The sequence below is a fragment of the Arvicola amphibius genome, chromosome 9 (assembly GCF_903992535.2).
Source record: "Arvicola amphibius chromosome 9, mArvAmp1.2, whole genome shotgun sequence".
NCBI classification, from domain to species: domain Eukaryota; kingdom Metazoa; phylum Chordata; class Mammalia; order Rodentia; family Cricetidae; genus Arvicola; species Arvicola amphibius.
The window spans coordinates 1018280-1149618 of record NC_052055.2 but is presented as its reverse complement, the minus strand read 5'-3'; the positions used below and the strand labels follow the sequence as shown (position 1 = coordinate 1149618).

Genomic DNA, 131339 nt, shown 5'->3' with positions numbered 1-131339 from the left:
AAAAAAGTGTCCCAAATTATTGTGATAGGTTAAAGCCTGCTGGCCTCACACACTTTTATCAGCTACCCAAAGAATCCTGAGGCAATGGCTTTTCACAAACTGCTGACATGCTCAAGCTTCAAGTGGAACGTGTTGACTGGCCACAAGTAGAGTTTATGAGCTGTCATGCAGCAGCAGAATCTAATACTCCAGAACTTCCCTTATCTTAAGCATATTCATTCTAATAAAGCCTAATAGGAATTAGATTTATTTCAAGCTAGTCTTATTTTGAAAGTCTTGTTTATGTATGTATGCACACATGTATATGTGTATGTTTGTGTGTATGTATGTATGTACGTATGTATTTTGAGGCAGGGTCTCATGTATCCCAGACTTAGCTGAAATTGTTATGTAGTTGAAGATGACCTTGAACATCTTATCTTTCCACCTCCGCCTCACAGATCCTGGCACGCGTCACCACAGCCAGGCCATACAGTGTGGTGGGTGGGACCCAGGGTCTCCTGCACCCCAGGTAAGTCCTCTACCAACTGGACTCCACCCCAACCCCTAAGCCTCACTGTTTAGGAGTGTAAAATAGCACAGCTACTCTGGAAAATACTTTAATGTTTTATTATTTGTTAATGATTTATTATTTTCATAGTGTGTCTGTGTGCCTGTGTGTGTCTGTGTATGGGTATGTGTACCTGTGAGAGCAGGTGCCCATGCAATTCAGAAGAGGGTGTTAGATCCCTTGGAGCTGGAGTTACAAGGAGCCTAATGTGGGTGCTGGAACTGAACTCAGGGCCTCTGCAAGAGTATTATGCATTCTTAACTGCTGAGACATCTCTCCAGCCCCTTTGCTTTTCAATAAAAGTATGTGAGCAATTACCACACAACAAAGTAATTACATTCGAGAGCATTTATCTTAGATTCATGAAACTTCTGTTCAAACAAAAATGCTACAGGAATGTTCACTGACTGAAGCTTAATTAAAAAAAAAAAAAAACAGCCAAAAGCTGGAAATGACAGAAACGTCTCCCAGTCGATGGTTAAACAGACGGTCGTGCATTTGTAACACACTAACAAGTATCTGTAGGCATGAACTACTTACAGATGATTGAGCTCTTTTCAAGGGAATTATTCTGATTGTATTATTCACATACAAAACACTCTTTTTCCCCCCTCTCTTTAAAAATGTTTTGTTTTGGGACTGGAGAGATGACTCGGGTTAAGTGAACCACTATCCCTGATTCTTTATCGCTGCCTCCACCACCTCCTCCTCCTGTTTGTTTTTTCGGGACAAGGTTTCTCTGTGCATCTTTGGCAGTCCTGGAACTCTGTAGACCGCCTGGCCTCTAATTTACAAAGATCCACCTCCCTCTGCCTCCTAAACGCTGGGACTAAAGGAACGCACCACCACCACCTGGCTGACTTTCGGGATTCTTATACGGGATAGAAACGCTCAGAGGACAATCTGGTAAAACTTACAAATCACCCACCACATCGATGACATGACCTAAGATTTTTACCTTCAGCCATGCTTAGCCATGACGAGATTTAACAGGTAAACAATTAACTCTTGGCATCAAGAGTTCAAACCTAAAAGTCCTTCCACAGGGAGCTGATTAGGTGATTGAGTAACAGCACTGTGGTAAAAAAAAAAAAGAACTGATTGTAGACGTTTGTGGAATGACGTGGAGTGCCCCCCAAGATACCCTGTGGAACAGTTAAAGCAACAGGCATCCTGCTGTTATGATACACCAGGATAGATTGTTGTTTGTTTGTTATTTTTCAAGACCGGGTTTCTTTGTGTGGCCATGGCTGTCCTGGATCTACCTCTGTAGACCAGGCTGACCTTGAACTCAGAGTTCTACCTGCCTCTGCCTCCTGAGTGCTGGGATTAAATGCGTGTGCCACCACTGCTTGATGTATTTGATTTTACTTTTTTAAAATAATGCATTTCTCATCTCTTCAATTGCAGTATATAGCCAAGGATGACTTTGAACACATGACCTTCCTACCTCCACCTCCCCAATGCTGGGATTACAAGCGTGTGCCACCATACCCAGTAAATATTAATTTGGGGGCATAGAGAGATGGCTCATACTTAAAAGTGCTTGCTTCTCTTCCAGAGGACCTAAGTTTGGGAAGCAGTAACATGAGGTGGCGCACACATGCCTGTAACTCCAGCTCCGGGAAACCTGGGGCTTCTTCGGGCCTCTGAGTATACCCACACACCTGTGGCATGCATGCATACACATGAAATATAAAGTATTATACACACAAAAGTGTGTGGGGAATGATGTCAGAAATTAGAACAAGAGAAAAAAAAGACCCATATGAGAAATAATAAAACTACAAAGAAACAGTGTAAGAGAGAAAACCAGTAAGTAACTGAAACACAGCTCCAGGGTGCAAGCAGAGGCACTGATGCAGGAGGACAACCACGTTGGAATTCAGGCAAGGAATCTGGCTTCCAGGTCTTTGCCGTTGTTGGCTATGCAAGTCTTACCTGGTCACATGAAGCTTGCAGGCTCCTGTTTGAAAAGCAGCCCTGGAACTGGCTAGTGCCAAGGAGAAATTGCTCATGGTCAGAGCGCCCCCTTGTGGTGGTCTCAGGTTTTTTTTTGTTTGTTTTTGGTTTTTCGAGACAGGGTTTCTCTGTAGCTTTGGAGCCTGTCCTGAAACTAGCTCTTGTAGGCCAGGCTGGCCTCGAACTCACAGAGGAGATCTGCCTGCTGCTGGGATTAAAGGCGTGCGCCACCACCGACCGGCTCAGATTTATTTTTTAATGTTATTTTAAATATGTACTTTTGTGTGTGTGTGTGTGTGTGTGTGTGTGTGTGTACGTGCACGCGCATGTGCGTGACTGCATACTTGTGTTCAAGATGCAGTGGATCGCTGGGGCACCAGATGCTCTGAAGCTGGAGTTGTAGGTGGTTGTGAGGGGCTTATCCTGAATGCTGGGAACCGAACCCAGGTCTTCTGCAAGAGCAGCATGTGCTCTACATTACTGACTATGTCTCCAGTCCAGATTTCTTCTTCTTCTTCTTCTTCTTCTTCTTCTTCTTCTTCTTCTTCTTCTTCTTCTTCTTCTTCTTCTTCTTCTTCTTCTTCTTCTTCTTCTTCTTCTTCTTCTTCATTTTTTTGGTTTTTCGAGACAGGGTTTCCCTGTAGTTTCTAGAGCCTGTCCTGGAACTAGCTCTTGTAGACCATGCTGGCCTCGAACTCAGAGATCCGCCTGCCTCTGCCTCCCGAGTGCTGGGATTAAAGGCGTGCGCCACCACTGCCCGGATTCCTTCTTATAAGACTCTTAAGACTGCCTTGTGATTCCTGACTACAGATACCGGGGACTCACCAGTCAGGTCAGTTGCTGTCAAAGACCATCGCGTTCCTCCTCTTCATGGGTGACCTGTAACTGCCGCCACTGGGGGCCTTTCAAAAAAGAAAATAAGATTTTGTTTTTGAGAGGATGAGGGAGAGGGGAGGAAGGGAGGAGAAGGCCAGCTTCAACATACCTTGCCTGGGAAGTCCTGAAGTCTTTGGCTCCTCCAGAGCTCCGGTCACAGCAAGTCGTGGGCCTCCCTCCCTGGGAACCGAACTCCAGTAAGGAAGTCATCTTAACTGCTGAGCCATGGGTTGCGGCTTCCCACTTGGGGCCTGAAATGGGCTTTGGTTGCTGTGTGTACAGTAAAGCCCACTGCTCTGAGCTTAGAGTATCTAATCTTTGAGTCTGGAACCACGCACGGCTTTATTTTTATTTTTATACTTCATATAAAAAACGAAGCTTACAAATACACTGTTTATCTATGTGCTCAGGGGATACACTGCAATCCTCCAGCAGGGAGTTCAGGAGTGGTTGGTGTAATGGTCTGTCCTGTCCCTTTAAGAGACAAGCCACGCCCACTCCCTCTCCAGTCTGCTGAGGCAAGCTGATCTTCAGCTTCCAGTCTGAATCCCTCCCTCCTTCCCTTCCTCCCTCCCTCCCTCTCTCTCTCTCTCTCTCTTCCTCCCTCCCTTCCTCTCTCTCTGCTCTTCCCTTTTCTTCCCTTACCCCCTCTCACCCCCTCTCCCCTTCCCCTCCATAACCCACTAAATATATATCTAACCTCACTCTGCATGGCGTGCCTATCTATGTCTCTGTCTCTTACCTGCTGCGTGGCTCCCTGCCCTAGACCAGCTGCTTTCGGAGACCTGCGGCGTGGTCTCTCACCTGCCACACAGCTTCCTGCCTGGGACCCAGATCCTCCGCCTGCCACTACTTGGGGGTCTCATGGCCCGCTGCCCACTGTCTCCCCTCGGGGACCTGCAGCATTTTAACCATTACAGTTGGGGTGTATGTGTCATTTTCCAGCTCTCCTCCCTGCCCCTCCTGTGGTGGCCGGGGAGAGAGCACAGGCCTTGTGTTGCAACTCCAGACTCGGTGGTCTGTCCCAGAGGTCACCACACTTGTCTTCCTCCTCTCCAGGAAGCACAGGAGGGCGAACCGCTTTGACATTGTTTGCAGTGCTTTAAGGTTTTTTGTTTTGTTTTGATTTTGGTCATGCCACATTTTATTAATTTTTCTGTAGTTATATCTGTCTTTTAAAAGTTACATTTGCATTTTGGGTCATAGAAAATTTTTCCTTATACCCGTATTACATAGGAATTTACATTTTCTTTCAGTTTTGTTTTCAAACAGGACCTCATAGCTCGTGTTGGCCTCAAATTCTCCAAGTCAAAGATGACCTTGAACTCATGACCTTTGTGTTTGTACCACAGATTTGAGTCACCCGCTCTGGCTTTCATTTTTTTTAAACTTTTTTTTTTTTTTAAGTTGGGGGCTGCAGAGGTGGCTCAGAGGTTAAAAACATGTATTGCTCTTGTAGAGGGTCAGGGTTCAGTTCCCAGCACCCACCAGGCAGCTGATAACCATCTGAAACTCCCTCTTCTGACCTCCTTGGGTACCGGGCATGCATGTGGTGGTTTGCAGGCATACATGTAGCCAAACACATGTATGTTTTTATTTAAAGCTACACATGCCTTAATTTTTTGTGTGTGCATGTGTGTGTGTGAATATGCACATGCCACAGCCCCAAGGTAGAGGCCAAAGGACAACTTTCAGAATGTTCTGTTTCCACCATGTAGGTTTGGGGATGGCGTTCAAGCTGGCAGGCTTGGTAGTTGTCTCCCTGAATCTGTAGTTTCATGATTTGATTTTTTTTTAAAAAATTTTACGGCAGAGGCAGACGGATCTCTGTGAGTTCGGGGCCAGCCTGGTCTACAAGAGCTAGTTCCAGGACAGGCTCCAAAGCCACAGAGAAACTCTGTCTCGAAAAACCAAAAAAAAAAAAAAAATTTTTTTTTACAGTGGATGGATGACCTACTTGGAGCTTAGTCTTCGCACGGGGTGAACAAGTGGTTGGTTTATTATGGACCAGTGCCTTATGTAATGAGCGGCTATTGGGCTGCTTGGTCCTCTGGAAGCACAACCAGTGCTCTTCTGAGCATCTCCCTAGTATCTGATACATTTTCAATTAATCTTGGTAATGGAAATTTAAAAGTTCTCTGTGTTTTGCCTGCAAATATATCTCTATACTCTGTGCATGTCCTATGCTCAAGGAGGCCAGAAGAGGATTTCAGACTCCCCAGAACTGGATATACAGATGGCTGTGGACTACCAGGTAGGTGCTGCGCAGGCAGAGTTTTCCTGTGTCCCAGCAGTTGCTCCCACATAACCAAAAGAGACTTAGTGTTTCAGGCGTCCCTGCTGACCTGGAACTAAGTACACCAAACTGACCCTGAACTCAGAGACCTGCCTGCCAGGGATCGAAGGTGTGCTCTACCTACTGAATTTTGTTAAATACATTTTCAGCCTAAGGTCACAATCTTGAATCTGTTACAATTTACCTTTGTTTGATATCAACTCCCACATGCATCTTTGATCTGATTCTACTAAGAGACACATCCGATGCCAGGATGGCTCCTTTGTAGGCCCAGTGCTTAGGCAGGTTTTCTCACACTTTTCATTATTTGGGATGCTTCAATTCTGACCAGATATAGGAATTGTTACATTAATTTATTATTTTTAAATAATAAAAGCACTTTAGAAGAGAATAATTTGTAATTCCATTGCTTTAAGTCTCAAAACAACACTTGTTATTTATTGTACCATTGTCTCTTTGGTGTCTGGCAGATCTCTAGCCAACACACTTCATATGAATCTCACTCTAGGTGGGGCACTTGCTGCTCCCTTAGGAGAGCTTTGACCTCTGGGACACCACTCACACCTAGCCATTGTACCTAAGCGAACTCAGGAACTTACTTAGGTGGTAGCTCAATGTCCTAAGGGTGGCTATGTGAATAGGCTGAGACCACATCATCTGGGATCCTTAATCATCTCTCTCACGTTAGGCCTTTGAAAGTAGCCATTTTCATCCATTATGAAAGTCAAGCTCAGTCCTGAAGTTCCTATATAAGCAATGTTTAATTTAAGCCAAGTGGTGGTTTTAAGAGGAACTTTTTTTAAATTATGTTTTAAAGTGTTATACTGTGAGAGCCAAATTACATTTTAAGTTTTAAATGTCTCTGATGTGTAGGCCTCTTGACCAAGGACAGATAGTTTCTGAAATGCTGGAGGCTGTTTATGGAGATAACAAGCCACATGTCTTTTCACTCCCTTAAACAAGTTTTTGATCACGTGAGGGCAGGAGGTTCACTGGTAGGAAATACATTAGGATGGAGCTTCTCCGATGTACGCTGGATGTACATCAGGATGTATGCTTGCCCTTGGACTGGACCTGACAGGAAATGTAATGAATTATGGGTTTTCCTTAAGCCAACGTAAACCGTGACTCAGGACCATTTCCCAGGAACCTGGGTACGAACCTGGCCAAAGTCCATCTACCTGGTCAGTATTTAATTAAAGCTTGCTTCAAATTTGGCTTTAAATTGTGGTGGTGGTCTTATTCTCTTGGGTACAAATTAAAGGGAAAGCACAGACACACGTGGTTGGGCAAGATGGCTCAGTTGGTAAGAGGGCTTGCGTCAAGGCTGGGGACTTGAGCTTGATCCCTGGGACCCACAGGGGTAGGAGAGAAGACTTCTGGTGTGCAAAGTCCTGTATGTGTGTTGCTTTTATTGGTTAATGAATAAAGAAGCTGCTTTGGTCCTACAGCAAGGCAAAATAGAGCTGGGGGGGGGGGCGGAGAGAGAACTAAGCTGAATGCTGGGAGAAAGTAGGCGGAGTCAGAAAGAAGCTATGTAGCTGGGAACTTTACCAGTAAACCACGACCCTCGTGGTAAAATATAAAATAATGGAAATGGGTTAGTTTAAGATGTAAGAGGTAGCTAGAAATATCCACAGGCTAATACGCCAAGCAGTGGTCTAATTAATACAGATTTCTGTGTGATTATTTCGGGTCTGGGTAACTGGGAACAAACAGCCTCCCCCAGCAAGCATCTCTTGAAGTGGGTCCTCTTAATGAGTGTCACAGTATGCTTGTGCCCCGACACGTAATACTATAATACAACACATGTATGTCTTGATGCTGGAGTTAGAACCGTGTACTGTTAGAAGTATTTAGAAAGAACATAATAGTAGCAGTGTTTTTGGTGTAGTCATGGATGCCCCAAAACTCAGAGATCTGCCTGTCTCTGCCTTCTGAGTGCTGGGATTAAAGGTGTGCGTCATTACCTCCTGGTAGTTTAAACTGTAATAATTTTGCATGGCTAGGCATTTATTACAGTTTATATTCTACACTCGTAGTGTGGTAATTGTTTCAGCCTGTCTTGAGAGTTTTAAGCAGTTGCTGGGTATGGTGGTGTGCCCTGTACACAGGCCACAGTGGGACCCTGGATGTCTTATTCTGTTACTTGCCACCTTATTCCCTAGAGGCAGGGTCTCTTAGGGAACCTGCAAATAGGCTGCCTCTAGCAAGCCACGGTCCTGCTGCCTTGGTCAGACACCCCAGAGCTGGGAATCAGGGCCTCATGCTTGTGCTTAAACTCTTACCTCAGTCAACCTCCCAGCCCCAAGGCTGTTACTGACAGAAATTCTTTCAGAATATAAGCAGACAATGGAACCAGGTATAGTGGTATATCCTGTCTCAAAAAACCAAAACAAACAAAAAACCCAGAACTATCCCTTGCCACTACCACCCAATTCTGTGTGACTGATGGGAAGACCAAGCAACTTTTGCAAATTAAGTCTCCAGTGTAATTTCTATGAACATTTTTTTGGGAAATGCTTTTTTCCCATGGGGCTCAGGTGCTGATACAAAGAGTGTAGTGAAAGCAGCTGTCTTCAACCATTAGGAAGCAACACAGAAGAATCGCAACTGATGTATGCAAACACTAGTGCTGGGCTACTTCCTAGACCCTGTATGTGTATCTGTGTGTGTGCATGTATGCACACGTGTAAGCCAGACATCGACAACAGGCGTCCTCTTCTATAACTCCACACCCTTTTAAAAGGCAGTGTTTCTGTAAACCTTGAACTTACGAATTAGGCCTCACTATGTAGCTCTGGCTACATAGTGAACTACAATGTGAACTCGCAATGTAGCCCAGGCTAGCATTGAACTCTGCCTGCCTCTGCCTCCTGAGTACAGCGAATAAGGGACTAAAGGTAGACACGCCAGGTGTAGCTGCTCATTTGACTTCGGTAGTAAAGCCCGAAACCATGGTTTAACAAAAAGGAAAAACAAAACCCACGAACAAAAGACCTGATTTTTGTTGGTTTTGTTTTGTTTTTTTTGAGATAAGGTTTTACCGTGTAGCTCTGACTATCCTGGAACTTACTTTATAGACCAGATTGGCCTCAAACTCAGAGATCCAGCTGACTCTGCCTCCTGAGTGCTGGAATTAAAGGCAGGTGCCACCAACCATCTGTTATCTTACCAGACCACAATATAAAAGGGCAAAGTCCCTTCCCACAGAGAATGTAAGAAGCAATTTAAACAAAACAAAGCCGGTTTGTTTTATTTACAACACTCAGTGCATCTTACACATGACATAGTTTCATTCCCCAAATCTTTTGAAAGCAATTTCAATTCCAGTTTGTGCAATGAGTTTACAGGAAAACCTTAAGATAGCCATTAGACACTTTAGAACCTAAATGCTAAATTTTGATATTTTATACTATATTAATAGAGGACTGTTTTCAATTAAGAAAAACTAAACTCTGCAATTAATTAATACCCTCTGGGAACTTTAACTCAAATACAAACTGGATTAGCCTATGAAATAATACCATTAGGTTTGGATAAATTATTCCAACTTCCCCTCCCCAATAAAATACATGCAAATTAAACATGGTAAATTACATTAATGAAATCTTATTTCAATACTTTCTTTTTGGACTCTCTCAACTGTTTCTCAATTTAGGGTACGGATGGGGAGAATGCAGTTGGAGAACTCTGATATGGCCACACCCATGGCAGGGAGGCAGGTGGCTTCAGGGGCCCTCACCCCAGCCACCCCCTTAATTGCCATTACCTAGGTTTCAGTGTTTTCTGGGTTGATGACAGAAACCAGTTCCTCTGTTCAGTGACAAGAAGTCACTGTCCTGCTACATAAAAATCTATAAAGAGGCAATGAGCAATGAATACTTGAATAGCTGCCTTCTGAAAAACAAAATAGCCTGGCTCATAAGCCAGAGAGAAGGAAGGCACAGAGGCCATCTCCACACTGACCACCCAGGGTACCACTGTGCTTGGTCTACTCCCATGGCACACTGCTCCTCACAAAGACGGTATTGTTGGTACCTGGTGTAGGTGCTGCCTCCTACAGGAAGTGACTGAATTGGGAGAAATAAAGTTTAACGTTTGATCTAGCCCAAAGAATTAAAAGAAAAAGGAACAGTGAGGTAGAGTTGAGAGAGTTCAACTGAACTTCTGAGCACTGACCTTTTGGCACACTCTGAAAGTGCAGACTCCCCATCCAAGTCCCTCTGGGACACAACATGGTAGCCCCCCCTGAGGTGGCAGCCCCCCTGAGGGAATGTGGAGTTCACAGAACCACCTGAAGGCTCCAGTCCTGGCGTATCATCTATTATTTACCCCAATAGTGAAGCAAATAAAAACAATGCTATCCATTTCTGAATTTATTTAAACAAGTCCATTAATTTAGAAATCCCATTCAAACAAAACTTCTGACGACATGTAAACACACTGCCATGTTCCTGAAACAGATGCTAACACCTGAAAAAAAGCTGTTAATTGCTTGTGAGGAAAGCTGTCCATTAATAAGGCCAGTCTTCAGCAGAACTAAACCATTTTACAGCTGGAGCTTTCCCAGCTGAAAATACCATTAAACTACAGTCAAATAGAAAGACAATTTTGATGGATAGATCAGTACCATTGGTTATAGCTTTTAATCAGGTTCATCCCCGGCGCCACATGAAAACAAGCCACTCACATCAATAAACCATGGCTTTTTTCTTTATCACGATTCATAAGTGATGTTAAGTATGGTCCTTGTCAAACACGTTTGGTAAAGGCTATTTACAATGTACATGGCCAAGCATGCACTATTAACAGTTACAGAGAGGCCTGCCAGTTTCCTAGAGATCACACAGTGCCTGAAAATGGTGACAGATCACACGTCATTTAAACCAACACAGTTTCAAGCAGAAAATGTTCCTTTTTTGACCACAATTGCAATAGGTACATGAAAATTCTTAGAAAAACATGAATCCCCTTCAAGAAATTGATGCATATTCTACGCACTACAGGTTAAGGCAGTAAAAAATGTATTCCTGATAACTGGAGGTCTCAACAATGTCAATTAAAGCTGTCTGACTACTTTTCCATTCTCCATCATATGTTCAAAAGTTGTAAATTACTTCATTTTCAAAGTAAAAAAAAATTACTAGCAACTAAGAATTGACACTGGAAAAACTGCTAGGGAAAGGAAAATATTAAGTTTGGATTTTGCCTGAAAGTTTTCAAATCATAAACAAGAGCATTATTTGTTAGTCTCAGTCTTAATCATATTGAACAAATAATATAGTTTACCTTTCTTAATTTAAAATATACTGTTACTTTGAATAATTCAAGTAATGTAAGACTATCAAAAATAACTTTTTAAGCCATACAAGTCAATTGCATTTTTCAATGTTTTAATTAAGAACTTTTTAAGAACTGTAAACTAAACCAAGACAGTTTAGTTAACAAATGATAGATGACTTTTTATTTGCACTTGTGATTCTTTAATACAAATTGCTACAACAAATATGTAAAGATATGGCAGATTACGCATTTGATCGAAGCACTTTGATTTAAGCATAAAACAGATTCAAATGGTCTAAGTTCGTGCATAAGATCCAAGGAGCTGCCTACTGGTTTTTAGGCGGCCTTCTTTCTAATCAGAACCCACTGTTCCTCAGCTGCAGACGAGACAGCACAATCTGTCGTAAACAGGGAGCTGTTGTAAACCAGATGATATTCTTCAGTTCAGATCATTCTCGTTCAATTGAAAAGATTCTCCCAAGTGTCTTCCAGCACTGTAGTATGCATTCTGTTCACCTCTTAATCTCATAAATTAACCTTCCTTTGATTCCATTTTATGGTGTTGAATTCAGTTTTGTTTTAAAAATTGGTTTAAATTTATATAAAACTCTGTACATGTTCACAAATTATTGCATAAACAGCATAATCTTCAAGACAGTGTTTGTAAACACGTCCAATTCAAGAAAAAAAATTCACGTTTCCCGTCTGGCTTTTTTCTTCTTTTTTATTTGTTTTGGAGATTCCCAGTTAGTTTCAGACTTGGCTAAGAGGAAAAAAAAAGTGGGCGAGTGAGGAGAGAAAAATATAAGGAGGATAGCCAGTATGGATCAATATAAAAATAACAACTAGTAAGAAACTTTTAAATGTTCACATTTTATGTTTTAAGTTTCCCAGTCTTGGATATTTTCAAGTTTGACATTTTGTTTTCCGTCTTTTTCAAGCCAAGGTTTTAACTGTAACTGCTTATAATCAGCTAGCGCCAGCCCACAGATAACTGTTTCTTCTTTCTCTTTCCTTCCCTCCCTCCCTCCCGCCTCTCTGAGATGGGGCACTATTGTATTATCGACAGCTGGAGAAGATGAGGGGAGAGTAACAGGCAGCCTCAGGAACTTGAGCAAAGGAAAAGGGCAAGGAGCCAAGAGAGCATCTCCAATCTTCACGGCTCGTATTATCTTAGCACTGGCCCTCACAACTCCATTCTGCGAAGTTTCAAAGACCCACACATTTCCAGAAGGTGGGAGTGCTCTACTATCCTACAGAAACCCAAGATCAGAACCTTTACATAATGTAAGAAAAAATGCAAGGACAAACAAAGCACTTACTCTGCGAGGGAGGCACACTGTTTTGCTTAGGATTCGACTTGGGTTTGTCTGTGTCTGGTAACATCGATGGCACTTGGGAAGAGCTCTTGTCAGAGTCACCTTTGGATAAGGTGACAGATGGCTCGGTAGAGACAGCAGGTGGAAGAGTCTTGATAGGCTATTTTGGAATAAAATCATTTCAGAATTTCGTATAAATTTCATATAATATTAAGTATTATAGCAATATCCAGAGACTAACAGCAAGCAAAATTGAAGTGGTTTCTAGTTTATAGGTAGCACTGTACCTCATTTCTGCCCTCTAGTGATACAACTAAAAAAGGAATCATCTATAACATCTATGAATATAGTAAGATAAATATATACAAGTTAAAATTATCAAAGACTAATTTTTTTGGGGATGCTTTAAAAAATAATCTCTACCAATTTGGGCTACCTGACAGAATGGGTAAGATCATACACTCCCCAGTGGGCTATGGATTTAGTTTGGTGCATTGCTATCTTGCCTACCTATGGATGGGGGGGATGGGAGGTGGGGCATTCACGGCTTTAATCCCAGCACTCAGGAGGCAGAGACAGGTGGATCTCTGTGAGTTTGAGACCAGCCTGGCCTACAAAACAGTTCCAGGACAGCCAAGGCTGCTAAACAGAGAAATCCTGTCTCAAAATTAAAAAAAAAAATCTCAAAAATGAAAAAGAAATTAAAATAGCTAATGAATCTCAAATAAGAGACTAATTCTACTTCAACTTTTCATGCTTCTGTTTCATTGTAAATAGCATTTTAGAAAAGTTCAATTAATTTCTACCAACTCTGAACTAATCAAAACTGTTAAAAAGACAAAAATAGTGAATTACTTTTATTTATCTATTTAAGTTTTTTTTTTTTTTTTTTTTTGAGACCCCCAGTGTATCAGCCCAGACTGGCCTATGCTGGCTTTGAACTTAGGGCATCCTTCTTGCTGACCTGTCCTGTCTCCTCCCTAAGAAGAAGAAGCAGGAATATTGCTAACAGTAGTGCTTGTGCGTTCCACAAGTGGACGGGGAAGGGTCCTACTGATTCAAACAACCAGTATAGACCTTCAGACTCTTGGATCTAGTAACGAGATTAGAAGATTAGGGTGGTAACTTGTCACAGTAATATTAAGAATATTAAATGACTCAGGTATGTGAGAGGTGAATGAATCACTTCATTGGTCAGCTTTACCGTTCATCAGCACCCAGAACACAAAACAAGGGAACTCGTGTTTCTCTTGCTCCTGTGCTTCCTGGAGCCTCCATGGGCAGAAGAGGAGTGACGTGAGCTCAGAGAGCTGCCAGCATTCTTCCCTTCTATGCAGGTGCCGAGCCTACGCTCATGTTGCTCACATTTCCCTAAAGTTCCTCGTATTACATCACACCTGCAGCTGCTATGGACTTCTCATCTTCCCTTCTGTTTTCTCACTTTACTTACATTAAGTCATAGACTCAACCGTCTTTTCATAAAATGACTTCTGAGCATGACTTAGGTAAAACACTAGAACGTCAAGCACTCTTGGCTGTAATACTCACTCCTAAACTTTATGTAAACAGAGATCATATTCCTTTACCTCAGAACACTTTGAGGGATTGAAAAGCATCAAATCTAGATGGGAAGCACGACAGGCACTGCTGTGGACAGGACTGTTTGTCAGAGATGTCCTAACTCCACATTCCGTCAGACAGGGACGCTCTGTCTTACTGTTGCAGCCTTGTTCCTCAAACAGTAGGTGGCACATGAACCTCAACAACTTTTGAATGTGTGAATGAGTCAGATAATTCAAATACATCTATTTTATTTAAATTGTTTAGATTTATTTTATGTGTGTAAGTGTTTTGCCTGCAAGTATGTATGTGTATCACGTGCCTGGTACTCAACTAGCTGCATATGGTCGTGATCCACCATGTAGGTACTGGGAACCAAACCCTGGTCTTCAAGAGCAACATGTGCTCCTAACCAAGGAGTTAACTTTGCAGCATCCTAGAAACAGGATTTCTCTGAGAGCCCTGACTGTCCTCAAACTTCACCTGTCTCTGCCTCTCAAGTGCTAGGATTAAAGGTGTGCATGACCATGTCCCAGCCCAAGACAACTATTAATAAAAGAAAACATTTATTTTATTGATGTTATATTAATATAAATGGGGGCTTGCTCACAGGTTTAGAGGGTTAGTCCTCAAGGTGCCAAGCACGGCAGTGGAGCAGTAGACGAGAGCTACATCCTGTTCCACAGGCCAAGAAAGAGACTGGATCTGGCTTGGGCTTTTGAAACCTCAAAACCTACCCCCTAGTGACACACTTCTCCAACAAGGCCACAACTACCAATCATTCTAATCCTATCAAAGAGTTCTACTACTTCATAAACTGAAGTATTCAAATCTATGAGCCTATGGGGTGAGGGTGGAGGGTGTTCAAACCACCACATGCAAGTTACCCAATGAGAAATCAGGTTTTTGTTTCATGTCATTGACTCAAATATTTCATAAACTAGTCTCTTCTGACTCATCAATATTTCCATAAAAAGTGCATGATTAAAAAAATATGCCATTGTCAGGCACATGCCTAAAATTCCAGCACTTGGAATGTGGAGGCAGGAGGACCAGGAATTTATGCTCACTTTGGCTAGACAGCTGAGTGAGGTCAGCCAGAGTTATATGGAACCTCATCTCAAACAATAACAAAGTAAAACAAAATGAAAGCAAATCAATTAACAAAACTTCAAAAAATTGTTATCAAATTTTTAAACAAATGTTACATTTTGGGAAACAGAACCGGTCATTTTAAGGTGTGTACTTTGGGTAAATGTTGGTTAAAACATTTTCTCTTGGTCTTCTATCCTTTACATGCCTAGTTGTTTAGAAGGAAAAAGCATAGTACAGCAATCCTCTCTAGCATTAGGGGACTGTTTTGAGATTGGCAGTGGGTACAGGAAACTGTACATTAAGGCTTATGCTCCTGGTCGCCTCCCCCCACCTTTTTTCTTGAGATGGGGTCAGTGCTGGTATCAAAGGTGTGGGTCACCACTGCCAGGCTTCCTCTCCACAATCTTTACTGATCTGAAAATCTTTTCACTTAAAGGAGAAGCACATATAGCTTCTCTTTGATCAGTAACAAATCTGTGTGCTTGGTAGCTATTATGTAAAATAAAAGGGTTACTGCACATACACACCAATGTAGTTTAACAACCAATCTGATAACATGGATGAGTACCCAGGTGCTGTCCTTACATAGCATGACATTCTACCACACTACTCAGAATGGCATATACTTGCATAGTACTTCAATAAAATGTTAATTACTATATAATTATTAAGTCAAGAAAACTTTATTATTCTTTTAAAAATCACCTGGCTATTTTTGACGAGTACTTCAGCTGGATCACTAGTGCTCATGGTCTTCAGGGAAAACGCTCTCTCCTGTTTTGGATGGGCTTTGGAGGTATTCACAGGAAGTTCTTCTCCATTGTCCTTTTCAAATTCTTCTGTGTCCTGCAGAAGAAAGCAGTCTGCGATATTAAACTTCTTCATTCTTTAAAATTCACTTTGTTCCAAAGACATCCTGAGAAAATAAATTCACTTAAAAAGGTACCCAAGCCAGGTACGGTGAGCTCATGCCTGTAATCTCTCTACACCTGGAAGTCAAGGCAGAAGGACTGCTCCACAATCAAGGCCAGCCTGGACAGGAGTGCCATCCTGTCTCAAATCCTGTCCCCTTAAATTACATAGACTAACACCCCCCCCCATCCTCAGATGGGAACCATTCTAATTAAATAATCCAACTCAAAGAGAATAAACTAACATTCAATTTAAAAGGAGCATACAGATAGTGGAAACAAGACTTCAGAAACAGAGCTGCACTCAGTGACTTCTCAAGGAGCAACGTGCTCGTTCACATGTACGTATCCACATTATAAAGGACATATAGAGAACTCCAATCTGACCATGACACGACACATCCATGTAACTCCAGGGTCGATCTCTTAATTTCTTTGTCTTTACTCCCTTAACTATAGACGTTCACCCGGGAAATCTCTAAAGTCCTGCCTAAGTTAGTTTCAAGGCCTGGCAATGGTCAGACTCTATGACTGTTCTAACAGCTGCCGGAGAGGACGGCCAGCGCTCCCTTCCTGGCAGTGAGAGGGCTCAGTGGGTAAAGGCACTTGCCACCACGTCCAACAACCTGAGTCTGATCCTCAGCACCCACATAGTGGAGACAATCGACTTCCCAGACGTTGGCCTCTGACCTCTACCACATGCTGTGGCACAGGTACAGGCAAACACACATAGCAAATGTTATTTAAAAAGTTTCTTTCCAATACTGGTCTTTCTTTCTTTCTTTTTTTTTTTTTTACAGTGTCCAGATTCTCTGTGTGTTTTCCATCTTTACGTGGTTTTATTTTTTCCCCAAATTTCATTTTTAATTGATTTTTATTGAGTTCTACATTTTTCTCTGCTCTCCTCCCTGCCTCTCCCCTCCCTTTCAATTCTCTCCCAAAGTCCCCATGCTCCCCTCCCAATTTACTCAGAAGATCTTGTCTTTTTCTATTTCCCCCAGTATTGCTGTTTCTATGGAATGTGATATTACAGCAATTCAAAACTCGGATGTGAATTTAAGGTCAGCACATAGCTGAACCCAAAGTTCACTGATCTGGTGAGACTGGCTAGACAATGAGCTTCAGGGACCTGACCATCTCAGACCTCGTCCTTCCCTGCTGAGGCTGGGATTACACACACACACAACACCATGTCCACCTTTTCTGTGGGTTCTGGAGATCCAAACTCAAGTATTATGCTTGTATAGCAGGTACTTTATCAGATGATACACCTCCCAAGTCCCTGCCTATCTTCATTTCATTTATAAAGAAATGGTTCTCCAGAATAGTCAGAGACTAGGGAGGGGGAAGAGTTCATGTAGTTCGTGTAGGACTTAGGAAAAAGTAATGCTTTCTGGAGATACAGCATCCTTGACCCACTGATGCAAAGTGACAGGTGGCTGGTGGCAGCCTCCAACTGGTGGACTACTTCTGAAGAATATGAAAGGTCATGGTTAGTTGGCAGTATGGAGAGAGCCAAAAAGTGGTGTTGGCTGGTTTTGGAGACAGGAAATAGATTAAGACTTTCCTGGGGGGTGTTCCCACCTGGAGAGGAGGATTAGAAAGCAGGTGGAGAGGGAAGCAGAAGTGGACTTCAGTCTGTTTCACCCACGTGCCGGTGAAGCTAAAGGCATATGCACAGAAGCTCTGAGATTTGTTTCTTCATGTGTGACCTTGTGTCGCCTTTCCTGCCTCATCATTCCATAATAAAAAGTACAAGTGCAATTTGATTTAGTTTTAACGGTGTAAATCTCTGACATATTTTTAGGATAATACAATTCTTAAAAAATTATTTATTTATTAATATTTTATGTATGAGTGCTCTACATGTATGCCTGCATGCTAAAAGAGGGCATCAGACCCTATTATAGATGTTTGTGAGCCAACAAAGTGATTGCTAGGAATTGAACTCAGAACCTCTGGAAGAGAAGCCAGTACTCTTAACTGCTGAGCCATCTCTCCAGTCCCAGGGTAATACAATTTTTATTATATTAATATTATGTAGCAGTTCCCTAACATGCCCAACTTTCTTTTAAACTGACTGGAGAGGGCAGGAGAGATGGCTGAGTGGCTAGGATCACTTGTTGCTCTAAGAGAACTGGGTTCGATTACTATCATCCACATGGTGGTTCATAACCATCCGTAACTTCAGTTCTAGCGGATCTGATGGCCTCTTCTGACTTCAGTGGATACTAGGATACATGTCGTACACATATACACATGCAGGCACAACATACATTTTTACAGATGGCTCACACACTCCCATTTATCTCTACATATTCTTAGTGTCTTCATCACCTTTCCGTACCACCCACAATGGGTGTATCACAACGAACGCTCACTGTTGAGGAACTTTACCTGTGAGAGAGCGTTATCTTCACCTTGCTTCTTCTTTTTCTTTTTCTTCTTTTTAGATTTTCCAGTTGGAAGAACTCCCTCTCCTTTTTCTTTATCATCATCTGAGACCTGATGTTAAAAGCACAGTACTGAAGTAGACTCCACTGGCTGTGCTTATATTACAATTACTGTGAAATAATTTCAGTCACTATGTTTGGTCTTTATTTTCCAAAATCTAAATAAGAATAAGCTATGACAAACAAAATTTTAATAAAACATTACTTAAAAACTCACTGGATGAAAACAAGACTTTAAGGACAGCTTGGCTGGATACGTTTGTCTCAAAACTGCCCCCAATCAACATCACCAACAACTCTCAAACACTAGATCCCATTCTTATCGTACTTCCCAGGAAAGGACTACTACCTTGAATTTTGTGTCCATTCAGTTTCCTATAAATTTAGGTAGGACAAAATTTTATAGAAATATACAGCATCACTTAGATCTTGCTCAAAGCTTAGTGCATTTTCAAGTGTCTATTCATATTTAATTTAATATAGCTTTAATTCATCCCTTTTTGCTTTTTCTTGTCTTTGCCAGTGTTAAGAATTGAATCTAAGGCTTTGCACATATACTAGGCAAGAGATCTAACACTGAACAGCACAAACATCCCCATTTCTCTCTAGACCTCAAACTTTATTCTAGATCCTTCTCATTTACAGATACATTAAAGCAGAGGCTAGCAAATTATGATCCATCTCAAGGCCAACTTCCCCCCGAACCCCAGTGTATATATATACATACACGTGTGCATATCTGTGTTTGTATGACTAGTCCCGTTTGTACCGTGGCACCAGTATGGAAGTCAGAGGGCAACTTAGGTGTTAGTTCTTGTCTTGCATCTTAAGGCAGAATCTTTTTATTGTTCAATGCTATGTATTGGCTCAGTATTGCCGGGGACTCTCTTGTCTCCACTTCCCACCTTGCTATAGAATCACAGTGATTAAAGATTTGTGCTACCAGGTGTGGGTGGCTTCATGTGCGTTCTGGGGATTTAACTCAGGTCTCAGCACTTTCCCAGCAACCTCCTCAGCCCTCCCCACGCTATGTGCACAAATGAAGTTCATTTCTATACTGTCCAAACGTGATTTGTAGAGCACAGGAACACATCAGAATCCATGGCAGTCTGCCACCTGTGCTAAAATCTCTATCACCACTGCCCCCATACTGTGTGTTGCTGTCACCTACTGCCTCTCCTCCAGTCCTATCTACCTAGTTCTTCCTCTGAACTTTTTACTTGCTAGTACTTCTCTCTGGAAAAAAAAAGTTATGTGTATGATGTTTTGCCTGTCTGTGCACCAGATGATGTGTTTGGTGCCTGAGGTGTTAGATACCTTGGGGATTGGAGTTACAGATGGTTGTGAGCCACAATGTAGGTATTGGGAATCAAATCTGGTCCTCTGTTAAGAGCAGCCAATGATTTTAACCCTTGAGCCATCACCCCAGTCCCCAACACTAACCTCTTAAGCACTCAATTTTCTGAAATATGGTTGTTGGTTCACGATTTTTCTTTTGGATGAAGATTGAACCCAGGGCATTGTACGTGCTAAGCACATGCTCTATTACAGTTATACCCCTAACCCTGATTCCAAAATCTGCAATGAAAATGATCTAAATTCTCAGGAAGTAAATACAGTGACAATCTTCAGGCCTAATGTCCCTAACCATTCTGCTGTCTTATATTGTTCAATACCTCTTCCTTCCTGAGACTCAATTGTCTCTGCCTCTGTGGTCTAAACTCCCCCCACCCCATGTTGACACATGTAACAGTCAGTCCTGCTTGTTCTGGAATTCACTCTATAGACCAGGCTGCCCTTGAATTTACAGAGATCTGCCTGCATCTGCCTTTCAAGAGATGGGATTAAAGGTGTGTGCCACCGATTCCTGGCAGTCCTCAGTCTCTTTAACAAATAATCATCTCTTAATTCCTTATACTTACTCTTTGATCATTAGGGATAGGTTCCTGGGACTTCAGAAGTGAAGCTCTTTCTTCATCTACCCAGTTCCCCCACTCCTCTGCTGGTGCATTCCAGTCTGAGCTGGGGTCAGCAGAAGACAAACCATCTAGAAGTTAACAATGTGAATTAGTTATCTGTCATTCTGCCAAAAGCTAAAATTCAAACACTAAAAATCCTTTATGTTGAATTAAGTTGTAATTTTAAACCATTCTTCCACCCCCTGGGCATATTTTAAGAGCTAGCAAAAAGTGGAAATGTGATAGCCTTTGTCCAAATGTTGTTAGGCACAAGATTAAGCTAAACTTTTAGATCCGCGAGACACACTTATTAGTTATTAATGTCACTCCCCTTTGTCAGTCTTCTAAATCTGCACTTTTCCCTATGTCCGTCTTTAACCTAGCCTAAGGTCTGGTCATATTTTTGTAATCAATTTGTTTTCTAGGGCACAGAATTAAGCTTTAATCGTAGTACCAAAATTCTATACCCTCCGGTCATCTTATAACACACTTTCTCCCATCTTTATAAGCTCTTTAAGATTTAGCCTCTTCAACTTCACCAAATCACAACAAACTGCTTTCTTTCCTCTTCTTTTTTTATATTTATTTATTTATTATGTATACAATATTCTGTCTGCTTGTATGCCTGCAGGCCAGAAGAGGGCGCCAGACCTCATTACAGATGGCTGTGAGCCACCATGTGGTTGCTGGGAATTGAACTCAGGACCTTTGGAAGAGCAGGCAATGCTCTTAACCACTGAGCCATCTCTCCAGCCCTCTTTCCTCTTGTGATAGTTACTGATGACTCTAGAAGTATTCGAGTCACTTGCAGGGCTTTAGGCAGCCAATCTCTCCTGCCTGTCTCCCCAGGAGCACTGACACTTTACTAGGAAGCACCACTGTCAGTGCACAAGCCGGCAAGCTTCCTTGGTGAAGCGATTCCCAGAGTGGATGCTCCCTCTCCTCCCTGCAAACATCCACTCCCACACACACTCTTACAGTATCTGCTCACAGCCAAGTCTGTTTAAGATGACAGAGGTTAACTTTACTCCCAAATGGTCACAAGTCTTCCTTTCCTAGCATTGTAACTGAAAGAAGTCCAATAATTTCCCATAATTTCTTAATGCTACTACTACTACTACTACTAAATACTAAGCTATATGTATGACACTGCTTCTGGGATTTCTAATCTGTCCTGGTGTCCAGTTCCTAGTGTAATGCCCAACGAGACTAGGATGTATTTTAGGATCAAGGAGACAAATTTGCCTATTTTATGCTTACTGTTATTTTAGTTTTCCAAGTAAAAAGTTCCAAAAGTAAAAAGTTTCCAAAAGTAAAAAGTTAGTTTTTACTTTTTACAGGAAAGATACTCACAGATCTTCATAAAAGTTATAACACACATTTGAGAAGACCAAACAATGATCTGAGAGAACACTCACAGAAAATAACAAACAAAAAACAAAACAAAGAAAAGCCAAAACACAAAACCTTTTGCCCATTATGATCACAAATTTATGTGAGAAAGACACATATCAATAGTAAGTATATCTTCTCAGAATTGAAGTTTATCTACTCATGGGGCAGTTCCTTATTAAGCTCTAACCATGCAGCAGAACCACATTAAGTAGGTTCAATAGTTAAAAACAAATAAGTGTGCAGAAGCCACTATGCAGCTAATGGTCTAACTATTCAGTGGAAATGTGTAAACCTAAGAAAAGAGTGGCACATTCTACCAGAGGACTGTGGAAAAACAGAACGGTGGGGTTGGGCTAAGTCTCAAGATGATAGAAGACTTAAAAAATAAGCAGAACTTTTAGTCAGGAAAATGAGCAACAAGTGATTACAAGTGTGAAGTATGCTCAAAATTTATTATCACGTATCACAAGCAGATGGGTATGATGATGTTCGGTCAGTTCTTCAGAGTACTAATTCAGAGGTTAAGAACACGGGATGTGTTGTGAAACAAATGTCCATTAATAACCCTTTATCACTTAATGTGATGTAACTGGTCAAAGCCCCCTCCCCCTTTCGTCTTTCTTTTTCTTTTCTTTTTATTCAAGACAGGACTTTTCTGTGTATCCTTGGCTCACACTGTAGACTAGGTTGGCCTCAAATTCAGATATGTTTACTTCTGCCTCCAAGTGCTGGGATAAGAGGCATTCACCACCAAATCCGGCTTTTTTTTCTTTTTCTTTTCTTTTTTTTTTGAGACATGCACCACCCTACCTGGCTAAATTTCTTAATCTTAAGGGACTCTACACCAATTTCGTGCAGTTCTGACAGGATGATGTAAATGCAGTAAATGCTCAACAAGGGCAGCCACTGTGTGAACTATCAATGTGACATTAAAATCAGTTAAAATGGATGGATTTTGGAGAAATCTCCATGAGATATACTTCTTTTTATTTTAAATGCTAAGGATTCAACTCAGTGCCTTGCCCATAACAGGCAAATGTCCTACAATGACTACATTCCAACTCCAATAATATATAATAGTTGATATATCTTAAATAGAGTCATTTTTATAAGCACAAACAGATCCAGCAGATGTCTAGAGTCAACTGCTCATATTATACCAGCATTTGCTAATGATATTGCTAGAGGATTTCAAATGTTAAGAGTATCACTGTGAGGAAACTCATTGATGAAAAGCTCTGTAAACCTATCCATTAGCCATGTCTCTAAGACTGTCTGCCAGGAAAGAAACTATAAAGAACAAAGAGTTTAGACAGCTATGCAGCATACTAACACATGCTCATCTCCTTAGAGAATACTATAGGATATGTGGGGAGGAACAAAAATCTAGTTTAATACTTAGTGAATTCAAGTTTGGGAAACAACTGTACCCTCTGGTTCAATTTCTGTAAAAACATTAACAGAAACATAAATCTGTCCTGACTACATAAAACCCTATGCTATTTTTCTCTCTACTAAATAGATTAATTTTTTAATTAACTGGGGTTGAATAAACTACTTAATAATTTAATAACCCAAATCCAAACATTATTATCCAGAGATTTTTCAATAATGCTTAAGATTCATAGGTTTAATGTGTTAATAAAATATGTAGTTTTTATCTGTTTTGGTAGTGATGGAATTTGAACATGGCTCTGAGCATGCTAGGCAAGAACTCTACCAATGAGTTATATCTCCTGCCCTAATGAACTTCTTAAACATAGTTTTCTTGAAAATGATTCATAGTGTAGTCTTATTCATTTATTAAACACGAGTCTGCCAATGCCTTTTAATACAGAGCTGTATTAAAATATGCATGTATGTATACACACATATGTATATATTATATGGGTAAGGAATTTTTTCTTCATTTAATCTGCTCGTGAAATAATGTTTTGGGTTCAAGAAAGAACTGCTAGATTCAATCAGCTATCTTTTTTGAGATAGGGTTTCTTTTTCTGTGTAGCCCTGACTGACCTGGAACTCACTATGTAGATCAGACTGGCTTCAAACTTATAGAGATCTGGCAAGAGATCAGCTATTTCTATCAGAAAACTTCTGTAAACAGTAGGTTATTCTCCATACAATCCTCCACTGGGTAGTCTATTTCTCACTTGGCTTCCCTCTTGCCATCAAGTTAATTTGCCCCATTGCTGCTGGTGGTGGTCTTTTTGGTCACAGCAGACCCCAGGTTTCTAAACTTTTACTATGGATTGGAGACCAGTGGCTCTCCAGAACATTCCAAGCAGCAGATTGGGACCACTGAAGCATGCTGCCTTATGGACCGAGTAATGACTAGGTGTTGCCCCACAATGATACAGTTGTTAAGAGATTGTTGATTTTAATTTGTGACAAACTGATATTAGAAGCAAGCACAATACACCAAACAATGCATTCTATAAACTCAGGTGTAATAATTAAATTCAACGAATACAACCCCCCCAAAAACAAAAATCCAAACCAAAACCACATTAAAGATGATACACACACATATACACAAAAACAAAATTCAGACAAAACAAAAAATAAATTTTGGATGTAGAAGGCTGTCAATACGGCACAGCAAACTTGAAGATGTGTTCTTGATTTTATATATTTAAAATATATATGTAAACATAAAAATTCTTGATTATATATATGTGTGTATGTGTGTATATGAATGTATGTATATATAGAATTTCTCTTACAATAGAGTCTCAAGCAGTTCAGGTTAGCCTTGAACTCGACACCATGTAGTCAAGAAAGATCTTGAATTCCTGATCCTGCTTCTTTGTGTGCTTCATCCCAAGTACTGGGATTATACTTATCGACCCCCACATGCATTAGGTATGTAATGAGTGAAGCCCACATATTATATGCATATAAATGTTTTGTTCTGCTTTTTGAGACAGGGTTTCTTCTATATAGTACTGGCTGTCAGGTTGGCCTCAAACTTAAACAGATCCACCTGCCTCTGCCTCACGAGTGCTGGGATAAAGAGTGTGAGACACCAATTTTTTCTACAGTTTAATTTTATGTAATGTGTGTTTACCTGCATCGTGTATACCATGAGTGCCATGCCCATGAAGGCCAGAAAAGGGTATCAGATCCCTTGGAACTGGAGTAACAGATAGTTGTGAGCAATCATGTGGGTGCTGGAACTGAGTCCCTGAGCCATCTCTCTAGACCCGCCAGGACCAAACCCATAAGATTAACACTTATCTATTTATTCATTTGTGTGTGTACATATGTAGAAATGAAATGAACTAGTTCTCTGCCATCATGTGGGTTTTAGGGATCAAACTCGGGTTGTAAGTGTTGGAGGCAAGTGCTCTTAACCCTCCAAAACATCTTGTCAAACACATCTGGCTTTAAGGATCTAATACATGTAATTTTCCTTTTCTAAGCAGCCAATAATAGTTTTCATATTAGAAAACCATTGTACAGGTAAGGTAAAATGTCTAGCAGGACAGCCTGTAGCTGCTGGCTCAGTGGTCTTTACTCTCAGCAGCTCAGATTCCTTACTGCTGCTTTCCTAGTTCTGCAATGAAGAGATGATTATTTTTCTTAAAAGCAGCATAGACAATTTCTCTTTAAAACCCATTCTTTTGCATCTGTATACAACTTGATACATTATAACTTATAGAGTTTTCCCAAAACGATTCAAAAAGTAGACAGAACGGATTCTGTTCTGTTTTACAGTTCAATATAGATTCCAAAACAAATGATAAAGCTCAAAACATGGAATACTGAATTTTAGACCCAGGATTAAAACTAAATTTTCCAAACAAGCATCCTTAGCTGGACATGGTGGTACACACCTGTAATCTGAGAGATCTAAGACTGAGAGTTTTAAGTCAGCCAGGCTACAAAGTGAGACCATGTCTAAAAAAGACACCAATATGACAAAGAACAAAATAAACAGTCTTCCCTCTTATGTTAATCTTCAGACACGGGCATCTCTCTCTTTCTAACCTAATATCCGTAAATGTGTAAGGACTCCGCTTCAGCCACTGTGTTACAAAGCTCACCTCCATGTCATTGTGACTGTACACCCAGGAGTTAGAGAATGGGGGACCAAGACAGCAAGGCCTGACCCATCCTTTAACTAGCTGTTTGTGTGGCCTGCAGAAAGAGACTTCCTTTGCTTCACTTTCATTATCTGAAAAGCGTGAGGGAGAATAGTGTCTGCTTAATACAACTGTTTTAAGTACTAAGTGAGGTGATAATGAGCAGAAACCTGAGACCAGTCCCGGGCAGACAGCCTTTCACCACCACTACACGAAACACTCCGTAAAGAACTGCAACACTGGACGATGGTGCACGCCTTTAATCCTAGCACTTGGGAAGCACAGTAGGCGGATCACTATGATTTCTAGGCTATCCAGGGTTATTCTGTCAGAATCCCGACCCCCCAACAAAGAAAAAAAAAAGCATCATACATTCAAGAGTAATCAAGTTCTCTTTCAGGAGGTTTCAACACAAAAAATTAAAATAAGGTCAAAGTAAAAAAATTCAGAAGATAATTTTAAAAATTAATTAAACTTTTACATAAGAACATGAAATCTATACTTTCTTTTCTAAAACAGATCAAAATGATGGAATATATACAAGATAGGAAAGAATGCAGCAAAAAGAAAATTTAGAGGAAAGAATAAATTCTGAAAATTGGACTGGGGGGGTGGGGCGTAGAAAGTCGATAATTTAAAATGAAGATGGTGAGCTTTTCAATGTGAAGACCATACTATTTTTCCCTTTCTTACTTTATTTTTCAGACAGTCTTGTATATAGCCTTGTCTGGCTCAAACTCCCACCTACACAGACCAGACTCGGCCTTGCCTCTGCCTCCTGGCAGAATTGCTCATTCCACAATGCCAAGCTTGCTTTATCTTTCTTTTAAATTTATTTATTATTATTATTTTTTTAATTTTTGGTTTTTCGAGACAGGGTTTCTCTGTGTAACTTTGGAGCCTGTCTTGGAACTCATGCTGTAGACCAGGCTGGCCTTGAACTCAGAGATCCACCTGCCTCTGCCTCCCAAGTGCTGGGATTAAAGGCATGCGCCACCACTGCCCAGCTTTTTTCTTGTTTTCAAGGCAGGGTTTCTCTGTGCAGCCCAGGCTGGTCTCTCCATCTGTCTCTGCCTCTTGAATTCTGGCATTAAAAGCATGTGCAGCCACCACCACTGAGATGATTCTCTTTTAAAGGTATGTTTTCATTGGAAATGGGGCTGTGAAAGTGGTTGTCTACTAGCACAAAAATGTGCACACAAATAACTCAAAGCCACTGCTATAGAGTCCATTCCTTCTTTTATAACAAAACTAGAGAAATAGAATTATTCATTTAAAACAGAAAAATTTAAAAATTAGTCCTTCAGAACTATAAGAAAGACTGCCTCAGTCATAATGGAAAGTTAGATTTAATCCCATAGGTATCCAGAATCAAATTCCAGGTAGTATAGCTAGTGTCAGATTATATTACTATGACCTTGAAAGAGTAGAAATTAGGATTAAAATTAAGACATAAAGCATGAATTCAGGGTGTTACAAAGAAAATTCTGCAGAAAGTAACTGAAAAAAATTTAAAAGGACATACTTAACCCAGACCATTCATCATCGATATAGGGCTGATTACGGCTAACATCCCACTGATAATCAGAAGTGGTAGACTGAGAAACTGGCTCAGCAGTAGACCCTTAAATGAAAAATGAATGCAATAAAATTAAAAATGGGTTTTCCTAAGGATGTTTCATAACAATAGATCTATACTTTGCACATGGACTTTATTTCTCCTAAAAGGAAAATTTTAGACATAGCAAAAGTGTTAACTTAAAAGGAAAAGTAAACTTGAGGGCAATTTTAAATTAGGTTTGATAATAATTAGATCTAATCCAACACCACCACTCATACCAACCAGAGTCTAATTTTTGTCTGCAAATGTTAAAATGTTGAAAAACAGCTCCATTTTTCTTAAAGGTAAGCAGTAAAAGACAAAGTTGTGATGCTAGCTAGGTGCTTCGTTTCAACATATGCACATATCCTGAGAACTCAGAAAAACGATTAGAAAATGTTTTAGACCAGAGAAAGTTAAAGAAACAAACTTAATCAGAAAGGTGAGACAGAAAAGTCAAAAGTCAGAGACAAGAGTTGTCCCACGTTCAGAGAGTTACGTCAGCTACAGTAGAGGAAGAGTGAGAAGGAGAGGTGGGGAAGGTGGGGCATCACAAGGTCTCTTAGGAACCTCATAAAAGCAGCGGTGGCCCAACGCCAATGCCCAGAACTTTATGTAAAAATCTGAATATATTTTGGGGCATAACAGTCCATGCAAGTAAGGTCAAAACCCATTGTTCTATGGCTACAAATTAATTGAAAATGCAAATGAAAGCATTCTATCAGGTGCACAGAGACACATACACAAAAGACCTTTTGTATCAGAATTTCACACGTATAAGAGTCCTTATGCAACTCTTATATTCACTTTGGATTCAGAGCTCCTTACTGATAGGAAAAAAATGGTTAGGAAGCACAGGTCCCTGGTTAGTGTAAATAAAACTAATGATCCCTTTCCCCTTCAGTCTTCACTAATTTATGCATTTCTACTTGCTTCAGATGAGCTTGTTAGCATTTCACTAATGATTAATGTCTCATTATATACTCAAAATAGTACTATCTTCTAATGTAAAATTTAGTAGACTACTCAACAAATGTGGTACTATTTAGCATATTAGGCACTCAGCTGCATAAATATAAACATCTTCAGTAGCCCCTACTGCTTTCTTAAAATCTATGTATGTGTGTTGTATAGTTATCAAATGAAGGAAGCAATTAACTTGTACTCCTGAAAATGAAATGTGGTTGATCATGAGTTAGCAAACTGTACCTTGTAGGCCAAGTCTAACCACTGATTTTTGACTGGTTCATGAACTAAGAAGAACTTCATATATATTTGTTTTTTTCTCCTTGAGACAGGATTCCTTAGTATAACAACCCTCTCTGTCCTGGAATTTGCTCTGTAGACCAGCTGGCCTTAAACCCACAGAGATTTGCCTGCCTCTGCCTTCCAAGCCCTGGTATGTGTAACCACATCTGGTCAGAATTTCATATTTTTACTTGGTTGAAAAAAAATCAAATGACTAGTGTTTTGAAGTCAGAAACACTCATTTGCCTAAGTATTATCTCTGGTTGCTCTCTTGCCATTATCATGGCACAGTTGAGTTGATAGCTGTAACAGAGAAGGTATGGCCTATAAAACCTATACTACTCACTATTAGCTTTAACAGGAAGAGTCTGCTGTCCCCATTCTAGGCTAGTGTTCCAGACACCATGAAATAACATCATCAGTAAATGAAGCTCATGGAACCTATGTGACTCAAGTAGTGTAAATGAAAAGGGCCCCCCACTTATGTAATATTTGGTTAACATATATAGCTTCTGCTGATTAATAAAAGACTTATCCATTTAAATGATGCTGGATTGACAATATCACTAATAGTGTATACTCTGAATCAACAGGTCCTAAAACATTATTGAGTATGTGTGTTCATATTATCTGAAAGGCTCACTTAAAACTCATAATGAGAAACAAATAAATAGAAATATGGCAGATTCAACCAGAAGTTTGGTGGGTGCACTAGTAACAAGAGCATGGTCCTAGCCAAGTGATTCTCAACCTGTGAGTTAGAACCCTTGGGGTTGTGTGTCAAATGACCTTTTCCAGGGGTCACCTAAGACCACTGGAAAACAGACTGTTTACATTACGATTCATAAAATTACAGTTATGAAGTAGCAATGAAAATAATTTTATGGTCGGGGTCACCACAACATGAGAAATTGTATTAAAGGGTTGCAGCATTAGGAAGGTCGAGAATCACTATTCTAAAGGAGAAGGCCTTCTGGAATATTTAGGCTAGTAAATTGCCAGTGGTAGATCTAAGTCACAGAATCTAAGTCACTGGCACATAAGGTCATTGGTGTTCCCTACAACGTAAAGATCTTTGCTATTTCATATATTAGACAGCAGAGGCGAGTTAAATGTGAGAGGTACAAAAGAAGCAGAGTTCTGTGAAGAGGCACTCATCCCCCTAGCCACACTAGACCAAGCAGCTGGCAAAATAAAGAACGTCACTTGCAACCTTCAATTTGCAACAAAACTTGAAAGATGTACAGATTTAAAACTATGATAGCAATATTTAGAGATTATTTTAAAAATGAGAACCAATAATATAGCAATAGCTATTATTTACTGAGTGTCTACTATGTAGGTGGTTTTCCTAGACACCGAGTTCTAATCCTTCCATCAACTCTGCTAGGCTGTTTTAGAGCTAGCAAATCATTTGCTAATACTACTTAGCTATAACTAGAACTTAAAGTCAGTTAGTCAGTTTCTAAGCCTACTCTTTCCATTTTATAAACTATGTCATTAACTATCATAATTTAAGCAACTACTTTAGAGGCACCAAACTTGGTAGCTGACATACATTACAATCTTGACAATTACTTAAATACGAGGTATATTTGGATTACATAAATAAATGTCCACAAACTCCTAATAGGTCTGTCTGAACTAGTCTATCCTTATTCTATTTTGTCATGCTACTTTTTTTTTTTTTTTTCCCGAGACAGGGTTTCCCTGTAGTTTCTACAGCCTGTCCTGGAACTAGCTCTTGTAGACCAGGCTGGCCTCGAACTCAGAGATCCGCCTGCCTCTGCCTCCCGAGTGCTGGGATTAAAGGCGTGCGCCACCACCGCCCGGCTGCTTTTTTTATTATTATTATTTTCAAGATATTTCTCTGAAAACAGAACATTTAGGTCAATAGGTCAATATACTGTGACCCTATGAGGTGTCTTAGTTTAAGTACATGGCCACACAATGACAAATCACCTAACATGCATTTTTAAGGTGCCCTTTTACTAGACATTGACTGTATTCTAAGGAGCACACACACACCTCCTCATGCACAATCAGTCATACCTGCCTTTCCTCAACAATCCAATGCAAACTTAGTTTAATACAGTTTTTTTTTTTCCCAATTTCAAAAGAATCTTGAATCCAGCTAGTGAAGGCCATCCATATAACTGGCTGCTTTATCTGTTACAACACTAGGCAAACACCACCTAATCTATGTTCTAACAGTGAAACTACATTAGCTTCTGTAAGTAAACTAGAAATATATTACAAGATCAGTATTCCCAACACTGTTCCATAAAACCTGATCTTCTATAATATGAGACACTTTCTCTGTTGAAAATGATGGTATGGATTTAGGGACCACCTTTGTAAACAGACTTTGGTGTTTCCACAGTTTCTGGACCTCACAGTGAGGAGAGGAGAACAGACTTGGAACAACGATGTTAGTGAATGAGTTGGAGTTTGCTTCCCGAGGGCGTTAGTTTTTGGAAAGGACTGGAAAGCTAAGAGTAAGAGAGGAGGTTATGTTTTTTCTTGCAAACTAACTTTCTGGTATCCAGTATTTCTCATATTAAGCTAAGTTATCAAAACTACCCACCATAAATAAAATAGAAAAAAAACTGTATGTCCAAGCAGGGCACTGAGGCTCACAACTGTATTTTCAACACTTAAAGGGCATAACTGTCCTTGAGTTCCAGACCAGACTTGTCTGACAAAGCCAAAACCATACCCCCAAAAGAAGAGAAAAAATTAATTTACTATATGAGGAATTACAATTCAATTTAAAAAGTCAACAAAAGAGCATAAAGCCATTGGACAAATGCCAAAGAACATGGATAGATAAAAACCAGAAATGAAATAAATCAAAAAAAAATGATCATTAAAAAAAAAAAAACAGAACAGGATCAATTGATTCACAAAATTTAATCGTAGAGTGTTCCTGAGCAATCTGACATAAATATTAAAATAAAGTCAACTAAATAATTCATGTATTTTTCGCTTATCAAATCAGAAAAGACTAAAAAAAAGCCCAATTTGATAAGTAAAAAATGATCAATAGGCATTTACACTGAGGATGAAGGTATGAGAGTAACTGACAATATGAACACATTCATGTTCTCTGTCTCGAAAAACCAAAAAAGAAAAAAAAAATGCACATCCAATTCAGTTTATGTTAAAACCAAAAACCATACATAGTAGAGAAAAAAAGCCCATAAATACAAAGGCTAATTACAGCTGCCACTGGGTGGTGTGATGACATATTTCCCTTTACCTATTTGCTGCTTTTCATATTTAATAAAGATTTCTTTTCCTATAACATATAAGCACATGTTGCTTAAAACACAATGGCTCTCAATAGGGGAACTACTAATTTTTGCCATGTAAATCCATGGAAAAGATAATTCTAATAGGCATTTTTATAGACTATAAAAAATGGATGCTACAAACTTGCCTAGTATTTTATTTACTTTTTATTTACACTCAATAAAACGACTAAAATCTATCACATCTACTCACATATTACATTTATGAATAACTAAGAATATATAATTACATCAGCCATACTGAGGAACAAATGCGACAGAGAATGTAAAAACAGTATATAAAGAGTAAATGATGTTATTTGTGTTAGTTTCCACTTGCTCTATTCTATGCATAGAGGCAGAACTAGTATTTCTTCTTCCTTTTTTGGGGGACGACAGGATCTCACAACCCAGGCTATCCTCTAACTCATTACGCAGCTCAAGATGACCTCCTGATCCTTCAGCTTCCACCTTCCAAGTCCTGTGACTGCAGGCACGCACACGCACTACCATGCCTATTTCTATCGATGGCCTGCTTTCCGTCACCAATCTTGAAAAATCCAAGATGTATCAGATTAATTTTAAATTAACTTTTCCCCTAAGAGTCCTTACCAATGCCAGAAAATATTGAACGATCACTCCAGTTCCTTCCCCAGTCTTTCCCATTGGCATTGGCATCAGCAGGGTCTTGAGTCCAAGCAGACGGCTCTGTTTTCCTCTTGCTTGCAGAAGCAGGTGGAACAGAGTTCCACTTCTCCTCCCCTGCGCTCATCTGTGAGGAGAGTTTCACAGACTTTTCAGTCCAGCCTCCTCCATTGACAGTAAGATTTTCATTCAATCCCGAAGAAACTTAAAGAAAAGAAAGTAAAGATTAAAAAGATAAATGATTTCTTGTAAAAAAAAGAAAGAAAGAAAGAAAAACCGGGGCATTTTCAAGTTTCTATGACAACTTGGCTTATGCTTTGTCCTCTCTCTCCCTTCTTATTGTCCTTTACATAGCCCGAGTATGAAAAAAGTAAACTGAACAGTTCTCACATGGTTACCACAGATCCCCTTTAAAGCTTGTTTCTGAGCTAGGATCTCACTATGTAGCTCCTAGATGTCTCATGGTTCTCCTACCTCTGTTTCTATAGTGCTGGGATTACAAGCATGCACCACAACACCTGACTTCTTAATTTAAAAGTCGACAGACGATTAAAATGTAACATGCATACTAGTGACGTTCTCAATGGCAAACTGACAAAATATGTATTCTAGTATATTCTCAATACTCACCCACTATGAAATGACTTCTTAGTTAGACATTCTTTCCTTAAATACACCTTTGTATATTATACTACGTGTAATGACAGCATGTCAGAATCAACTAAGAAATTTAAATAGACTCTATGGACCGGCCCAGACCAATCAAAGTGAGGACTCTGAGGAAGGCTGTGTGTGGTGCTTTAGCTTCCTAGATGTGCAGCCAGGATTGAGAGGCTTGGACATTAAGGAAGTGTCAAGAACAAGCCTAAGATGGGAAGGCTGCTTTTCTTTCTGCTTTAGGCCACCATAATGTTCTGCTTGCTTCAGCGACAAGAAATGAGCGAATTAGGTTATTTTTGTTTGTTAAGCACCCAATAACTTTAAACTATATTCATTTATCACAAAATATTTGATACCATCAAGGAAGCAGTTAAAATTTATAAAGAGCTACATTTTCTTAAGATACAGAGTAAAGTCTTCTTATCCCAAGTATGCGCATATTATAATCATGTCCAACAAAGATCCTTCTGTATTGGTTTAAATGCTACAAGCAAGAAACAAAATTGCACATAAATTATTACTGAATGTTTTTATATACAGGAAGGGAAGGAGCTAGAACATATCAAAACCAGAGTGTGAGTGAGCATCCTTTTCCATTTTTAAAATCTCTAGGCTATGATTATATTAATATAGAAATTAAAAATTAACTTTAACCCATTTTCTTTCCTTCAACATCATCCATGTAAGGAAAGAGAATGTATGCAAGTTTCTATTTTGATGGGCCTTCAGTTTAAGTTACATGTAATTTCTCTCACCCTGAAGTGCAGAATCTCCTTTTCCCGATTTAAAGTTGCTAACTTGAACATTTAGATGAGAATCACCTGGGTTGAAATAGAAATAAGATTTATTTCCACTATGAACATTAAATCAGGAAGAACACACAATTGTTATCTATAATACACTGCTCCTTCAAGTGCCAGTTTTGACATTAAAAAGAGTGATTTTGCAACGTATTTCACATATCCACAGGGAACTGAGTGTCTAGTTATCACATTTTTAGTCAATTAAAATGTCGAGTCCTGGAAAACTGCCTAATTATAAATTATTATAAGCACTGCCTGTTATTCTGCAATGCTTCTAAATTCTGAAGGTTCTTTCAGGTAGGAACTGGAGAATTGAGCTCTGAAATTGGATTCAACTTTGCCTCATCTCAACATGAGCTGCCTTTTGAATAATCCCAGAAGCAAGCACATCAATTTAAAAAGAGCATTGCCAGATTTGGGATTATAACAGGAAATATGGCAAAAAATGAGAATTACATGTTCTAACATAAAAATTCCAATCTCTGGCACAAAATAAGCATAATTATCACAATATAACAAAACCAAACCAAACTAACTCAAAACACCTATGAAACAAGAGGTGCAAGCAAGGCAGGCATGCCCAAATCAGAAAAAAAGGGGTCACCAACAAAAATACTAAAACTATTGATACTGTATGATAGCATAATGGATAAGGAGAACTCATTGCTGTACTACGGCAGTAAATTTCATAAGTTAGCAAACAAAGAGCAAACATAAAAACAGCAAGGTTAAGAAGGTGATCTGCTAACAACCCAGAGATCGAAAACAGGGAGGTCACTAACAAAAGACAAAGGAAATAAACCAATGCTTTGCATCAAGTTGAGCAGCATCACTTTGCAAACTGTTGTCTTTAGGGTAAAATGTTAGCAGTGCAAAGTGCTACCTTAAGGTAGTTATCAATGCTGGGTAGTTTGCACAGCTGAGCTCTTGGTAGGAAGGATACTGGCTCCATCATCTTTGAAGTTCTGGTCTAGCTTTATCAATACTTAGAAAATTGACAAAACAAGAACCAAACCAAAACCAAAACAAGAACAAAACTGAGGTGGAGAGACAGAACCTGCACTAACCACAACATGCTAGTTCCATGTTGGAATGAAAGTGCCCAACATGCAGAATGGTGATAAATATTCCATTTAATCAATGTCTTATTTACAGTAAGAAATGGAGATGTAAGAGGACTGGGCAAAGCAACATACACGAGGGAAAGAAGCAACAACATTTTCTAATGTGACTCAAGGCAGAAAGGCAAATTTTAATTTAATAAGCCATTCATTAGGCAATATTAATAACACTGCTGTTATGCGGTAAACCAGGATGTGGTTCACAATACTCTCATGAAGAAGGGTATATCAGCACAATGATGTTAGCAGATCAAAATAGATTGTGACATAATATTTTGTACATCTGACTTAAAGGAGTTTGATTTGATGTACCACTCTTATGTTCCACTAATATACCTTTATTCTTCTTGGAACCAACAGGAAATGATGCAGTTGTAAGTTGCTCGGTGGTAACTGTGATGGTATTTTCTATCCCAGGGATAGTTGAATCCAATGAACCAGAATCAGTCAGCACTTTATCACGCTTACGCTGCTGTCGTTTCTCTCTGTGACTAATTTTAGTTTCCCAGGCTCCTGACATAGCCCGAGAAAAAAAATGTTATTCAGTAAGGGGAAAACAAAAAAGTTGTAGATTTGAGGGGGAAAAATATGGGATGGGGCAGAGATAATAAATTTAGATAATTAAGCTAAAAACCATGAGTGCTGATTATATTAATTTGCTCTAAGAATTTATTCTAACCTCATGTTATTTTAGGCAAAAAACCTATTTTTATTCTAGTTTTGTTTTTTAACAAAAATTTTGCATATGGTTTAGGAAAAGTGACAGAAAAGAATTGTCTCTTTTTATCCTGTTGGGTAGAAGGAGAGTGTTATATCTGCTACTAATACATGAGTTTAGGGTATGATAATAAATGGCTTATTCAAGAATTTTGCACACAGCCTTTTTGGAATGGTAAATTTAAGAAAAATGGGAAACTCCAAACCATATTTTTAGGAAACAAAGACAAGATGAATGGCCTCTCAATTGCTCAGAATATTGAGCAAACATAAATTCAAAGAATAAGCACCATTGGATGCTTAAATGATTTAGATAACCAAAGTGTTTCTTAACGCCACAGATCTTTATGTTAAAATTTATGGAAATTAAAGAGCTACATACAAGATTAACTGAAACAAATGCAGCTTATATACCACACACCTTAGTTAAAAAAAAATTTTAAATATTTTCTATAGGCCTTTCCCTTGCTCAAATACCTTCATCAACTTCCTTTCCATCATGGCGTGAACTGTTTTGCACTGCTTTTGCATCTGACTTTGATTTCTTCTTATTTTTCTTTGACTGAAATAGTAAAATAGAATGTTACTTATTATTTTTCTATGTTTTTGAAAAGATAGGAGTCAGTAAAATACATAATGAAATGTATGATACTGACAAGTAAAAAATTTAAGTTTGATTTAAACTTAGCATATTATGTGGCAATGAGAGGTTATCATTTGAGTGGTTACTTTGTGCTAATTACAGTAATTTTCTTTATTCTTTAAAAATACATTTTTAGAGATGAGAAAATGGAGGTATAAATAGTAATTCAACATTACACAGACTCTACTGGGTCACATTAAATTAGTAAATGAAGTTAAAATTCAAGGTCTGCTTGGTTCCAAAACCACATTATGCTCTTACACATGTGTCCTACATTATAGTATAAATAAAGTATTGTAATATGCTGCTCTAGGGGCAATAAAATTAAAACCCACTGCCATTTTCAATAGAGAAATTATATACCAAATAATGGTTTGATTAGTATATTGCTGATAAACCCTATGTACAACAAACTGATATATCAATTGTATAAAGCAGAATATTTGATCAGTTTCAAAGCAATAAGAAAAAATATTTCAGACTGTATGTTTAACAATTCAATAAAGATAAAAATACCAATGTAAGATACAAATTCTGGAAAAGCCTTCTAATTCCCTTCCTGCTAATTTTATATCATCCTTTCAAAAGCTTCCCCAAAACTGCACATGGTTTCTGTATTTAGATAGGTGTATCCAGAAAAGAAACAACATTAACAATATTGTAGGGTTTTGGTGCTTTGTTTTATTGAAATAAGTCTCCTTTAACCCGGGCTGACCTTGTTGGTTGCCGGCTGCTCAGCCCCGAAATAATCACACATAAACCACATTATTTAAATCCCTGCTTGGCCATTAGCTCTAGCTTCTTATTGGTTAACTCTTATGTCTTAATTTAACCCATTTCTATTAATCTGTGTATGGCCACGTGGCTGTGGCTTACTGACTGAAGTTCTAGCGTCTGTCTCCGGTAGGAATACATGGCTTCTCTCTGACTCCGCCCTTCTTTCTCCCAGCATTCAGTTTAGTTTTCCCAGCCTAGCTCTGTTCTAACCTATCAGGCCAAACCAGTTTCTTTATTCACCAATGGTATTCACAGCATACAGAGGGGAATCCCATACCATGACCTCAAATATAGCTGAGGATGACCTCAAATTCCTAAGTCTCCAGCCTCTTCCTTCAGAGTACTAAGATTACAGCATAGGCACAGTTCTACTATAGTTGTATACTACCACACCCAGCCTTAAATGTCTGGTTAAACATAACTATAGTCACTCATCTTCAAGTTACAGGCTGCATTGTACCGATAGATATTTATAATTTGAGTAAACAATAAGTATAGTTTGAATGAACCAAGTAGATGATATCTAAGTGCTTTCCTACATGAGAACTTGCAAATAGAGTCAGACTGACATACCTGTGAGTCTCCCATCTATGGATTCAACCAACTTCATATTGAAAACATACAAGGGAATAATAAAACACACCTGTACAGACTTTTTTGTGAGCACTCCCTGAATGATATAGTATAAGAATTATTTATACAGCACTTATAGTTTATGAAGTACTGTAAATTATTTAGACACAAAAGTATGGAAGGGTATATATGATAGATATTACAAATAGTTAACTTTTTATAGTATAAGGGATTTAAGCACCTAAAGAAATTGACTAGTATCCACATGGGGTCCAGGCGCCAATATCAGACAGAGATTGAGGGGCAACTGTATTCTTAAATGGTATGAATTTTGAAATGTAGTAAAAACTGTTTTTTTGACATAAGAGTATATTTTTTAAATCACTTTTTTACAAGTTGTTTTATTCCCTTCATAACTGATCTGCATTTGACTTTTTGAATGTTCTCATTATCATGTATCATGTTTAGCATACTGCTTTATTATATTTCCAGGTTGCTCATACCTACTTTTAAAAAGAATTCAAATTTTGTAAAAATTCAGTATATTCAAAGAACTTTTACAGGCTAGAGCAGGTACAACAAACTTTGTTAAAGACTGGAGAATCAAGTGTTTTAGGTTTTAAAGGCCTGGTGGTTTTGTGATAACCACATAACTTTGTAGTATAAAAGCAGGCTTATATACAACATAAAAATAAACTGATAGACTGTTCCAATAAAACTTTATTCAAGCTATATAGGTATATTAACATTTTATAACATATTAGGCTAGACAACTAGTACAATATACCTAAAATACTATCACTTCAACAGTAACCAATTATTAAAAAATGTATTTTAATGACAATGACAAAGTATAAAGAGGAGGGTGATCTAAGTTTTTGGCATCTGGTGTAATCATGGCTAATCCATCTAAAACAGTGTATATGTTACACTTAATCTCAATTCAGATTAGTTAATGGTTTGATTATTCAATATCCACATGTAGCAAGTGGTTGCTATAACAGATAGTCTATGTCTCCAAAACCTACAGTAAGCATCCCCCTTTATAGATAAGAAAATTGAGGTCATAGGAGATTACAGAAAACGTCTAAGATCATGGGTGAAACTAGGAATTAGGTCCAGTTCTAACTCCAGACTCCACATTTACAAATAACCTGCTATTCCAGCTAATTTAACTGCAAAAGCACATTTAATAATAATTAAACATAAAATTATCTATGTAGTACACAAATCAAGGTGGAGGTGAGCTTCCGCTCTGCTGCCTTGGTTTTAAGAGCTAGAAGGTGCTACATAGGCTGCTGGGGGAGAATTGCCATCAACAGTCTTACTTAGCTGTGGGTCCTGCATGCTAGTCTCATCTGCCAGCAAATGTCCCCACTGGTGCAATAACGGCATCACTGGGATGGGAATAACCAATTATTTTCACTGGATTTGAGGCCTGCTCCACAGGCAGGAATTCACGTTGGTAATGTAAACATTAAAAAGGCTGTGGTAAGGATGAAGTCATAGGTCTTAGCGAGGAAGCTGCTATGATTTTGCTAAATGGATATGATGTACCTGTCAAAGTGCCTTCTAAGTATTTATTTATGACAGCAGATTACTGCCGCTATCAGCTTGGGTCAATGAAGCTTCTTTTTGCAATGGGCAGTGGTTACTTCAGAGACTCATAATTGTTCAAAATACTGAGATTAAGTTACTAAAATGCTCAGCCCTACATGAAACACCTGTGTCATTCCCTCAGGGCTCAGTGAACACCAAGAGGAAGTGGAAAGGATATAAGAGCTTCCAGACACAACATGACCATTACATTCTTTACCTCTTTAGCCCCCAGTATCTGCATTAGAACTGTACAAGATGAAGCTTGTCAACAGTCCATCATGAAGTGAGGAGGTGCTTACAAGGTGCTTACAAGGCCCGGTTCCTCTTACATGCAGTTAATTTTGTAAGCATTATATGCAATTAATGGTTTCTGAGGGGGAAGGAGAGACATTTTTTTTTTCAGTAGCGTAGCCACTGGATACCTATGCTCATGTAAATAAACAACCATTTATCCATGCCCTCCTAAGTTTAAATTCACTGGTACACACAAACTCTCTCCCCAGCCCTTCCCTCAAAGGACAGACACTGGAAAGGGTAGAACTACACTCACCCACGTACACTGACATTTGTTAGCAACCACTCTCACTATTTATTTGCTGATGATACGATAGTTTACATAAGTGATCCCAAACCTCTAAACTCTTTCAGTAATGTAGCAGGATACAAGATTAACTCAAAAAAAATCAGTAGCCATCCTGTACACAGATGATAAATGGGCTGAGAAAGAAATCAGAGAAACATCACCCTTCACAATAGCCACAAATAGCATAAAATATCTCTGAGTAACTCTAACCAAACAAGTGGAAGACTTGTATGACAAGAACTTTAAATCTTTGAAGAAAGAAATTGAAGACACTAGAAAATGGAAAGATCTTCCATGCTCTTGGGTAGGTAAATATAGTAAAAATGGCAATCTTACCAAAAGCAATCTACTGATTCAATGCCATGCCCGTTAAAATCCCAGCAAAATTCTTCATAGACCTCAAAAGAATGGTACTCAACTTCATATGAAAAAGCAAAAAACCGAGGACAGCCAAAACAATCCTGTACAATAAAAGAATTTCTGGAGGCATCACAATCCCTGACTTCAAACTCTACTACAGAGCTACAATACTAAAAACAGCATGGCATTGGCATAAAAACAGACAGGAGGACCAATGGAACCGAAGAGAAGACCCAGATATTAATCCATACAACATCGAACACCTGATTTTTGAAGAAGCAAAAAATATCAAATGGAAAAAAGCATAGTTAACAAATGGTGCTGGTATAACTGTATATCAACATGTAGAAGAATGAAAATAGATCCATATCTATCACCATGCACAAAATTCAAGTCCAGATGGATCAAAGACCTCAACATAAAGCCAGCCACACTGAACCTTATAGAAGAGAAAGAGGGAAGTACGCTTGAACACATTGGCACAGGGAACCACTTCCTAAATATAACCCCAGCAGCACAGACACTGAGAGAAACAATTAATAATGGGACCTCCTGAAACTGAAAACTTCTATAAAGCAAAGGACACGGTCAACAAGACAAAACGACAGCCTACAGAATGGGAAAAAAGATCTTCACCAATCCCATATTCTGATCTCCAAAACACACAAAGAACTCAAGAAATTGGTCATCTAAAGAACAAATAATCCAGTAAGAAAATGGAGTACAGGGGGCTGGAGAAATGGCTCAGCGGTTAAGAGCATTGCCTGTTCTTCCAAAGGTCCTGAGTTCAATTCCCAGCAACCATATGGTGGCTCACAACCATCTGTAATAAGGTCTGGTGCCCTCTTCTGGCCTGCAGGCACACATGTAGACAGAATAGTGCATACACAATAAAGAAAGAAAGAAAGAAAGAAAGAAAGAAAGAAAGAAAGAAAGAAAGAAAGAAAGAAAGAAAGAAAGAAAGAAAGAAAGAAGAAAGGAAAATGGAGTACAGACATAGAGAACTCTCAGCAGAGGAATCTAAAATGGCAGAAAGACACTTAAGGAAATGCTCAACATCCTTAGTCATCAGAGAAATACAAATCAAAACAAGATTCCATCTTACACCTGTAAGAATGACCAAGATCAAAAACACTGATGACAACTTATGCTGGAGAGGTTGTGGGGAAAAGGGAACACTCCTGCATTGCTGGTGGGTGTGCAAGCTGGTACAGCCCCTTTGGATATCAGTGTGGAGATTTCTCAGAAAATTAGGAAACAACCTTCCTCAAGACCCAGCAATACTATGTTTGAGTGTATATCCAAAGGATACTCAATTGTGCCACAAGGACATGTGTTCAACTATGTTCATAGCAGCATTGTTTGTCATAGCTAGAACTTGGAATCAACCTAAATGCCCTTCGATCGAAGAATGGATAAGGAAAATGTGGTACATTTACACAATGGAGTACTATAAAGTAGAAAAAAATAACATCTTGAAATTTGCAGGAAATGGATGAAGCTAGAAAGCATCATTTTGAGTGAGGTAACCCAGACCCAGAAAGACAATTATCACATGTACTCATGCATAAGTGGTTTTTAAACATAAAGCAAAGAAAACCAGCCTATAAATCACAATCCTGGAGAACCTAGACAACAATGAGGATCCTAAGAGAGACATACATGGATCTAATCTACGTGGGAATTAGAAAAAGACAAGATCTCCTGAGTAAACTGAAGGCATGGGGAACTGGGGAAAGGGTTGAAAGGGAAGGGAGAGGCAGGGAGGGAAGCAGAGAAAAATGTAGAGCTCAATAAAAATCAATAAAAAAATAAAAAGATTTGTTAGTTAATATCACCTTAGAGTTAAATGTCTTAATTTTATCACTATTTCTAAAAGTCTTTTTACCAGAAATGTTAATCCAGATGAGAATGAATATGCACATAAAGCTTTACAATAAATATTCAATACGTAGTTATTTATCCCAGTCAGTTTACTGACATGAAAGATTTTCTTTGTGTACACAGTGTATTCATGCTATTATAAGCACTCTGTCCCTGAATTATTATTTCTCTAGTGATTACAGACCTGTGCCTCAGTTACCATCTTACACTTTTAAGGAGCTCTACTATAGCTAATACCGCTAGGGGAAATCTTTGGCACAACTGTTTAGCTTCCTTGTTACTATACTCCCAACCCTATTTATTGACATATTCCAGCATAGGATCAGGTACATTATTAAATCTTGTCCATACAACATTAACAGTAAAAATCCCAAATAATTTGATTTAAAAATGGATAAACTATTTGAACAGATATTTCTGAAAAGAAGACACATGGCCAGCAAGTACATGAAGAAATGAGCAACACTCCAATCATAAGGGAAATGCAAGGGCTGGTGAAATGGTTGAACAGGTAAAAGTGCTTGTAATGCAAGCCCATTGAACTGATTTTGATCCAAAACCTGTAGAGCCCATGTAATATAGTGGCATATACCTGTAATCCCAGAACTCCTTTGGAGAACAAAGAGGTAGAGACAGGAGTATGCAGGGCAGCAGAATCAAGAGAGACTCTGCTTCAACAAGGTATGAGAGAATCAATTCCCAAATGTTATCTTCTGATCACATGCGCTGTGGTACACACATATCTATAGACACACAGACGCATACAGATGCATGTATAAGTGTGTGCACACACACATGCAACACGTAAATCCATGATTATGAGCTGTAAAACAAAGGGAATTCTACTGTTGATGGGAATATAGACTGATACAGACATTTAAAGTGTGTACACATTTGATAAACAGCTATGACTTGTAAAGCTCTGACTTAAACTATAATACATTATATAAGGAAAACCGCAAATGTAAGCAAGTAAGCACCTGCATTCAGGAAGTATTGTTATAAGTTACTCTAGTTGATGCTTAGTTCAATGTATGCTGCTTTGGAATTGTTTTGTTTGGTGACAATTCTCAAACTTCTCGGTCTGAGGATACTCAAGACACTAAAGTACTATTTAATTATGCCAATGTATTTAAAATAACAACTATCTACACTCATAATTATATCTACATAGTGATATTTTTCAAAACAAAATGACATGTTTACAGTTAGGTGGTGATGCTTCATGCCTTTAATCCCAGTATTCAAGAGGCAGAGGCAGGTGGATCTCTGTGAGTTTGAGGCTAGCCTGCTCTATACAGTGAGTTCCAGGACAGGCTTCAAAGTTACACAGAGAAACCCTGTCTTGAAAGACCAACTGACTGACCGACCAATCGACCAAACAGCCAGCCAAATAAATAAATAAAAGCAAGCAAACAAATAAATATTTTTAAAAATGACATGTTTATGAGGACAGTATTTCAAATATCTTTAATGTCTGGTTTGTATAACTAACTTAACTGCTTCTTTGTCCAACTTATTGAGATAAGTTGTTTTGATTGTGGCACATGAAGAAAATCCAGATTTTCACAAATATGTGTTTTAATATTAATTATTAAGACATAAGATTTCTTTTTTTTTGTTTTTTTTTTTTTTTTTTTTTTTTTTTGAGACAGGGTTTCCTTGTAGTTTCTAGAGCCTGTCCTGGAACTAGCTCTTGTAGACCAGGCTGGTCTCAAACTCAGAGATCCGCCTGCCTCTGCCTCCGGGGATTAAAGGCGTGCGCCACCACCGCCTGAAGATTTCTTTTGAGGGTAAAGGAAATATATAATTTAACTGTGGCTGCATTATTTTTTAATTTTATTTTTTAAGACAGGATCTCACTATGTATGCAGCTCTAGCTGTTCTGGAACTCACAGAGATCCACCTGCCTCTGCTCTCTGAGTGCTGAAATTAAAGGTGTGTACAATCATGCCCAGTTTAGTAACTACTTCTATTAATTTCAAAATAAAACTCCTTAACAAAAAGAAAGAAAATCAATGTGGCTGGAAGTGAGAAAGGTCAAGAAGCTGAAATTGGGCTCATTCCATAGGCAGGGTCAGGTTCAAAACTGTGCAGTGTGGGGGCTGGAGACACGGCTCACTGGTTAAAAGAAGATCTGCTCTTGCAGCAGATCTGAGTTTGGTCCTCAGTACCCATGCATGCCACTCACAACTGTCTGTATCTCCAGTTCTAGGGGATGTGACGGCCCCTGACCTCATCACGTACCTGCAACGTAACACACAAAAACTCACACAGGCATTCATACATACAAACAGACAAAAAGTAAACACATCTTAAAAGAAATATATGTGAAATTTTTTCTAAGAGTACCAAGAAAGCATGAACAATTTTTAGAGAAGAAACTATCTGAAACTAAAGTTCCAGGGGACCTAACACCATCTTTTACCTCCCACGGGCACTGCCATATGTAGAGCACAGATATATATGTAGGCAAAACACCTACACACATTAAAAAAAAACTTTTCATACTCTACTATATTAAAATTAACTTTGAATGAATGTTTAATGACTTAAAATAAAATATTATTAAAAACAAACACCCCCTTCACTGTTGCTTGTTAAGATGAAGTGATGTGCAAAAATACTTGGCTCACTGAATACTATTAGCTCTTAGAGTGAATGATTTTATAATAGCAAATGATTTCAGTGGATATCATTGACTTCATTTTTAACAATTTAATAGTAACAAACTTTTATACATTACGTTTATAATTACTTTTCTAATTAGCAATTTTCAGATTTTCCTTTTTAGTTTAGATCTTTGTAATACTAGACACAAAATGGATTCATAATCATATATGTTGCCGACACATGAATTCACCTGATTTTACATATAAATAAGTTTTATTTTATTTTATTTTTTTGGTTTTTCGAGACAGGGTTTCTTCTGTAGCTTAAAAGTCATATGCCCCTCCGATCTTAATCACTCAACTTTAGGCTTTTCTTTTAAGTGAGTCTGATTATGTTCATTTTGATTCTCCCCCCCCTCCAGTTTCTGAAATACCACCCAATCTTAATAACTAAGTCAGTATTTTCTCTTCCTTTTTTTTTTTCTTTTTTCTTTTTTTTTTTTTTTTGAGCCATGGTCTCCTTCACTCTGCAGCCCTGGCTGGCCTGGAACTCACTATAGATTAGGTTGGCCTGGAACTCACAGATCTACTTGCCTCTGCCTCCAGAACACTAGATTAAAGTTGAGCATTACCATGCCCAGCAAATCAGTCTTTTCTGGATACCCAAGTAGGATTCCCTTTCTCCACTGATTTCACAGCACCAAATACCCTATTTTATCAGATAGCTTCTTTCCTTACCTAGACTGTACTCCTTCTGAGGGTAAAAACATTACCATTTCTCTACCCCTTCAGTAATTATTATCACAATGCCTGGCTAATATCCTTATATCTCTACTAGGAACGTATCAGTGAGGTACTGATTGGCCTCCATATCAAAATAAAGACCTAAAAAACTACGAGATGTGGTAGCATGCAGCTGTAATCCCAGCATTATGAAGGTGGAGACAGAAGGATCATAAGTTTGAAGTTAGTCTAGGCTATAAAAACAGAGACATTAACATGTATTAAAAAAACAAGAAAGCAAACTACCTAGAAAACTATGGCAGCTAGTTTAATCTGCTTTATACACCCAAGTTCACTCTAGCTCTTTCTATATAATGTGTGTGTGTGTGTGTGTGTGCGCGCGTGTGTGTGCACGCGCTTGTTTCCTTTCCAGACCAAGTTGTACCTATAAAGGCTTACTCAAATGACAAGAAATGTAGCCAATATTATAACTTGAGAAACAATTACTTTCTGTATAAAAACCATTTTTCTTAGGGCTGGAGACACATCTCAGTGGAGCAATAGTTACTTTTCAGAGGACCTGAGTTCAGTTCCCAGGATGTACAACGGGCCGCTCATAACCCTTTGTAACAACAGCTCCAGGGAGATCCACTGCACTCATTTGTTGTGGAAGTCAGAGGACAATTTGGAGGAGTAACTTCTTTCCTACTGTCATGTTGATTCTGGAGATAGAACTTGGTGACAAATGCCTGTACTTGCTGAGTCATGATGCCAGCCATCATCCAAACCTTTTAAATAAGGACCTCAGTATAGAATTATTTTGTTAAATAAAGTTAACTGCTTAATAAGTAGATCATTCAATTTCCCTAACAATGGAAATCTATTTAAACAATACCATCTGACAGTTTTGCTAAGCATTTTTATATTACAAGGTACAATATTAACATGAATAACAAGATTCTGTTTTTATATAAGAAATAACCTATAAAGCCAGAACCTTACTCAAACAAAAAATATTCAAGACATAAATTACCTTTGGCATAACGAACATTTATTAATACCACTGTAATATTTAAAAATATTTGGTAGCATAATCTTAAAAAAAAAAAAAACTTTACCTATCCAAGTATGATTATTTTAAATTCTGGAGTTTCCTTAAATGGAAGATACACAATCCTATCAAACACAAAAAAACATGATTTTTTATGTCACTGTCTTTATTAAAAACTTTGTATACAATGCCTTATGTTCCCAAGCTTACCTTTTCATTTTTCTTGTCTGTCTCTGGTGGCTGCTTTGCTGTTATACTTCGAGGAGTTCTAACAACTTCATCCTCAGGTACTTCAACAGTCCGTCCATTTGACTGCAAAGGTTACAAGAAAACATCACATCATCAAACTGGCTGGCTGGCCAAACCAAAGACAATAACACGTACAACAATCAAATCCTTCCCCAACCCAAATTAACAGGCTGCTTTTGCATGGCCATATCATCTAAAAATCATCAGACTAGTAAGAGTGTTTTGTGATACAATGAATTAATTAAATTTTTTAAATCTTTATTTACTTTTATTGGCATGAGTATTTTGCCTTGCATGTTGATCATATATGTGTCGGGATCCTGTGGAGGTCAGATTATGAACCACTTTGTGGGTGCTAGGAATTGAACCAGGGTCCACTCCAAGAAAATAGCCAGTGCTCCTAATTGTTGAGTCATCTCTCCAGCCCCTCTAGAATGAACTCGTAACTAAATTCTGCACCATAAGTTTTCTGGTCACTCACAGATATTAGTTCCTCTAATAAGAGCAACGAAACAGAGGCAGAGTTTCTACCTACGGGGCTCTGAAATGTATTTACACTGTGATTACCATTAGCTAGGTAATCTCACCACCTCTGGATGTTGTACCTTAAGATGAGTTTGGCTCTATTCAAGAGTCAGTAAACTATTTTCAAAAGTTTTTTTTGTCTCTCTCTTTAAAAATTATGTGTATGTGTGTGAATGTGGATGTTAGCATGGGGGCCAGAGGATGTCAGATCTTCTGAAGGTTGGAGTGACAGCTGGTTACAACCTACTCTCTGTGGAGGCTGGGAAACAAATTCAGGTCCTCTTCAAGAGTGGTTGGTACATGCTTTTAACCAGTGATCTGCTTGTACATCTCTTCAGCAATTTTTTGCTGTATCAGGCCAGTGAGGAAACATTTTAGGACTTATGGGCCATATAGTCTCTACTGAAATCTTCTGCAGTAGCAAAAAAGCAGCCAAAGATGATATACAGATAGATCAATAACGTCAGAGGATCCTAATGTTTTTAATTCTACAACCCACAGCCACAATCACAAACAAGCAAAACAGTTACTTCAGCTTTGCTAACATTTCTAAAATGACAGACCAAACTTTAGATGTTTGTGGGCAGAATCAAGTCTCTGATCCTCAAGTCCACTTTGTAATCAGGATTGTTCCTATTACTTTCTCCCCTTTTAAACAATTCTGAGCCCCATTAACAGAAATGGATAGACTGAGGAATTTTGATAAAACTGGGCCCATGTTATCCATCTATCCTTCTTTCTGAATCCTACCACTTCTTCTCACTTATCCATTCCTCTTAAAATCGACACATTAATTAAAGTCAGTAAATTAATGTTCTAGTTTCAAAACCGTTGTTTCTAATATTTGCAGAATAGACTTCTATCAAATTGCCCATTATGATACAGTTATGTACTGGGAAAAAAAAACCATGAATGTTGATACCCTCTGTATGTTTCTTTGGTTCTCCCTCCCTTCACCATTTGTTTAGTCCTATTCTGGTTTACTTAGATTTTATGTTTTTAAATTTTTTTCCTTTTTTCTTTTTTTAAAAGATGCCTGCCTATATTGTAATGAGAAAGAGGGAAAGAAAAAGTATGGATGTGGGTTGCTGGGGAAGTATGTGGGTGTGGGGGGGCTGAGAGGAGCTGGGAGGAAGAAATCAGATTATATGAAAAAAAAATCAATTTTAAAATTTAAAAGTGTCTGTAAAGTGGCTTTACATGCATTTAAAAAAATAGGGGCTGGAGAGATGGCTCAGTGGTTAAGAGCATTGCCTGCTCTTCCAAAGGTCCTGAGTTCAATTCCCAGCAACCACATGGTGGCTCACAACCATCTGTAATGAGGTCTGGTGCCCTCTTCTGGCTTTCAGGCATACACACAGACAGAACATTGTATACATAACAAATAAAGAAATATTTAAAAAAAAATAAGCAGCAAGCTGGGCAGTGGTGACACAGGCAGGTGGTTCTGAGTTCGAGGCTAGCCAAGGTTACACAAAGAAACTCTGTCTTGAAACACCAAAAATCAAGCAGGAGCTGGAGAGATAGCTCAGTAATTATAAACATTTGCTGCTCTCGCAAAGAACTGAGGTTTGTTCTCATTACCCACATGGTGGCTCACAACCATAACTCCAATCTGATCTGATCTGGTCTCCTGTCCTCCATGGGCACCAGACAGACATGCATACAAACAGTGGATTCGCACGAATGCATGCGAAACACTCATACACGTAAAATTAAAAATAAATCTTTAAAAATATCAGGCAAATGAGTCTGGAAAGAGATCATTTACAATTTAAAACTCAATTTGTAAGTTTTCCAAAGATTTGTAGCAGGAAGTCAAAACAAAAGCTGTCTTCTTAGCTGAATAAATGTCTAATTAATCAACATTTAATCTGCTGAATCTTAAGCAACCTGTTAAAAATAGGACAGTGAAAGCCAAAAGCAGATTTCCTCACTCTTGATCTGGTTTTCTTTCATCTGTACTGTTTTGACCGCTCTTTGGTTAAGTGCATGGAAAGGTAAGAAACCTCAGAAGGCAAAGTAGACTTAGGGACTTCTACATCAGATACTCAGAACTGGCTGGTTTTCCTTTCTGATCTCAGTCTAACTTGCTATTTGTCATATGCTAGTTTTTTTAATTCTTGTCTTTTGGTTTTGAGGTGAACTTTTGCTATGTTCTCGCTCATCTTTTGAGGTGTAGAGTTTCCAGGATGCACTACCAGTTTGACCTCCTTTTTCTTTCTTTTCTTCCTTCTTTCATTTTTTTGAAAATTTTTATGAGGTTTCTCAGTTTAACATCCTGGCTCTTCTGGAACTTATTCTGTAAAGCAGGTTGGTCTCAAACTCTCAGAGATCTGCCTGCCTCTGCCTCTCAAGTGCTGGGAATTAAAGAATTATTTTCTCTTTTAAGAACAAAGGTTTCAGCTGGGCATGGTAATGCATGCCATTATTCCTAGTAAGTTCCAGGATAGCAGGAGGTACACAGAGACACCCCCACCACCCCGTTTTAAAAAACAAATAAACAAAAACCAAAAGCAACCAACCAAAACAAAACAAAACACCATCACCCAAAGAACAGGTGTTTCCTGGCTGGGGATATGGTTCAGTCTGTGAAGTGGCTGTAGTGTAAGTATGAGGACCTGTGTTCAGGTCACCAGCACTTATATAAAAGCTAGGCATATGTGTCTATAGTCCCACCACCATGGTGGCAGGGCTGACAGTTTGGTATATGGAACAGAGGGATCCCTGGAGCTCACTGACCATTCAGTCAATTCAAATGATGGGCTCCAGAATCAGTAAGAAACCTGCTTCCAAAAAACAAACAAACAAACAACAAAAACCCCAAACCTTGAAGAAAAGAAGAAATTCAATGCTGACCACACATGTATACTTACATTTTAACCCCCACACACTATGTAGTTTGAAGGCAAACAGTGAGACCAAGATTGAAAGTACAAATTTGTGTCAACCTGAACAGGTTTCTACTTCTACTTCACTAGATTTTTAATTTTTACTTTAAATTTTTATGTTAAAGTTGTATGAAATGTTGAACAAATAATAAAAACCCAGAGACAGATATTGGGGTTTAAGCTGAAGATCAGAAAAGCAAAACAGCCAAAAAACTTGAGAAATTTTACCTCTATCAAGGCTGAGTGACTTGACTACAGACTGAACCCTGAGCCTCTATTTCCTCCCATTTTATAATCTGTTCTAATGCTGGGATTAAAGGTGTGAGCCATCACCACCACATGGATCTGTTTCTGCACTGATCTTGTGTGGCCTTCAACATCTGCCTTTGTCTTACAAATCTTGGGATTAAAGGTATGTGATGCCACACTGCCTGGCCTCTAGTGGCTTAGTTTTACCCTCTGATCTTTATTTATTAAAACATAAATAAAATATCACTATACTGGAACATGCACAAGTCTTAAGTACACTGATGCACTGATAAAAGGCAAAATATTATGAAAATTCAGAAGAGATATCATCTTTAGCAGAGGTTAGACTGTATGTATCCTTACAATAATTAGTAATTTCTGAGTACCTGTTCTGTACCTAGAACCTACCAGAGGTTTTACATATATGATTTGATACCGGGTAAGACTTTTGGTTGTAAAAAATCTGATCCAAATTTCAGATAATTTCTTAGGAATTTAGAAAAAGACTTCTACTTCCCCAGCCCAATAAACACACACTGCAGTCTGAGACATAGTAATCCACCTATTTATTTTAAACTCTGATGTGGGATTCTCCTCTGTATGATGTGAATACCATTGGTGAATAGAGGAAATAGGGCAGAATTTAGGTAGGCAGGGAAAACTAAACTGAATGCTGGGAGAAAGGAGGCAGAGGCAAAGAGAAGCCATGGAGCTGCCTCCGGAGACATATATGCTGGAACCTTGCGGTAAAATATAAAATAAAGGTAATGAGATAAATTAAGATGTAAAAGCTAGCCAATAAGAAGTTAGAGCTAATAGGCCAAGCAGTGATTTAATTAATACAGTTTCTGTGTGGTTATTTCAGGAGTCTAGGCGGGCAGGATGAACAAGCAGCCTCCTACAACAAAACTCCAACTCTAATTTTAAAAACTCTTCACAACCAATTGAACAACTTCATAAATATAATCTATAATACAATTTGCAAATTTTGCCATCCAGTCTAAGCTATTTCAATTAGTGGTGAAGAAGATCCCAAAGTCCAACTCTTCAGGGATTCCAAACTATCTCCCGATGAACTGTATCATGGATGCTAAGGACAGATGGGAAGGTAATGCCTGTCACATAGTTAAATTATACTACGTATGATTTCTGAAAAATAAAATACAAGTACCATTTACAGTCTGACATCCAATGAGAACTGAGATAAGGAGCACAGTTGACACAGCAGATACGTAAGTCCATGTACTTTCTCCTGCCTGGATCCTGATGATGCCTTCTAGAAGTTTATATAGCATTCTGTACATCAGTTTTGAAATTAGTGGAGTTGGACAAACAGGAAATGGAAAAACTCATCAGATAACACACCAAACTTAGAACCTCCTATTTTGCTCGAATAATAACTTAAAAATATTTCTAAGGCATTCTTACACCCACGAAGTAGAACAATAATCAATAATGTTAAAGTAGAACAAATACAAGTGTTCAGAGGGGTTTATTTGTTCTTGGTATCTAAGAAGAACATAGCTATTGACAATCTTTTTATCCTAGACCACCGGCAGTATGAAGTAAAAAGATGAAAAAGTCTTGTCACATAAGCAAATGGAGCCAAAATTCTGGGGCCTTTTTGTGATGGCTTGAATAGGTATGGCCCCCATTGACTCATGCATTTGAACTTGGGCCACAGGGAGTGGCACTGTTAGGTGTGGCCTTGTTGGAGAAAGTGTGTCTCAGTTCACTTCCTGATATCTGAGTATCAAGATTTAGAACTTTTAGCTCCTTTTCCAGCACCATGTCTGCCTGCAGCCATCCATGACGATTATGGACTGAAACTCTGAACCGTAAGCCAGCCCAAATTAAATGTTTTCCTTTATGAGAGTTGCCATGGTCATGCTGTCCCTTCACAGCAATAAAGCCCTAACTAAAATACTTTTTAAAAAGTTATTTTTTTCAGACAAGATCTCCTGAGTAAATTGGAAGCATGGGGACCCTGGGAGAGGCTGAGGGGGAGGGGAACAGAGAAAAATGTAGAGCTCAATAAAAATCAGTAAATTTTTTTTAAAAAGGTTATTTTTTTCAGTAGAAACTTCTAATTCTAAAACTAAAACAATAAAAATATAACAATCAGGGAAGTTGGGTTTGTTCTATGAATGCAATTTAATAACCTAGAAGATTCCATGGAAATTAAGAGGTATACAGTAGAAACAACATGACCTTATTAGACTGCAAATTAGGACACTGTTTGCTTGTGAAAACTCCTCTGGCCTATGACCTCAAGTATGTCACTTCATCTCAAGGCTCTTCATCAAACCAGGAGTATTTTCTTTTTAAATATATGCCACTTAAGCCATTATTGTTTTTTTAGAAAGATTTTTATCTTTAAAAATGTTTGTGCCTGGGGCTGGAGAGATGGCTCAGAGGTTAAGAGCATTGCCTGCTCTTCCAAAGGTCCCGAGTTCAATTCCCAGCAACCACATGGTGGCTCACAACCAGCAACCACATGGTGGCTCACAACCATCTGTAATAGGGTCTGGTGCCCTCCTCTGGCCTGCAGGCTTACACACAGACAGAATATTGTATACATAATAAATAAATATAAAAAAAATGTTTGTGTCTGTGTATGGGTACATATAAGCATGTGGAGGTACCCATGGAGGCCTGAGGCACTAATCCCTATGGAGCTGGAGTTGAAGGCATTTGTGAACCACTCGATGGTATGTGCTAGGAAGTGAACTTGGGTCTTCTTTTAACTGTTAAGCCATCTCTGTAGCCCCAGAATACTAGTCTTTTAATATATTTAAGCTAGAGGAATAGAGACTTTAAAGTAAAGAGAAAGTTATAACAGTGGTAGAGCACTTCCCTAGCACACATGAGATTTTGGTTCAATCCACAGTATGTATCAAAAAGAAAAATAGAGGGCTGGAGAGATGGCTCAGAGGTTAAGAGCACTGCCTGCTCTTCCAGAGGTCCTGAGTTCAATTCCCAGCAACCACATGGTGGCTCACAACCATCTATAATGAGATCTGGTGCCCTCTTCTGGTCTGGTGGCATACATGCAGACAGAACACTGTATACATAATAAATAAATAAATCTTTAAAAAAAAAAAAAGAAAAAAAAAGAAAAAGAAAAATAGAAATCCTATGTGTCAAGTGACAAAATTTAATTTTTGTTTTTTAAAATTTTATGTGTGTGTGTGTGTATAAGCCTGTTTGAATATATGTTTACTGTGTGTTCTCATGAGTCTTTGGAGGCCAGAAGAAATAACAAGATCCCCTGGACCTGGAGTTACAAATGGTTGTGAGCTGCCAAGTGGATGCTGGGACTGAATTTGCCCCATCCAAATTTACTTACCAGCACCAGCAAAACCACTAACAAGATAAAATAAAACCAAGAACAATCACAGTTCTACTGGGAATATATTAAAGTATATATTTATTTAGCTCAGTAAAAATTACCCAAATAAACTCATTATTTTAGGCACTTCATTCCGCAACAATTAACAAAGTCTCTCATGTCAGACAGGGTTTGCCACTGCCCTGTACTCCACTCTAATATTCGAATCTAATCTTGGAAAAGACCCTTGGAAAGTATACGAGCAGGACACATTCTGGTGACCATTAAAAGGAAACAATCAGTTTTAAGACAGAGGGGATGATGATTTCAAATACATTGATCAAAAAATTTTCTGAGGTGATTTTCATTTTTTGGCACATGTCAACCAACTGGCTTTAAACTTGCTATGGAGCCAAGGCCTGCCTTTAACTACTTACTAATCCTGCATCTACTGTCTAAATGCTGGAATTACAGACATCAGCCACCATGGCTACCTAAGGTGATTTTTAAGGTAAGATCTAAAGATTGATAAGACTATTGGAAAAAGACTTTTCTACAAGCTTTAACATTTGTTCATGTAAAGAAAATGAACTATGAAAACACTTCTGAAGAACCAAACCAAATCAGACAAGAACAAAACCACCAGTGTAGCAAATAAGAGGAAGCTACCAACTGGCTTTGAAATAAGAGGAAGCTACCAACTGGCTTTGAAAAGAAAGCAAGTGCTGGGAGATACGGGCCATGGAAGGAGGTTTTGATTCTGAGTACAAAACTACAAAGTGCTGGTTGGTGGCAGGATGGTGATTTATTATTAGTAGCTAAGCATGATGGCACAGGCCTGCATGCACAGCGCTCAAGAGTCAGAACACCCAAATCACACTGACACTGAGACAGGAAGCTCCTGAGTTAGAGGTGAGTCCGGGTTACCATTAGGGAAAGACCATCTCAAAAAACATGGCTGGAAAGATGGCTCAGCAACCTTCCTAATGCTGTGACTTTAATACAGTTCCTCATGTTGTGGTGATCCCCAACCATGATAAAATTATTTTCATTGCTACATCATAACCATAACTTTACTACTTTTATGAATCATAATGTAAATATCTGTTTTCCAATGGTCTTAGGTGACCCCTGTGGAAGGGTCATTCGACCCTCAAAGGGTTGCAACCAACAGGTTGAGAACCACTGAGTTTAAGAGCATTTACTGCTCTTGCGGAGGACCAAGGTTCAATTCTCAGCAACCATACAGTAGTTCCCAACTATCCATAACTCCAATTCCAGGGGGGGTTGACTCCCTCTTCTGACCTCCCTGGGCACCAAGTATGCATGTAGTACACAGTCATACACACAGGCAAAACACTCACATACATAAAATAATCTAAAAAAATAAAAATATCAAACCTAAACACAAACAAAAAAAAAACCCAAAACAAAGATTCCTTACTAAGGTGTTAAGAAATCACTGGAAGTAGCCAATGGGAGACTACTGCTACACTGTGATCTTAAATGTTGCAGTCCCAAAAGACTTCGTAAACTGATGGCTCTCTGCTAATGGATTAGATGATTTTTTGTTTGTTTCCTTCAGGTAAAGTATCAGAAAGCAGACTGGCTTCAAACTTCTGAATCTCTTGCCACCCCACCCCAAGGGATTAGAATGCCCAGATTTTAAGGATTATTGTCAAGACTCAGTTTGAATAGCTAAATGGATGGTGATTTGTATTTTACAGAAACAGGAAAAGCTAGGAGAGGGCAAGAAATTGAGTTCTTCTTTGGAGACACTAATGCTTGAAAATAAACACAGGCTTCAATAGGAGACAGTACAGACTTTGACACAAAGTTGGTCCTTAGTATTCCTAAGTCCTGCACTGGAGATCTTGCCCACTAACAAGAACTGCAGCTACAGAATAAGTACCTGAGGTACACTGGCAGTCACGCAGTCTGAGGGTATGGGTGGATCTGCACAAGGTTTGAGCTGCTCTACAGGCACACTCTTAGCCATGGTCAATGTAATATTCTGCCTTGTGTTTCAGTTCTCTGATGTGGGATTCCCCTCTTTATGCTGTGAATATGTTGTATTACCATTTTGTTAATAAAGAAGCTGCTTTGGCCTATGGTAGGGCAGAATATAACAAGGTGGGAAATCCAAGCAGAGATAGGAGGAAAGAGAGCAATGTCAGGGAGATGCTATGTAGCTGCTGAAGGAGAAAAATGCAAGAAACTTACCAGTAAGCCACAGCCTAGTGGCGATACACAGATGAATATAAATGGGTTAATTTTAGATATGAGAGTTAGATAGGAATGCACCTAAGCCATTGGCCAAAACAGTGTTGTACTTAATATAGTTTTTGTGTGATTATTTGGGTTTGGACAGCCAGGAAACGAAAGCACAGCCTCCAATTACAGTTCTCATCGTTAGAGACAGTGTCCCTTTAAGGTCTATTTTAAACGACTTATTTTGCACTTTTGGCCTTTTTGTTAGTGATTCCACTGTTTAAAATAGCCCCCAACCATCGAGCTGAAGTGCTATCTAGCAAACACATGTGATTTACAAAAGGTCGCAATTAAACTTTATATAGACAAATTTCATTCAGATATAAACGCCAGTACCCCTCAGCCATGAGTTCAATGTTAATGAATTAACTATATTAAATAAACTCTTTAAACATAATACACTCAAAGCAAGGTGATGCATGTACTAAATGGTGAAGATTTTTTATCAGAGACTTACAGGAACCTATACTTGCATTTTTCCAAGAAGATGGGCCTTGAAGAATAGCTAAAAACAACAGAAAGAAGCTGAACATAGTAACACAAACTTGTGATCCCAGCATACAGAGGCCAAAGCGGGCTCATGGGCTATATATACAGTAAGCCATGGTCTTAGCAAAAGACTGGCAAAGAGAAAAAGTCCTTTAACAGATTTAAAAATAGATATAAAGTTTAGCAAAACATAATTATTTCTTGTCTTTGATGTAATGCTGAGATACAAATCTAAGGTAGAATTAGATCACCAAGAAGCTTTAGTGCTGTATCATGGATCACCATGTGTTATATAAAAAACACAAAAAGATGTGAAAATTAAAGTCACACGATTGCAACTGGCTTCAGAAGATTCAACTAGCACGAGTAGATAGAAAAGCTGGCAGCAAAGACATCGAATCAGGACAATTAGGACATTGTTTTAAAAAATGTAAGCAAAAGGTAGTAATAGTAGTAGGGCATATCATGAAAATCGAAATAGAAAAATGATTACAAAAGAGACAGCCTACCAGAGAAGTTTATTGCAAGTCAAAGAATGAAGCTTACAAAAGTAAAGTTAGACAAGACAGTCATCTCCCACTGCAAAAATAAAAAAGATGGGCTTGTGTAGCTATTCACCTGGTATAAAGAATAAAAAATAAGTTGTATAAAGACTTACCAGAATCTTTACTGAATTATGTATTCAATCTTGTTATTTTAAATACCAAGCACTGTGCAAGGTTATACAAGACAAAACACTGTTTTACTCACTTAGCGATACTCAAAATTACACTACAGCAAATCTTTATGAACATTTCTATAATAATACATAGAAATAACATCACTAAAATGAGTTTTCTTGGCAGTTAACTCTTCTTATGTGCTTTTAACTGAAACCCAAAGCAACAAACAACAAAGATTGTTCACCTAAGATCATACATCCTCTTAAATTATTACTCAGCTTAAATGATCAAATTTAAAACCTAAACTGACCTGGAGCACCACGGAAAACTATAATATAAAGGAATGATTTTTTAAAATGCCAATAGAAGAGAAAAAAAAAATGAAGAAAAGAAAAAAGCCATCAAGTGAAAAGTGCCCACTCCTCTCAGGTTTAGAGATGGAGCACCTTCAATTCGATCTAAAAGCAAGAATTCTGTTAAGAGGATAAAAAAAATCGAACTGATATATTAAAAATATATAGGTTTAAAAAGTACTTAAAAGGCTTAATATAGCCACTCTACAAGTAAAAACAAAGCTTTAAAAAATAAATCTTGGGGTACTTGAGAGACGGTTCAATTGTTGAAGTAAGTACCAGCTAAAACAGCATGAGGACCTGAGTTCAGTTCTCTAGTGCCCAGACAACAGCCACTTGTATCTGTAACCTCTACACTGCAGTGCGGACAGGCAGGGACCCCTGAAGCTGGCTGGCCAAGTTTAGCTAACGGATAAGCTCCAGGTTCAGTGAGAGACACTTTCAAAAAAACAAGGTGGAACACTGGTTGCAGAACATGGAGAAATCAGACGACGGTATCAGGTATGTTCACCCTGGTAGACAGACATAAAGAAATCACTCTGGAACTGACTGGGAAATTTCCTCCCCCGCTGACTAGCTTTTCATAATGTGGAAGGTGCCGTGTAGGCTCCTGGGAAATCTTACCTGGCAATGGAAATCTTACCTTCATTCAACAATACCCACCTACCAGTCAATATTTGCCAATTAGTGCCCCAGTGGGAAGATTGTTATGGGGTAACAACTGGGGAGAATTCATGCTTGGTACTATAAACCTGGTTCCAAGTCCTTGGCTGGAGACTGAGGTCCTCCCCACCTCCCTACCCACCCAACTCATGTTTTTTCTTCTTTTTTCGCTCTCTTACAAACAAAGCAACAAAGAAAATCAAAACACAAAACCAGTAAGACAATTTAGTCAGAACCTTGGCAGCAGGGGGCACTGGGGACTGGCTACTACTGTTGCTGTATTTAAATGGACATGATTTCAAAACTGCCTTTCTAAAAATTTATGTTTATGCCCATAGATTAGTGTTGCTCAGCCTTGGTCAGAAGTTTTCTACAGTGGGCAGTAGTTAATGAAGGGACTCATAAGCAATTAAAATAATGGGAATGTTCAGTTCCAAAAAGTACATCTGTACCAGCCCCTTAAGGCTCAGAGAACACTGGAGTTGGAGGATGAGGATGATCGCTGCGAAATGCCATCTTTTGGACACAACATGGCAACTACACTCATGAACGAACAACTGTGACAGCTGCCAAGATCAAGACAGTCAAAAGTCCCTCATGGATGGGACAGAAACAAGGAATCCTTCTTAGTTAAGGAGTACCTGGCAGAGACCACAGCTGGGAGGAGTCACTTTTCTTTGGGGTGTGACTACTGGTAGACTGCCTAAATTAAGGTGGATGGGATGGCACCACACCCTCATACCCTTGTGCATAAAGGTAGCACTTGGGAGGCAGAGACTGGAGGATCTCTGTGAGTTCAAGGCCAGCGTAGTTGAGGGAGTTCCAGAACAGACACCAAAGCTACACAGAGAAACCCTATCTCTTCCCCCCACCCCAAAAAAGAAATCATATGTGAAATTGGTGGCATCTTTGAGGAGATGATGCGAGTTTGAGAGGAGTGGGTATGGGTATAATCAAAATAAATTGTAACATATGTATTTTCAAAGAATAAGAAAAAAGTAATATATTAAGAAACAAAGATTTTCTCCAAGGAGAGTTAGTTACCAGGTATATCAACTACACTCCAGGGGGGGCCCCATGCCAGGAGTAGCTGGCCAGCACAAAACAGACTCATGGCTTTTTGTGCACCTTTTGTTTCGGTATGTATGTGTGTGTGTGTGTGTATGTATGTATGTATGTATGTATGTATGTATGTGTGTATGTCTTAGTGGTGTTGGTTTGTTCTTTTTCTTTTGTGACAGGTTCTTTGTGTAGCCCTGGCTGTCCTGGAACTCACTCTGTAGACCAGGCTGGACTTGAGATCAAGAGATCTGTCTGCCTCTGCCTCTGCCTCCCGAGTGCTGCGAATAAAGTTGTACCATACTGACTTATTTTGTTATTGAGAGTACAGACAACGAGAAAGAATATGAAGTCGGGTGGGGAGGGTGGTGGGGAGGACCTGAGAGATTTAGAGAGGGCAAGGAATGTGAACAAAATATATTGTACAAAATTAAAATAAAACTGATTAAGAAAAAGTAAGAAAAAAGGGGGGCTGAAGGAACAGTTTAGAAGGAAAATAAAACAAAAAGAAGGGGGCTGAAGGAACTGCTCTTCCAGTGGGGTTCAATTCCCAGTACCTAATATGGTGACTGATAGCCACCTGTAACTCCAGTTCCAAGGGATCCACCACCCTGCCCTCTTCTGGCTTTAATGGGCACCAGCCATGCATGTGAACACACATGTGCAGGCAAAATACTCAATACTAAATGTTTAAGACAGACAAAAGTTGTCTAAAAAAAGATTTTTTTTGACAGTCTTGCTGTAAAGCTGAGGCTGACCTCAATTTCAAAATCCTCATACCTCTGCTTGCATCCTAGGATTACAGGGGCACCACCATTGCCTGGCTAGAAAAATCTTTATTGCTTTTGTCTCACCATGGCCTGGATCTCAGTATGTAGCCCAGGCTAGCCTTAATCTCACAGTTAATTCTCTAGCCTCAGTTGCCACTCTAACTAGCTTGGAAAAAAAGGTCAGCTGGGTATAGAGCCATACACTTTTAATCCCGGTCCTCCAGAAGCAGAGGGACCTCTGAATTTGAGGCAGGACAGCCAGAGTTACATAGTAAGACCTTGTCTCTAAAACAGGTAAACAAATAAATAAAAAAAGAAATAAGAGTTCTTATAGTATAAACTCCATAGCTCTATTCCAGAGAGTGATTTTCAAATTAATCAGCCTGTCATGAATACACATTTAAAAAGCCATGCAGTGGGGTACACCTGCAGTGCCAAAAATTTGGGCTGAAGTAGGAGCCCAGGAGTCAGCTTGGGTAACAGTCAAGTACAAGAGAGCAGATTCCCTGGATCCAGTTCTAAAGCTTGAACTTTAAAGGTCTGAGCTATGGCTCAGGAATCTACAAGTTGTAAGGAGCATTCAAACTGACTCTACTGCAAATACCAGGAAGGTGACCCCTTCAGTGTTTTAGCTAAAATCTTCAATTTAGACACAAAATAAGTCAAACAGATTAGGTTAAATGCTTGACTCAAATTTAGGACTCCCTATTCCTCTCAAGCTGACTGTTTTCCTCCAGCTTTTGCCATCTCTCAGGGTCTTCCACTAATTCGATTCAAACTCTTTTACTTTACAAGCAACCACTGTGATCAGGCATTTGATGTCCCCCGGGACCACAGTGGGACTATACTGTTAATGTATTGATAAAATCCTTCAGTATTCATTGGGGAGAGATTATGTCACCCACATTCATCCCCATACACTTAAAATCATTTTTAGATTGATTATACTTAGTCCAAAGTAAACATTATGTATACAGTTGTGTATAGGTTAGGGAATAACAACAAGGAAAAAGTCTGTACCTAATTTAGTACAGCTGCAGTTTTTAAAAACGAGTGCTTTTTTCGGAGGGTAGAGGTGTCTCATGCATCTCAGGATGACCTCAAGCTCATACACTGTAGGGGATGACCTTGAAGTCTAATTCTCCTCTCTACTGTGAATGCTGGGATTATAGGCACACACCAAGACTCCAGTTTATGCATCAGTGCTGGCCATTGGATCCAGGGAGTCATGCATGCCGAGCAAGCACTCCACCCGTCCCTAAAAATGAAGTTTTGATCTTTAGTTGGTTTAATCCGTGAAAGTAGAGCACACACGAGGAGCAGACCGTGTAGACATCTTCCGTAGGAGCATAAAGCTCCCTGAGGAGACACTGAACTTTTTACTTTTGTGTCCCCTTCATAGTAAGACATAAACCATTTACTTTTCTTGCTTTCAACTTGTTTCTAGGCCCTGTTTTTTTCTTCCCTAAGTAAAAATGTAGCACAGTACAAGGAATATAGCAATGTAGTTAATACTTAGCCTTGAAAAGCAGTATTTTTCTAATGGGGGGATGGGGCCCCCCATTAATCAAGCAGGAAGCCAATTTTGTGGGTCATAAATTGCTTTTTTAAAAAAAGCAAGCTTGTGCCTGTGCTGGAATGCAAAATATATTTCTGAGTTACAGTAAAAAGTTTTAAGGGTATAACTTCTTCAATATTATTTGGCAGATAAAGCTACTCATTTCACCCAATTCATATTCAATGATCCAGTCTCAATTCCAGCTCTCAAAGACTTATTTATTATCCATTTCCCCTTCCTTAACACGAATGAAAAGAAGGATGGGCCGAATCTTAAGTGTGACGTCCATTTTCCACAGTGAAGTATATTTCTCCTTCAGATGAGTCACCTGGTGTCACAATACACTTCAAATGACTCCTGGAGCACCCGTCTCTCGACTCAAGTCCACCTGAAATCTAAATGCTCTGAAGAGGCTTTAAATTTTTCACAACTTGCCACAATCCACACAGGCCTTAATGTATGTGGTTTGTTTCAAGATCACCTTTACTCTGACGCCAAATGTTCTACTTTCATCAAAATATTACTTAACCCTTGATGCTGTCTACAGAACTTTTAATTATGCATATGCTACGTGGGCTGTTTTCTCTTCTCATTGATACTTTCTGTTTGTTTTTTCAAGACAGGGTTTCTCCTTAGCTTTGGAGCCTGTCCTGGAACTAGCTCTTATAGACCAGGCTGGCCTCGAACTCAGAGATCCTCCTGCCCCTGCCTCTCAAGGTGTTGGGATTAAAGGCGTGCACCACCATGGCCCGGCCCCACACTGATACTTTTTAAAGAGGTTTCTTATCATATCTTTCTACTCATCAAGAAAAATATGAATGTTTATGATATGAGCTGTCAGTCTTCTTTTTTGTACTGTTACTAACAATATTCTTTTTTGAAGTAAAACTCAGCTTCCTGAAATAACTTTCCTAAATTTCTCAAACTGGAATTAGTCTCCACCCTCCAAATCACACCAACATGTGTTCATACTGCTACTTAGTAACTATGGGTCCATGACTACACTATGAATCTGTCTCCCACAACAGCCACCACGACTGACTTTAACTCCTATGTGCACAACTTGTATCGCTCAAACATACTAGGGCACATCTCTGCATAGTAAGAACATGGTACTGGCTTACTGAATTGTTCTAAAAGTTAAGAGATAATACAAAAATAGGAGGTATTTCATTCCTTCGTTCTTTTTTGGACACAGGGTTCCTTTATGTAGCTCTGGCTGTCCTGGAACTCACTATGTAAATCAGGCTGGCCTCAAAGTCAGAGGTCCTCCCCCTCTTGTGGTGAGATTAAAGGCATGCACCCTTATACTCGACTAACAGATATTTCTAATGTTGCACATCTTTTATATTCTCAACTGTATAAAGTCTTTTAAAAATACGTAGAACCAGTCGTCCATGGTGGCGTCCGAGTTTAATCCCAGTACTCGGAAGGCAGAGGCAAGCGGATCTCTGTGAGTTCAAGGCCAGCCTGGTCTACAAGGCTGTTACACAGAAAAACCCGGCTCGAACCCCGCCTCCCCCCAAAATATAAAACAGTTGAGTGGGATAGAAACTTGCCACCAAGCCTGACTATTTGAGTACAGTCCCCGGGCAGGACCCACGTGGTGGAAGGAGAAAAAAAGACTCCAACAAGTTCTCCTGACTTCCACATGCGTGCCATGGCACAAGATCTCCCCCAAAATATAAATATAAAAATCAAGTGTATTACGGAGATATGATAACACAGAATACAGAAGTAAAAGAACAAGGCCTGATAAAAGCAGGATACCTTTTTTGCATTTCCGCACGTGGTCCGGCAAACTGGGATTTGAAACCCTCTCCCCGCTTCAGCTTTCTAATCTGTCACGTCACCCCATTTTACTTCATTAAAAAGCAAAAACAAAAACAAGAAAAACCTTCCACACTGTGAACAGGACTACAGACTGGTGAACTTGCCCTAACTTTTGCTCAGGGGCCCAAAATAAAAAACAAAACAAAAAAACCAAAACAGGAACATTAGAACACAGTCAGCTCCCTCATGCCCAAGTCCTGTGCCAGATACCCCACTGACCACATTCACCGAGACAAGCAACCATTTCCCTTTAACATTTCCAACTAAGATGGAAGTGTGTCTAGACCTGGACATTTTTAATCCTCTTTAAGCCGGAGTTTTTTAGGTCACCGTCTATCCTCCACTAGCTACGGTCTCAGGTCTCAACGTGACTAGATAGGCATCTCTCTCCCAGGCAGTCTTTCCAGAACTTCCCAAACGTCACCCTGAGGTCCCATTAACCTCCACAGGCAGCTCCTTCTGCAGGCCTCTAGGAAGGGGGATGCAGCGGGGGCAGCCAAGGTCCCCAGACGATGGCTCTAAGTTTGGGCACTTTTATTCCTAACTCTGGAGTTGATTTCCATCCAGGAAACCCGACTTCCCTACAGGTTCTTAACACTTTTTGACTATCACCTCCTCCTCCAGGACCGTGCTCGCCTCCCATCATCACTTCGTCCACCGCTCTCGCTTCACCGCTCCGGCCTCCCCCTGCCCACCGGGCACCTCGCCCCTTACTCACTTTGGGCTTTTCTGGCGGCTTCTTCCGGTTCTTCTTCTTCTGCTCGTCGCTTCTGAGAGTCTTCAGCTGGGCTGGGTCTTCGGGGGCCGGGGCTGACGCGGCCGTCTCCTCCCGCTTGCGGGGCGGGCTCCTCCGCTTCTTGCGGGCGCCGGCGCAAGCCGCGGCCCAGCCGTAGCCGAGCAGGAAGAGCAGCAGCAGCCCGAGCGCGCCGGTGCCCACCAGGATCACCCAGCCCGGGTACCGCTTCGGCTCCAGCCCCAGGTCGAGGCCCAGTTCGGTGCGCAGGAAACCCAGGCCGGCCGACAGCAACTCCCGCAGCCGGGCAGAGCCCTCCTCGGCCTGCTGGGCCAGCTCGTTCTGCCAGCTCCGTGCAGCCATCTTCCCTCCCGTCACACAGACTCGCGGGATGACGCCGGGGCGCACGGACGCCGCTCGAGGAGTCGTGGGAGGCGACGGGGGCCGCGACACCTCAGGCCGAGCGCATCGCGGCCGTCCCGCACGCCCGAGCGGGGGATCGGGGAGGGCCGAGGGGCTCCCGGTCCCCGCAGCCGGCCTCACGCCGCCGCCGCCGCCAGGAGGACAGGAGGCGGCGGGGACAGAGTGTCTCCAGAGGCGGCCGCTAAGCGGCGTCGGGGCGCCAGTGCCAGGCCCCGCTGTCCTCCCCCGGCGGAACAATGGCGGCTCCGGCCGGGATACACGCCGCGCGCGGAGGCCGGCGCGGGTCACGTGGGCGCGGTGGGCGGGGCGAGGGTCACGTGCCCGCGGTGGGCGGGGCCAGCCGCTCGCCGGTCTCGGGGTTCCCTTTCGCAGCGTGCGGTGGGCGGCGTGCGGTGCTGCGGAGCTGGGGAAGCGGGAGCGGGAGGCCTGGCAGCCGGAACCCTGCTGCTCTGGGAGCTGGGAGGGACTCCGGCGTGTGAGCAGGCTTTCCCCGCGCTTTCCTGCAGAGTTGAGCGGCTTTTTCTCCCTAAGGTCACCGGTCGGTTGGATGCTTCCAGAGGGGGCTCCATGGAGTCTGAGGCCGCGGCCCGTGTAACTCACAATTGAGTATTTCTTCGGGGCGGACTAGCATTTAACAGTTGCCAACGTGTGCGTCCGTTGGCTCATTCACTCCTACAGCCTGTTGTCAGAGTCTAGAATTAAAAAGTCTGGCAAGCCCGTGGGCGGCACCATTATTTTCCTACTAATTTGTCGCCTTAATAGGAAATATTGAGACGAAGTGCATTAGGTTGTATTTATATGCAGAGGAAGCTTCCTTGTGGCATATTATTTTAAGCTTTCATAAAACACAAAGAGAGTTGCGTGTGTTTCCCGACAGTTGAATGTAGCATTAAAAGGAAATTAGGTGGGCTGGGGAATGTCGCTTAGTGATGGAGCGGGCTTGCAGAGCATATGCAAGGCACCCAAAATAAATAAATGAGGCGCTTCTTCAGTTCTTAATTATAAAAATACTTGGGGACTTCCTTAGGATTTAAGTTTCGATTTTGCTAAAAGGAAACAGTGTCGCTCATTAAATGATAATCAGCAAGTAAGCAACTGAAGTAAATACAAACTAAAATTCTATTAATGTATTTTGACCTACTTTGCGTCAATGTGTAATGAGTATTATGATTAATGGGTGGAGTGGAGTTTTGTAAGAAGCCACTCTTAGAGTTTTATGCAGACTTATAATTATGGGCTGAATTATAAAGGCCATAACCTAAGTATGAGATCTGCATGAACTCTAAAAATTAACAAATCCCCTTCATATTTTTGCAATAAGATCTATAACCCCCACATATTTGTGTTGGTTCCAGACACAAAGGGTAGAAGTTCTACTGATCATTCTAGATTAACACCTATGGATTTATGAGTTAAGTGATTACAGTAATTGAGGTGAGCATGCTAGTCCCTTTAGCAGTCTAACATGTAAATATGATTTAGTAAGATCGTATTGTCTTGGTTTTTTTTCCCCCTTTTTGCTGTATTTGGTATCAGGGACATACTCATCCCATCTCCCTCTCTCCCTCCTTCTTTTTGTGTATGTACATCCATATGCACTTTGTTTTTGTGGTCTTGGTGGGGCTTGAACCCAGAGCCTTCAGCATGGTAGACAAGCACTCCCCTACTGAACACTATCTTTATCCCACCATGCATTTATATTTTTAAAAAATAGGGTGACATCCTACTGGTATGCATTCAGTGTAGCTGTGAGCATTTGTGATAGTCGAGAAAACCTGTAATAATATAACTACTTCCTGAAAGTTAGGTTTATTAATTGCAACAACACAAAGATTAGATTAAGATTTAAATGAAGCAGGACTTGGGAAGACTCTAGGCCAAACAGAAGTGCACGTGATGGAATACTAGCTCTGGTCTAAGTAGACAAGAGTCCTAATTCCTTGAGAATGACCAAGATAAAATGAAGTGTAAAGTGTGCTGAAACCCGTAATGAGAAGTTCTGAGTTGGAAATGAGGAGTGCCTTTTCTGAGTGACCTATTCAAGGAATGAACTATAAACGCACACAGCAACATGAATGTATCTGTTAATGCTGAATGAAAGGAGCCAGACAGAAAGTACATGGTGTATGGTTCAATTTATTCAAGGAATGAACTATAAACTCACACAGCAGCATGAATGTATCTGTTAATGCTGAATGAAAGGAGCCAGACAGAAAGTACATGGTGTATGGTTCCATTTGGTATAATTAGAAAATGAAAGCTGACCTGCAGTGACAGCAAGTCATTGGTTACGTAGGGACATGGGATAGGGACCAAGACATTTGAGGACGGTATTAAAGAGAGATACAAGGGAAGTTGGGAGGTCAGGCGGCTAGGGTAGGAGGGAGAAGATTTCCAGCCAAGCCCCAATTCAAACAAAAACACAAACACTTAATTTTTATTGCTGCAATAAAATACTATGACCAAAAGCATATTGTGGAAGAAAGAATTTATTTGGCTTCTGGTTCCAGAGGTTGGGGTCGATGAGGGCCTGGAGTCAAGACAAGAGGAAAACGAGAGATCACATCTTCAGTCACAAGCAAGAAGTAAGGAGAGGCAACTGGAAGAGGGATGGCTATAACCCTCAACACCTTCCCCCAGTGGCTTGCTTCTTCCAACAGGGCTCCACAGCCTAAAGTTCCATAACCTTCCTAAATAGCGTTACCAAGTGTTAAAACACACGCACACATGGGTAACATTTCTCATTTAACTCCCAAACAAGCAAAAACTCAGCTCGGGTCCTACAAAAGTGAACTCCAAGCAAAGTGTTTTCCCACCCATGATTTTGAAGAACAAAATTTCTCAACATTATACTATTGTTTATTATGGGGACAATATTTTACAGGTTTATGTATAAATATGCACATGTAATTGTATTGTTACATAAAACAAATATGCATATAAAATTTATCAATTTTACTGGCAAGATATTTTTAATTAAAAATATCTTTATTCTTAAGAATTTCATACGTGTATACAATGAAATAAGATCATAATCCACTCACCAGTTCCATCTAACTCCCGTCACATGGCCTCTCAACATGTACCCCCAATTTCATGTCTCTGTCTCTGTATCTCTCACTAATGTTTTGCCGTAGGTACTGTGGCTGCTCTTGAATCTACTGCTGCTTCAGCTTCTGACCTCAGTTCCACAATCCCTGCCCAGCTGCTCAGGCTGAAGCCCTGAGGGACTTTTGTGAACCACTGGAACTGCCTCTTGCCACTGCCCCCAAATGTAGTTTTTTTTAAACTAAATCTCTGTTGTTCTATTTACCAATAAAGACTTGGGAGTCATGCTGGAGTGAGAATTTGCTAGCTCAGAGAGGCTGAGAAGCAACCAGCTGCTCTTTCTCTAACCAGCAGCCCAGCAAGAAAGTGTTCTTCTAGCATCCCAAACCAAAAAAGAACTCCGTGGTCTAAACTCATCCCTTAGCTTACTTCCTGTGTGTGTGTCTCTTCCAAATTCCCTCTGACTCTATGATTACTTTCTGTTAACTAGTTGCTGGCTCTGCCTTCTAACCCAAGGCTGATTTTATTTAATTAGTGCATGCTTGGGATTCCCAGTGTGATCAAATACCCCACAACACACTATGCTGTGCTGCCCGGGTGTACCAGGTTCTTTTGAGCCACCAACAAGCTCCTAAGGAGGCTTATTATTCCTCTTGAATATATAGTCTAGCTTAGGCACATTTCTGGTTATCTCTTTCCACTTAAATTAACCAGTTTCTCTTTATCTACCTTTTGCCTCAGGGCTTATTACCTGTCTTCTTCTATAGCTCTTACTGCTTCTCTATGTCTATTGGCAATGGCTGTCTGACTTCTTGCCACGGGTTCCTCTTTCTCTTATTCTCTCTGCCCCTCCCCAGCCCCATCCGTCCTTGGTCATAGTGTCTTTCTATTCACAGGAATATAAATCCTAACTAAAATGTTTCTCTCCTGCCTGCCAGTTCCCAAATAACCACTCAGAGGGTTAATATTACTTATAAATGTTTGGCTGATGACTCAGGCTTATTACTAGCTAGCTTTTACATTTAAATTAACCCATTTCTATTAATCTATATATTGCCACTTGACTGTGGCATTACCTAATTTTCTGCATGTATTGCTTCCTCAGCAACTGGCTGGTGTCTCCCAGTCTTTGCCCTTCCTACCTATATCTTTGCTTTGATTTCCTACCTGGCTCTATCCTGCCTTGTCATAGGCCAAAGCAGCTTTATTTATCAACGAGTGAGAACAACACATATTCACAGTGTACTGAAGGCCATCCACCATCATTTCCCCCTTTCTGTAAAACCAAAAAGGAAGGTTTTAACTTTAACATAAAATAAAGTTACATAGCCGGGCAGTGGTGGCGCACGCCTTTAATCCCAGCACTCGGGAGGCAGAGGCAGGCGGATCTCTGAGTTCGAGGCCAGCCTGGTCTACAAGAGCTAGTTCCAGGACAGGCTCTAGAAACTACAGGGAAACCCTGTCTCGAAAAACCAAAAAAAAAAAAAAACCCAAAAAACCCAAAATAAAGTTACATATAGTCAAACAGTTATCAAGCAAGAATCACAGTTATAATATTTAGTCTATTGATATTTGACAAAATTAGAAAAACATTCTATCATCTATCCTATCTTTGTGAGTCCAAAGTTTAATAATCTATCTTTTATCATAACTAAGGAAAACTATAACTTAATTATTTAGTATTCAATTCCATCAGAGTCCCCAGAAGGATATAATATTACCTGAGTAAACAGAAGTGCAAACAATCAACTTCCAAAACTATAGAAATGACAGAAACAGCTGACTGCCTGGACAATCACCCAAGATTCCTCTGTAACATTGGGGCATTCATCTTCGGCCTACCAGCCTAGCATATCTGACAGACTTTTCTGTGAAGCAGGATTGAGAATCAAGGCCAGGTCTGGAGAGATAGCACAGTGGTTAAGAGCACTTGCTCTTACAGAGGACGCAGGTTTAGTTCCCAGAACCCACGTGTGGCTCCTAACCTTAACTTCATCCAGTTCCATGGGATCCAATGCCCTCTTCAGGTCACTGTAGGAATTGCACACATAATATGCATACATATATCCAGGCAAACATTCATATTCATAAATCTAAAAATGTGTACAGACTGTACTATATAGCTAAACCCTGTCAAAAGTTTATTTCTTCTACAAAAGTTTTTTTATATTGATTTGTTTGTGTGTATTGTGTGTGTGTGTGAGAGTGTGTGCACATATGCCATAGCATACATTATGGAGGTCAGGCTTGGCAAATGCCTTTACTCCCTGACCCATCTCATTGGCCATGGTTACTTTTCTTATTTCTGTGATAAAACACCAGAAGAAGCTGATCATGGTGGGACATACCTTTAATCCCAACACTTAAAAGACAGAGACAGGCAGATCTCTGTGAGTTTGAGGCCACCTTGGTTTACATAGGACTGAGTTCTAGGACCTCCAGTGCCATAGTGAGATCTTGTCTCAAACAAACAAACAAAGAACATACCACACACACAAGGAAGAAGGAGGAAGGCTTTTTCTGGGTTCTTAGTCTGAGAGGGTGCTACCTACCATGCTGGGGAAGGCATGCAGAGCTAATGACAGCAGGAGAGTGCAGCTGGGGTTTCTCACAACTTGGTTCCAGAAGCACAGGGACTAGGACTAGAAGCAGGCCTGTTACTCTCAAGCCTCACCCTCCCGGACTGGCTTCCTCCTGCAAGGCCCCCTTTCCTAAAAATTCTGCCATCTACCCAAATGGCACCACCAGATGGGAACACAAGGGTGGCAAGAACTCTAAGCAGTTAAGATCACATATTGCCTGCAACCTGAGTTTGATTGCCTGCAACCACAGCAGGTGACCTACAGTTACCTCTAACCCCAGCTCCAGGAGTTCTGGTGCCTGTGACCTCCATGGCAGGCCCCACACTTGGCATATGCTCATACAGATACAAAATCATGATTAAAAATAAAAGAAACCTTCAAACAATAGCCTGACTATTTCAGTAAGGTCCTGTGGTTTTTGTGACTCAATCTCCTTCCACCATTTATTCAATCTTTCAGTTACCAGATTTTTATTAAATCCCAACACTTTGCTTTTAAATATCTGATCTCTGTCCTCAAAATGCCCTCAAAACTGAAAGAAAAATAAACAAAACAAACAACAAAAAACAAGCCTAAAACAAGAAACAAAACTCTGCCTTTATTGAGCACCAGGAAGGCAGAGGTAGGCGGATCTCTGTGAGTTAGAGGCCAGCCTGGTCTACACAGTGAGTTCCAGGATAGCCAGAGCTATACAGAAAAACCCTGTCTCAAAAAACAAACAAACAAAAAAGAAACAAAAACCTGGAAACCAGGCGAGGACAACAGCCTTTCTTAATACAAGGCAATAGACGACAGTTGATTTGAGCTTCGAACTGATGGGGGGCTAGCTGTGACCAGTGGGTCCTTAGGTCTGTCTTAAAGAATAACTTTCTTCTTAACATGGAATAATGGCAGAAGACTGCGGTGCACCACGCACGCTTGTGCTCTCTGCGCTACCATACAGTTCGCGAACCGGACAAGGGTCTGGAGATTGAAACACACAAAAACACACAGAGAGAGACAGAGACACGGGTCATCCTTGAACCAAGAATGCCCCCTTTATCGTGTTCCAGGGCAGCTTATATAGGGATTCTTAACTGAAAGCCACGCCCTAGCCAAACCCACCAGAATCCACTCCCCTGCCATCAGGAACTCCTGAGGGTCTCGTGCTCGGAGCAGCTGCAAACATTACAAGTTGTTTACCAGAAATTCAGGATCTGGGGGGTTCACAGATCCCAACCGGAGACAGCCCTTACTTGTCGTACTTTTGGAGAAATTACTGAGAGAAACTTCCTCAGCCAAAGTCATCTTTCTTTCAAGGATTCATTAGCCTGGTGGAATATATAGTTCTGGTCTGTTTGCTGCAGCTTGATACAAAACCCAAGGACTTTCTCGTCCCCCAGGCTCTCCGCGGATCTGGCTGAGAACTCTCCGTTCTGCACTTCACTGGCCAAACCCACTCCCTCATCCTCTTCCCACGGATCGGCTTCAAGAGCACTGACTAACAACCTGCTCCCCACAGGACCAACCTCTACCAGGGATGATGAAGTGTTTGGTGTCACCGAGGATGTGATGGGTATAGAAACACTAAATGCACCATGTTTAGGTTTCAACTTGAAGGATGAGTTAGGATTGTTGGTAGCAAGAGAAAAACAGGGGATGGAGAAGAATTTGTAAGTATGAGGACCAAAAAAAAAAAAAAAAAAATGGAATACATACATCAGTGTCAACCTCAGAGGAGGGAGCAGAGCGGGAAGCGTGTCTCGGATTCCTTGTTTCAATTTTTCATTCCTCAGCCCTCAGATGCTATAGTTACAGCTCCTTGTAGGTTCTCTTCTTTATGCATGCTATTCACTGCCTGTGCTTTTTCTAGTTATTTACCATGTAATTTTTATATTTCATGCAAACAACAGTACTTTTCTCTCAGAAGCTGCGCCCAACCATTAGATCAATTTATTTGCACCTTTCCACAGCACTGCGAAATTTCTTATTTTTCATCGAGGTTGTAAAATTTCTTTTGTGACATGGTCTCACTATATAGCTAGCCCCGGGCAACTTGAAACTTGCTATGTACGCGAAGGTGGCTTTGAACTCAGAACTCCACCTGCCTCTGCCCGCTGAGCCCTGGAATTAAAGGTGTGCACTACCGCAGCTGGCCTAATTTCCTGTTTACTCATACAATCATTTTCTCTCTGCCCACTCTATTTTCCACAGGACAGAAACTGTGCTTGTTTTTGCTCACCACCGTACCTATATGCTGTATCTAGCATAATGCCCCAAAACAGATTTAAGAAAATAGTTTATATTAACTTAATGTGAATACGGAGACTATTATTCACACACACAGAGGACATCAATATTTTGTGGCAGACTGAGATATCCCTCAGTTCTTGACCTAATCATATCCTTCAGGAGCGGGGCTATGGGTGGCTTCCTTCTAGTATATGACAAAAGGATGTGTCCCTTCTTGGACGCAGTCTCCGTGTTGCTGGTAGACTGGCCACTTTCTCTTTCCCATACTGGCTTTGGTGAGATAGCTGGTGTGTGGTATTCACTAGAGAAGGCTGCTTGAGAGATGGCTCAGCTGTTAAAGGCTGAGCTCACAAACAGAAATAGAAGAGAAGACTGCTTGGACATGAGTTTAGGCAATAGAAAGTCTCTGCCAGCCGGCTGACTACTACCCTGCTGTTCGGATCCCAGTGTGGCACCAAACCTTTTTCAGGATGTGATTTTCAGCACAAAAACTAAGTTCTGAGTTGACACACTCCAGTTAACAAGAACAGCCAGAAGCAGAACTGCAGAAGCCAGAAAGCAAGGTTAGTGCATTTAGAGACTTTCCCAGGACTAGATGGACTTTGATGGATTAAAGCCTTTGTTTTAGTTTTGGCAGTTGGTGCTGTGTATATGCTGAGTTTTGCAGCCTGAAAGATACTTCCACCATGGAGGCAGTTGTGCTAAGGTCTCAGGGCCCTGTTATAATAACCTTCCTTAAGGAGAGGCACAGTGCCAAGGGACTGGGATAGTCTTCTGTCAGACAGCAAGAAAACAGGATTCTAAGTCTGGATTTTCCAGCCAGTGTGACAAGCCAGAAAGAAGAGAATCTTGCTAACACTCTCAAGAGTCTGGAAATAGATTTCCTCTGACTGAACACCAAACAAACCTCAGTCCTAGCTAACACTTTCTGAGATGCCCACACTCCTCACCCACAAGAACCGTGCGATGCTGTGTATTGTGTTAAGTTGCTACAGCTGTGGCGATATTGCTCCATTGGGATAGATAACTGAGCTGGGTATTTAGGGACCTGGTACTAGGATGTTGCTAACAGAAAAAAAAAAAAAAAAAAACAAACCTTCAAATGGAGTGGCTTTGAGACCAAGGAAAGATCATCAACTAGATGAATTTTGAGGAACGTGATAAAATCCAAATTGCCTTGAACATAGTGTTAGTAGAATCAGGAATTGAAGCAATTCTGAAATTCAAAAGGATATGAATACATTTATGAAAACTAAAGAAATGGCCATTTTTTTTTTGTTGCAGCATGGCAAAATATTCAGACAAGTCTCTCCTGAAATTAGGTAGAAGTTGAGCATATATAGGGCTTGCCTATACAGTAATAGATACTTCCAAGCAAAACACTGAAGTTGCTACTGGGTGTCTTCGCAAAAGTTGCTGTGGGATGAATGCTTTTGTACACTGTAAAGATTTGTCACTCATATTAGTTTAATAAAATGCTGATTGGCCAGGCAGGAAGAATAGGTGGGACAACCAGACTAAGAGACTTCTGGGAAGAGAAAAGGCAGAGACACACTTACCAGCCAGATGCAGAGGAAGCAAGATGAGAATGCCTGTTGATAAGAAAAGGTATCAATCTATGCGGCTAAACTTATATAAGAATTATGGGTTTATTTATGTTGTAAGAGATATTTAATAATAAGCCTCAGCTGATAGGTCAAATAGTTTATAATTAATATAAGCCTTTGGGTGTTTCTTTGGAACTGAATGACTGCAGGACCGGGTGGGACAGAAACTTCCATCTACAAAAGTAAAAATACAAGTGGGAAGACACTAAAGGAACTGTGATATGAAAAGAACAAAGAATTGATGGTTTTGAAATTAAACTCTTCAAGTGGAAGAACAGAAATGGCTTCTGAAGCCAGACATGGTAGCACACACTTGTGATCCCAGCACGTGGGAGGCTGAGGCAGGGAGATTAGCAGGCTTGAGGCCAGCCTGAGCTACAGGAAGAATTCCAGATCAGTCTGAGATATGGAGTGAGAATTTATCTCAAATCAACAAAAAGGCTATAAATGCCATCTGGAAAACTACCAGAAGAAAAAGCCCTGGGTGTAATTGTTTACAACCTTTTGCTAACGTGTCAGAAAAGGAGAAGGATCGCGGTCATTCACACAGCTGTCCACTCCTCCAGAAGAGATTAAGGCTATATCTCAAACAGTCTTTCATTAAAGCCAAAGATCATGCAGGAAGCCAGTGTCTTTATTTTCTCAGGAAAATCAGTAGGAACCAAGGCAGAGAAGATCTCATGTACAAGAGGCTTTTGCATGTGTGTTTCATGCCAAGCAGTGAACAGACGGCCCATAGATCTTTAGAAAATTATATTATGAAAACACTGCCAACTTGAGTTGGAATGGACACAGTAGAAAATGCAGAGCCTGGATAGCCCCTTGATCACAATCTTGTGAGAGATCTTCAGGCTCGGCCAAATTCTCTAGACAACTCACCCGGAGAAGATGAGGAGGAAATACTTTCATGTTGCTACATTTGTGGTGAATTATTACATAGCAATACAATTAAGAAACCAGTAATACTGTAAAAGTTTGAAGAGATGGATAGTACTCTTTGATTGCAAGAGTATTGAATATAAAACAAGAGATAACTTTATGAGGCAATTTGGCAATGCCATTCTTTGCTTGTTTGTTTGTGTTTTCTTTTTCTTTTTTTTTTTTTTTTTTGGTTTTTCGAGACAGGGTTTCCCTGTAGTTTCTAGAGCCTGTCCTGGAACTAGCTCTTGTAGACCAGACTGGCCTCGAACTCACAGAGATCCGTCTGCCTCTGCCTCCCGAGTGCTGGGATCAAAGGCGTGCGCCACCACCGCCCGGCTTGTTTGTGTTTTCAAACGCAAGTGCTAAAATAAAAATATAAATATAAAATACCGGAAGGGGTGGTACACACCTATTATCCCAGCACTTAGGAAGCTGAGGTAGAAAGACAGAGACTAGGTCACCCTTGGCCAATTTCAGCTAACTTGTGAGATTGTGTTTCAAAAAGCACACAAACAGGCTGAGGATATAGCTCAGTTGATAGGATGCTTGCCTAAAATGCATAGGGCCCTGAGTTTGATGCCCAGCACTGTATAAACCAGTAATGATGGCATATTCCTGTCATCCTAGCACATGGCAGCGGTGTCAGGAGTACCAGTTAGTTGTTCAAGGTCCTCAGCTACCAAGAGAGTTGAGTCCAATCTGGGATACATGACACCCTGCCTCAAAAAACAGATCGGGCCGGGAGGTGGCTCAGCGGGTAAAGCATTTGACATATAAGCAGGAGGGCCTGAGTGAAGATCCCCAGAACCCATGGAAAGCTAGAAACGTAGCATGAATCTGTAAGCCCAGAGCTTCTAAGGTGAGATGGGGGGCTGGAAGTCTGTGGGCTAAGCAATACATACAAGAGACGCTGTCTCGAGGATCAGGTTGAAGACTGTTGGAGGGAGCTGCTTGTTCGTTCTGACTGATCAGAACTGAAATAATCACACAGAAACCTTATTATTTAAATTACTGCTTGGCTCATTAACTCTAACTTCTTATTGGCTAACTCTTACATATTAATTTAACCCATTTAAATTAATCTGTGTATCACCATGAGGTCATGGCCTACCAGCAAAATTTTAGCGTGTCTGTCTCAGGTGGCAGCTCCATGGCTTCCCCTGACTCTGTCTCCTTTCTTCCAGGATTCAGCTTAGTTTTCCCTGTCCAGCTCTGTTCCCCTATAGCTCTGCTATAGGCCCAAAGCAGTTCCTTTATTTATCAACTGTAATCACAGTATACAGAAGGAAATCCCACATCAGAAGCCCCGCACTCAGCATTATCCTCTGAGCCCCACATTTCCTGTATCACGCACACAAAAAATTACAAGCATACACACACATACACATGAACACGCATAGGCACACACCCATGTTCAGGCATGCACACACATGCACACACAAGTAAAGACAAAAAAAACAGCCAAGCAAATGACTTTTGATCCAGTGAAATCTCTTACTAGGGAATTTTTCAACGAAAATAATGATAATACATGAAAGTGAAATCACACTCATTTTATTGTAGTTTATAGTGTAATAAATACATTGAGAGAAGTACCAAGGAGTGATTGTTTGAATACATTGTGGTATAGACAAACAGAGGAATATTATGCACTCCTTGAAGAATACAGCACATAAGTGTTCATTTTAGTTACTTGGTAATATGGGAAGCCTTATTGGTAAGCAGAGGGGAAAAATCAGGTCAAATTACGTATTAGCACGGTTAACATTAGCTGATTAACATTTAAGATGTGTGCATTGTAGAAAGATTTTTTGTTTTGTTTTGTTTTCCCCCTGAGACAAGGTGTCTCTGTGTGAGGGCTCTGGCTGTCCTGTAACCTGCTCTGTAGACCAGGCTGGCCTCAAATTCACAGAGATCCACTTTTCTCTGCCTCCTGAGTGTTGGGATTAAAGGAGTGTGCCACCACTGCCTAGGAACTAGGAATTTTTTAGTGTATTTTACTATTTATTTATTTGAGCCTGGCTGGCCTCAGACTCTGGGTCTTCCCCATTAGCTTTCCAAGTAGCTAAGATTATTGACCTATGCCACTGTTCCTATCTCCTAAGATCATTTTTTTTTAATTACACACATTTTAGTAGAATTTTAATTTACAATGCCTTTCTGGATAAGTTGTTATTTAGGCAAGACTATTTGTTGACTAAGATCACCATTGGGTGTTAAAATAGGTGAGCCCAGGCCCTTTATCAAATTCTAGTAGCTCCTAGGGTTCTAGATGTTTTCTAGTGCTGTGAAACCTAACTAATAAAAGGAAAAACTGTTTTGCAGAGGTGATAAATAACCATCTTTGGAGAGAGGAAAAAAATAACGTCTCAAACCTCATGGGAGACCTTAAGTTCATAAAACAGAGGCGATATTCTGGGGACTTAGTGGGAAGGAAAGAAGCAGCTGTCCCGCTGAGTAAAACTGAAGTGTTTATGTAAATTAGTGGCCTCAGTTACTCAGAAGCTGACAAAGGAACTGAGCATATGATCTGGGAACTAAACTTGGGCTCACTACAGATGCCAGGTCCTAGTGCTGATATAGACCAGTCTGGCCTCGAACCTAGAACTCCTGCCTCTGCCTCCCGAGTGCTGGGATTAAGGGCATGGACACGAATCCTGCCAAGTTAGGACCTACTTTTTTGATGTCTTACCATCCAGTTACTTCCTTAAAGGCCCTATCTAAAGGGCCTTAAGGGCTTTAGCATGTGAGTTCAGTGGCAGGGGTGGGGGTGGGACACATAATGCAGTAGTAACCTGGGGCAATATGAAATTTCATAATCTTTGATGATGAGGATGTTGTATGTTGGTGTGCCCGCTACCTGGCCTGACATCTGTGGTGCTTCCAGCCCTTACTGAAGTGTCTGTTGCCAGAGATATCTATGGATTAAGGAATTAGCTAAAACGATTATTAGAAGTTGAAAGCCTGAAACGTGGGGTGCCACATGCCTCGCTGTAATAGTGGAAGGAATGAAGCGTGGCAATGAGTGACCATGAGTGTTACACGGCAGAAGCCATCATGGACAGCTAACGTTCTGTGGCTGACCAGTATACTTACTGTTCCGTTAGTGAAAAATGGTGAAGTTGAGCCAAACCAGCCAAACTTAGATCACTACCAATTTCCGTTTTGAAACATAATGACTTTCAGGACTTTTATAATCTGTGAAACTGAAACTCCTTACAGCTTCTTCTTCCAGGTGTTTCCTGAGAGTTGGAGACATGTGATTTTTTTTCTTTCTCAGAAACGTCTAGGGTTGTTATTTTCTTATCATTCCCACCCAACCTTTGTAGTAGGAGGTCACTTGTTCATTCCTGGCTACTCAGCCCCAAAATAATCACACAGAAATCTGTATCAATTGCAGTATTCTTTGGCCAATAGCTCAAGTGTATTTCTGGTTTACTCATGTCTTAAATGAACCCATCTCCATTAATCCATGTATTGCCACATGGCTGTAGCTTACCAGGAAGAGTCCCATCAGGCATCTGTCTCCTGCAGGGCTACATGGCTTCTCACTGACTCTGCTTTCTTTCTCCCAGCATTCAGTTTAGTTCCCTCCCCTCTCACCCCTCCCCAACCTAGTTCTACTCTGCTAAGCCACTGGCTGAAACAGATTCTTTATTCATTAACTGTAGAGATGAGAGCAGCAGGATGTGTTCCTGCCGCCCCGCTCCCGGCCGCCTGGATCCCACACGGCTAGCTTTACACCCAAAATAACAACACACAAGCTGTACTCATTTAAATACTGCCTGACCCATTAGTTCCAGCCTCTTATTGGATAATTCTCACATCTTTCTTTAACCCATATTTAATAATCTGTGTAACACCATGAGTGGTGTCTTACCGGGAAAGATTCAGCATGTCTGACCTGGTGGCTGGCTTCATGGTGACTGTCCAAGAGAGGAGAGGCAGGGCAATTGCCAGAAGCATCTGCCTCACTTCCTTCTTCCCAGCATTCCGTTCTGTCTACTCCACCCACCTAAGGGATGGCCTATCAAATGGGCCAAGGCAGTTTCTTTATTAACCAATGAGAGACCTCCATCAATTAACCAATAAAAGCAACACATATACAGAAGGAGTTCCTGCACCAAACTTTGGTAGTCCAAAAGCAATTTTGAGAATTAGATACATATGTTTCTTCTACTGATAGCATTTCTTTTATTTGTGGTCACCAATGTGACCAATGTAGAAAGAGAAATGTGGTCATATCAGACATTATCCTGCTAGGCACTAAGGCTCTTTGCTCAAAAATGATTTCTCTTGGGCTAGGGTTGTACTCATTTGGTAGAGTGATTGCCCAGCATACATGAGGCTCTGGGTTCATTCCCTAGCACTGGTATAAATTGGATGTGATGTTACATGCTTGTAATTCCAGCACTTAGGAGGCAGATGCAAGAGAATCAGAAGTTCATGATCATCATTGGCTGCATAAGGAGTTTGAAGTCAGTCTGGGCTAGAGAGTTTGTCTTAAAAACAAAAATTTCTCTTTTCCTGACCACTTCTTGGCCATTATAATTCGGTGAGAAAAGACTCAATTTTCTTTTCCAGTTCCCTCGCAGAATTATTTATGAATGGAAATTTGTGGAATCGAGCGGCAAAGTACTTTCTGAAAGAGCTCACAGTCACCACAACCCCAGTTTGTATCAAACACTTTTAAAATATGTTCCTTCTCCGTCTGGACAAACTATTCTTAGCCTACTTTAAGACAGAAGCTTAACAGGCTGTTAAATATAGATGCAGAGTAATTGGACTACATTAGCTATTAGGATTTAGTACTAGGGAATCATTTGTTTTTGCAGTAATTGGAATGTTTTCTGGTTTTGAGGTAGATGACGCACACGGCCAGGAAAGATATTCAGTGTTCTGCACATTCCTTTAACACACTGTCTTAAATTTTCCTTGCTGTGGGCAGCATTTTGCATAACCCGGAATTTGGTTATTTATTGCATTTGGACTTTTATAGCGAATAACTACAATGACTATTTTGAAATATTGTAGACTTTGGTCATCAAATTTTGCAAAGCTACCCTTTCTCTTTGTAAAGAAACTTGTATAGTTTTTTGAATGCTTTATTGCTACTTGCCTTAAATACTCTAACAGTTAGTAAAAATGAAATAGCAATTAGTGGCACAGCATAAATGAACACAATATAATCGAAATGTAATACAATTGAAATAGAAATTAGAGGTTATTTCAATAAGGATAAAGATTCAGGTGCCTTAGCAAAGACTAGAAATTTAGTCAAGATAAGAATTCTATTTCTATCAATAGTCTGGTTTATTTCTTACACAATGCTAATGTGTTGGCTTCTTACATCCTGAAATTTAAGTACCCTAAAATATTAGTTTCATTTGCTTGCTCCTGGATTGGTTGCTGCCAGTCCTAGGTTTCTTGCGGCAAGGTGGGAGAATATTGAATGGTATAGGGAGAACATACACATCATGAGTGTTTACTAATTATCCATGGGCCAGAACTTCGTGACATGGTAACTCTCATTACAAGGACTATTAGGAAATCGCTACAGCTGGAACCAGATTCTATGTCCTCGGAGAACATGAGCTGTAGGGACGTAGGCTGGCAAATGTTAGCACTCGCCATTTGATATGTGCTCGCTGAACTAAGTTCACTGCCTTCCAACCATGAAAGAAAGACAACAAAAGCAAACTTATGAACCACCGGTATAAAGCTGAAAAGACATTGTCAAAAGACAAGCCTAAGCACGGGGGTTGAAGGTATGGGCCCTGGAGTCAATCCACAGCTCTGTGCAAACCAACCCAAGTGTGAAGATGAAGAGCAACAAAATGTCATTTATCGTATGGGTATGCCAATAGTGGACGCTATCAGGCTTGCAAGTCTGTTACTCGGTTTTCAGAGATGTGGTCTTTGGGTTTACTAATACGTCACAGGTTTTATAAGAAAACTGTGAGCTGTTTACCCAAACAGAAATTTCTGTCTGATCCTTTATCCTTAATTTTTCTTTATGGTAGTCTCGGATTACAGAGCAAGCTAGTTGCCTCTGACTAGTTTTCAGCTAGCAATGCGGCATGAGTTTTACTGCTTTCTAAAAAGATCTTGTCTGTTGATCTGTAGAAACTACAGATTCATGGGGTATTGGTTCTGGGACTTCATTGTTTATAAAAATCCAAAGATGCTTAACTAAGGCCTTTATATAAAATGTAATGCTTACATATAACCTCTGCATATCCTCCTATATACTCTAAATATCCTATTGATTATAATAGCTAATAAGATGTAAATATATAAATATGAGTACAAAATAAGGTATGTAAATATGTTCTAGTGTACTGTTAAGGATCAATGAGGAGAAAGCTTGTTTCTGTCAGCAATCAAGTTCATAGATGTGGAGCCTGCGGTGTGAACAGACAGCTGCAGTTTGGTTTGATGCCCGGGTGCTCCTGGGGAAAGTGTGCTTCCCAGTCTCCTGTTGTGGCGCTGTTAGTCCTGCCTGAGAGAGGGAAGAAGAGGACAGCCTGTGAACAAGGGCACAGCCAGGAGTAGAAGAGAGCCATGCCTCAGAGAAGGTCCTAGTGCCCCAGAAGACAGTGATGAGCAATGCCAGGGGACCCAGATCCGCAGGGAACGGTCATGTGGTGCTGGGCTGTGGGAGCACAGGAACCACAGCAGGTCGGGAGAGAGTGGGGACTAGGGGAGGCCATCTCCTGCAATATTAGACAGTCATGTGACTTCTAGTGAACAGACAGGGCCAAGTAGTGGTCTGTTCTGGCTTTTTTCAGGGTTCTCTTAAACCAAACTCAACCTTGTTATAGTTTATTTAGTAGTTTATGAGTCCTGGGGTATCTCTGATAAATATAGGATGCCATAGCTTCCTTGGGGCTTAAATGTTATGAGTTTTCTACCACTTAAAATATTCCTTTAGGTTAAGCAGTAGAGATGAAACAACAAAACCAGCAACAAACATGCATTTTCTATGAAAGTCTACTTCCTGTATTTTCCAAGTGAGCTGCGGAGTAGATCTCATAACTGTAGCTGACCTGGCTGGTGAACTTGTTGGTGAGCGGCAAACAGGTGAGAGTCGAGTATCAGCACCCACATTCCAGGCTACAATAAGTGTGATAAACATGTCGGCAATGGAATGGCCAGGGCCCATCCTGAGCACATGGAGCTAAGGTCGGGCTGTTGGTGCTGCGTTGCTCAAAAGAAGGGTGTGGCAGCTGGACACCAGAAAAGTTGTCACATGTATATTTTATCCAGGGCTTTTCCGCTTGGACTCCTTTTAATGATAGAATGCCTGGATTGGAAGCAATATTCATTGTTATGATTGCCAAAGTCACTATGGCCTAGCACTTATAATTAATTTTTTCTTTTAACGTTTCATAAATTATTTTTGCTTTCTGTTTTTTGAAACAGAGTCTCTAGTGGGCTAGGTGGGCCTTAACCTCCTGATCCTCCTATCTATCACCGTTGATTCTGTAAGCATTTCCTCTGTGTCACAGGTTCTGTTTTCGACTGTGACAGTCCTGTTTGTTGCCATTCCTGAATTAGTCGGTAGACCTGTACTCTGTACTCTGTTAGCCTCCTTGGCTCTGTTATCCCCCATTCATCTCGGCCTGTTGTTTAATACTTCGTCTCTAGGCCTTGGCATCACGGAGCACTGATGCCTTAGGTTACTTGGTACTGTAAAGCGCTTTCAAGAAACTGTTTTTGTTTCCCCCTGGAGTGAGGTATACTTTAAATATTTTAAACATAATTTTCCCTCTTTTAAAAATATTTAGCATTTTTTTCAAGACAGGGTTTCTCTGTATAGCTTTGATTGTCCTGGAACTCACTCTGTTTGAGGCTGGCCTCGGACTCAGAGATCTGCCTGCCTCTGCTTCCCAAGCCCTGGGATTAAAGGCGTGCACCACCAATGTCCAGCGTCATGTTCCCTCTTAAAACATTTTTTTAAAACCATGTTCATGAAAAGCTTGCTTTTGTTCATTCTCTTATTACAAGAGTTATAGCTCAATGAGGACATCTTCGTGATATATCCATGCAGAGTTGTAACTCAAACTGAAAAAATGTCATCATCTAGGTGTGGCGCTGTATGCTCATCGTACTTGGAAGGTGGAGGCAGGAGGAGTCCTTTACCTCCCATTGAACATGGATACACAAGGAACACAGTACTCAAAATGTTTTAAATAGAAACACATACAAAGAACGTGAAAACCCCTTTCCAAAAAACTAAAAACACAGAAAGTAACCTTCGTGTCAAAATCCAGTCAAAGGAACAAATGAAAACCAAAACTTTGGGCCAACTATGAGCTATAGATCTATTGTGAAACAGAGCAGAGACCAACCCCTGTAGTACTTATAGAACACAGTGTGATGCCTTAGAACCTGGTAACACATGTACACATGTGCATGCACATGTGCATACACACACACACACAGACACACATACAAGGCTATGGAGAGAGGAAAAGGAAAAGCTGTAGGTGGGAAGACTGCCAGGAGTGTTGCTTCCTTACCTCACCCAGCAGAGAGCCAATCCACGCTATCTAAACTTAAACCACATAGTTGGGGGAGGGGAAATTTTTCTCCAACATTTGACGATTTGTGTACACACTTGACTTTATCTCAGAGGCAGAGGCGCCAGCTTGCAGGTGTGGCTGCAGCTGTGTCTTACTGTATAAACTGTTTTAAAGTCTAAATATCTTTGGGTGGGTTTGCACTTGGCAGTTAACTCTGTTTTCTACTTAATTTTTAAATTACATTGTGTGTGTGTGTGTGCGTGTTTGTGCGTGTGCGTGTGCGTGTGTGTGTGTGTGTGTGTGTGTGTGTCGGTCAGAGGACAGTTTGCATGAATCAGGTCTATCTTTCCAGCATGTGTGTCCCTGAATTGAACTAAGGTCATCAGGGTTGGTGGCCTGGACTCCTTGTCTAACCGTGTAGGAACTACCATACGAAGAGTCATTGGCCTGAAGTGTAGTAGATCCTGTCACAACATGAAGTACTCCATTCTCTCATCCCTTTCATTTGTTTCGTGAAATGTATTTTTTTTCCCCTCTGACGCAACAGATGATATTTTCCCATACTTTACAATAAAACAAACCTACCTTTTTTTGTTTTTAAATCTGGACTGTGCTCCAGCCTCAGACTCTTGCAGAAACGGGAGTGGATGGAGCTACTTTCACGGAGGAATTCTGTGGGCATGGACTAGGTCCCAGGGGAGCCTTGCCTTTTGCAGTCTTGCTCTATTTAAAGCCTAGGTGAGGGTTTAGCTGTGTCACCTCTTAGCTATTTCTTTGGCTCCAATCGAACTCTCAGACCTTTAGATAGAGTGCAGGACTGGGGCTGAAGTGAAGCCAGAAGAAGCAGGTGATTGGTGACGTCTCCTCTGGATGATTCTGTCCCCGACTGAAGAGGTTGAGCAATTGCGCGGCCAGCCTTAATATGGGCCTAACCCTAAGGTGTGTGCAAGGTTCTCGGAGGAGACTTGATAAACACCACAGCAGGAGACCTGAGACTAGGCACTGTATAAAGAACTGCAGAATTCGTGTGTGCACGTGTGTGCACGTGTGTGCACGTGCGTTTGTGTTGCCGGCATCTTTTGTAATCACTCTCCGCTTTGTTTTTTGAGACAGGGTCTCACACAAAATCTGATTTGGTAAGACTATCTGGCTAGCGAGCTTCAAGCATCTTCCTTTTAGGCTAACTGTATCTATCAAGGAAGAGATTCCCTGCACACTCGGGTTTTGATGCATGTGTTTTCATGTTTAGAAGGGGTTTTATAGGGAAATTTAAAGGCCAGACTGTGTGATGGGGGCTATGGGAATGGAGATACAGGGCAGGAACAGCTTGATTCCTGATCGGATGTGGACGCAGATGAGGTGAGTCGTTCATTAACCATAGGCAGGTCAGGGGCGGAGCCAACGCATACTTATTATTTTATTGGCATTGCCATTACAGTCAGAAGGTGACGTCTAAGGTGCCAATGTACATGTGCCGAGATGCACACATGTAGGTCAGAGGGCAAGTTGTAGGAATTGGTTCAGTACCATGTGTGCTACAGGGACCAAACTCAGGAGATTAGGCTTGGGGGCACACGTCTTTACCTGCTGACCCACCAGCCCCTACATAGACTTTTAAAATACATGATATTTTTGTTTTGGAAAATAAGATTGGCTTTGTGTAAAGCTAACTATTGATGTGTATCAATCAATTTCAAAACCCAGCACCAAGGAATGTAAATTTCTTGTTTTAAACTTTTTCAGATGTATCCAGGCAATAATGTATTTAAAATTATTATTAGTATACATTTGAAATGCCCTGTAGCCTGACCTCCCAAAAGAGTCAGAGTTGTTTGTGCTGGTAAACCAGGATGCTGCCGTTTTTAAAGAAGCCACACGTTTTTACTGCTAAAGCTGAGTCAGGAAACCTCTTTTTTTTTTTTTTTTTTTTTTTTTTTTGGTTTTTCGAGACAGGGTTTCTCTGCAGCTTTAGAGCCTGTCCTGGAACTAGCTCTTGTAGACCAGGCTGGTCTCGAACTCACAGAGATCCGCCTGCCTCTGCCTCCCGAGTGCTGGGATTAAAGGCGTGCGCCACCACCGCCCGGCTCAGGAAACCTCTTAAAGGAGCCACGTCTCTGCTTTCCGCCAGCAAACAGAGCAAGAAGCTGCATTAAACTCTGTTTTGTGTGTGTGTGTGTGTGTGTGTGTGTCTAGAATTCCTTTCCAAGCCCTCTCAGGTTTTATGTGGATTTAGCTAGCACATGTTGGTGCGCCAATTTGTTGATGGGAGGGTGCTTGTTTGTTCCCAGGCACTTGTACCTGAAATAACCACTCAGAAACTATCTTATTTGTATTACTGTTTGGCCAATAGCTTAAGCGTATTTCTGGCTTATCCTTGTATCTTAAACTAATCCATCTCCATTAATCTGTGCATTGCCACAAGATCGTGGCCTCCTGGCAAAGTTTTTGCAGGCTCCAGAGCAGATGTCTGTCTGGCCCCATGGCTTCTCACTGACTCTTCCTACTCTCTCCTCCTCTATCTGCTTGGAACTCCCCCGCCTTGCCCTATTCTGCTAAGCCACTGGCCGAAGAAACAGCTTTTTTCATTAACCAATAAATGCAACACATAGACAGAAGGACTTCCCACACCAAAAGATGTAGAATTCTCAGCTCTTTCTTCAGTACTATGTCTGCCAGCACACTGCCATGTCCCACCATGATGATAATGGACGGAACTACTGAACTGTAAGCCACCCATTAAATGCTTCTTTGTAAGAGTTGCTGTGGTCATGGTATCTTCTCACAGAAGTGGAAATCCTAGGTAAGACATCCTAGGAAGAGGGACTCAGTTGAGAACATATCTCCCTCGGATCAGCTGGTAGGTAAGTTATGAGGGGATTTTCTTAATTAATATTGATGTGGGCGGGCTCAGTCTATGGTGGTCCTGGGTTGTTTGAGAAAGCACACCAAGCAGTTCATGGGGAGCCAGATGGTAAATAGCATTCCTCCACAGCCTCTAGTTTGGTTCTTGGCTCTGATTTCTGCCTCGACTTCCCTTCATGATATATTATGACTGGGATATGTAAGCCAAATAAACCCTTTCCTCCCCAAGTTGCTTTTGGTCATGGTGTTTAATCACAGAAGTAGAAACCTAATCAGGACAATAGTTTTATGTCAGCTGCCATAATATGTCAAAATTCTCTTGAAAGCTTCAAACACCTTAAAGTGTAAACAACTGAACATTTTCCTGATATTTATAGGAATTATTGCTAAATATGAAAGAATTCATATTTTGGTTTGGCTACTTCACCATCAATATTTTTCTGAAGTCTAAATAATGTTTCAACTATCTAAGAGGCAGTTTTACCATCTTAGTTGAACTGGGCCTGTTGGTTCTCAACCTCCACCCATTGGATTATGAACCACATTAATAGTTCTCAAGCTTTATGATGTCATGACCCTGTTATCCTCTCCAATATTATTGAGAGGCCTCAGGAACTATTGTTTAGGAAGGGCATAATGATTGTTATCTGTGATAATAGACATGAAATTAGAGCTATATTGTCTGATGACACACACCTGTCATTCCGGTACTTGAGAGATTTAGAAACAAGTGGGCCAGGAACCTAAGGCAAGCCTGGGCTGCAGGAGACCCTTTCTCAAAAAAATAATATAAAATAAGATAAAATAAAATCCCCAAAACAAAACAGTGATGTGTCGGCCAGATTTATGTCAACTTGATACAAATTACAGACATCTGAGAGGAGGAAATCTTAATTGAGAAAATCCCTCCATAGGATTGGGCTGTGGTAAGCCTGTAGGGCATTTTCTTAATTAGTGATTGATAGGGGAGGACCCAGCCCATTTTGGGTAGTTCCATCCCTGGGTTGGTGGTCCTGTTTCTATAAGAAAGCAGGCTGGCCTTGACTTCCCAGAGTGCTAGGGTTAAAGGCATGTATGTGCCACCACACTTGGTAGCTAATATTTCTTAAGCACTATTATATGCTAATCAATATTATAAGTACTTTATATACAACAAACATTTAATAACCATGAACTGTGAGGCAGCTACTATTATTATTTCCAGTTTGTGGATAAAGAAATGGAAGCTTATGTTAAATAGGTTTTTCAGAGTGGCACAATGTTAGAGTTGGATTAGAAGGCAGCTATGTTCTACTTCAAGGTCATCCTGGTGAGTGCAGTTGTGTGTGTGGGAGAGAGAGAGAGAGAGAGAGAGAGAGAGAGAGAGAGAGAGAGAGAGAGAGAGAGAGAGAGAGAGAGAGAGAGAGAGAGAGAGAGAGCGCACATGCACAGGCACATGTGGAGGCCAGAGGTTGTTGTCAGGTGTCCTATTTCACCATTGACTAATTTTAGGCACAAAACCATAAATGTTTGTGTTTTTCTTTCTCCACTGATAAGACAGAAAGATGCCATGAGAATTTAGGTAATTCACACAAGAGTGTAAAGACCAGGGTTTACTATGGCGAGAAAGGAATCTGTTGTGGCAAATGTGCTGGTTTGAATGAGATTGGCCCCCATAGGCTCATACATTTGCACGCTTAGTTCCCAGTTGGTGAACTGTTTGAGAAGGATTGGAAGTGTGGCTTTGTTGGAGGAAGCGTGCCTCCAACAGGTAGGCTTTGAGGTTTTAAAAGCCCACGCCAGGCCCAGTCTCTGACTGTGGAACAGGGTATAAAACTCTCAGCTCCGGCTCCAGTGTCTGCCTTCATGCTGCTGTGCTGTCTGCTATGATCATCATGAACTGATAATCCTCCAAAACATGTAAGCAAGCCCCAATTTAATGCTTTCTTCTTTATAAGCGTTGTCTTGGTCATGGTTTCTCATTACGGCAATTAAACAGTGACTAAGACGTGTAGTGACTTGGCACCATGAAGCTCATGTCCTACTCACAGGAAGGCTGATGAAGTGACACACCAGGGTGCTTGAGCTTCTTAGGACCCCTGTTCAGGCTGTTTTTGTTTTGTTTTGTGAACTTTATGTCAACATGGTCTCCATGATTGGCAGAGAAGGAAAGAGATGGAAAGAAGTACTCTTTTGGCAAGACGACTCAGGGACTAGTGCAGGCAAATACTCATACACAAAACAATAAATTAAAAAATCTTTTAAAAAAAATAAATAGCTTCCTCCTAGAGGAGAGCCATTTCTCTCCCCAGCCTATTGGCCAAACCTAATCATGTGACTAATTGCAAAGCATGTTGGGGAATCTGAGGGACTACATGGCTCTCCTAACAACTCTGAAGTTTGAAGTTTCTTCTCAAGTGAGCATTCAAATTTAGGTTCCACATTTTACATCAGCTCACCGGCCCCTAGGCTTTCTTTCCCAAGAGTTAGGATAGTTGTAATCACATTGATTTCTAATATCTTTCTTACTCTGTCTAGTTCATTGTCTCTTTCAAGGCTCCATGTAGGCCGAGAACATATTTGTCTTATCAAAGTTGCATTCCAGTGTTTAGCAGTGCTTGGCCCATCGTTTACTAGCTTATAGAGGAATGCACATATAGTATATAACACAACACTATATATATGAAATATATAATATATAATTAATATATATATATGTATATTGCTTTATTGCTTTGGTGTATAGTAAAGAAATTTATAGAAAGGAGCAGTAAAGAAATATTTCTAAAAATTGGAAAATGTGGGTACCAGTAATCTGTAATCTGGGGACTTCACTTTGAGTTATATTTCATTTCTTCTTTTTTTTTCTTTTTTTAAGAGAAATAATTCAACAGTAGTGCAATTATTCCTACTGTTGCACAGAAAATACTAGCATATCCCATTTAGCTGATAAAAATTGCTAATATAGAACATTTAGAAAAGATTTTTCTTCCTAACTTGTATTATCACGTGCTTACTCATTTTCCATGCTATTTTTCTAAGTTTCTTTGTCTATCATTATTTTTCAAAAATTTTTGTTTTATTTTTTGAAATTAAAACATAATTATGCCATTTTCCCTCTTCCCCTTTCTCCCTCCAACTTCTCCAGTGTAATTGCCCTGCTTTCTCTCAAATTCATGGCCTCTGTGTAAATATTTATATTTATATAAACATGTAAATACAACCTGCTCAGTCTGTAAACTGCCATTCAGATGTATTTTCAGGACTGATCATTAGATACTGATAACCAGCTGGTGTTTTCTTTCCTGGGGAAGACGATTTCTCCTGCTCTCAGTGTTCCTGAGTTGCCTACTGTAGTTCTTTGTTTAGGGTCAAGGCTGCCTGAGATTAACTAACCGGTTGGTGTTGTCCTCATTCAGATCTTGCTTAGGCAGCCATGTTGAGATTTCATGTGTGTAGCTTCTCTGACATTTCTAGGAGATGGAAACAGAGAACCTGTGGCTGAGAGCTCACATCTCGATCCACAAGCAGGAGGAAGCAAGGCACACTGGGAATGTCATGAGTCTTTTGAAACCTTGAAGCCTGTTCCCACTGGCACATCTCCTCCCAGAAGACCACAGGTTCTCCAAACAATTGCCAACTAAGGACCAAGAATTCAAACGTAAACTCATGAGGTCATTCTCATTCAAACCTTCACACTCCCCTTTTCAGTGAATCAAGATAGATGTTTTTGTTTTTGTTTTTTAAATCACTTTTTAAGTAACTGTTAAATATTTTATCTTTGGTGTCTTAAGAATCTTTGCAAATATTTCTCTGTTTCTTGGAAGAGTGAAGAATTAAATTAGTCTGGTCTCTACTACATTAAAAAGCAATTTTCTCCTACAGCAGAATGTTCAGGGAGATAACAGCTTCCAACCTCAAAGCTGTATTTCAAGTCAGAGTTAGTGTCTGGGACTCCAGATATAGGCAGAGTGATAACCGTAGCTTTACCGCATTACATTCAGGGAAAAGATAGGATTGGCCTTGGTCAGACCAGGAATGAACTTCAGGCCAATTTCAAAAAAAAAAAAAAAAAAAAAAAAAAAAAAAAAAACTTGGCAATTTATTCTCAGCTGGATTAATTATCTCTGAAAAGTTACCCTTGATATCTTAATCTGGCATTTCAATTCCTCGGGAGTCCTTGTATCTTGGGGTTGATGTTGCTCCCCACTAACCTTGTCTGGTAGTTCCACAGCTACAAACACCTCAAGGCTCATGTCAGACTGACCAATGTGTAGCGGACACTTCTGTCCCTTCCAGATGGTCTTCCTGGCAGGCCAGCTGGGCCTCTGCCAATATCCTTTGACGGCTGCTGGAATTGGACCAAACTTCATACATCATGAATCTAAGAGGCAGTCTGTTCTCTATTGTTCAAATTTTCCTATTCAAATTCATAGTCCCCTAAGGACCATATGTCTTTTTGCCTGTCTACAAGCATTATGCCTGTGTTTTCATATCTTAAAAGGCTCAGTATTTTTTTTGGTCATGTGTTGTTCTAAATAGATTGTTTTTACTATGAATAGAAACCGTGATATATTTCCTTGGCATAGCTTGGACACACTATTGTCTTCCCCATTTTAAAATGTATTTTGGAGAGTTGAAAGTTTTTAAATGTCAAAAACTCAGATGCCAGATGTCCCCAAGGACAGCTCCCATTCTCATTTCAAACAGATCTGGACACGGGGCCCTGTTGTGTGTCCTCCAGAAAGCTCACGACATAGGGCTGATGATTGGTAACAGTAGAGCCGAGCCCTTCTCAGGCTCTATGACCTTCAAAGCGCTAATTATTCTCTTCGAGGTTCAGTTTCCTTCTTGCTCTGTGGAGATGATGGTGGTTCCTACTTCATAAGCTCGTTTCCTGGTCCAAAAAAGGGATAGGTTAACCCTAGCACCTGGGAGGCAGAGGGCAGATGGGTAGCTGTGAGTTGGAGGCCAGCCTGGTCTACCCATTGAGTTCCCGGGCTATGTAGAGAGACCTTGCCTCAAAAAAAAATATTAGTAGATCAGTTTACTTGTTTGAGTCAGAGTTCAACTAATGTCTTCATGTTGTCATTGTTGATTTTTTTTTAAAACAGGATCTCCTTGTAGCCCATGTAGTGATGATCTGTGGGCCGGCTTCCCACCGCCCTATGCCCCAAAATAACAACACACCTAATTGTATTCTTTTAAACACTGCCTGGCCCATTATTTCTAGCCTCTTATTTTCTAATTCTCACATCTTGCTTTAACCCATTTCTAATAATTTGTGTAGCACCACGAAGTGGTGTCTTACCGGGAAAGATTCAGGACGTCTGACCTGGTGGCTGGCTTCATGGCATCTGGTTCAGAGAGCAGAGGCAGGGCAATTGTCTGAGCCATCTACCTCACTTCCTTCTTCCTGTTCTGTCTACTCCACCCACCTATGAGGCCAAGCAGTTTCTTTATTAATTAACCAATGAAATCATCTGATACATAGAAGACACACCTACATCAAGCCCAGGCTGTCTTTGAACTCCTGACCTCCTGCCCCCACCTCCCAAGGGCCGAGAATGCAGATCTGTGCTAATATGTCTTGCTTTTTTTTTTTTGTTGATACGTCTAATGAGCCTTTTAAAATCTATAATTTTTTGCCTTTGCAATTTAAGTTTTGAGCCCTTGGCCATCTGGACTTTATTGGATGCTCGCAGTATTTGGAATGTTCCTTTGTCTTCTAGAGTTCTTGTGATCTGTACTTGCATCTTGGTTTCCTCAGGTTCAAGTTTTGGGTTTTCAGTACTGACACTTTGCTAATCTCTTTTCTATGACCAGTCTTCACAATAATGAGTGGGATTGCTGGCATCCTCCAGGAGTCACCGATGAGGTCATACTTACTGCCCTTACAGTAAGAATGGATTCCACACAGTGGAAACATATGGGTATGCTTCCATTCATTGCTATTCTCATATCAAAGCGAAGCTCCAACTGTCCCATCCCTTACCAGCAGGATCTTCTTCACATTGGCTTTGGAACCCTTTTGATGTGGCTGTATAATCCATCTACACTTTCTGTAGCCTACAAACAGGCTTCATCATGACATCTTCATACACACACATCTTGTCCTTTGCTCACATTCGTTGCCCCATTCTTTTCTCTCGTTTTCATCTCACTGATCCCTTCGCTTCCGTCAAACTGCCCATCCCCACTTTCATGTGTCATGTATCTATATTTTTAGCATCTTTATTCTGCATACGAGGAAAAACACATGACATCTTCCTTTTTGAGTCTGGCTTATTTTGTTTAATGGTCTCGTCTCTATTTTCCTGCAGGTGACATCATTTTGTTCCTTTTTGTGGCTGATAACACTCCAATGGGTACACATACCCCAGTTTCTTTATCCATTCATCTGTTGATGGGCAGCAGGGCTGATTCCCTCTTGGCAGCCATGACTAGTGTAGCAATAAGCGTGGACGCGCAGGCATCGCTGCAGTAGGATTCCTTTGAGTGTCCAGCTGTGATCCTACCGTCTCCCACGGTTTCTTTGTTGCCTGTGTGACAAGGTGGTCCAGGCTCCTCTTGTGTGTCTCCAGTTCCTGAAGTTACCTTTTTTTTTTTTTCCCCTAAGGTGCCCGGATTCTTTTAATGGAAATGATACATCAAGATCGCATGAGAGTTCTCAGTGCTGCTTGTGTTGCTTTTGTTTCTAGGACTTTTCCTTGCATGGGTCTAGGAAATGCTTCTGTTTTTGCTTAAAAGATACAATGCTGTATTTATTCCTGTTGAATTCATGACTGACTGTAAGACTTCTACTTAACCATCTGTCTGAGTTGGTTGTTTTCTTCTTTTTAGAAAGAATGTCGGTACTGAATGACCCTGAGTAGGAGAGAATTTCACATAATTACTCATTTGCTTTGTTCCTGGTTATCCGTAGGGTCATATCAGATGCCAGCAGTATTACTCTGAAACTTTAAAGGCTCCTTATTAATTTTTTACAGTTCTTATCTTTACAGGATGTGCCACTGGGAACACCAGCCAAATTACTGTTTTTATTTTATTGCTCTGTTTTATCGAGAGAGGTTTTGCTGTGTGTCCTAGGCTGACCTCCTACTTGAAGCAATCCTTCTCTCTCAGGCTCTTCGAGTGCCAAGATTATGGTGTGAACCATGATGCCTTCTGTATTTCTGCGCCTTTGGTCATGAGCCTAGCTTTTAATGACTGAGCCCTCTCCCCAGTCCTACATTACTATATATTTAAGTTACTTGGAATAGTTGGTCCCCCGTTGACTACAGATTTATGCTAATTTATCTCCTTTTATTTTCCCATTTTCAAGATTTGTTTTTCATAATTTAATTATAAATTATTTCAATACCTACATGATCCCAAAGTTAGGTCTAACCCAACAAAAAACATTTAAACAGTGTAGTTTCTGTCCCTTTTATCCCTATCCTATCTGTCCTCCCCCGTACAAAGGGATTTTAAAAAATTTACTTGATAATTATATTTTTGTTGTCTAAAATATGACCATTGATGGAATATAAGCAAATATATTTGTATTTCTGGGTCTTTTTCTTTGTTTTATTTTATTTTATATAATTATTTTCATATTTATTTATTTATTTGATTGTTTTTTAGACAGGGCTTTTCTTTGTAGCTCTGGCTGTCTTAGAACTTACTCTGTAGACCAGGCTGGCCTCAAACTCATAGAAATCCACCTGCCTCTACCTCCTGAGTGCTGGGATTAAAGGACTGCACCACCACTGCCCATCTATATTTTTGGTTCTTATGTACTCTAAAGTGTATGATATGAATTTCCTAGGTCCCCTGCTTAACAATTTCTTCTCTCTCCCTTTGTTCTCTTCTTTGTTTGCCATGCTGGAGGTTGAACTAAGGCTCTGTGGGCTGATCATGCCTTCCAACAACCAACTGCGTCTTCAGCACTTCCTTTGGATGGCCTTGAGTCTTCCTTCACACAGAATAAACATACTTGGGCTTATTCACTGCAACCCTGGTTTGTAGTTTTAGTTCCTGCTGGTGTTTTGTTGTTGGAAGTATGTTGCAATGAGTGTCTTTGGAAATACGTTCAGTCTGAGTTTTGCCTTTGTAGACTTGTAGTAGGGGTATAGAGAGACGGTAGGTAGAAACGATAGCTAGGAACGTGAAAGGAAGGAACCAGGACTTTATTTCTCCATCCCTGTCCTCACGGGGCAGTTGCTGGTGCTTTTCCAGCACTGACAAGAGCACTGTGCTGGCCCGTGCTCTTTACTTTAACGCAGGCTTGCTCTTCTGGTTGTGCAAAGCCTTTAGGTTTTACACTTCCCACATCCTGCTGATCCTCAACCAAAAAACACTCCCGTGTGTCAGCAGGTATCAGAACACTGTTCCTGGCAGTCTCTGGTAGTGCGTGTGTGCATGTGTGCATATACAGACACACATAGAGATATACACACAAACACTCACAGACACACACACATACACTTACACACAGATACACACAGAGACTCACACACTCACACACATTCACACACACATACACACACTCTCTCACACACACATTCACACACTCACACACATACACACACTCTCTCACACACATTCACACACTCACACACATACACACACTCTCTCTCACACACACATTCACACACACACATACACACACTCTCTCACACACACATTCACACACTCACACACATACACACACTCTCTCACACACACATTCACACACTCACACACATACACACACTCTCTCTCACACACATTCACACACACTCTCACATACACACACACACACACACACACACTCACACACAGACATTAAAATCTCAGGTTTTTCCCCTCATGAACTAGTGTCTCTTTCACCATGTAGCCCAGGCTGACGTTGGAGTAATGATTTTTCTGTGGTCTTCCTGCCCCAGCCATCTCCCGGAACTACAGACATGTGCCACCAGGCCTTGTTCAACATAATGTCTGGTCTTTAAGGCGTGTTCCCAAGCAACGCTAATGGCGAAGCACATGTGTATAACTAGTAAAGAGAGATACTCTGTGTGTGGACTTTTGAACTGGGTCTTGGTTCATATAAAGAACCCAGGGAAGATGATATCGCAGAATGAAAATGAAACCCCACGGAAAGAAATCCAGCTAAGAGATTGCCCACAAAGGAGAAAACGCAAATGTGACAGGAGGACCTGGTTCTCCATCTAGGGAAGCAGCAAACACCAATGCAGCCGGTGCCGTCCTCACCAGGAATTATGTGCTCATCTCCAATCCAGCGCCAAGGACACGGACTGCCTACGCGTGGAATGTTCTCTGTTTCCCTCGCCAGCCCTCATTGGCAGCTGGTTTCAAACCCGCATTCTCCAGGAAGCTTGTCTGATCAGCTACACTGGCCTAGGATCCTTCTTATACCCCGCACGTCTAAAGTTTACGGTTGTCAGAATTAGCAAATAAAAAAAACAGGATGCCCAGTTAAACTTGAATTTCAGGCACATAATGAAATCTCTAATTTTTTTTAAAAAAATCACAGGGCAATGTTATCCTAAAAATTGTTATTATTTTCATAAACTTCAACTATTAATAAGGGAGCCTATAGTTTATTTAGTCACTGAAATCTAAAGGTGTTATGAAATAAATAACTCCAGAACATTGATATTATGCTTGTTTATAAGTTGCCTTCAGCTTTTCTGTGAGTGATTTTTATTTCTGTGTTTTTTGAAATAGATGATAGATTTTTTTGAAATGCCTGTGGCAAAGCCCTATTCTCCCTATGCTGCCAGTTCTCAGCTAATGCTTGGCTATGAATAAAATTCAACACGAGCTTCCTCATGCTCGTTTTCATGGTCAGAAGGAATTCCGTGAGTTAAACATAAAGCAATATGAAGCCTGTTAAAAGATTGTTGAGCTAAAGACACTTGCTGCTAAGTCTGTCCACCTGAGTTCAGCACCTGGTGCTTGCAAGGCTGAAGCAGAGAGTCCGCTCTTGCAAATTGCTTCTGACCTCCTCCCCAACAATATATAGTAAATCAATGTAATTTTTTTTTCTTTTGAGACCGGGTAGTATTATGTAACCCTGCCTGACTTGGAACTCAATATCTAGACCAGGTTGGCTTTAGACTAGCAGGGATCTGTCTGCCTCTGCCTGACTCTGGAGTGCTGAGGTTAAAGGTCGCCATCCCATGTAAATGCTGTGTGTGTGTGTGTGTGTGTGTGTGTGTGTGTGTGTGTGTGAATGTAATCTAAATTTCTAAGGCAGATTAGGAAAACGAGAAGTCCCTTACATTTGCTACATCTTATTCCTTACAAAATTGTGCCAGTGTCTTATCTGCGAGATGTATTGGTAGTAATTAAATTTAGCGCTTCCTTAGTTGCTGTAGAGCTCTTTCATCATTAGCCAATGCTTTGGTGGTTTCTCAGGGCTCACAGACCTCTGGCCTCTTTAGATTGGCAGGGAGTGGAGGGCAGGCCGTTCTGATTCCATTCTGTTTTCTCTCTGTGCACTTGCAAAAGTTCAGATGTAGTGAATGCCATTTATTTGTTCTTAGCCTTGAGAACAAGTATTTAAATTATAAAAATCAATGCAAAAAGTTGAACTAATACCCATATTATTAATACCATATTATTTTATTCCAGCAATCGAGTGGAGTGGAGGTGTGCAGGAGCTGGAGCCAACACCACAAGTCGCAGGAATGGACCAGCTGAGTTTGCACTCACTTTCTTGGCAGGACACTCTCTGGTGGAGGTGGGGATTTTGAAACGTGATTCTTAGTTTCTGGAAGAACTTGCTAGATGGGAAGGCAAGGCTTTTGCTCACCAGGCACAGAGACAATGAAAGAGGAAGGGAGCGGATGTGGCGGGGTGGAGAGAGGTTCTTCTACCTCAGGGGAGCTAGAAAGGGAAATGGTGGCAAGGGGGCGGAGGGATGGTGTGGCTGAAGCAAGCAAACCAGAGGACTTCCTTGTTCTCAGAGGGCACTGGGTGCCTCTGTGTGCAGGAAAGAGGAAAGGAAGCGGTGGGAGGGGAGGGTCCTGGTCTGGCCTATTTTTAGAGGGCTTGGAAGGGGAATACCCAGCGCGATGAGAGGAGAGTGAAGCCTGGCCGCTCTCCTGGGCTGAGGCGGAGCGAGGGTGCCGCTCTGGTGCAGAGAAGGTCCCAGAAAACTCTGCCGGATGGTAGTGAAATCAGGTTGGGGAAAAGAAAAGTTATTAGGTCTACTGTAGACTTCTAGTGTAAAAGAATGATTTATTATCGTTAAGTAAACGGTTCTGAGTAAAAATTCGTTCATTTTTTTCCGTGTGTGTGTGTGGTGTGTGTGTGCGTGAGATGTGGATGTGGTGTGGGTGTGAGGGTGGTATAGTGTGTGTGTATGGTGTTATGTGTGTGATGTGTTTGTGGTGTGGAGGTGAGCGTGGTATAGTATGTGTGGGGTGGTGTATGTGTCTGTATGTGTGTGTCTCTCTGTGTGTGGGTGATATAGTGTGTGTGTATGGTGTATATGTGTGTGTGTATGTGGTGCGGTAAGTGTGCTTGTGTGTGTGTGTGTCTGTATGTATGTGTCTATGTGTGGGTGGTGTGTGTGTGTGGGTGGTGTAGTGTGTGTGTATGGCGTATGTGTGTGTGTGTGAGTGTGGTATGGTAAGTGTGCTTGTGTGTGTGTCTTAAATTTGAATGTAGAGGCCAGAAGCTGATGCCAGGTACTTTCTCTGATTGAGCTCCACCGTATTTGTTTGAGACTAGGCGTCTCACTGATTCAGCTGGACCACCCAGCTCTAGAGAACTTCCCTTCTCCATTGGAGCCCAGTCCAGAGCTGGTTACAGCTGTGCATCCCTGCATCTGGCTTTAACATGGGTGATGGGGATCTCAATTCAGGTCCTCAAGTTTACTAAGCAGACACTTAACCGATGAGCGGTCTTTCCAGCAGCAGGCTTTCTTTGTCTTAGAAACAGTGTATAAGTCACCGGCCTGGATCTGTGTGTTGCATCTGAATGTGCTGCACCACCACCAGAGTTTCCTCTGAAGTGGTCCTGGTCTCTCACCACAAATCTATGTGCAAGTACACTAATCAGATCCTGAAACTTTTCCATCTGTATTTTTCTGAGAGTTCATATGTCCAAATACAGATAGATAGGTTATTTTTTAAAAAGCAATGAGATTACATAGGACTGGTAGTTAAAAGCGACCAAGAGTGTACTACACTATATGTCAGACGCTGCTCTTGGTTCTTTACCTGGAGACCCCATGAAGTCTTCACAACATAGTGGGGTAGTGTTATTTATTTGTTTATTTTTAGACAGAGTCTTACTGTGTAATCCTAGCTGGTGTAGAACTCATAGAGATCCTCCTCCTGCCTCCTGAGTGCTGGGATTAGAGGTGTGAGCCATCAAAACCAGTCCCCTGTACTTTAAAGGCATGAATATTTTAGTTTATTAATAATAAATTACCTTTCCATGTTATTGCTTTGTAACCTGTCTTTTTTTCACTTAAACATAGCAGATAATGCATCTCCTTTCATGTCAATCAATACAGAGCTTACTAATAGGGTTGGTGTGTGGAGTCGGCTCTTTATCCCTGCACAGCCTTTACTATGCCAAGATGCTCAATCTTGTGTGCGAGTTTGACTGGGCCATTGGTTCCACATCATCCTGGGTGTGGTTTGAGGGCATTTCTGTTGAGATGCACATTGAAGTCAGTAGAATGAGAACCGGGCTATTCTAACAGGAGCCTCACCCAAGTCACCAGAGGCTGGGGCAGGAGCTGTGTTTGAGTCGGGACACTTGGCTTCTCTTACAGCCACACTTGAACTGTGGAGCTGATACCAGCAACTCTCCTGGTTCTCAAGCTGTGAACTTCCGGGTCCTGGATCTATCTGTGGACTGTGGTACTTTTAAACTTTTATATTTATGTGAATCAATTCTTTACTATATTTACTATGTATTATATGTCTGCCCATCTATTACCTCTCCCCCATTGATCTATTTACTATCTAGATAACTGATTCTGGTTTACACTGATGTTGGTTCTCTGGAAAACCCAAACTAATAGGTGTTTGTTCATTTATTAGTTTGAAAAAATATTTATTTTCTTTAAATTTGCTATTATTTGTGTGTACGTATGTGTGTATGTATGTATGTGTGTATGTGTGCATGTATGTGTGTGTATGTGTGTATGTATGTGTGTATGTGTATGTATGTGTGTATGTGTGTGTATGTGTGTATGTGTGTATGTGTGTGTATGTATGTGTGTGTGCATGTGTGTGTATGTATGTGTGTGTGCACGTGTATGTATGTGTATGTGTGTGCACGTGTATGTGTGTGTATGTATGTGTGTATGTGTGTGTGTGTGTGTGTGATGTGTGCATGCCTGAGGGCCACTAAGCACCTGCTGAAGTCAGAAGATCATTTCCGGAGCTGAGATTTTTCACTGGGGTTCCAGGAATTGAACTTGGACGTCAGGCTTGTGGGTCAGGCACTTTCCCGGGATGAGCCACCTCGCAGGCCACATTCCTGAAAGAAATCTGGGGTAAAATGATTTTGTTGTTCGGATAAAGTTTTTGAAATCCCTGTAAAAATATTTTCAGTAACTATTCCCCAGCACTGGGCTCTGAGGCTCACCAGTCAACCTTGACGAGAACCACTCGCCCGGCTCCCTACTGCCACCCAGTGGTAAAATTTCTATATTGCAGTTACAAACTCTCCTGGAAATGGCCCAAAGTATCTATCCTTTTGTCTCTGTCTTCCCACTCCCAGGCTACTGTAAATAACATTGTAACATCAGATGAATTCATGGTTTATATTATTTCCCGGGGATGGATTTATTTCTAGGATCCTATATCACATTGACAGAAGGTGTAAACCTTAAACTTTGTCTTATAAATAGAACACAGTTATGTGAAAAATACATTAAAGCATAACGAAAGGAAATAATCTTAATTTAATTAGCTAGCAAAACCACTTTAAAAGTAACATTTAGAACATTTAAGCTTTTTATGTTGTTTTTTACATTTATTTTGTCTGTTCACGGGCACACGGGCTCAAAGTGTGGAGCTTTGAGCACAGTTTACCTATGCTTCTGGCCAAACGCTCCGCCAGTACCCTGAATTTCGGGGTCCCTATTGACTTCTTTCCTAATCCTTGACATTATTTTTATGCCTCTTAGCTGTGTTGTAACAGCTGTTCTATAGGAATAGCCCAGGCATTGCGCTGCTCTCACTAAAAAGCTGGTAAGGGCAGCATGCTGGGGGGAGGGGGTGTCAGTCCTTCACTCTCAGCATCCTGGGCTTAGTCAGTTCAAACCAACTCAAAATTGGGGGCTTTTATGTTTTGTTTTCTTCCTATAAGTACTGGAATTTGTATCTCCGCCTATTAGAAACTTCTGGCTATAACCTTGGTTTGGCCTGTAGGGAAATATATTTCCAAACTGCAATCCTTTGACTGAAATTTTACTAGTTGTACAGTCTGCTTTGTTACCTGCCAATCAATGGGATGCTGGTGTGCGGACACCGGAAGAGCTTTGGAGATGAAACCTGCTTTGTTGAGTCAAGTCAGCGTGGAGTGTGAGGGAGGCTGGAAGAAGCACACGCGACTATGTCCTACCTTCTTCAAGTTTATTATTTTGTAGTGTTTCTGTATAACTTCTCATGTGTGTGTGCCGTGGCAAGCATGTGCAGATCAGAACAACATTGTGGAGTCGGCTCTGACTCCTTCCACCTTTATGTGTGTGGGTTCTGAGACTCAAACAGGTCATCAGGCTTATGTGGGCAAGTGGCATTACCAGCTGAGCCATCTTTCTGGCCCTATTTATTTATTTTTTAAATATTTATTACTTTTAATTATGTGCACGAGTGTGTGTTTTGAGTATGGGTTTGTGCACATGATTCAGTGTTTGAAGAGGTCAGCAGAGGGCTTTAGATTCCCTAGAGCTACAGTTATAGGCAGTTGTGAGTTTCCTGATGTAGGTACTGAGAACCAAACTCAGGTCCAGCCCCTGTACCCCATTTGTTTACTTCTGAACCAGCACCATCTTTCGTAGGTCTAGCTGGCCCAGGCAGGGTCAGAAGACTAGGCCTTCTGAGAGCTGAGATTACAGTGTGCACCAGCACACTCAGCCTGAAGTTTAAAGTAGAATCATAAACAGATCATCAACATATCTAACCAGTTAAACGTAAATTCATGCCATAAACTGTTTCATCTATTCTGATTAAATATCTTTGTCAGCTTTATTATAGGAAGTTCAGACTTCTGAACATGATAGTTTAGTAACTTACTTGATCTTTTTAGAAAACAGGAGTCAGAGTTAAGAAAATATTTTCTTACTAGAAGCCCACAATGGCGTTTGTAACTGCTGAAGCCTCTCTCCAGCGCATGCGTTTTAAGAGGCAACTGAGACACAAAAAGCCATCTCTGAAGTCTTTAGAACGGAAGTGTTTTCCAGGCAATGTTTTATGAGTAACAAATGATTCTATATCTGTACCTTCCGGTAGTGTTGACACTAGCAACATGCGACTTTTGGGTTCTCAGAATGTGGCTAGAATATTTTGGTAACTTGGTTTGCATTTCCCTACCAACGCTGCACTTGCAGTTGTCTTTGCCCGTTTCACCCACCAGATGGCGCCCTCACTGAGGGAAAGGCAGGGGTTTGCAACGCAACAACCTAGTCACACCTGTGGCAAGAAGGAAATTTTCTAACTTCTGCTCTCTCTGCCTTCTCAGACGTTCAGCTGCTTTGACCCTCACATCAGCGGCTAGAGATGATGCTTTGCGTGCCTTACTTCTCTCTAGAAATGTTGGGCAGTGTTAAACGGGCAAATCGCTGCCGCCGCCACCACCACCTCCACCACCTCCACCACCTCCATCTCCATTCCCCTTCCCCCGACGAAGCAAACGTTACATCCAGGGTGGTGGTGCACACCTTTAATCCCAGCACTCAGAATCAGAGGAAAGGGATCTCTGTAGGTTCCAGGCCAACCTGGCTTACATAGAAGGTCCCAAGCCAGCCAGGGTGACGGAGAGAGACCTCGTCTCCTGGGAAACAACTGGGAATAACGGAAGGCAAACTTTTATTGCATTTGGGGACAGTGACACATTTTTCGTTTATTTTACTTCTGCTTAGCTCCCCCCTCGAGGTCTTGCTTAGGTCACTATTTCGTTCTTGGACTGATGTCTGTCTCTGTATATTTTCTAGATGCACAATGTCCTCCTGTGCTGGCTGTGAATTCTCCCCGAAAGCATCTTTCCCGGAAGCCTGCACAGCCTCCCATAAACGCCCTCTGCATCTGGATGGCCTTGCCCTCCTTCAGTATTTCCCAGCCTGACATCTGTAGAGAATTGGTTTTGACTTGCTGGTTCGTTAAGATATACACATTTTCTTTTGTGATCACTGCTACTGTTTTCAATATAGACACGCCCTTCCGGAAGTTCTCCCCAACCTATGAAAACTTGACTCAGTGTATGCCACTCTTATGATCCAGTCATTTATCCTAACTGTTGGATTTCAGATAAGATACACAATGAGCTGAGTAGACATTACAATTTATTTTCCATCTTTATTCCTCTTTTCTTTTTTGCTGTTGTTTTTGAGACAGGGTTTTGCTGTGTAGCTCTGGTTGGCCTAGAACTTGCTGTTAATACCAGGCTGTCCTGAACTGGTGATGAAACTCCAGTTTCTGCCTACTCAGTACTGAGATGACAAATGTGGGCTACTATGGCTTCTGTGTTCTTTCAGAAAAAAAAAATTGGGAATGGAAATGTACGTCAGTTGGCAAAACAATTCCCCAGCATGTACAAAGTTTGAGTGTGCGATTCCCAGCATAAAACTGCATAATACACGGACAATAGCAGATACACACACATACACAAATACATACATATACACACGCATGCACACAGTCACACACACAGGCACACACACACTCACTCATATACATATACACACATACACAGTCACATTCACACAGTTACATACACATTCACACACATACATACAAACATAGTCATAATACATAAATACACAAACACAACCACACACACTCTCACACACATACACAGATACACACACAGACACATATACACACACACACTTTTTTTCAATTTTTGGAAACAGAGTTTCCCGTAGCCCAGGCTGGCCTGAACCTATAATATAGCTGAAGATGACCTTGAACTCTGCCTCGACCTCCAGTTTTTGTGGTTACAGTCCTAATGGTTACATTGGCTAGGGTTTGAGGTATGAAGCCCCTGGTTTTGATCCTCAGTTCACAAAAAAAAAAAAAATGGATAAGATCTAAACCCCATCCTTCGGTAAACAGATCCAGGACCCATGGGGGAAGTGGCTGATTTTATGGCTGGGGAAAGGAAGTAAAGGATGAGCCTGACAGTTCCCCTCTTTCTTCTTCTGATGCCAGAGACAACCCAGGGTTTTGTAGACACTGGGCAAAACTACTGAGCTAAGTCCACATCCTATGCTAGGCAAGTGCTCTACCATGGAGTCCCAGTACCATGAGGGTTACTTAGAGAACACAGTTTAAAATATGCCGAGCTTAAAACCCATTTGCCAAAGAAATCTTCAGGCATTAGCTTTATCATATACATCCAAGCAACACAAGATGGATTCAGCAGGTTTTATTTATGTATTTGTGTGTTTCGATATAAATAAAACAATAATAATAAATGAAAAGGAGATGGCCAGGTGTGGGCGGCAGCAGTGCATGCCTTTAATCCCAGCAGAGGCTGCATTCAGGTTTCTGAGTTCAAGGCTAGCCTGGTCTACAGGGTGAATTCCAGGGCTACACAGAGAAACCTTGTCTTGAAAACCAAACCAAACCAAAAAGGCCATGAATTTGAGAGGGACTGGGAGATGGACATGCATGGGTCATGGAAGGAGTTGGGAGGAGGAAAGGGAAGGGGAGAAGTTATGTGGTTATATTTTAATGAAGAAAAGTGATGAGATGCCTAAAGGAATGACACGTAAAGATCTGAAGAACGTGGCAGAGGGAAGCCGGGGTCTACGCAACAAAACGTTGTGGTTCATGACACGTTAGCATAATAAGAACGACCAAGTGGCTATGCAAACAGTGTCAATTGTTTACACTGTACTGCCTGAACTCAGGCATTTAAGAAAGTTTTACACTTGTTTTATTTTATTGTTTGTGTATGCATTTAAATATTTATATATTATACATATTTTACTTTTCCATATTTTATTTATTTATTCTCTGTGTGGGGCATTAAGCGGAGGGTAGAGGACAGCTTGCAGGAGACCTTTCTCTTCTAACACGTCACTTTCTGAACTTAGATCATCAGGCTTGTCCTCAAACGCCCTCTCTATCTCTGAGCTGTCTCTCCCACCCTGAGCCCTGTTAGGGGAATTATGTATCTTTCCCTAGTTAAGTTCCTCGGGCTCTGACTCAGCTCTCTGTCACTCATTAGATTTGATGACTGTGGCAAGGGCCGGAAACAACTCTTTTGGTGCACAGAGTTCCTAGTTGGATCATTTCCACCGGAAACATCATCCTGAAACACCCACTTTCCCATCTTCACTGATGACTAGCTCCTCATTTCCTTTTTGCCTGCCTCCTCCTTCAGTGGCCTGTTAAATGGAAGAGTGGTCCCCCTCCATCTATACTTCTGATCAATAGTTTCCTCCAGCTCATGGCTATAGAGCCATGGAATCCAAATTTTAATTGCAACCCAAATTTCTCCTCTGCACTTCAAACTTAAATATCCGCATTTAAAAAACTTCTTTATTGAATCTTTGAGAGTTTCACATCATGTACCCTAATTCTGTTTACATCCTGGTCCCCTCATATGTATCCCTTCCCTGTTGCATCCCCCCCGAAAAGCAACAACAACAAACCCAATAAACTAAAAAAACAAAACCCACAGCTGAAACAGCAAAATCTCGTTTTCCCCTCTCTCCTGACCTCTTCATCCATCCTGATGGCTTTGGAGGCTTTGGTGTGTCATATAGTGTACCCCTTTGTCCTTTTAGCTTGACAGGCAACTGTTCATTTCAATGAGTCATTGGTCTGGTTCAAGGCCTCTGGTTTTTGGTACACCATCCTCACTGGAGCTCTTCTGGGGTATTCTGTGTCTTGGAGATCTTGTGGGCATTGTTCTGCAGAATCAGTCTCTTCCCAAGCTCCAACAGGACCTAGATGGGGTAAATACTAGGGTGGGTCAACCCAAGGTCCAGTTGTAGGCCTGGGTGTTAGCTAGATCATCTGTCTGGGGCTCTCCCGTCTCTGCCTCCCATCTTGCTGTAGGAGCACTGGCATTACAGATGTGCACCACCACATCTGTCCTTTACGTGAGTCTGGGGATCCAAACTCTGCCTTCATCCTTGTGTGGTAGATGGTTTAACCACCGAGTTGTCTCCTCCACTGTGTTATGTGGAAGCTTTTGATTGCTTCAAGTCTCATTTGTCATTTGTTGCTATTATTTCCTGATTGACTAGAGTCTTTTTGAAATGGTCTATCCCTCTGCTTTTGTCTTGAGGTGTTGTCCTTTCCTTTTCTTCCAACAGTTTAAGGTCTCACATTCTGGAGGAGATGGCTCGAAACCTCAGTCTAGATGGTTCTCAGTGTAGAAGCAGAATCCTCCTTGGTGACTGCTTGTAGCCGCTAAATAGGTAAGGACTGGGTCAGGTGCTGAGACGCGATAGGACAGTCCACCCCAGGGGCCAGGCAGGATCAGAGCAGCAATCAGCTGAAGTATGGAAGGTCTAGTGCAGTTTGAGAGGCCTCTTGACCACTGTAATGGCAAGAACTTGAAGTCTAATCACACCTGATCCTAGTTAGATTGCAGAGCCAACCAGGAGGGTTTAAGTCATGATATAACCAAAGAGTGAGTTCGACAATAAAACCTCATTTCTAACGGAGTCAGTTTTAATTTTTATTTATTATGGAATTGAGTTTCAGGCTTCTAAGAGAATAATATGAAGGGATAGAGTTCAATAAAGAGGGTGAGAAAAACAGTTCAAAATGAGCTATGGGGCATTCCATTAAAAAATGTGTTGCAGGCTCACACCAAAAAAATGATCATAAGGGTTGTAAATAGAACATAGTTGTAAGAGAAAGAGTTGAGCAATTTTTCATTACTTGGTGATGTTTAAATTTGGCTACATCTGACACCAGTAGGGGAGGCTAGGAGAAAGGCAGCTCACAATTCTAAAACCAAGCTAAAATAGGTCTTCTGAGGATTTTGATCTTGGAGAGTAATTGGTTTTTGTTTCGGCTCACCCAAGACAGCAGGCAGAGAAAAAAAAAAGTACTCCCTGCTGCAAAGCTTTGTCCTCTGAGCAGTGGACGTTAGCTCTTCTTTGCACAGTTTAAAGAGAAGGCTCTTGCAATCTATACATTGAACAGTGCAGTACAATCTAAATGTCTGGTAGGTGTCCAAGAATGCTGGCAGTTCCTGGTCGTGATACCCAGTGAAGGACACGTGATGGGATGTTTAAAGAGATCCGTTTCCAGGACAGCCGCTCATGCTGTTTGCCTTCCTTAGTGATCTGAATTGATCCTGATGTTTTTGGACGATGCCATTGATGTCAGCGTTAAGTTGTGGAATTCTAAAATGAGGCTATTTCTTGTGCCTAGCGACTGAGTGGTTTCTATTACTCAACTGCCGTTGCTTGTGAAAGTCATCTGGGGAAATGCGATAAGCTCACTGGGTCAGCCCCCTCCCCATCAAGTCTGATTACCACAGCGCAAGGCACCACAGTGTTATTCTTAATTTACCAATGTTAGCTTTTTTTTTTTTTTTTTTTTTTTTTTTTTATCTTAAAGCAACTCAGGTCCACTCCATTTCCCCGATAGAAACACAAATTACACTTTAATTTTTTCTTATTTACTAGGAAACCCTCATGTCTACCCTCATTTCCTTCTCCTATTTTTGAGCCCCTCCCCCTTCAGAGTAGGAATTAAAATATGATCACTATCAAATAACATTGCCAGTGGCACCACGCTGCAAGGGGCAGAACCTTCGGGTGTGAATGCTGGTGGGAGGGGTGGATTCTATTCCTCCGCACAACAGCCTCCTAAGTAATCTTCAGTGGGTCTCTGTTCCAGTATGTTCTCAGCCCAACAGCCCAGGAGATGTTGGGAAGACATGAATGGATCATGTCAGTTGATATGGTTTGAAAGAGGTTTCTATTCTCCATCTTATGTGTTGGAAATAGCCACAGAATCCACAGGCTGATGATGTTTGGAGGTGGAGCTTCAGAAGAGGAGTAGGATGTGGTGAGGTTCTGAGGCTAGAGCCCCCAGGATGCCACACGTTGCCGTGCAAGCAGAGGAAGGGACTTGAGCCAGGGCATTGCCAGTCTTGTCATGTGCTGCTTGCTCTCTGTTGTGCTGTGATTCGGCAGGTCCTCTCCATGAAGAGCAGACGTTGGTGGTGTTCTTCTGGACTTCCCAAGGCACTCACATTATAAGAAAGATGGTTTTTTAAAAGGCTACCCAGTGTTCTTGTGCTGGATGGTTTTGTGTCAACTCAACTAGAGTGATCTGGGAAGAAGGAACTCAGCTGAGAAAACGCCTCCACCGGTGTTGCCTGTGGGCAAGTCTGTAGCAGATTTTCTCTCTCTCTCTCTCTCTCTCTCTCTCTCTCTCTCTTTTCATTTCTTTTCTTTTCTTCCCTCCCCCATCCTTCCCTCCCTCCTTCTTTCCTTAAACATAGTTTCTTTATTGATTCTTTGGGAACTTCACACGGTACACCCCAATTCTGCTCATTTTCCAGTCCCCCCCATATCCACCCTCCACCTTTGCAGTGCTTCCACCAAAAGAAAATAAAAACAAAAGAAAACAAACAAATAAACAAAAAACCCTCTTCACTCTTCCGTCTTTCCCACCTCTTCAACACCTCTTCATTCATTCGTCGTAGTGGTACTGGGAGCCGAGGTGGGTGTCATACAGACTACTCATTTGTCCAATCAGCTTTACTTGCAATGATCACTGCAATGTGTTCAAGGTCTCTGGTTTCTGATACACCATTATCACTGGATCCTCACTGAAACCACTCTCCGATATTCCTTGGCCACCCAGAGCATCCTATGGGTATCCATGCACAGGACCAGTCCCTTCTAGCAGGTCCTAGATGGGATAGATATTAGGTGGGCCAACACAATGCCCACCTGTTGGACCTGGGTGGTATCTGAGCTGGTCAGTCAGGGCCACTGAGGCTTCCTCCCCTTAGGTGTGAGATGAAGCCAGTTCTCCTACACCTATACCATCAGGACCAGTTCTCCCACAGCTGTGGTGATGGGTGAAGCCATCTCTCCTAAGTGCGGAGGTGGGCAGCTCTCTGGTGAGGGTGAGGTCAGCTCTCTTGCTGCAGTGTTCAGTGAGAGGCAGGGTCAACTTTCCCAGAGCCAGCAAAGGGCAAGGTTGGCTCAGCTTGGCCCTCTGATTTCATCACCCATGGTTCCCATGGTCCTGTGAGGTATCAGGTCACAGATATCAATATAGACCTCAGCTGCTACAGGACCGTGGATCCAGACATGACCCTTGGCAGCAGCCCGGCCTGCATGTCACCATTACCCCAGGTGGTAGGTAGTAAAGGTCAGTCAGATTAGCATGGCCCCAGCAACAGTGTGGCCCTCAGACACCTGCATGTCACCAGGTGTCGGCCCAGACCCTGGGGAATCTGCATGACCTTTTATGGTAACACGGGTCATGAACATCAACACAGACTCCGACTGCATCAGGGCCATGGACCCAGGCATGGCCCTCAGCTGAAACTCTGGCCAAGGTGGCATCGTGGCATCTGATGGAAACACAGGGTGCTCAGATTGGTACGACCCCTGCTGTGGCACAATGCTCGGGGACCACCTCGGTGTTCAGTCTCAGGAATGAGTCAGTGGCCAAATGAGAGAATAGACCTTGGAAGTTAGCTTTATGTAATCTAATGGGTTAGCAAGGGAGAGAGAAGGGTAAAGGGCAAACCTTGTCGGGGGCCGTGTTTGTCATTCTCAGACCTGTTAGAGAGCATTTAATAATCAACAAGCAGACTAGGTTTCCTAACATTGCATGTACACGTGAGAGCTGTGTCTGCACATGGGTGCTGTTTGCTCCCCCAGTCTTGTTCCGTCAACTGGAAAGAAATTTGGAAAGGCTCCAGTGGAGCTTATGGATGCATTAGGAGCACTGCAGGGCTTTGCAGATGTTATGGGCTGAATTGTGGCCCCCAAGAGATATGTTGATGTCCCAGGTCCAGCTCCTCTGAGTGACTGATTGTAGTGTTCCTGGCTGCATTTATTCTAGAGGAGACCACACTGGAGAGTGGCATTTAGTCCAAGATGACTGCTGTCCTTACAAGGAGAGAGAAATTTGGACTCACAAATGCCTGAAGGGAGGAAATAGGGAACACAGGGAAGCAGCTGTTAGCTACCCAGATGGAGACTCCTGTCACAGGCCAAGGAATGCTGAGGTGCCACCAGGGGCCCACTGAGGAAATGAAGGCCTTTCATTAGAAACTTGGGAGGAAGCCTGGACACGCTGCACTCAACACTGTGAGGGAATATATTTCTATTGTTCTAAGCCAACTGCTTTGTGGTGCTGTGTGGTGTCATTACAGCCTAAAGAAACCAACACAGTGGGGAAGGGCAAACCAACAGGGATTGGGAGTGTCTGTAAGTCTGGGAGGCTCTGTAGGAGGCTGAGCTGGGTGTAGGTAATCAGGGGAGCTGGACATAATCTTTAATGCTTCAAATTTCCATTAAACAATTGCAGAAGAGGGCAACATGGAAACAAGATTTCTACAGCACAGCAGCCATGGCCCAATTCTTATTCTTCTTTTTGAGACAGGGTTTCTCTGTGTAGCTTTGGAGCCTGTCCTGGAACTCACTCTCTGTAGACCAGGCTGGCCTTGAGCTTGTAGAGATCTGCCTGCCTATGCCTCCTTCCTTCCTTCCTTCCTTCCTTCCTTCCTTCCTTCCTTCCTTCCTTCCTTCCTTCCTTCCTTTTTTTCCAGACAGAGTTTCTCTGTGTAACAGCCCTGGCTGTCCTGGAACCACTTCTTGTAGACCAGGCTGACCTCGAACTCAGAGATTCTCCTGAGGGTGCAGATTCTTGTGTGTAGGTTAGATGCAGAAATTGAAGAAGCACCCAGAATTCTCAGAGCCAGAGAAGATGAAGATGGAAGAGCACAAAGGAGGGAAGAATTGTGGCCTGGGTTAGGGACCAGGCTCTGGGGAAGGCAGAGTTGGTATCTTGAGACTCTTTTGGTGGATGGGTCAGTGGTGCTGGCATCTGATGGAGTTACTGCTTCAATCAAGAGGAGAAACCTAACAAGTTCCTACCGGGGTCCTAGTTACTTTTCTACTGCTGTGAAAAGATATTATTGGTGTGGGATTCCCCTTTATATGCTATGAATATGTTTTATTGCCATTGGTTATTAAAGAAGCTATTTCAGTCAATGGCTAGCAGAATAAAGTCAGGTGGGAAGTCTGAGCAGAAATATAGAGAGAAAGTAGGCAGAGTCAAGGAGACGCTATGTAGCTGCCGAAGGAAACATACACCTCAGAACCTTACCAGCAAGCCATAGATGTATGGAAATTGGCTAATTTACGATGCAAGACTTAGTTAATAAGAAACCTGAGCTAATAGGCCAAACAGTGTTGTAATTAATATAGTTTCTGTGTGATTATTTGGGTCTGAGTAGTCAGGAAACAAAAGAGCAGTCTCCAACTACACACTATGACCAAGGCAACTCCACCCCACCCCCTTATCGGGGCTCATGGTTCCAGGTGGTTAGAGTCCATGACTGTCATGGTGGGGAACATGGTGGGAGGCAGGAAGGCATAGTTCAGGAGAAATAGCTGAGAGCTTACATCTGATCCACCAGCGTGAGGAGAGAGAGCTCACCAGGAATGGCATGATCTTTTCCAACCTCAAAGCCCATCCCCAGTGATACATCTCCTCCATCAAGGCCACACCTCCTAGTCCTTCCCAAACAGTTCTACAAACTAGAGGCCAAGTATTCAAATATATGTGTCTATTGAGGCTCATCTCATTTAAACCACCACAATGATGTTGTATTTCTAGTTGGTTTGGGTGAGGCTTCTCTCTTGGTCTTATGGTTTGGATGTAGAATGTCTTTTACAGAGCTGTGTTTTGAATGATTGTTTCCCACCTCGGGATACCATTTTAGGGGGCTGTGGAACCTTTAAGGGTGGGACCTAGATGGCAGAAGTGGATGCCCCAGGGATAGGCCTTTGGGAGTTATTCCCATCCCTGACTTCAGGACCCTTCTGTCTTCCCTGGTCTGCTTCCATGGGAGCAGTTCTGTCTCTCACTCCCTATGTCACTGGTGGAGCAGCTGGACCATGATTTCCATACTCTGGGGGACTGAATACACCCCGAACCATGAACCAAAATAAAATAATTTTCTACTTTAAGTTGTTTCTACCAGGCATTTTGTCACAGTGATGCAAAAGTTACCAACACAGAGACCCATCTGTGTGTCTTCTGGTGACTAACATGAGATCCTCCATTTGTGTCCTATTTTCTCCATCCCATGACATAATCCAAAGACATTTCTTTGCTTTAACTATCTGCTGGATGTGGTTTAAAAAGAGGCATGTCCTTTAAAGACTCACCAGGCTCCCTTCAAGGTCATGTACATAGCTTTACCCATTGAAATACAAAATAAATTTCATCTCTCACTCAGTGAAGCTTCCAGAGAAGCTGTGATTTTTCCAAGAAAAATGACAAATTAGATGACACAGGCTGTTTTTCTCTTTTATTGTCTACAGTGGGAACATGACAGTAGGTTCTTAGCCACTCTGTGATGGCAGAATGGGGAGGTGTGAGGGAAGAGTGTGTTGCTTGACCAACCATGCTGGGGCTGGTTGGCCTAAGACCCACTTTGTGTAGACAGCTTACGCTGAAACATTTGTTCAGCTGTGGTTAATAGGTGACCAATTCTAAAGACCCGGAGAAAGGATGGCATTGGGGGGAACCAAATAGACACTGGAAGATATCCCCTTTCCACTTTAGAAATTCACTTGAATAAAAAAATTAAAATACTGTTCCAGTCCCTGCTTCCCCCACTTGAGGCTGGGATGGCTAATGTGGTTGGCAGGTAGGTCTCTCTGTGTCTTCCAGTGATTATTTTCACCACCAAGGTGATTCGAAACGCTGGCCCTGTATTTTGCTTTATGCCAAGGTGAGTAGCTCTGCATCTGACATGCCAAATTTACAAAATTGCAGGGTTTCTGGGTGAAAGTAAACAGGCTTACACAAACCAACGTTTACAAGAATTCCAGACGGCAACTAAAAGGGTGGATCCTGGTGTTTCTAAGTGATAAAAGGTTCTTTTAGTGTTAATTATTAACTGCTAAATTGAATGTAACAGCCTCACATGTTCTAATAGTGGGAAATGTAAATTAAGCATATGTAATGTCTAGAGTCACCAGCAGATGCAAGCATAGGAGAGGCTTCACTAGTGTGAGGGTACCAGATTGTAGCCAAAACCATTGCAGGCTTAAATGTCATTGATACCCTGGGATTTTCTGTTCCTAAGAATTGGTGTCCAACCACAAAGTCTTCATGCAGTGCTTGTCCATGGAACGTTGTGGTTCACGCAGAGTTGGTTCGGAAATCAATTCATGCCTGGGGGCTTTGAGATCAGTCCAGGAACACCTGACCTCCATCCAGCTCAAGAGCTTGGTGGTGCAGGCAGACAGTTCCGTTGGACTTTGGTACAGCACCTTCTGGTGGTCAATTGATTTATTGCAGATTTTTCCACAGGGAAATTGAACCAGAACATCTTAACACAGAGAAACTTGTGAGACAGTGTTTGCCTTGTCTGGGTGGTTCATTCCTCTTTTTATGTTACATAAAATTTACTATAATCCTGGATCTCGTTCTTTCTTTTTTTTGTGTGTGTCTTTGAAACAGGGTGTTACCTTGTAGTCCTGCCTGGCCTGAAACCACATCTCTCAAAAGACGTGGTTACAGGCATGAGCCACCACATCAGGAGGCTCCCAGATTCCTTTCAGTGCTATTTAACGTTTTGCCAATTCCTGCCTTTAAGTGTGGGGCTGGGTAGCAATGTCTCCTTAACTCCATTTGGTGTAAAAGAGAAAGTTGGTGCCACTTGTGGGGTCAAAGTACATTTTGGTATCAATTTGGCTTAATTTTAAAATGACTTTTTAATGTGCACGAAAGCCCTCAGAGAGTTGTAGAGTTTGATTCTCATTTAAGCAACACTCACGGCTGTCTGGATGGGACAGGAAGTCGACTCTGAGCTCAGTTAGGAAGGCAATGAATCCTGACTCACACTGTCAGAAGAACACTCTTTCATTTCTTCATCAAACATTCGTTAAGCACCTGAAGTGAGCGCATGCAAAAGTTTTAAAGAATATTCCATGGGGAAAAGAGAAGCATAAATAATTGCAACAGTGGATGAGCATTTGTAAGCTCTGATTCTCTTGGCATTAACAATCACACAAACTGCTTTAACCCATGCCAGTTGTGAAGACGCACTGTACAAAGAGTGCTGATATGTTGACATGCATATCATATAGAGGAAAAAAATTATGTTTATTAACTATGGAATAATTAAATAGATTTTAAAGACATCTTAAGGGTTTGCTTTACGTTATCAGGTGTTTGTTTTTAGTTTCCAGTGCTGGGATCTACCCAGGGTCTTGCGTATGCTAGGCAAGTGTTCTCCTCATTCACATGCCCCTTCCTCTCACAATGTCTTACATCTTAGAAGTATCAGAGTGTTGTTTTTTCAGCATGGGAATAAAAGGTCGAGGTGCTGTATTCAATCTCGAGGTGCTTCATTCCAACCTTATGACCCATTTCACTTCTGCAGATTATCCACGCAGGGCTTCCTGCCCACCCACTCTCAGAGGTCTCATTGGTTGTTCCTCATGAAGGCCCAACTCATTGCCTTCTGCATGATGATGGCTGACTCATAAGTTTTGGTTAACTTCACAAGCAACAATCTTGAAAGGTATGTTGGGTTTTTTTTTGGTATTTATTTGTGTGTGTGTGTGTGTGTGTTTGTGTGTGTGTGTAGGTTAGAGGACAGCTTACAGGAGTCAGTTCTTTCCTTCCACCATGCAGATTGCAGGGAGCAAACTCGATTTGTTAGGCTTGACAGCAAGCGCCTTGACAGCTTAGATACAAGTGTGAGGTCTTTCGCAGTTGATGAAACCAAGTCCCCTGGTCTGGTGACAAGGGGAGTTCTTTGTTCTTGCCATCCTTGTGTATTTGTGCACCAGAAGGTTGATGCTAGCCAATAATGGCTGGTGTAAGCTATGAGTGATGCCGCCCACCTGTAATCCTAGAACTGGGGAGGCCAAGGCAGGACAATGGCAAATTCAAGGCCAGTCTGGGCCACACAGCAAGATGATGTCTCAAAAACAACACAAGACTGGAGATAGGCTCACCTGGGAGAGTGCTTGCTCAGCATGCAGGAAGCCCTGGTTTCATTTTCAATACCACACAAAGAGGTCATGTTGTCATACCTGAATCCCAGTACTTAGAAGAAGGAGGCAAAATGATCAGAAGTTCGAAACCATCTCGGCTGCATGGCAACTAGAAGTCGGCCTGGGATACAGGGGACATGGAGCATTATATACCAACAGGGACACAGATTGCTTTCCTGAAATCCAAGGCAATCTGAATCCCAAACACCACCGCCACCGCCACCGTCACCATCACCACCGCCGCTGCTACCACCACTACCACCGCCGCTGCCACCACCACCACCACCACCACCACCACCACCACCACCACCACCACCACCACCACAAAAGATTGATGGTTTAAAAGGAAGAAATTGAAGGTAGATTTGAAGGTGCAAATCTCTGGTTATAGAGTTGGTTCAGTTATTAAGAGCACTTGCTATACAATCATGAAGATGGAAGTTGGGTCCCAGAACCCAGGTAATAAACAAGTACCCCATGCACACCTCAATGCCCAGTTCTGAGGTAAGCAGAGAAAGGAGGATCACTGGGACTGAGGAAACTTGAGCCTAAGGTTCAGGGAGAGACCGTCTCAGAGGAACACACGTAGAGTGGAAGAGGAGGAGATGTGGTACACTGTTCTGTCCTCCACGCACAGGTACTCGTGTACACACACACACACGCACGCACACATGCATGCGCACACAAACATACGCACACACATACATGCGCACACATGCACACGCACACACACATGTGTACACACACGCACGCACACACATGTGCACAAAGCACACACGCACACACACGCACACACACGCACACACACGCACACACACACACACACACACCCTCAGTTGTAGAGGGGTATTTGGAAATGCTCAGAGGTACGTTTGGTTGCCATCACTGAGGGGAGGAGGGGTTCTTATACCTGGTGGGTAGAAACCAGGGATTCTGGGAAATATCCCACACTACAAAAGCTGTTCCTGCTGTCTGGGCGATGGTTTCAAGTCCCAGGGCAGTGAACCCATGGCCTCCATGACATTTTTCTCTCTGATACGGGATGGGAAAAAGGTCACAGTAACACAGCTAATGTTTTTACTATCAGAAGGATGGTTGCATTTCTTTCCTTTTTTTTTTTTTTAATCATTTTATCGTTGGTGACTTTTGAGTGGCCAGCAGAGGGCAGACAATGCTTACTTAAAGGAAAAAAAATCAAGCTGCAGCCCCTCAGGAAGCCAGGAGCTGAACAATCCGAGGCTGTGTCTCCGCACTTGTCACAACACAACTGTAGCCCAGTTACCCTTCTATATCTCAGAAGATTCACCGCCTCCTTTCATGTGACAATGGTTTACTTAAACAATGTAAATAAAATACATTTTTTTTCATTAAAAATAAAGCATGGCCACTAAAGAAAAAGCTGAAAAATTCAAACAAACAACAGCAACAATAGCAAACAAGCAAGCAAACAAACAAAAAGCACGCTAAACACGATCCAGAGATGGTGACCACTGTGGGGCCTCTGGGGATTTTGCCTACCATCTTTTTTTTCTGTTAAAGTCTCTAAGATATTTGTGTCGTAAACAGAAATGTATGCCTGTGCTGTGAGTTCATCTTCCCCTGACTCTTTTCTCAAAGCTCACCTGGGAAAACTTTCTGAGAATATTTCTGAAAATCCAACTCCTAGATAGCTTTTGAAAAAGCTGAGATCAACTGTCTTGTTTGATTTTTCGCAGCAGAAACTGATCTATTCTTACAGTGTTGGCTGCCCCTGTCCCCATGGCTCTCTTATGGCATTTACCTCCATGTACTTTATATTGTGATTTTTTTATGTACCATTATGTCTGAGTCTAAATTTTAAATGTTGGAGTCCCACTTGACTAGTTTCTTTGTGTTTATTTGTATGGGTTTGAGATGAAGTCTCACATACTCCGGGATGGCCTTCAACTCATTCTTGAGTTTCTGATCTTCTGATCTCCGTCTCGTCAGTACTGGAATTATAGGCACGTGCAAGATTTAAGCAGTGCTGGGGATTGAACCCATGGCTCTGTGCAAGCCAGGCAACACTCGACTGACCGAGCTCTGCTTCAGGTCTGCTTCATTTTTTTCTGTCCTCCACAGTCATGACACAAGGCCATCACATCATAAACATTCATTAGGATTTGTTGGAGGGAAGGAAGGAAAAGAGGAAAAAGCAAGGAGAAAAACGAAAGAAAGTCAGCGGTTGTGGAAAGAGAAAGGAGGAAGGAGGTTGCTTTAAGTGGCCGCAAGCTTTTGAAGAAGACAGGAGGACATCATCCCAGCTTCACAGAGAAGACCAGGGAAGCTAAACACTCATGCTTCTAATGCCACTCCGGAAGGGAGTTTTCAGACGTACAACACGTAATGTCTGGGGATAGCTATGAATTGCGTCTTCCAAAGTGACATGAAGTGCCACCCGAGCACGTAACCTTATTTAGAAATGGGTGTTTATAGACGCAATCAAATTCAGACGAAGCTTTCTTGGATTAGAACGGTCTGTGGACCCATGACTGGGTACTTTCGTGGGAAGAGGAAGATCTGGGCGGGCATAGGTACACAGCGGAACGGCAGCCAGCTATTTGAATGAGGATGGGACGGAAATTGGAGTGATTCAGTTGCAAGCCAAGCAATGCCAGACCTTGCTGGCGATGTCAGAAGCTGAAAGAGGCAAGGAAGGATTCTTTCCTGGAGCCATCACACAGAGAGTGGCCCTGTAGACATATCGCTTTCTAACTTCTACCCTTCAATAACTGTGACAGAATAAACCTATTTGTTAGAAACACTGCTATCTACTGATATCCATGGCAATTTGCTAGAGCAATCTGAGAAAATTAATGCATTGTGTTAAGAACTCTTTGATGGGCAATTTAGGGAGTCCTAAGGATATTTGGGAGGATGATATAGTTGAAAGAGATGAAGGGACTTTTTGGTGCTGGTCAGACTAAGGAGACTGCTGGATGGGTTCATAGATAACTTTAAGTTTCTTGCCAGAATCTAGCACAGGCAAGTTATCACTCTCTTCCTTCATCATCTCTTCCTGTCCCTCCTACTCATTCTTACCTTTATTCTCCTTCTTCTCTGTGTGTATGTTCATGCTGTGGAGGCCAGAGGATACCTCAGGAATGATTTCTCAGGTGTCATCTACCACTTTTATGTTCGTGTATATGTGAGTATACATGTGGAGTATGTATGTGTGCACACATATGTGGGCATGCTTCTGTGTGTGCGTGTGCAGATGGCGAGGCCAATGTCTGGTGTTCTCTATTGCTCTTCACATTTTTCGGTTACTCTTGATTTTCTTCTGGCATACTGTCTTTGAAGCATGGCCTTTAGGTATGATGGATCTCTACTCTTTTAAATTCTGGGAAGTGTTTGATGATCTTAAATTTCTACAGCCAGACATCCTGATTCATTTAAAACACCATTTTTATTATATAGTCTTTGGTAATTTCATACATGAACACAATGTACTTAGATCATATCTACTCTGACTCCCACAACTTCTCCCAGACTCCCCATGCCCTCCTCCTAACTTCATGCCTTCTTCATTTTGTTTTTTATAACCCACTGAATCCATTTACTGCTGTTTATATGTGCATGAGTACAGGGCTATTTCTAGAAGCATGGGCAACCCTACGATTTGACCTTATTTTTTGAGATAGAGTCTCATTATTTTGTCTAGACTGACTTTGCCAGAGAGCCCCTGGGATCTGCCTCCTTCTGCTTGTCCCACAGCTGGGTTATAAGATGTGTGTCATGCCTGGCTTTTATGTGGGTATTGGGGATAGAATTCAAGTGTAAGAGACGGATTTTACTGACTGAGCCAGAAGGTCTTTGAAGGCTGTAGCTAAAGTCTGATACCGTGATTTCTCAATTTTCCTAATTGCATGTGGCAGCAACTGGCACCTTGTTAGAGCCTCTGTAGTTCCTGTTGTATTGCAGTGTGTTGCAAAAGGTTATGCAAGGTGCTGAGAGGTGGTAGATACCAGGATAAAGTTTTCAGAATGAAAATAAGGGTTCAATGTACACAGCTTACACTTGCCCCTCACCCTCCTGAGTGCTTATAGGACTCTGTAAATAACTCAGGCATATTCCCAGCTAGCTGTTACATCTTAAATTAACCCATTTCTATTAATCTGTGTATCACCATGAGGTTGTGGCCTACCAGTAAGCTTCAGGTACCTTTCTCCTTCGGCAGCTACATGTTGTCTCCCTGACTCTGCCTTCTTTCTTCCTATATTCAGTTAAGTTTTCTTGCCTATCTCTATTCTGCCCTGCCATTGGCCAAAGAAGTTTCTTTATTAATAAAACATATTCACAGCACAAAGAGGGGAATCCCAATCAGGATTCTGATTATTAAATTACAGTTGGGAGATGATTGACAATGCAGGAAGACAGAATCTCCTCTCTGGAATTAGACAAATGCATCCCCTCCCTCTCACGCCTCGTGCCAGAGGTATGGAGAGCTCAATCCGTAGGGTAAGTAAGTTAGTCGTGGCTGTGAGTGAAGTTGCTGCAAGAGAAATGTCACTGTCACCTTCCATGGTAGGAAAACATGTCAGGGACACTTAGATACCGTTCTACAGGTTCTCACGGATGCTCGCTCGCTCTCTCTCTCTCTGGAATTTTTCCTAACGCGAGCTCTCTGCTGACACAAATTCCCAATCAAGCCAAATCTAAACAAGCCAAAAGTAAGAAATATTCAGGTTTAACGGGAGTCCTGCGCTCTCGGGTGGCCCTAAGGGGGAACCGGGAGGCCACAAAAGCGACCACCGCTGTTCCTTCATGTTCTCATTCCTCTTCCCCTCTCCTTTACGGCCTCCTTGCCTCCAGTTTACCCAGGAGGTCTCATCTAATTCCCCTTCCCAGGGTGACCCATGAATAGTTTTCATGCCTCTAGCTTTGCACAGCTATTGTGAAGACTGTAATAACAATAACTTTCATTACTGGACAGAAACGTTAGCAGACACTATTCCAGAAAGACTTTAGATTAGGTACCTAGCATTGAATGACTGTAGGATCCACTCAATGGAAGTTTGGTGTGTGAATTAGATGCACAATTAAATGAGCCATAAGGTTGGAACCTCACAGAGGTGTCCTTTACTGCTTTGTGACTGAGTGTATGTCTGTAATTTCTTGGTAGGATGTCTAGGCATAAGAGAGGCTCAGTGGATACTAACAGAACATGGCCAGAGCCATTGCTTTAAAGGAGTGTCTTAGTTAGGGTTTCTATTGCTGTGAAGAGACACCATGACCATGGCAGCTCTTATAAAGGAAACATTTAATTGGGGTGGCTGGCTTACAGTTTCACAGGTTCAGTCTATTATCATCATGTCCGGGAGTATGGCAGTGTGCAGGCAGATGTTGTGCTGGAGAAGTAGCTGTGAGTCCTACGCCTTGCAGGCAATAGGTAGTCAACTGTGACACTCTGCTTAAGTTGAAGCTTAAGCAAAAGAGACCTTAAAGCCCACCCCCATAGTGACATACTTCCTTCAACAAGGCCTCACCTCCTAATAGGGCCACCCCCTGTGAGATTATGGGCCCAATTACATTCACGCCACCATCCGTAGTAATGTGTTTTGTTTTTCCCAGAGTATCTCCTGTCATTTCAGGGCCACTGGTTCCTGAGTGTATGAGTGGGTTGATATGGGGCCTTAGACAAAGAACCCGGAGTTGCTATGAACACATCCAAGGCAAAAGCAGCTATGTTGATTGTGGAAGCACAGAGACATTTCTGTTCCTTCCACTTCTGGAAAGTCTCTCGACTAAGATCTCATTTGGCTAAACACAATTATCCTATTGAAATATTTCCTGGCATTAGGATTTAATACTGGTTTATTTTTTCTAACAAATATTTGTTGGGTACTTACCTGGTATGTGCTCGGCACTGGGAATTTTCTATGTATTAAAATGCTTCTACGGAACTTAAGTCCCAGAGAGGGTAGAGTTGTGGCGGCCGCACTTACATTTCGCCATTACAAGATGGCGCCGAGGGCTAAAGTAAACAAGTATGTGGCGCGAACTTTTCGCGCCACATCTGCCTAGCAACAGGTTTCCACCAATCCTTTTCTGCCACGTCACCTAATCAGTAGACACGCCCCGTCCTCCTCTATATAAGCCGCCACCCAGCCCGGCTCGGAGCCCCCTGCTTCCAGCTCTCCCTCAACCAAGCAGCGCTTCATTAAAGTGTGATCAGAGAAGAATCCTGTGTCGGTGGTGATCTTTCCCTGCTGGTCAGGGCTCGCTCGCCGCAGCTGGTGCCGAAACCCGGGAACTTCGGCGGACACACACAGGGGGCCGAAGAGGATTCAGAACTCTACACACGAAGCGGTCGGCGCCGGTAAGTATCCTCAGGTATGCTTCTTGGAGGAATTAGTCCTTTGTGGTTTGCACTAGCAGTGGTTGTTTTTGCTGTAGTGGTTTATGCCTTTTGCATTTTTATCCGTTGTCATAGACCAGGAGAGGAGTGTCTCTGCTGTAACATCTAAAGCGAAAGTAAGTCCGTGGCAGATAAGGCGATTTTTCTGCCCTTTTGTAAGCCTCTTGTAGAAAAGTAAGCAAAGATGGGAAACGATCAGTCTGTCTCTGGTGCATGCGATTTTGTAGATCCCATACAGCGGTTACTCCAGGAGAGAGGATTGAAAATCTCGAGATCCACCATAAAGGTGATTGTCGGGGATATTGATCGCATGGCTCCGTGGTTTGCGGTGTCTGGGGATCTAAATCTGCATTGCTGGAGAAAGCTAGGCAAAGATTTGGAGGCAGCAAAGGAACAGGGGCAATTAAAGAAGGGGACTTATCCTTTTTGGAGATTAGTACACTCCTGTTTGAAAGACGGAAAAAATGTAGAGGAGTTAAGAGAAGGAAGGAAAATGCTGGCAAGACACCAGGACAGCCTTTCAGAAGCAGGTTCAAAGACAGAGGAGGATACTGAAGAAAAGTGCACGGTAAAAAGGAACAAAAAAGAGGAAAAGAAAAATATAAAAGAAAAAGAGGATCCTAAGATAAATAAACCTTCAGCACCTCCCTTGTATCCGGTGCTGGATGAATTCGCAGCCTTGCGGCTGGCTGAAGAGGAGCTGGTAGAGGCAGAGGAGGAGAGCTTAGAGGAGGAAGATGCACGTTATGAGGAGGAGAGATATGGGCCAGCTCTAAAAGTGCCCACTAGAGAGTTTCCCCCTCCTTACGTGCAGCCCAGGAGTAGCTGCCATTTCATCGACAGGGGCACTCTTGCGCAGTTAGCTGTGCATTATCCACCTTCAGTGGTGGTATTTCCTGTTTTTGAGGATCAAAATCAACAAAGATATCATGAGCCAGTCCCTTATAAAGAGTTAAAAGATTTAGTGGAAGCGGCAAAGACTTATGGAGCTAATGCGCAGTATACTCGCACATTACTGACTCGGTTGACCACCAGAGCTATGACACCAACAGATTGGTGGGAAATTGCTAGAGCATGCCTTTCTACAGGTCAATATCTAGATTATAGATCCATAGTGGTAGAAGCTGCTCACACTCAGGCTCGAGTAAATGCGCAAACGCCAAATCGAGCTCCCTGGAATGCAGACATGTTATTAGGGCAAGGGCAATGGACGGCTAATCAAACAGCCTATCCAGTGGAGGTTTATCAACAGATTAATGAAATTTACACAAGAGCATGGAAAATGATACCAAAAAGAGGTGAAGTGACGGGCAACCTTACTAAAATTATTCAAGGCCCTACTGAACCTTTTTCGGAGTTTGTGGCTCGCATGATGGAAGCTGCAGGAAAAGTTTTCGGTGAGGCGGAAGAAGCTATGCCTCTGGTTCAGCAGTTAGTGTTTGAACAGGCTACTAAAGAATGTAAGAGAGCCATCATGCCATGGAAAAATAAAGGACTGGATGCTTGGCTTAAGGCCTGCCGAGAGATAGGCGGCCCTCTAACTAATGCTGGTCTAGCGGCTGCTATGCTAGCAGTCTCCAGGGGGCAGGGAAGATCAGGTACCTGCTTTAATCGCGGGAGACCGGGGTTCGATTCCCCGAAGGGGAGCTGTTTGTGTCTTTCCTCAGAATCGGCCAGATCCGGTGTGGATCCCTACCAGACTGACAAGGATCGTGACAACACTGGAACAGCCTGACGAAGAGCAAGGAGATGTTGCTGCTCCTGATCCTGTTGGTGAACCTGCCGGTTCCAGTTGAATCTGAAGAATCTTATTTCTGGGCTGTGGCCCGTACATGGCCCATTCCAATTCCTGTTCACAATGAGTCCACAATATTGCCACAATTTTTTGTTGATAGTTGCCAATTGAACTTAGTTTGCAAAAAGGTGGATGCTCAGGAACAAAAATTTAATCAAACTGTAGTGCCCCTAGCAGGAACTTTATGTTTTACCACAAATCAGAGCACTTCTATCTCAGACTGCATCTTGCTAGATGCCATGAATCTTACTGTAGCTAGAGATCCATTTTTAGAAGATACCCCTAATTTTTTGAGAAAGGCCATTAGCGTAGCCCTGCCTCAGGTCAGATCTGGAGCTAAATCTGGATCTGGCTTCTATTCCGGTTCCAATGATACTGTTAATGTTACCACTTATGGGATCAGTTGCAACCTTACAACGCCCAATTGGGTACAGGTTAGCAAGGTTAATAATAGTGATTCACAGGTTGGCAATAGTAATCATACTAGTAATAATATTTTTTCTTGGTCTGTCCCTAGATGCTCTGGTAATGATTTGAGCTATCCCCCTGAATTTGTGGATTGCAGAGGACGATATGATAAGTTTTACAATAATTCTGGATGGGTTCTTAGGAATCTTAACCATTTTAAGGTTAAAAGAAAACTTATGATAAAGGTTGGATCACCCTTTACACCATGGATACTTATGAATTCCAGAGGAGCTATAACTGAGTTGTCTCCATTTGCTACATTTGTTCGCTCTGGAATAATTATGTTAAATAATTATACAGGGATTATGAATCACACTTCTAAAGAAATTAATATAACTAGTGTAGAGAAAAAAACATAATACTACTCTACGGCAAACCAGAGTTTGCCTGGATCCTCCCTTTGTCTGGCTTTTGTTTAATACTACAGGGAGTTCAAATAATACTGCAGTTGATTGCAAGAAGGATAATTGCTCTCTGTCACAATGTTGGAATTTCTACCATTCAGGTGCGATTGTTATGCGCATCCCTACCTTTGTGTTTTTGCCTGTAAAAGCCAATCCTAAGAACTTCCCATTAGCCACCCTGGTTCGCCGGAAAAGGGATTTTGGCATTACAGCAACTATTGTGACGGCTATTGCAGTGTCTGCTGCTGCGGCTGTTACTGCAGGAGTAGCTATGGCCAATCAAGTTCAGACAGTTACTTTTATCAATTCCGTGGTACAAAAAACCTCGGACGCTATGTATATACAAGAAAAGATTAACCATCAATTAATGTCAGGTATTTTATTGTTAAATAAGAGAGTTGATTTGGTGGAAAGAAATATGTTAAAAATGTTTGATATAGTTACCTTTGGTTGTGTAGATCGTACTAAGCACTTGTGTGTTACCCCCTATACTGCTACCCTTAATGAATCCCGAGCGATTTCCCAATATCTAAATGGCAATTGGACAAGGGAATTGGAACAATTGCAAGCCAATTTTAGTTTGAAGATTTTGGCTTTGAATCAAACCCAGGCGACTATGGTTTCGCTGGGGGAATTTACAGATTGGCTGGTAGATACCTTTTCATATATTAAGGAATGGGCAGGGGTTGGCGTGCTAGGATTAATATTAACTTCAGGAGTGATATTGGCGTTGTTTCTGATTCTAAGGCTGATTCGGGTAAGGAAACGGGAAAAGGTGGCCATTGCACGTGCCCTCGCAGCCTTGGAGGCCGGTAACTCCCCCCAAGCTTGGATCAGCATCTTACAGGACTCCTGACCCTAATCCCTGCTTTTGCACCCGAAGGCCATTGAGCCATTGCACTCGGAAAGAGGGATCGATGAGGTTCCCCTGAATCTGGGGATGTGTTGTCCTGGACAGGAGGTTTTGCACCTAAGAGTGCACTGAGTAGATCCACTCAGGAGATCATGACCTTATGCATATGGGTAGTCCTGCTTATTTTCCCCATCCCTGAGAAAAACGGGACATGTCTACATTTTCAGGGTAAGGTCCTCTGACCTCAGCCTTGACTGTCTTTTAAGTTTCATAAAATTAAAAGGGAGGAACTGTGGCGGCCGCACTTACATTTCGCCATTACAAGATGGCGCCGAGGGCTAAAGTAAACAAGTATGTGGCGCGAACTTTTCGCGCCACATCTGCCTAGCAACAGGTTTCCACCAATCCTTTTCTGCCACGTCACCTAATCAGTAGACACGCCCCGTCCTCCTCTATATAAGCCGCCACCCAGCCCGGCTCGGAGCCCCCTGCTTCCAGCTCTCCCTCAACCAAGCAGCGCTTCATTAAAGTGTGATCAGAGAAGAATCCTGTGTCGGTGGTGATCTTTCCCTGCTGGTCAGGGCTCGCTCGCCGCATAGAGTGATAATAAAAAATATAAAAAATGCCAGGTGGTGGTGCACACTTTTAATCTCAGCACTCAGTAAGCAGAGGCGGGCAGATCTCTGTGAGTTTGAGGCCAACCTGGTCTACACAGAGAGTTCCAGGGCTATGCAGAGAAACCTTGTCTCAAAAGATGAACAAAAAATGTAAAGCAATGTCAACCAACAACAAACAAGTTTAGTTGTTTGTAGAAACAGGTAGCTAAACATCTATAGGCTAAATTTCGTCACCAAGTCTTGTTGATTCTGCAGTCGAAGCATTTGGCAACTATAATTCCCTTCATTCCTTTTCTCTACACTCTTCTTGTTCTGACTTGGGCTTTTATCACTTCTCTCCCAGACTGCTGACTCTCTCCCTCTTGTTTCTTTCTTTTTTTTTTTTTTTTTGCCTGTAATTAACTTCATTCCTACCTCTACTCCATCCTTTGCATTGCTATTTATTACTTGTTGACTCCCGGAGGGAAGCCTTGCCCACTCTGAGGAGTGGATGGGGGCAGGGGTGTTTGGGGAGAAGATGGAAGGAGTGGGAGGAGGGGAGGAAGGGTGAACTGGGATTGGTATGCAAAATTTCAATTAAATAATTAAAAACAAACAAAATATAAATCCAATACTTCTCCTGCTACATCAATCAGAATAGCCTGTTGTTTTATTGCAGCAAATAGAACTACCCCAAAACTCAAAGTAGCAAAGACAAACAAGGCCACTGTCACTCTGTAGAAGGGCCTTGCTCATGTTCCCCACTCAGGAACTATTTTAACATTCTTGGTCACTAGCTTAAGAGAATGAGGGTGTGGCAGAGCCCTCACTGGTTCTTAAATGTACACAGGGAGGTGACATATGTCACATTTATTAACAACCAGATGGTAATAAAACAAGACACACAGTCACTTCTAACTTTGTGTGGAGAGAGAATTCTGTCTAGATATGTACCAGCTTCAAACATTTGACAGGGCTTGCCTCCATCCTAGGCCTCCGTCCTAGGTGCTGTGCAGAGTGTGTCAGCCCCTATGTGACTGAGATGTCTGCTTCTTCAACAGTGTCTTCTGCCACTCTCCCTTTCTATCCAAAGCTTGTCCAGTTACATTGAGTTGCCTTTCTAGAAGAGTTCTACGTTTTCTTCCCTTCAACCATTCACATGTATTAATATGTAATATATAAGTGTGTGTGTGTGTGTGTGTGTGTGTGTGTGTGGAGTGTGTGTGAGTGGTTGTCAGTGGAAGGTAGAGTTTTTCGTTTCCAAGGCCTGTTAAAAATCAAGATGTTAGTGTCTAGACGGCTCAGTGGGTAAGAGCATGGGAAGCTCTTCCAGAGGACCTGGGTTTGGTTTCCAGAACCCATTTGAGTCCCAGCACCACATGGTGGCTCACAACTATCTGTAACTGCAGTTCCAAGGGTCTGATGCCCTCTTAAGGCCTTTGAGGGCACCATATGCACATGGTACAGACACAAACATGCAGGCCAAACACCCCCACACATAATAAAGCAATAATAAAAAGATCAACATGTTACTTGGGAAAGGGAGTACTTAAGATAATTATCTCCCTAATAATACCAAACTAATAAAATTTAAGGTTCAGGAATCTGGCGGGGGGAGTAAGACATATTTTCTAAGTCAGAGTAAATTAAGAGTGCTTTTGGTTTCATATTAACTATATATTGACCTGATAATATTTTATGTCTATTGTGCCACATAAAATATGCTGTTTAAATGAATCTCATTCTCACCAATCTTTCTTTATTTCCCAAAATAGTGTCTTACTATGTAACCTTGGTTTGTCCAGAACTTGCTATGTAGGCAAGGCTGCCCTGTCATGAGATGAGTAGTTTCTAAGGCTATAAATGGGCATCTTTGAGGGAACACTTGGCTCTGAAGAGCTGGCAGGACTTTAGCTGAATCTCAGTTGTGCCCATAGCCATCTGTGTGAAGTGCCCGAGCCCAGCAGTCAAAGAGGATCAAATAGGCCTTGATCCTTAGGGTGCTAATTAGTCCCAGGAAGACAGACGCTACTTCCTAAGGAAATAACGGTGCTTTCAATCATGTCAGGAAGGGAAAAAGACAGGAAATAGAATTTCACATTTGAGACATGCAGCACATTTTCCATTGTCTTCACAGACCTTTGAATCATATATTATCTCTAATTACAAGCAAGGAAACGGCAGCCCAGAAACAGTCAAGAACTCTCCTACACTCCTTGACCAACTATCTTCAAAGAGGCTCTGAATAATTGGGTACAGGTGGTTCAGAGCAATCCTTAACCACACTGAAAAAGTAGCTTGAAGAATTGTTTTATCAATCATGAGACTGTCATTTTACACTCAAAAGACATCTTAGGGTCCTGGTCCTTAATAGCTGTGACGGTCAATCTTCGTTGTCAACGTGACAGGATTTGGAATGGTCTAGGGAACACATACTGATGTATGACTTAAGAAGGAAGACTCCTCCTGAACGGGATCTCAAGCTGAATAAGAGGGGAGAGGGGCAAGTGAGCTGAGCACTGGCATCTCTCTCTCTGTTTCCTGGCTGTGGATGCTGCCTCTTGCTCTTGCTGCGTATCTTTACCATGATGGACTGCAGCCTTTCAAACTGTGCGCCAAAACAAACTCCCCCCACTTTAGGTTGCTGTTTGTCAGGTATTTTACCCAGCAGCAAGTAACTAAAACAGCATCTACAGTTAATGAACAGTGTCGATGATTAGTATTTTATAAACATTTTGCTCAATTTCTTTGTTTCTATGATTGTACCATGTGACCAACTGCAAACAATAGCCACACTGCACACGCGTGATTCCTGTCCCTCATTAGTTCAATCCTGTTTGCTGACACGGACCTTTCTTGTACAAGCCGGCTCTTGTGGCTCTTGCTTTCATCTCAGGTTTTCAGCTACAGAATACGTCTCAACTGAGGAATTCTGTTTTTAATGGGAGAGAAGGACTCACAAAGATCTTTACCTCTTATGTTTTTCTTTTTCACTGACTTCTAGCTCTCCGTTTCCTCTTATATCTTTTAGTTTGAAAATCTTACCCATACCAGTAATGAGCATTGTTTAGGAATATCGGAGTGAAGCATTATTGCTATTATTATTTTTGCCTTGGCAGGTTATGAAACTTTTTTGTTTGTTTTTGGATTACAAATGAACTATCTTGATGTGGGATTCCCCTCTGTATGCTGTGAGTACCATTGGTTAATAAAGAATCTGGCTTGGCTTGAAAGGGCAGAGTAGAGCTAGGTGGGGGAAAACTAAACTGAATGCTGGGAGAAAGAAGGTGGAGTCAGTGAGAAGCCTTGTAGCCCTGCTGGAGACAGACGCCAGAACTTTATCCTATAAGCCACAGCCTCGTGGCAATACCCAGACTAATGGAGATGGGTTAATTTAAGATATGAGAAATACGCTTAAGCTATTGGCTAAACAGTATTGCAAATAATATGGTTTCTGTGTGATTGTTTTGGGGTTGAGCAGCCGGGAGCAAACAAGTGCCCTTTACTACACTAGCTGAGTGGAATTAGTTTTAAGAAACAGGTCTAGAACTTTCAAACACACGCATCCTTTATTTAAGCGTCTAGGAATAGCCCATTTCAGGATAGAAGCATTGGTCTTATGTCCTGGTCAGTCGCTCTTCTGTCTCTTCTGCTGCTCCCTCTGGAACTGTAAACCAAACAAATCCTTCTATAGGTTGCCTTGGTCATGGTGGTTTACCACAGCAATAGAAAAGTAACAAATAGACATTCCTAATAGCCTTAGTTGGATTGTTGTTAGCTGGGGGAGTGACCTGCCCCTGAGACATTTGTATGTGTATCACCCGAACAAAACTGTGGCTCTTTTAAGAATTAAGGAAGGGGTGGTGCTTCATAGGGAATGAATCACAGTCTTTATGTAAAGACAGGGCGTTCAGGACTGGAGACAGCAGGAAGTTACTTCCAGTGAGGTGATTAACACAAAAGAACGCCAGTGTAGGCTGCTTGATTGTCAGGGTAGTAAGGAAGCCACAGAGAGTGGATACTGCTGCCTGTATGTTGAAGTACCCGGATCAAGAATCCACGTATGAATAGGACCACTGGGTGTGTGTGTGTGTGTGTGTGTGTTCTACTGGTGAGCTTCTCTTTCCGCAGGGAGAACAGGTGTTTGGAGCAGAGTTTGAGGAACTTCTAGAAGACATGAAGCCACTATTCCCACAATGCTCAGGCGTTTCATCAGTACAGTTCCCATCCGCCATGAATGTGTCGTATGGAGACACGACACTAGAATTCCATCTTCACTGTTGGCTGTTCCCATAGCTTCCAGCTCTGAGTTCTCACAGCACCCACTGTGCCCCACCGGAGTATGTACCGCACAGTATTAAAATATTTCCTTTAGTTACCTTTGTTATAATCTTTCTAGAGGTATGACTTTCTCTGCGTACCACTGAGTAGAAAGAAGTAGAAAGCCTAATAAACACCTGCTGAAAAACAGAAAATGAAAATAAATGAAAGAGGCTGAAGCTATGATAAACACATCTTCCATGTTCCTCTCACAATTAGCTGGAATGTTTAAGGACGATATTAATGTCTACCACTTCTGAGATATAGCATTAATCGGAATGGACCCTGACCCAATAGTGCTATGTTATAGAACCAGAGTCTTCCTAGTGCTGGATATTAACTCTTTAGTTGCTGGACGCTGGTGTAGATGGTTTCCTAGTGCTGGATATTAACTCTTTAGTTGCTGGACGCTGGGGTAGATGGTTTCCTAGTGCTGGATATTAACTCTTTAGTTGCTGGACGCTGGGGTAGATGGTTTCCTAGTGCTGGATATTAACTCTTTAGTTGCTCGATGCTGGGGTAGATGGTTTCCTAAGGAGGGGCCTGGTGCTAGGGACGGGACATAGTTATCTATCAGTTGACACTTAGGCAGTTCAAGATTTTAACAGTCGCCCTGATCGTTTGGGTGCATTTGGGACAAATTACCCTCAGTCATTTTTAGTATTATTATTTTTTAAATTAAAATGGGTGATATTGAGTGTATAGAATAAAGAGAAAGACTGCCTTTTAAATAGCTTACATGAGACAGTTCATCTGACCTTCTGAGATGCTTTTATATATAAGGGTGGTATTAGGGAGTGGGATGAACTCTTATGCAGGCTGAATAGCAGATGGAGAAACACTGATATTGTCTAGAGCTGTCACCACTAACTGCCTGAGAGAAAGGGTTCAAGGACCCCATGGGGCAAAACTGTTTCCGCTGCTGTGGCATTGGGCAATGGTGAAGCTGTAGGGGTGAGTGCTGGCAGTCCCACGGGACTTTCCAAGAATGTGAAACAAACATCCTTAAACAGACTATGTGCAGTCGAAGTTGAAGACGTGTGACATATTTGAGAAATGAAGACACTTGGATACGCTCAGACCTTTCTGTTTCTAGACTTTAAAATTTAGTTTAAGTTAATTTATCCATGGGAGATTCTGCTTAAGCACAGACTACAGAAAGGTGTTTGACTAAAGTTTGGATGATAAGGAGTGCAAATTCCAGCTGCGTTTCCCAGTGAATCTCTCTGATCTAAAAGAATTACACAAAGCCATACTCTCTAAGCATAAGGGATTTCCCATGGAAAAAGAGAGTTCACAAAGTGCAGGCGTGTGTTAGAAAGGCTCTTTCCTACTCATTTTAATATATACTTTGAATACACAGGGGCATTAGAAGAAGAGGAAAGTAACAGCCAAGTCATGTCCTCAAAGATCCCGGGAATGGCTTCTAAAGCATTATAATAGAATGCAAGAGACTAAGAGGATGCTTCAGCAAGGAGAGTACAGCCCTGATTAGGAGCTCAGATCTGACGGCCGGGACACCTGACACGACAGGATGAAAATAGAATCCTCAGAAGAATCACTGAAAACAAAACAGGACAGAAGCCTAAGGCATAGCCAGAGATTGCTAAAGGCACCAAACAAAGAAAGGTCACCAATAATA

General features: G+C 41.4%; 1 protein-coding gene across 2 annotated transcripts; it reads right to left on the bottom strand.

The window, feature by feature from the left end:
• Positions 1 to 10050: 10050 nt before the first annotated feature.
• On the bottom strand, positions 10051 to 64933 carry Mtdh (metadherin). 2 transcript variants are annotated; one of them, XM_038342018.2, is made up of 12 exons: positions 64263 to 64932; positions 46852 to 46953; positions 36314 to 36398; positions 35456 to 35632; positions 33951 to 34016; positions 32503 to 32739; positions 27275 to 27373; positions 20231 to 20355; positions 18253 to 18360; positions 15650 to 15790; positions 12293 to 12449; positions 10051 to 11733 (listed from the first exon to the last, which is right to left on the bottom strand). In XM_038342018.2, the coding sequence occupies exons 1-12, from the start codon at positions 64638 to 64640 to the stop codon at positions 11663 to 11665; spliced, it is 1746 nt and encodes a 581-aa protein (XP_038197946.1). In that variant the 5' UTR covers positions 64641 to 64932; the 3' UTR covers positions 10051 to 11662. The 2 variants fall into 2 exon arrangements, with proteins under 2 accessions (XP_038197946.1, XP_038197947.1); XM_038342019.2 differs by lacking the exon at positions 27275 to 27373 and having other exon boundaries at positions 64263 to 64933.
• Positions 64934 to 131339: the final 66406 nt, after the last annotated feature.

Coding starts and splice junctions, on each gene's coding strand:
- Mtdh (XM_038342018.2), bottom strand. CDS start 64,640: ATGGCTGCACGGAGCTGGCAGAACGAGCTGGCCCAGCAGGCCGAGGAG. Junction 36,399..46,851: donor CAGACAAGAAAAATGAAAAG/GTAAGCTTGGGA, acceptor TTACTATTTCAG/TCAAAGAAAAATAAGAAGAA. Junction 18,361..20,230: donor CTATCCCTAATGATCAAAGA/GTAAGTATAAGG, acceptor TTTTAACATCAG/GTCTCAGATGATGATAAAGA.